This window comes from Rana temporaria, chromosome 7 (assembly GCF_905171775.1).
Source record: "Rana temporaria chromosome 7, aRanTem1.1, whole genome shotgun sequence".
NCBI classification, from domain to species: domain Eukaryota; kingdom Metazoa; phylum Chordata; class Amphibia; order Anura; family Ranidae; genus Rana; species Rana temporaria.
The window spans coordinates 4,600,514-4,744,692 of record NC_053495.1 but is presented as its reverse complement, the minus strand read 5'-3'; the positions used below and the strand labels follow the sequence as shown (position 1 = coordinate 4,744,692).

Sequence of the window (144,179 nt, the reverse complement as noted above, 5' to 3'; positions counted from 1 at the left end):
CATTGAAAACTTTGAGCCGGACTGAAAAGACTTGGGAGCCCGGCTCCTGCTGCACATGGAGGGGAGCTACACCCAATAACCGATAACTTTCCATTTCTTTCGACTGGTGCCAGCAGCCCCTGTACACAGCTGCATTAGATCTGTGAGCAGCCCCCCCCCCCCTCCCTCCAATGCCACCCAGGGAGCTCTGCACCCAACCCAACCACTTGTCCTGCAGATGGTGGGCCCACACGGGTGGTTTTTGTGTAAGGCCGATGGTTTCTTTCTTTGAAATGTCTTTCTCTGTAATTCTCCACCCTGTGTGAGCTGTCATCCTGTCTCCAGGAAGATTCGGGCCCGGCGGGGGGAATTCTAGGGATGTGTGCTAAGCTCAGCTCTGCAGTTGTTGATGGAATGGAAGTCTGGGTCTTATTACTGCGGCTCTCCTCGTATGACCCCACCACCTGCTTCCTCCTCAAGGAGCCTCAATAAGGGGCCGGGGGGGGGGGGGCAACACAGAGAGCGCTGAGCCAACCCATTCCTGATGGATGGTGGGGAGCTACAAATCCCAGCAAACCTAAAAAGAGATTGATAGAGAGATAGATAGATAGATAGATAGATAGATAGATAGATAGATAGATAGATAGATAGATAGATAGATAGATAGATAGAGAGATGGAAGACAGGAAGGAAGGATGAATGGATGGAGAGAAGGAGGAAGGAAGGATAGATGGAAGTGATGAAGGAAGGATGGATGGATGTAAGGAAGGAAAGGAAGGATCGGTTGATGGATGAATGAATAGATGGAGGGTGGAAGGAAGGAAGAAAGAAAAGAAGGAAGGATTTATGAAAGCAATAATGGATAGATAGATAGATAGGAAGAAGGATGGATAGAGAGAAGGAAGAAAGGAGGGATAGAGAGATAGATAGATGGGAGAAGGGGAGGAAGGATGAATAGAGAAAAGGAAGAAGGAAGGATAGACGGAAGTAATAAAGGATAGAAGGATGGATGTTAAGAAGGAAAGGAAGAAAAAAAGAAAGGAAGGATCGATGGATGAATGAATAGATGGAGGGTGGAAGGAAGGAAGGAAGGAAGTATTTATGAAAGGAAGAATGGATAAATGCATAGGAGGAAGGATGGGTAGAGAGAAGGAAGAAAGGATAGATAGATAGATAGATAGATAGATAGATAGATAGATAGATAGATAGATAGATAGATAGATAGATAGATAGAAGGATGAATGGATGGAGAGAAGGAGGAAGGAATGATAGATGGAAGTGATGAAGGAAGGATGGATGGATGTAAGGAAGGAAAGGAAGGATCGGTTGATGGATGAATGAATAGATGGAGGGTGGAAGGAAGGAAGGAAGGAAGGAAGGAAGGAAGGAAGGAAGAAAGAAAAGAGGGAAGGATTTATGAAAGGAATAATGGATAGATGGATAGGAGGAAGGATGGATAGAGAGAAGGAAGAAAGGAGGGATAGAGAGATAGATAGATGGGAGAAGGGGAGGAAGGATGAATAGAGAAAAGGAAGAAGGAAGGATAGACGGAAGTAATAAAGGATAGAAGGATGGATGTTAAGAAGGAAAGGAAGAAAAAAAGAAAGGAAGGATCGATGGATGAATGAATAGATGGAGGGTGGAAGGAAGGAAGGAAGGAAGTATTTATGAAAGGAAGAATGGATAAATGCATAGGAGGAAGGATGGGTAGAGAGAAGGAAGAAAGGATAGATAGATAGATAGATAGATAGATAGATAGATAGATAGATAGATAGATAGATAGATAGATAGATAGATAGATAGATAGAAGGATGAATGGATGGAGAGAAGGAGGAAGGAATGATAGATGGAAGTGATGAAGGAAGGATGGATGGATGTAAGGAAGGAAAGGAAGGATCGGTTGATGGATGAATGAATAGATGGAGGGTGGAAGGAAGGAAGGAAGGAAGGAAGGAAGAAAGAAAGAAAAGAGGGAAGGATTTATGAAAGGAATAATGGATAGATGGATAGGAGGAAGGATGGATAGAGAGAAGGAAGAAAGGAGGGATAGAGAGATAGATAGATGGGAGAAGGGAAGGAAGGATGAATGGAGAAAAGGAGGAAGGAAGGAAGGATAGACAGCAGTAATAAAGGATAGAAGGATGGATGTTAAGAAGGAAAGGAAGAAAAAAAGAAAAGGAAGGATTGATTGATTGATTGATTGATGGATGATTGAATAAATGGAGGGTGGAAGGAAGGAAGGATTTATGAAAGGAAGAATGGATAAATGCATAGGAGGAAGGATGGGTAGAGAGAAGGAAGAAAGGATAGATAGATAGATAGATAGATAGATAGATAGATAGATAGATAGATAGATAGATAGATAGATAGATAGATAGATAGATAGATAGATAGATGGATGAATGGATGGATGGAGAGAAGGAGGAAGGAAGGATAGATGGAAGTGATGAAGGAATGATGGATGGATGTAAGGAACAAAGGAAAGGAAGGATCGGTTGATGGATGAATGAATAGATGGAGGGTGAAAGGAAGGAAGGATTTATGAAAGGAAGGATGGATAAATGCATAGGAGGAAGGATGGGTAGAGAGAAGGAAGAAAGGAGGGATAGAGAGATAGACAGATGGGAGAGGGGAAGGAAGGATGAATGGAGAAAAGGAGGAAGGCCGGATAGAGGAAAGCAATGAAGGAAAGAAGGATGGATAGAGAGATAGATGGATGGATGGGGGAAGGAAGGGTGGAAGGAAGGAAGGAAAGAAGGATGGATAGAGAGATAGATAGATTGGAGGAAGGAAGGAAGGATGGATGGATGGAGAGAAAGAAGGAAGAAAGGAATGAAGGAGGGAAGAAGAGAAGGAAGGATGGATGAAAGGAAGGATGGATGATGGGTAGAAGGAAGGATGGATTTAGAGATAGATGGGAGGAGGTAAGAGATGGAAAGATTTATGAAAGGAAGAATGGATAGATGGATAGGAGGAAGGATGGGTAGAGAGAAGGAAGAAAAGATGGATAGAGAGATATATAGATAGAAGGGAAGGAAGGATGAATAGAGAAAAGGAGGAAAGAAGGATAGATGGAAGCAATGAAGGATGGATGTAAGGAAGGAAGGACAGAAAGAAGCAAAGGAAGTTGACTGGATGGAGAGAGATATAGATGGATGGGGGAAGAAAGGATGAAAGGAAGAATAGAAGGATGGATGGATGGATAGATAGAAAGAAGGAAGGATAGAGAGATAGATAGATAGATGGGAGGAAGGAAGGAAGGATGGATGGATGGATGGATGGATGGATGGAGAGAACGAGGAAGGAAGAATACAGAGAAGTAATGAAGGAAGGAAAGAAAGAAGAAAAGAAAGAAGGAAGGATTGATGGATGGACAGAAAGAAGGAAGGAATGAAGGAGAGAAGAAGAGAAGGAAGGATGGATGGAAGGAAGGAAAAAAAGAAGAAAGGAAAGAAGGAATGAAGGATTGATGGATGGACAGAAAGAAGGAAGGAATGAAGGAGGGAAGAAGAGAAGGAAGGATGGATGGATGGATGGATGGAAGGAAAGAAAGAAGAAAGGAAGGAACGAAGGAAGGATTGATGGATGGACAGAAAGAAGGAAGGAATGAAGGAGGGAAGAAAAGAAGGAAGGATGGATGGAAGGAAGGAAGGAAAGAAAGAAGAAAGGAAAGAAGGAAGGAATGAAGGAGAGAAGAAGAGAAGGAAGGATGGATAGAAGGAATGAATGAAGGAGGGAAGAAAAGAAGGAAGGAATGAAGGAGGGAAGAAGAGAAGGAAGGAAGGAAAGAAAGAAGGAAGGAATGAAGGAAGGATTGATGGATGGACAGAAAGAAGGAAGGAATGAAGGAGAGAAGAAGAGAAGGAAGGATGGATGGAAGGAATGAATGAAGGAGGGAAGAAAAGAAGGAAGGAATGAAGGAGGGAAGAAGAGAAGGAAGGATGGATGGAAGGAATGAATGAAGGAGGGAAGAAGAGAAGGAAGGAAGGAAAGAAAGAAGGAAGGAATGAAGGAAGGATTGATGGATGGACAGAAAGAAGGAAGGAAGGAAGGAAGGAGGGAAGAAGAGAAGGAAGGATGGAGGGAAGAAGAGAAGGAAGGAAGGAAGGAGGGAAGAAGAGAAGGAAGGATGGATGAAATGAAAGAATGGATGATGACCCCTCTGACCTCCCGCCATCTTTGGGGGTCTCTCCGCTGACCCTTCAGTGATGAGCAATCAGAAAGCTTCTCCTGTCTGTGCTGCTATATTTAGGCCACCAGACCAATGAGAAGACACGAGAGCGAGTCCATCTCTCTGGGAACGCGCCGATGAGGAATGTTCGGAGGAATCCAAAGCGGAGATATTTATATCGGTCGGCTCGTCGGAGGAAGGTGGTGGGGAGGAGGAGGGGGGGGGGGGGTCCTCCTGACTGTCCTGAAAGTGCAGATGTGGAATTAATGGTGGAGCGGGTCCATATATTGCCCCCCCCCCCAACCCCCACCCCCAATTCCGTGGTTTACAATGCCTACCAATCTATAGTTTAGTATTTTTGGAATCACGACTTCGTTTTCTTGCCTCTTGCCGGACATGCGACGTCCTTTAGCTGCCCAGCAACCATAAACCCTCCTCCCCCCTGCAAAAATAAAAAAATAGATTCCCTCCAGCAACAACAGATCCCCCCCAGCAACAATGGACCCCCCACAACGCAATACCTTGCAGCAATAATAGACCCCCCTCCCCACAGACAGCACCAATAGAACCTCCAGCAGCCAGCAACCATAGACCCCTCCCTCAACAGTAGATCCCTCCCAGCCACAAATGACCCCCCTCAGCAACACAAGACCCCTTTGGCGTGACAAATTTTGTAATGTGCTGCAATGCATTATGGTGTGCTGCAGTGCGTCACAAGCCCACAGGAGGGCGCAAGCGCCTAGCGCGTTACCAAAAAAAAACACCAAATCCGTCACAAAAGTGGAAGGAATGCATAACAAATTGTGATCCAGTGCGGGTGTCCTGGTGCACCCCTGTATAGGCAAACTGACGCGATTCAGGGGCACACCCCCCTTCCTATTTGAAAATTCGGAAATGAGAAAATCCGGAAATTAGAAAAAAAAATTGAAATAATAATTAACTATTAAATTCTAGGTATTGAAATTTCCTTTCGAATTTGGCTGTCAGGGAACGTAACAAATACAAATTTATCCGAAATAACGAATGCCGCATCTAAACAAATGGAGCATAACAAATTAAAAATAATAAAAAGTAATTTGTTACGCTCCATTCGTTTAGATGCGGCAATCATTATTTCCGATAATTCATAACTTCGGATAAATTCGTATTCGTTACGTTCTCTGACAGCCAAATTTGAAAGGAAATTCCAATACCTAGAATTTAATAGTTTTGTAATAGTTATTAGTTAGATATATTTTTTTTCAGATTTTCAAATTTTCGGGTTTTCGAATCTTTAGATTTTTCGAATTTTTTTAGGTTTTCGAATTTCCGAAATTACGAATTGCCAACATTTTGAATTTTCAAATTTCGCGAATTTACGAATTTTCAAATATTATAAATATAATAAATAATAATGAATTCATTATAAATATATAAAAATTTGTTAAACAGCTTTTCGTTAATTCGGATACTTCCAAATAAACTAATTTGTCGAAATTCTGAATGTTTGGACTTTTTCTTATTTTAGGATTTTCGAATTTTCCGAATTTCCCAATTTTAAGGTTTTCGAATTTCCAAAATGTCTAATTTCTGCGAATTTACAAATTTTCAAATATTATAAATATAATAAATAATACATATAATAAATAATAATAAATTCATAATATATATATATAAAAATGTTTTAAACGGCTTTTCGTTAATTCAGATATTTCCAAATAAACAAATTTGTAAAAATTCAGAATGCTTGAATTTCAATCCTTATTTTTGGATTTTCGAATTTTACGAATTCCCAAATGTTCAGGTTTTCTAATTTCCGAAATTACGAATTTTCTAATTTCCGAAATTACGAATTTTCTAATTTCCGAAATTACGAATTTTCTAATTTCCAAACTTTCAAATTTTGCGAATTTTCAAATATTATAAACCTAATAAATAATAAATAATGATAAATTCATAATAAATATATAAAAATTTGTTAAACGGCTTTTCGTTAATTCGGATATTTCCAAATAAACTAATTTGTCGAAATTCTGAATGCTCGGACTTTCATTCTTTTTTTTTGGATGTTCGAATTTTACAAATTTCCAAATTTTCAGGTTTTCTAATTTCCGAAATTACGAATTTTCTAATTTCCAAACTTTCAAATTTTCTAAATTCGCGCATTTACGAACTTTCAAATATTATAAACATAATAAATAATAAATATAATAAATAATAATAAATTCATAGGGCCAGATCCTCGTAGCGCGGCGCATTGTTGCAGCCGGCGTAGCGTATCTCTGATACACTACGCCGCCGTAACTTACAGCGTATTTTCCTTATCCTCAAAGAAGTTGCGCCGAAAGTTACGGCGGCGTAGTGTAATTTTGGCGGCGTAATGGCGCGCAATTCAAATCGATGTGATGAGGGCGTATTTTATGTAAATACGTCGTGGCCCGACGTAAATGACGTTTTTTTTAACGGCGCATGCGTCGTCCGTGGGGGTATCCCAGTGCGCATGCTCGAAATTAAACCGGAACAAGCCAATGCTTACGACGGTGACGTCATTCTACGCAAATCCCTATTCGCGAACGACTTACGCAAACGACGTAAAAAATTCAAAATTCGAAGCGGGAACGACGGCCATACTTAACATAGGATACGCCTCATATAGCCAGGGGTAACTATACGCCGGAAAAAGCCGAACGCAAACAACGTAAAAAAATGCGCCGGCCGGACGTACGTTCGTGGATCGCGTACTAAGACGTACGCCAGTCGGATCGAGCCCAGATGCCGTCGTATCTTGTTTTGTAGATACAAAACAAAGATACGACGCGGGAAATTTAAAATTACGCGGCGTATCAATAGATACGCCGGCGTAATTCTTCTGTGGATCTGACACATAATAAATATATAAAAATTTGTTAAACGGCTTTTCGTTAATTCGGATATTTCCAAATAAACAAATATGTTGAAATTCGGGAAAACATGTCTAGAAAGGAGATTGAAGTGACTTTGAACGTGGCGCGGTTGTTGGTGCCAGACAAGCCGCCTTGAGTATTTCTGGGATTTGCACACACAACCATCTCTCGGGATTACAGAGAATGGTGGGAAAAAAGAAAAAATATCCAGTGAGCGGCAGTTGTGTGGAGGAAAATGCCTTGTTGAGGTTAGAGGAGAAGACTGGTTCCAGATGATAGAAAGACAACAGTAACCCTTGTTACATCCAAGGTATGCAGAATACCATCTCTGAACGTGCAACACATCCAAGCTTGAAGCAGATGAGCTACAGCAGCAGAAGACCACACCGGGTGCCACTCCTGCCAGCTAAGAACAGGAAACCGAGGCTACAATTGGCACAGGATCAACGAAAATTGGACAATAGAAGAAAAACGTTGCCGGGTCTGATGAGTCTGGATTTCAGCTGCGACGTTCAGATGGTGGGGTCAGAATTTGGCGCATGGATCCGTCCTGCCTTGTATCACCGCGTCATGCTGGTGGTGGGGGGTGTAATGGTGTGGGGGATGGGGTATCACCGCGTCATGCTGGTGGTGGGGTGTAATGGTGTGGGGGGATGGGGTATCACCGGTTCAGGCTGGTGGTGGGGGTGTAATGGTGTGGGGGGATGGGGTATCACTGGTTCAGGCTGGTGGTGGGGGTGTAATGGTGTGGGGGGATGGGGTATCACCGGGTCAGGCTGGTGGTGGGGGTGTAATGGTGCGGGGGATGGGGTATCACCGGTTCAGGCTGGTGGTGGGGGTGTAATGGTGTGTGGGGATGGGGTATCACCGTGTCATGCTGGTGGTGGGGGTGTAATGGTGTGGGGGGATGGGGTATCACCGGTTCAGGCTGGTGGTGGGGGTGTAATGGTGTGGGGGGATGGGGTATCACCGGTTCAGGCTGGTGGTGGGGGTGTAATGGTGTGGGGGGATGGGGTATCACGGGTTCAGGCTGGTGGTGGGGGTGTAATGGTGTGGGGGGGATGGGGTATCGACGGTTCAGGCTGGTGGTGGGGGTGTGGGGGGGTATCACCGGTTCAGGCTGGTGGTGGGGGTGTAATGGTGTGGGGGGATGGGGTATCACCGGTTCAGACTGGTGGTGGGGGTGTAACGTTGTGGGGGGATGGGGCATCACCGGATCAGGCTGGTGGTGGGGGTGTAATGGTGCGGGGGGATGGGGTATCACCGGGTCAGGCTGGTGGTGTAATGGTGCGGGGGATGGGGTATCACCGGGTCAGGCTGGTGGTGGGTGTGTAATGGTGTGGGGGATGGGGTATCACCGGTTCAGGCTGGTGGTGGGGGTGTAATGGTGTGGGGGGATGGGGGTATCACCGGTTCAGGCTGGTGGTGGGGGTGTAATGGTGTGGGGGGATGGGGTAAATTAGGGTCAGGGTGGTGGTGGGGGTGTAATGGTGTGGGGGGGTGGGGTATCACCGGGTCAGGCTGGTGGTGGGGGTGTAATGGTGTGGGGGGATGGGGTATCACCGGGTCAGGCTGGTGGTGAGTGTGTAATGGTGTGGGGGATGGGGTATCACCGGTTCAGGCTGGTGGTGGGGGTGTAATGGTGTGGGGGGATGGGGTATCACCGGGTCAGGCTGGTGGTGGGGGTGTAATGGTGTGGGGGGATGGGGTATCACCGGGTCAGGCTGGTGGTGGGGGGTGTAATGGTGTGGGGGGATGGGGTATCACGGGTTCAGGCTGGTGGTGGGGGTGTAATGGTGTGGGGGGATGGGGTAAATTAGGGTCAGGGTGGTGGTGGGGGTGTAATGGTGTGGGGGATGGGGTATCACCGGTTCAGCCTGGTGGTGGGGGTGTAATGGTGTGGGGGGATGGGGTATCACGGGTTCAGGCTGGTGGTGGGGGTGTAATGGTGTGGGGGGATGGGGTAAATTAGGGTCAGGGTGGTGGTGGGGGTGTAATGGTGTGGGGGGTGGGGTATCATCGGTTCAGCCTGGTGGTGGGGGTGTAATGGTGTGGGGGGATGGGGTATCATCGGTTCAGCCTGGTGGTGGGGGTGTAATGGTGTGGGGGGATGGGGTAAATTAGGGTCAGGGTGGTGGTGGGGGTGTAATGGTGTGGGGGGATGGGGTAAATTAGGGTCAGGGTGGTGGTGGGGGTGTAATGGTGTGGGGGGATGGGGTAAATTAGGGTCAGGGTGGTGGTGGGGGTGTAATGGTGTGGGGGGATGGGGTAAATTAGGGTCAGGGTGGTGGTGGGGGTGTAATGGTGTGGGGGGATGGGGTAAATTAGGGTCAGGGTGGTGGTGGGGGTGTAATGGTGGGGGGGGTGGGGTATCACCGGTTCAGGCTGGTGGTGGGGGTGTAATGGTGTGGGGGGATGGGGTAAATTAGGGTCAGGGTGGTGGTGGGGGTGTAATGGTGTGGGGGATGGGGTATCACCGGTTCAGGCTGGTGGTGGGGGTGTAATGGTGTGGGGGGATGGGGTATCACCGGGTCAGGCTGGTGGTGGGGGTGTAATGGTGTGGGGGGATGGGGTATCACCGGGTCAGGCTGGTGGTGGGGGGTGTAATGGTGTGGGGGGATGGGGTATCACGGGTTCAGGCTGGTGGTGGGGGTGTAATGGTGTGGGGGGATGGGGTAAATTAGGGTCAGGGTGGTGGTGGGGGTGTAATGGTGTGGGGGATGGGGTATCACCGGTTCAGCCTGGTGGTGGGGGTGTAATGGTGTGGGGGGATGGGGTATCACGGGTTCAGGCTGGTGGTGGGGGTGTAATGGTGTGGGGGGATGGGGTAAATTAGGGTCAGGGTGGTGGTGGGGGTGTAATGGTGTGGGGGATGGGGTATCATCGGTTCAGCCTGGTGGTGGGGGTGTAATGGTGTGGGGGGATGGGGTATCATCGGTTCAGCCTGGTGGTGGGGGTGTAATGGTGTGGGGGATGGGGTAAATTAGGGTCAGGGTGGTGGTGGGGGTGTAATGGTGTGGGGGGATGGGGTAAATTAGGGTCAGGGTGGTGGTGGGGGTGTAATGGTGTGGGGGGATGGGGTAAATTAGGGTCAGGGTGGTGGTGGGGGTGTAATGGTGTGGGGGGATGGGGTAAATTAGGGTCAGGGTGGTGGTGGGGGTGTAATGGTGTGGGGGGTTGGGGTAAATTAGGGTCAGGGTGGTGGTGGGGGTGTAATGGTGTGGGGGGATGGGGTAAATTAGGGTCAGGGTGGTGGTGGGGGTGTAATGGTGTGGGGGGGTGGGGTATCACCGGTTCATTGCAAGCCAATGGCGGCCGACCCCTTAGAGCTCATGGACAAGCCAGGGGGCAGTAGAAGCTGGCGGTTGAGGAGTGATTTTACCACCCCCCATTGACCACCCACCTAAACAAGGGCCACCCGGGGGTGTACAGGGGCCACGGCTGCGACAAAAATGAAACAGCGTGTCTCATTCAGGGGGAGGGGGCAGTACTGCCATTGAGCGGAACCCATGCACGCGGTTGTGGCGCGGTGAGTTGGCATTTTTCATACTTATTGACCTCGGCACTATAAAAAAGCGATCCAACACAGATTACTTTTCAGAGGGGCAGAGGGCCGGGGCATACGTATGAGCGAGCCAAAGGAACATCTTTAGATTGTAAGCTCTGTGGACCCCTCCTGTGTTGTAATATAACAGTACTGCCTCCCTTTATTTTGTAAAGCGCACTATATAAGTCGTGTGTAATAATAATAATAATAATAATAATAATAATAATAATAATAACAATATAAAAAATCCTGAATAATAATACCAACAATCCTGTACAATAATAATATAAAAAATCCTTATTAATAATAATCATAATATAAAACACGTATAACAATAATGCCAAACCTGTACTATAACAATAATAACAATAATAATAATAATAATAATGATAATAAAAATCCTGTACAATGTTAATAGTAATAATAATAATAATAATAATAATAATAATAATAATAATAATAATAATAATAATATGATAAATCCTAAATAATAATATTAATAATTATATAAATCCTGAATAATAATTTTATTAGTAATAATAATAATAATACTATAAATCCTGTATTATAATAATAATATAAATCCTGAATAATAACATTAATAATAATAATAATATAAAACATGTATAACAATAACAATAATAATAATAGAAATTCTGTATAATAACAATAATAATAATAATAATAATAATAATAATAATAACAATAATAATAATATAAATTCTGTATAATAACAATAATAATAATAATAATAATAATAATATAAATCCTGAATAATAATAATAATATAAATCCTGAATAATAATATTAACAATAATAATGATAACAATAATACTATAAATCCTGAATTATAATAATACAATTTATAATAATATAAATCCTTTATAATAATAATATAAATCCTGAATAATAACATTACTACTACTACTACTAATAATAATAATAATAATAATATAAATCCTGTACAATAATATTAATAATAATACAAATCCTTATTATTATTATTATTATTATTATTATTATTATTAATAATAATAATAATAATAATAATTATAATATAAAACATGTATAACAATAATAATATAAATCCAGTATAATAATAATAAAAATAATAATAATATAAATCGTGAATAATAATAATAATAATAAAAATAATAATAATAATAATAATAATAATATAAATCTTGTATAATAATATTAATAATAATCCTGTATAATAATAGTAATAATAATAATAATAATAATAATACAAATCTTGAATAGTAATAATAATATAAACCCTGTATAATAATGTTAATAATAATATAAATTCTGAATAATAGTATAATCCTGTATAATAAAAATGATTTCTAATAATAATAATATAAATCCTATATAATAATAATAAAAATAATATTAATATAAATCCTGAATAATAATAATAATAATAATAACAATAATAATAATAATAATAATATAAATTGTGTATAATAACAATAATAATAAAAATCCTTATTATTAATAATAATAATATAAATCCTGAATATTAGTAATAATAATCCTGTATAATACAAATCATGATAATAATAATAATAATAATAATAATAATAATAATAATAATATAAATCCTCTATAATAATAATAATAATAATAATAGAAATCCTGAATATTAATAATGATATAAATCCTGTATTACAATAATAATAATAATAATAATAATAATAATAATAATAATAATAAAAAATACAAATCTTGAATAGTAATAATAATATAAATTCTGAATAATAGTATAATAGTATAATCCTGTATAATAAAAATGATACTAATAATAATAATATAAATAATAATAATATAAATCCTGAATAATAATAATATAAATTGTGTATAATAATAATAATAAAAATCCTTAATAATAATAATAATAATAATAATAATAATAATAATATAAATCCTGTATAATAATAATAATAATAATAATAATAACAAAGCCAATCAATCGTCAGGAACTTGTAGCATTGAGGCACGAGGAGCCTCTCATGTCGCAGCAATGTTGCAGATTTCGCAGGAAGCGATCGGAACGATTGTTTGGAGACGCCGCGGCGCTCTCCAGAGGCCTTTTCCTTTTCTTTTTTTCACAAGCGTTAAAATGCAATTAATAAACAGCAACGGAACGGCGTGGAAAAGCCTGGGGCACGATCACCCTGCGTCTGAGGACAAGCAGGCTACAACAGCTCCTCCCAGGGCTGAGCCCCAGCCACCAGATGGCCGCCTCCTCCTCCCCCTGCCATTGGTGGATTTGCATGGCCCAGCCCAGTTTTTCCTGGAAAGTTCTTGGAAATATATAAGCCGAGTTCTGCTGTTAAGATTGGGGCAGCTCACTGACACACACCCAAAGCTTCTATATATAGGCACAGCGCGGCGGATGGTCACAGACGGTCGCTGCGCTGCCGAGAGAAAGAAGTGTTGTCAGCCCACCAATCCCTCGTCACCTCCAGATAACCTGAAAAACCGCCATTCCCCCCGGAGACGACGGTGACTTTCGCCAGCTTCCGCGCCGCCGCGCAGCCAAGCCGCCGTCTCCGCGAGAGACTTATGCCTTTTCGTTCTTCGTGGACGGATATGATTCTTTGTGTGAGAGGGTAAGACGCGCGGCGTGATTCCACGTCCAGAAACGAGTGGAGAGCGAATGACGTAGCTTGGGGGGGTTTTGCGTGTTTATTTTTCGATACATTGTGTCCTTTCGGGATCGTGTGAGATCGTTACATTTGTTTTCCTTTTCTGTATTTGTCGCCATAGTCTATGAACTGTCGCGGCGACCTACCGCGTCTTTGCAGGTCATTTGCCAACATCTGTACGTTGCCCGTCTCATGACGTCACCCTCCCTATAATGTCTTCTTTCCACCTTCAGTCAATAGAATGTTACATTGTTGCATTTGTTACATTTGTTACCTTTTCAAACTGTCGCAGTGACCTCATATTTTGCGGGTCACTCGCCCACATCTGTAGGGCGCCCGTCTCATGACGTCACCCTCCCTATAACGTCTTCTTTCCACCTTCACTCTATAGAATGTTACATTGTCTTATTTCGAGGTCACGTGAGAATGTTACAGTTGTTGCATTTGTTACATTTCTTTCCTTTTATTTGTTGCCTTTGTTTCTAAACTGTTGCGGTGACCTGCTGCGTGTTTGCGGGTCACTCGCCCCATCTGTAAGTCGCCCCGTCTCACGACGTCACCCTCCCTATAACATCTTCTTTCTACCTTTAGTCAATAGAATGTTACATTGTTGCATTTGTCACCTTTTCTGTACTGTCGCAGTGACCTCACACTTTGCGGGTCACTCGCCCACATCTGTAGGTCGCCCGTCTCATGGCGTCACCCTCCCTATAACATCTTCTTTCTACCTTCACTCTATAGAATGTTACATTGTCTTATTTCGGGGTCACGTGAGAATGTTACAGTTGTTGCATTTGTTACATTTCTTTCCTTTTATTTGTTGCCTTTGTTTCTAAACTGTTGCGGTGACCTGCTGCGTGTTTGCGGGTCACTCGCCCCATCTGTAAGTCGCCCCGTCTCATGGCGTCACCCTCCCTATAACATCTTCTTTCTACCTTCACTCTATAGAATGTTACATTGTTGCATTTGTCACCTTTTCTGTACTGTCGCAGTGACCTCACACTTTGCGGGTCACTCGCCCACATCTGTAGGTCGCCCGTCTCATGGCGTCACCCTCCCTATAACATCTTCTTTCTACCTTCACTCTATAGAATGTTACATTGTTTATTTCGGGGTCACGTGAGAATGTTACAGTTGTTGCATTTGTTACCTTTTCTGTATTTGTCGCTAAACTGTCGCAGTGACACCACACTTTGCGGGCAACTCACCCCAATTATATGTCGCCCGCCTCATGACGTCACCCTCCCTATAACATCTTCTTTCTACCTTTAGTCAATAGAATGTTACATTGTTGCATTTGTCACCTTTTCTGTACTGTCGCAGTGACCTCACACTTTGCGGGTCACTCGCCCACATCTGTAGGTCACCCGTCTCACGACGTCACCCTCCCTATAACGTCTTCTTTCCACCTTCACTCTATAGAATGTTACATTGTCTTATTTCGGGGTCAAGTGAGAATGTTACAATTGTTGCATTTGTTACCTTTTCTGTATTTGTCGCCTTTGTCTGTAAACTGTCGCGGTGACCCGCCCTGTCTTTGCGGGTCACTCGCCCCAATTGTAGGTCGCCCCGTCTCATGGCATCACCCTCCCTATAACATCTTCTTTCTATAGAATGTTACATTGTCTTATTTCGGGGTCACGCGAGAATGTTTCAATTGTTGCATTTGTTACCTTTTCTGTGTTTGTCGCCTTTGTCTGTGACCCGCCCTGTCTTTGCGGGTCACCCGCCCCACCTATCTTTTAATAACGTCACCCCTTTTTCTTCTCTCTAGTCCACAGAGCCTGCTGGCGGATCAGAGGGGCTGTCGACCTTCCTCGTGCCTGGGGGTCCCCGGATTCGCCTCCGACCAAGTCATGCACCCCTTGAGCCCGCCGACCTGCCCCCTGCAGCAGCCGCAGAGCTCGCCGGAGCTGCCGCCCAGGGTGACCCCGCCGCCGCCCCCCACCGTGCAGAGGGACCCCGAAGAGGACCTGCTGTGCATCGCCAGGACTTTCTGCTACCTGCGGGAATCTGGTAAGTCCCCCCAGAAAAAAAAGAAAAAAAAAAGGAAGTCTGTTTCTGAAAATGTGTGACGTGAAGGCGTGAATGGGTTAAAAAAAAAAAGAAAAAATATATAAAAAAAAGAAAAGAAAAATATAAAAAAAAGATAATAAAAATATAAAAAAAAGATAATAAAAATATAAAAAAAATAATAAAAATATAAAAAAAGATAATAAAAACATAAAAAAGAAAAAGAAAGGGAGTGAAGTAGGTCGGCTGTTTCAGGATATAATTAGCGCCGGTAGAAATGGCGTATCTGTGCGGGGAATACCGGGAGGAATAATAGGGATTTCTGAGAAAACAGACACGTGGGACGAGATGTGCCGAGAGCAGCCGTGACGTCTGAAATACCGAGAAAGATTTAATCACTTCCCTGGAAGCCGCTTCCACTCTCTACTGCTGCTGCGCAGGCACAGCGAACGCCAATAAACTCTGCGAGGACAATAAAATCCCGCCGCCCCAAATCCTATTCCTCCGAAAACAACTTTTATTTTATATGAGGAATAAAAAAAAATAAATAAATAAATAAAATGACAAACTCCGACTTTCAGGAAATGTTTTAAATCTTTTTTTTTTTACGGTGAAGAGCCAAGGGGGCGTCGTCAACGCGACCGACAATGAGCCGCCATCAACCCCCCTAAATTTCCCAAAGAGAAATCTTTATTTTTTCCCCTTTTAAAATATTTTATTTTCATTGTTACATTGCAAAATTTAACATTTTTATAAATGAATAAATAACAATGCATAAATACAATAAATAAGATGCTGAGAACTTGGGAAAAATTGATCACATGTCCAGAATATTCTTTATTTTTTATTTTTTTACCACTAAAGGGCCTCCTTATATCTGTAATCTGTAGGTTATTGGCCAGTATTGATCGGAAGGATCACTCATTGATCACAGATTGGTTTTTGCACCCCCTGAAGTCTTGTACGTTTTTTTGTTATACTTGTTTTATTTTACATACGATATATATCTGCAATCATTTGATGCTTTTTAAGCTGATTATTGGACAGTATTGATCTGAAGGATCACTCATTGATCACAGATTGGTTTTTGGAACCCCCCCCCAAAATAAATGTAAAAAAAAATGAAGTCATATCAATTATTTGTTTTACTTGTATTCGTTTACATACAAAAAAAAAACTATCCTTACCACTAAAGGGCCTCGTTATATCAGCAACCTAATTATATAGATTATTGGCCAGTATTGATCGGAAGGATAACTCATTGATCACAGATTGTTTTTTGCACCCCCTGAAGTCATGTACGTTTTTTATTATACTTGTTTTATTTTAAATAAGTTATATCTGCAATCATCTGATGCTTTTTAAGCTGATTATTGGACAGTATTGATCTGAAGGATCACTCATTGATCACAGATTGGTTTTGCGCCCCCTGAAGTCGTATACATTTTTTATTATACGTTTTATTTGAAATAAGTTATACCTGCAATCATCTGATTCTGTTTATGCTGATTATTGGACAGTATTGATCCGAAGCATAACTCATTGATCACAGATTGGTTTTTGAACCCTCCCCCCCTAAAAAAAAAAGTCATATCAATTATTTGTTTTACTTAGTTTACATGCATTACATCTGCAATCAATATAATGTTTTTATGCCTGTTATTGGACACAGTATTGATCTGAAGGTTCACTGATTGATTGATTGATCACAGGATGTTTTGATTGATTGATTGATCACAGGATGTTTTTTGTCCCCCCCCCAAAAAAAATAATAATAACTACCCTTGCCACGAAAGGGCCTCATTATATCAGCAACCTGTTTTATATAGATTATTGGACAGTATTGATCTGAAGGATAATTTATTGATCACATTCACAGATTGTTTGTGCGCCCCCTACATTTCCCAAATAAAAATCTTTATTTGTACTGCTAAAGGGCATCATTATATCTGTAGATTATTGGCCAGTATTGATCTGAATGAAGGATAACAGATTGTTTTTTGCAACCCCCCCCCCCTATCAATTGTTTGTTTTACTTGTATTAGTTTACATGCATTACATCTGCAATCAATATAATGTTTGTATGCCTATTATTGGACACAGTATTGATCTGAAGGTTCACTGATTGATTGATTGATCACAGAGGCCTGGATTCAAGAAGCAATTGCGCCTGTGTAACCATAGGTTACACAGCGCAATTGCTTACTTGCCCCGGCGTAACGAATGCTCCTGATTCAGGAACCTCGTTACGCCGACTGCAGCCTAAGATATGCGCGGCATAAGGCTCTTATGCCCGCATATCTTAGGCTGCATTCTTGCGATGGCCGCTAGGTGGCTTTCCCGTTGTGCTCAGCGTATAGTATGCAAATTGCATACTAACACCGATTCACAATGTTGCGCGAGCCCTGCGTACGCAGTTTACGTCGTTTGCGTACGGCGGTTTTTGCGTAAGGCTGCCCCTGCTATTAGCAGGGGCAGCCAATGTTACGTATACTCGTCGTTCCCGCGTCGCAAAATTAGATTAATCGATTGATTACAGATTATTTTACAACAAACCCCACCCAAAAAAATAATTCACCACCAAAAGGCCTTATTATATCTATATGTGTTATATTGATTATTGGCCAGCACAGTATTGATCTGAAGGATAACCCAATTGATCCCAGATTGTTTTTTTACAACCCCCCCAAAAAAAAAGTTGGAAAAAAAAACAGAAGCCATATCAGTTTTTTGTTTTACCTATTTTAATTTTACATACAATCAATGTTTTTTTTTTTTTAAGCATGTTTTTGGACAGTGTTTATCGGAAGGTTCATCGATTGATTGATCACAGATTGCTTTTTCCAACACCCCCCCCTCAAAAAAAAAAAAAAATATGTGACCACTAGATGGCCTCATAAGACTTGCAACCTGCTTTATATAGATTATTGGACAGTATTGACCTGAAGGATACCTCGTTAATCACAGATTGTTTTTTGATACCCTAACCCCCCCCACAATATATATATATATATATATATATATATATATATATATATATATATATATATATATATATATATATATATATATATATATATATATATATATATATATATATATATAATTACCACTACAGGGCATCATTATATCTATTTTTTATAGATTATTGGCCAGTATTGATCTGAAGGATAACTCATCGATCACAGATTGTTACACCCCCCTCGTATATCTTCAATCATTATTTGTAGTTTATTAAATTTTTTGCACTGTAAAGATCTGAAGGTTCATTGACTGATCACAGATAGGTTTCTGTAATAATAAATAATATAGGATACAATATAATACAGTATGAAAGTAACAATATAGTATAAATAACACAGTATGAAGGTAATATAATATGATACAATAGAATATATATATATATATATATATATATATATATATATATATATATATATATATAAAAAATGCAGTATGAAAGTAACAATATATTATGATACAATTTTATATATATAATACAGTATGAAAGTGACATAATATAATAGAATATATATATAAAATACAGTATGAAAGTAAAAATATATTATAATATAAATAATACAGTACGAAAGTAAAATAATATAATGGGATACAATATAATATATATAATACAGTAGAAAAGTAAAAATATATGATACAATATAAATATATAATACAGTATGAAAGTAAAAATATATTATAATATACTATAAATAATACAGTATGAATGTAACATAATATAATAGGATACAATATAATATATATAATACAGTTTGAACGTAACAATATATTATGATACAATAGAATATATATATAATATTTTATTATGATACAATATAATATAAATTATACAGTATGAAAGTAACATATTATGATACAATATAATATAAATTATACAGTATGAAAGTAACAAGATTTTATGATACAATAGAATATATACATATTATTTTATTATGATACAATAGAATATAAATAATACAGTATGAATGTAACATATTATGATACAATCGAATATATATATATATATATATATATATATATATATATATATATATATATATATATATATATATATATATATATATATATATAATACATATTATTTTATTATGATACAATAGAATATATATAATACAGTATGAATGTAACATATTATGATACAATATAATACATTATTATATATTTTAAAATTTTGAAAACAAATCCAGCATTTTGGGGCTAATGACGGTAAATCGGGGGAACGGAATGTAAAATAATAATCAGAAAAAAAGGTGATGATGTCATTGTAAAAATGGTGCGTTTTACGCCAATGTTTCTAACCGCGTCCTTGTTCCTGCTCTCCTTCCAGGTTGGTACTGGGGCTCCATCACCGCCACAGAGGCCAAGCAGAAGCTGCAGAAAATGCCGGAAGGGTTTTTCCTGGTACGGGACAGCACCCACCCGAGCTACCTCTTCACCCTATCGGTTCGGACTAACCGCGGACCCACGAACGTTCGGATCGAGTATTCCGACAGCCTTTTCCGACTGGACTCCAACTGGCTCTCCAAGCCGCGAATCCTCTCTTTCCCGGACGTGGTCAGCCTGGTCCAGCACTACGTCTCGTCCTGCAGCTCCGACAGCGCCAAAGAGCAGCCGGCAAGCCAACCGCCACCGCCATCGCCGGAGCCCAGCCCCTTAAAGGAACCCGCAGCCGTCCACCTCAGGCTCCTGCAGCCCTTGCACCGAAGCGGAGAGAGCCCGAGTTTGCAGCACCTGTGCCGGGTGCAGATCAACCGGAGCATGGCGCCCGGCGCGGAGGTGACGGAACTGCCGCTGCCACGTAGGATGGCGGAGTACCTACAGAGGTACCCCTTTAAGCTCTGATGGTTTTCAGGGATGGACTACATTTTATTTTTTACCAACACATACTTCCCACACATGGGCGAAAGTCCGAGACTGTAAATATTCCTGATATTTATTATATATCCCCGCACCCGACGTTTATTTTTCCAGCACTGATAGCTGCCCAAAGATTATCACTCAGCAGCGGACTGCGGCACCGACCGAACTGCTCGGCGTTCGCTGATGTAGTCACTATAATAGTGACCACGGCGAAAACGCCAGTTACTACGAACTTTTGTCACCTGCTCCATGCTTGGCGGTCTGTCTTCGCCGGATCTAGGTCACGGGGGAATTGGAGATCTGTAACTGAATCTCGCAGACCGCCATCTTGGGCAGAGACCACTTTCCAGGCCTGTGGCTACCGAAACACTACAACTCCCGCCGGAGCGTGACAGTTGGGGGCAGAGTGGGAACAATATGGTTTCTCTTCCAGTTCTCTGGATGACAATAAATAGGATTTGATATAAATTGTGTTGTCATGTTGTTGTTTTATACTTGGGGATTATTTTATGCTGGGGGTGGTGCTGGGATAAGGTCATCTAGAGGGCGAACATGCAAAATTGCGCCACCTCCACCCAAGATGTATTTGTATTTCCAAGCCCCTGCTTAAAAATGAGGAGGGTTGAGTGCTGGGGGGGGGGGCAGGAAACCAACCCTGTGAATAATTTTTTTAAATTATTGTTTAAAAAATATTTTAAAAAAACTTTGCCATGGCCGGTCCCAAGCCTGTGCTACAAAAGGAGGAGGGTTGAATGCAAACCAGCCTTGTGAATTTCTTTTTTTATTAAAAAAAAAAAATTTTGATTAAAAAATTTTTTTTTAATTAAAAATAATTTTATATTAAAAATATTTTTTTATTAAAAAAAGAGGTTTCTAAGCAAAAGAAAACATGGAGACACGGTTGGATGGATGGGGGTGTTTGCTTTGAATATTAAACATGTTTAAAAAAACTCCGCCATGGCCGGTCCCAAGCCCGTGCTTCGAAAGGAGGAGGGTTGAATGCTGGGGGGGCGGGGGGGGCAGCAAACCAGCCCTGTGAATTAAAAAAAAAAAATTATTGTTTAAAATATATTTTTTAAAAAAAACTCTGCCCATGCTACAAAAGGAGGAGGGTTAAATGCAAACCAGCCTTGTGAATTTTTTTTTTTTTTTATTAAAAATTATGGCCCAGATTCGCGTAAATTTGGGCGGGCGTAACGTATCTCATTTACGTTACGCCGCCGCACGTTTTTCAGGCAAGTGCTGTATTCACAAAGCACTTGCGTGTAAAGTTGCAGCGGCGTAACGTAAATCACCCGGCGGAATTCAAATTCGGCAGGGTAGGGGGCGTGTATCATTTAAATGAAGCGGGTCCGCCGCGCCGAACGAGCTGCGCATGCGCCGTCCCTAAAAAAAAACAGTGTGCATTGCTCTAAATGACGTCTCAAGGACGCCATTGGTTTTGACGTGGACGTAAATTACGTCCAGCACCATTCACGGACGACTTACGCAAACGACGTAAATTTATAAATTTTCGACGCGGGAACGACGGCCATGCTTAACATTGGCTGCGCCTCATAGACCCAGGGGCAACTTTACGCCGGGAAAAGCCTAACGTAAACGTCGTCACTTTACTGCGTCGGCCGCGCGTACGTTCGGGAATTCGCGTATCTAGCTAATTTGCATACTCGACGGGGAAATCGGCGGAAGCGCCAAAAAAAAAATTGCAGTTAAGATCCGACGGCGTAAGAGACTTACGCCTGTCGGATCTAAGGGATATCTATGCGTAACTGATTCTAAGAATCAGACGCATAGATACGACGGCCCAGATTAGGACTTACGCCGGCGTACATGGCGCTGCGCCGTCGTAAGTCCTTCGAGAATCTGGGCCTATTATTTTAAAATGATTTCTAAGCAAAGTAAAGCAAAGAGACATGGATGGATGGATGCGGGAGTTTGCTTTGGATATTTAAACATGTTTTAAAAAAAAATAAAAAATTTAAACTCCGCCATGGATGCTCCCAAGCCCGTGATTCGGGAGTGCTGGGGGGCAGCAAACCAGCCCTGTGAAATTCGTAAAAAAATATATATTAAAAATGTTTTTATAAAAAAAATGATTTCTAAGCAAAATAACGCACGGAGACAGGGATAGGTGAATGGGGGAGTTTGCTTTGAATATTAAACATGTTTAAAAAAAAAAAATTGTAACCACTTAACCCCCGGACCATATTGCTGGTCAAAGACCAGAGCACTTTTTGCGATTCGGCACTGCGTCGCTTTAACTGACAATTGCGCGGTCGTGCGGCGTGGTTCCCAAACAAAATTGGCGTCCTTTTTTCTCCACAAATAGAGCTTTCTTTTGGTGGTATTTGATCACCTCTGCAGGTTTTTTTTTTTTGCGCTATAAACAAAAATAGAGCGACAATTTTGAAAAAAAAATGAATATTTTTTACTTTTTGCTATAATAAATATCCCCCAAAAATATATAAAAAAAATATTTTTTCCTCAGTTTAGGCCGATACGTATTCTTATACCTATTTTTCATAAAAAAAATCGCAATAAGCGTTTATTGATTGGTTTGCGCAAAAGTTATAGCGTTTACAAAATAGGGGGTATTTTTATGGCATTTTTATTATTATTTTTTTTTTTTTTACTAGTAATGGCGGCAATTAGCGATTTTTTTTTTTTCGGTACTGCGACATTATGGCGGACACTTCGAACACTTTTGACACATTTTTGGGACCATTGGCATTTTTATAGCGATCAGTGCTTTAAAAATGCATTGGATTACTATAAAAATGCCACTGGCGGGGAAGGGGTTAACACTAGGGGCGGGGAAGGGGTTCCGTATGTTCCCTGGTGGCCTGCGCGAGAGCTGACGTTATATTACGGGCTCTCGTGCAGGGGAGCTGACCTGCCGCCGTAAAACTGCGGCGGCTGGTCGGCAAGTGGTTAAACTCTGAAAATAAAAGGCTTCAAAATTGGGTGGGCTCGGGACACAGAGAATTGCGCCATCAGCCCATTCCGTGTGTGATACAGCAGTGAATGGATATTCGCTATTGAAACGCCGATCCTCAATCCAGCCAATCAGAAGCAGGTCTGAGACCCTTTTTTCCCGATTGGCCAAAAAGAGAATCCTAATTGGCCGCCGAGGAGGAGGGAGGAAAACGGAAGCGATGCCGAGGATGGTAAAGCCGTCGCCGAGCAAGGGAAGCCGCCTGTGAAGCCCGGGAGAAGCGCTGCCCACCATAGATGGGGTAAGTGCTCCAGACCCGACTGACCGGGAGGTGGGGTTGGTACTTTTTGCCGCCCCCCCAAGCAGCGAAGCAAAGAAAGTTATACACTTGGGTGAGCATACACATGTATATAATATACGTGTGTGTGTGTGTATGTATATAAAATATCGTTGCAGACCCCCCGTTATATCAGGGTCCCCAGAGCCCCCTCATTACAACAAGATCCCCAGAGAGCCCCCTTCACATCAGGGTCCCCAGAGAGCCTCCCTACTTACCTCATGGTCCCCAGAGCCCTCTCATTACATCAGGGTCCCCAGAGCCCCCTCATTACAACAAGATCCCCAGAGAGCCCCCTTCACATCAGGGTCCCCAGAGAGCCCCCCTTACATCAGGGTCCCCAGAGAGCCCCCCTTACATCAGGGTCCCCAGGGAGCCCCCCTTACATCAGGGTCCCAAGAGCCCTCTCATTACATCAGGGTCCCAAGAGAGCCCCCCTTACATCAGGGTCCCCAGAGAGCCTCCCTACTTACCTCATGGTTCCCAGAAACTCTCATTACATGAGGGTCCCCAGAGAACCTCCCTTACATTAGGGTCCCCAGAGAACCTCCCTTACATTAGGGTCCCCAGAGAACCCCCCTTACATCAGGGTCCACAGGGAGCCCCCCCCCTTACATCAGGGTCCCCAGAGAGCCCTGCTCACATCAGGGTTCCCAGAGAGCCACCCTTACATCAGGGTCCCCAGAGAGCCCCCCTCACATCAGGGTCCCCAGAGAGCCCCCCTCACATCAGGGTCCCCAGAGAGCCCCCCTTACATCAGGGTCCCCAGAGAGCCCTCTCATTACATCAGGGTCCCCAGAGAGCCTCCCTCACATCAGGGTCCCCAGAGAGCCTCCCTCACATCAGGGTCCCCAGAGAGCCTCCCTACTTACCTCATGGTCCCCAGAAACCTCTCATTACATCAGGGTCCCCAGAAACCTCTCATTACATCAGGGTCCCCAGAGAGGACAGCGGCAAAAATGTCTGTGGGCTGGGCAAGGTGCACCCCGAGGGTCACGGGTTTGGCAACCCTGCCCTAGAGACTTGGGGCTATGGGCCCTAGATTCGGGACTATAGCCCCAGTAGCCACCCCCCTAGCAACGCCACTGTAGGTAACCCTTATTATAGGCAGAAATCAGTAAAGGAAGTTTACTTTCTCTTTAATCTGCCTATATTTTGACTTCCCGATCCCCCCCCCCCCCTGTTCTTTAATTTTATGCCTATTTTTAGACCGAGTGATGTCATCACTGGGTCTCTGTGCGTTTCTATGCAATGCAGTCAGATCATAGCTGGTGGGAGGGGCCGACAGGGGGCTGTACATAGCTACCAAAAACCATCACAACCCCCTGCTTCTCAGGAGCCCTCAGCCCTGATGCAAACAGTGGGAAGAGTTATGCAAATCAGGGGGGTACAGGCATTACACCTGTAAGGGGCCCGATGGTCCCCAGGGCCCCTTACAGGCCCGGCTGGCCCCTCTCCCATTTTTTTTTTATTTAGATGGCAACCCCCCTGTTTTTATTTATTTTTTTATAAAAAAATATATATTTTTTTTAATATATTTTTATTAGATTTTTTATTAAAGGGACAATTTTTTTTTCAGAGGTCCCCAGGGGCCAGGATGGCAACCCCCCCCCCTTTTTTTATTTATTTTTTATTAAAAGAAATATATTTTTTAATATATATTTTTATTATATTTTTTATTAAAGGGACAATTTTTTTAGGGGTCCGGAGACAACCCCCCCCTTTTTTTATAATTTTTTTTATATATACTTTTATTTCTTTTATTTTTATATATATACTATTATTATTATTATTATTATTATTATTATTATTATTATTATTATTATTATTATTATTAAAGGGCCCAGAGGTCCCCAGGGCCCTGGATGGCAACCCCCATTTTTTTTATTTATAAATGTTTATTTATTTTTTATTAAAGGGCCCAGAGGTTTCTTTTTTTCTTTGTATTAAAGGGCCCAGAGGTCCCGGATGGCAACCCCCCTTTTTTTGTGATTTTTATAAAAAATAAATAAAATATATATATATATATATATATATATATATATATATATATATATATATTTTTTTTTTTTTTTTTAATTATTATTATTAAAGAGCCCAGAGGTCCCCAGGGCCCCAGACGGCAACCCCCCTTTTAAAAAAATATATATATATTTTTTATTCATTTTTTTTCTTTTTTTTAAAGGGCCCAGAGGTCCCCTTGGCCCCGGATGGCAACCCCCTTTTTTTTTATATACATTTGTCTTTATTTCTTCATTTTTTGTAAAGGGCCCCCCCCCTCTTCTCAATTTGCAGGAGCCCCCCCCCCGGTTCTCTGCTCCAGGGGGCCCATGCCTGAAGCTGTGTAAGGGGCCCCATAATTCCTGATGGCGGCCCTGATTACACCTGTAAGGGGCCCGATGGTCCCCTGGACCCCTTACAGGCCCAGCTGGCCCCCCTCCCATTTTTTTATTTATTATTTTTTAATTATTGTTTAATAATTTTTTTTGCATTACACCTGTAAGGGGCCCGATGGTCCCCAGGGTTCTCTGCTCCGGGGGGGGGGGGGGGCTGCCTAAAGCTGTGTAAGGGGCCCCAACATTTGTGATGGCTGCCTTCTTAACTTTATTATAATCCCAAAAGGAAATCCCTGCAGAGTTATAGAGTTGAAATGAATTCTATTCCTCAGCAATGTGAATAATAATGATCTTTATATTGTTACAAAGTGTTACATAAAGTGACAATCCGCCATCGCAGGTGACACCTCCTCCTCCTCTGCAGTGTCATCGCCGTCCATTGTGTGGCGCTGCGCTCTTCTCCTCTCCGGCAGGTAAATCTGGAAATATTCCACCGCTGTGCCTGCCAAATCCTCCGCCGGTGAATGTTCACAGCCCCTCCCCCCACCTGTGTACATTCCCCCTCCCCAGCTGAACGCACTACCAGGAATTTCTCCACTGCGCCTTTCTCAGAAAGTGTGATGAGGAAGAAGGCGGGTGTGAGTGACGGCGCTGCAGCTGCTCTCCTTACAGGCCGCTGGTTGTGACGGCTTTTGTTAAAGCGTGACTCCGCCCACAACTGACATTTCAGTGTTTGCTGCACGATGAGCCCGCTGATATCCTCTTCTAATTCCAGGAACTCTATTGGTGGGATCCCTGTGCTGAGTTCCCGGGTCTGTACACCCGCTGTGCCCATTATGAGGGGTTCCCACCATCCCTGTGCTGAGTTCCCAGGTCTGTACACCCGCTGTGCCCATTATGAGGGGTTCCCACCATCCCTGTGCTGAGTTCCCGGGTCTGTACCCCCGCTGTGCCCATTATGAGGGGTTCCCACCATCCCTGTGCTGAGTTCCCGGGTCTGTACCCCCGCTGTGCCCATTATGAGGGGTTCTCACCATCCCTGTGCTGAGTTCCCGGGTCTGTACACCCGCTGTGCCCATTATGAGGGGTTCCCCCCATCCCTGTGCTGAGTTCCCGGGTCTGTACACCCGCTGTGCCCATTATGAGGGGTTCCCCCCATCCCTGTGCTGAGTTCCCGGGTCTGTACACCCGCTGTGCCCATTATGAGGGGTTCCCACCATCCCTGTGCTGAGTTCCCGGGTCTGTACACCCGCTGTGCCCATTATGAGGGGTTCCCACCACCCCTGTGCTGAGTTCCTGGGTCTGTACACCCGCTGTGCCCATTATGAGGGGTTCCCACCATCCCTGTGCTGAGTTCCCGGGTCTGTACACCCGCTGTGCCCATTATGAGGGGTTCCCACCACCCCTGTGCTGAGTTCCCGGGTCTGTACACCCGCTGTGCCCATTATGAGGGGTTCCCACCATCCCTGTGCTGAGTTCCCGGGTCTGTACACACGCTGTGCCCATTATGAGGGGTTAATTTTGTTTATTGAAAAAATCTTACAAACAACAACTTATATCCAATAAAACCATAATAAATAAAACATATTTACAAAACAATTGAATATGACTATACAAAACAGAAACAAACACAAGAACATAATAAACGGTGCAAACCAAATTGCGCACAACATAATCCCTACGGGAGAGCCAGACTAAAGAGCATCACCATGCATGTCACCTTTTATATAAAGTGAGTGGGAACTGCCATTAAGGTGGCTGAGGCCGTTTCTCAGCCTGGCTACTCCCTCTCCCTGGAGAACCAGCGCGCTTCGTTGCACCCTGGCACTCTTCATCCATAGAGGATGCAGAACTGAACGAGTCCCATTCATAGTCATCCTCAGACAGTACCGTAAATTTATTCGCCAAAGGCAAAACCTCAGGACTTAAGGTAACTGTACCTCCTTTTTTCCCCTTCTTTTTGCCTCTCCTCCTTTTATCCTCCAACCACTCCATATCATCCTTGGACAACCCGGAGTCAACAGCCTCCCCACACCCTTCACCCCCCCCCCCCCCCTACTCCCTTCCCTTATCTACCCCCAGGCCAGCCTCTTCACCATCCTCCCCACTCCTCTGCACCCCACGATCCTTAACAGGAACCCTGCAGCATCGAGGGAGGGGGACTGGCACCGCACCTGATGCACCAGCACCTCTTGCTGCCTCTGCAATTTTAGAAGACACAGAAGGATTGGACACATTCTCTGCAACTGACACCTTACTTACAGACTGGGAAGACACTGACACATTGGGAATTGGCACAGTCTGGGGCACCACGGACACATTGGGAATTGGCACAGTCTGGGGCACCACGGACACATTGGGAATTGGCACAGACTCAGATGGACTCACAGGCCCTCCAGCTGTTGAGCTCCGAGCATCCTCCATGTCCAGGCGGAAGAATTCCCTCATGAGCTCAGGCTTATTGTGCATTGCCTCAGGACACTGGCTATAAGGATGCCCCACCGCATTGCACAGATTGCACCTTATGAGGTTACAATCCTTAGCCAGATGTCCTATACCCTGGCACAGAGAGCACTTCATCACTGGACAGGAGGACGCAAGGTGACTCTTGTCTCCACATTTATTGCAGAGCTTTGGCTGGCCTGGATAGAAGATGGTCAGCCTGTCCCTCCCCAGGAAAGCCGAGGATGGCAGATGCTGGACGACATTATCAATGACTTTTAGTTTTAACTGAGCAGACCATCCCCCCGTCCATATTCCCCGGTCATCCAGAATCTTCTTTAGGGGGCCCAGGACGTCTCCATACCTCCTCAGCCATATACATAGATCCCCCGGTGGTATGGACTCATTGCGGACCAGAATCGTGACCACTTTAATGAGTGGCTGGCGGGAGACAAGTTTGGGCATGAGCCCCTTCCAGTCCGGCAGGCCCCTACACACGTGTTCATATTTCTCCCAAAAAATGTCCAAAGACTCCGGACGGAGAAAGGACAAATCATACTCATAGGAGCCTGCCGGACTGATCAGGGCGAAGATATCTGCGGGCGTGAACCCCATCTGTAGAATCTTATCCACCACCGCCCTCCTATGTGGGGGGATTCCACCGCCTTCCCACCTCAGCTGCACAACATTCCTCCTTTTAAACAGGGAGGAAGACAACCCATTCCCATGCTCCTTCCCTGCTTGTTCCCCCTTCCCAGATCCTGCAGCAGCAACACCAGCATAGGATTTCCTTCCACCCCCAGTACTTGCAGTCCTGTCCTTAGACACATTCAAACCTGCCGGCAAAGCGTCTGATTCAGCTTGGATTGTATTAGCAGAGGCAGGACCCACCCCCTCCCCCCGCTCTGTACACACAGCTCCAGTCCTGTCCAATGCAGACTTCTGCAGAGTTGTGGCACCACTGCACCCAGCATCTCCTCCATCATTCGCAGGTACAGCCGCTGTGCCTGGTCCAGGCAAAGTCACTGTATTGTCCATGGACCTCTCCGCAGACTGGCAGTTTTTATCAGGTGTATGCTGTACATTGTCTATGGGCTGACTGCCTGCAGCACTACAACCCTCAGCAAGCTTATTGTCATTAATAAAGTTCCCACCACCATCCTGCACACACACTGTACCTGCTTGCTGGGTTGTCACCTGTGCGACTTTATGGCTGGGATCAGAGCTTCCCTCAGCTGCTGCAGACTCCATGGTGGATCTTGCTCTCTCCACAGGACTAGAAACGGCGTCCATCTTGACATCACCATCCGGGGAAACTGCACCTGGAGGGGATTCCAACTTGGTTATGAAATCCAGCATGGCAGGACCTTCACCCTCCTGAGACATTCCACATTGCTGGGGTGTGAAGGGGGCAGAGGGCTCAGCGAATGTCAGAGGTGCCTGCACCTGCATCTCCTCGCTGGCTTCCCCATCCTCCATGCATGAAGCGGCTCCACTTCTCATGCGATTAAATCGCTCCTCATTCTTATATATTTTTTTAAATATTCCGCTCTTCTCCTTCAGAGAATACAGCAAATCCTTCTGTTTCCTCACAGCTTGTTCCAGGTCCTTCAGCTCAGGCCTCAGAGCTGGTCTTTTCTTACTGTATACTTTAGCACAGATCTGTTTTTTCTTCCTGAACTCGGCCATCAAAACCATCAATTTCTCCTCCTCCTTCTCAATCCGCTTCAACTTACTGACAGTCCTCTGTCTGAAGGCTGACAGGGACTCATCTTTCCTTTGGGTAGGCCCAGAATCTTCCACAGGCCTATCCAGGGGGGCCCCGCCCGGCTCTTCCCCAGGATCCAGCATCCCTCCTGGGGGAAGAGAAGCCACTCTAGCCCCTGGTCTCTGGAGCACAGGAGCAAAGGAATTAGCAACCACACCCTTCACTGACAAGGAGTGGAATGGCAGTTTCCCGCCATCCCTGTGCTGAGTTCCCGGGTCTGTACACCCGCTGTGCCCATTATGAGGGGTTCCCACCATCCCTGTGCTGAGTTCCCAGGTCTGTACACCCGCTGTGCCCATTATGAGGGGTTCCCACCATCCCTGTGCTGAGTTCCCAGGTCTGTACACCCGCTGTGCCCATTATGAGGGGTTCCCACCATCCCTGTGCCGAGTTCCCGGGTCTGTACACCCGCTGTGCCCATTATGAGGGGTTCCCACCATCCCTGTGCCGAGTTCCCGGGTCTGTACACCCGCTGTGCCCATTATGAGGGGTTCCCACCATCCCTGTGCTGAGTTTCTGGGTCTGTACACCCGCTGTGCCCATTATGAGGGGTTCCCACCATCCCTGTGCTGAGTTCCCAGGTCTGTACACCCGCTGTGCCCATTATGAGGGGTTCCCACCATCCCTGTGCTGAGTTCCCGGGTCTGTACACCCGCTGTGCCCATTATGAGGAGTTCCCACCATCCCTGTGCTGAGTTCCCGGGTCTGTACACCCGCTGTGCCCATTATGAGGGGTTCCCACCATCCCTGTGCTGAGTTCCCGGGTCTGTACACCCGCTGTGCCCATTATAAGGGGTTCCCACCATCCCTGTGCTGAGTTCCCGGGTCTGTACACCCGCTGTGCCCATTATGAGGGGTTCCCACCATCCCTGTGCTGAGTTCCCGGGTCTGTACACCTGCTGTGCCCATTATGAGGGGTTCCCACCACCCCTGTGCTGAGTTCCCGGGTCTGTACACCCGCTGTGCCCATTATGAGGGGTTCCCACCATCCCTGTGCTGAGTTTCTGGGTCTGTACACCCGCTGTGCCCATTATGAGGGGTTCCCACCATCCCTGTGCTGAGTTCCCGGGTCTGTACACCCGCTGTGCCCCATTATTAGGGGTTCCCACCATCCCTGTGCTGAGTTCCCGGGTCTGTACACCCGCTGTGCCCATTATGAGGGGTTCCCACCATCCCTGTGCTGAGTTCCTGGGTCTGTACCCCCGCTGTGCCCATTATGAGAGGTTCCCACCATCCCTGTGCTGAGTTCCCGGGTCTGTACACCCGCTGTGCCCATTATGAGGGGTTCCCACCATCCCTGTGCTGAGTTCCCGGGTCTGTACACCCGCTGTGCCCATTATGAGGGGTTCCCACCATCCCTGTGCTGAGTTCCCGGGTCTGTACACCCGCTGTGCCCATTATGAGGGGTTCCCATCATCCCTGTGCTGAGTTCCCGGGTCTGTACACCCGCTGTGCCCATTATGAGGGGTTCCCATCATCCCTGTGCTGAGTTCCCGGGTCTGTACACCCGCTGTGCCCATTATGAGGGGTTCCCATCATCCCTGTGCTGAGTTCCCGGGTCTGTACACCCGCTGTGCCCATTATGAGGGGTTCCCACCATCCCTGTGCTGAGTTCCCGGGTCTGTACACCTGCTGTGCCCCATTATGAGGAGTTCCCACCATCCTGGTGCTGATTACTTAGAACCCCCAAACATTATATATATATATATTTTTAGCATATTTTTAGCAAAGACCCTAGAGAATAACATGGCGGTCGTTGCAATATTTTATTTCACACCGTATTTGCGCAGCGATCTTTCAAACGCAATTTTTTCTTTTAAATAAAAAATAAGAAAACACTAAAGTCAGCTCCATTATTTTTGCATATTGTGAAACGTCCCACTGGGACGAAACGCGTGCAGGGGAATCCACACCACGTCGGCTGCAGCCACCTCTCATTCATTTCATTTTATCACTTGTCCCGAAGTGTTTGATCACATGCTGTTCACCCGGGCACTAGGATTTTAGTGCCTCGTATGTAAGTTTTACCTTCTTAATAAATGCCTACCTATAAGCCAGGGGTGGATCCAGAGTCTAGTCTTGGGAGGGGCACTGGCAGAAAATTTTGCGGGCAGTTTGTCAGGGCAATGGCTGGTGTTGGCGCTTCAATAATCACGGCGCCATGGTTGATATGGTGTCAGGATGATTGAAAGGCATTATTTCTATTATTACCGTATATACTCGAGTATAAGCCGACCCGAATATAAGTCAAGGCACCTAATTTTACCACAAAAAATGGGAAAACGTATTGAATATAAGCCTAGGGTGTCCATCTGCATGCCTCACTGTGCCCATGCCCCACTGTGTCCATGCCCCACTGCGCCCATGCCTCACTGTGTCCATGCCTCACTGTGCCCATGCATCACTGTGTCCATGCCTCACTGTGCCCATGCATCACTGTGCCCATGCCCCACTGTGCCCATGCCCCACTGTGCCCATGCATCACTGTGTCCATGCCCCACTGTGCCCATGCATCACTTTGTCCATGCCCCACTGTGTTCATGCCTCACTGTGCCCATGCCCCACTATGTCCATGCCCTACTGTGTCCATGCCCTACTGTGTCCATGCCCCACCATGCCCATGCCCCACTGTGTCCATGCCTCACTGTGTCCATGTCCCACTGTGCCAATGCCTCACTGTGCCCATGCCTCACTGTGCCCATGCCCCACTGTGCCCATGCATCACTGTGTCCATGCCTCACTGTGTCCATGTCCATGCCTCACTGTGCCCATGCCTCCCTGTGTCCATGCCTCACTGTGTCCATGACTACGGCCATACTTAACATTACTATTCCAGCTATTTGATGGAATAACTTTTGGCCTGATAATGCGTTACGTAAACGGCGTATCTGTACTGCGACGGCCGGGCATACGTTCGTGAATAGGCGTAAGTAGTGATTTACATATTCTACGCCGACTGCAATGGAAGCGCCACCTAGGGGTCAGCCTAAAAATTACACTTTAGGATACAAGGGTGTAAGACACTTATAGCTAGATTCAGGTACATGTCCGCAACTTTGCAGCGGCGTAGCTTAAGGCATTTAAGCTACGTCGCCGTAAGTTAGCGAGGCAAGTACATAATTCACAATGTACTTGCCTGCTAAGTTACGGCGGCTTAGCGTATATGCGGCGGGCGTAAGCGCGCCTAATTTAAAATAGGCTGAGGGGGCGTGTTTTATGCTAATTTGAGTTGACCTGACGTGATTGACGTTTTTTTGGAACGGCGCATGCGCCGTCCGCCTACATATCCCAGTGTGCATTGCGGCTAAGTACACCGCACGGTCCTATTGATTTCGACGTGGGCGTAAACGACGTAAATCCCTATTCACGGACGACTTACGCAAACGACGTAAAATTTTCGAATTTCGACGCAGGAACGACGGCCATACTTTACCATTACTATTCCATCTATTAGATGGAATAACTTTAGGCCTGATAATGCGTTACGTAAACGGCGTATCTGTACTGCGGCGGCCGGGCGTACGTTCGTGAATCGGCGTATCTACTGATTTACATATTCTACGCCAACCGCAATGGAAGCGCCACCTAGCGGCCAGCCTCAATATTGCAACCTAAGATAGGACGGCGCAAGCCGTCGTATCTTAGATATGTTTAAGCGTATCTCTGTTTGAGAATACACTTAAACTTAGGTCGGCGCAGATTCAGAGTTAGGTCGGCGTATCTACTGATACTCTACTGATAAGCCGGCCTAACTCTTTCTGAATCTACCTATTACGCCGCTCGTATCTGAGCCTAATTTAAGCGGGCCATATTCTTAAACAAGTTACGTAGGCGTATCAACAGATACGCCTACGTAAGTCCGTTTCCTATGTTTAAGTGTATTCTCAAACTGAGATACACTTAAACATGCCTAAGATACAACAGCCTGCGCCGTTGTATCTTAGGCTGCAATATTTACGCTGACCGCTAGGTGGCGGTCAGCGTAGAATATGCAAATGACTAGTCACGCCGATTCTCGAACGTACGCTTGCCCGCCGTAGTGTTTTAACGTCGTTTCCGTAAGCGATACGCGGCGTAAAGATAAAGATGCCCCCTAGGTGGCGTACTCAATGTTAAGTATGGCCGTCGATCCCGCGTCGAAATTTCAAAATTGAACGTCGTTTACGTAAGTCGTCCGTGAATGGCGCTGGACGCCATTTACGTTACAGTCAAAACAAATGACGTCCGTGAGACGTCATTTAGCGCAATGCAAGTCGGGTAATTTACCCGACGGAGCATGCGCATTACGATCGGCGCGGGAGCGCGCCTAATTTAAATGATCCACGCCCCCTGCCTGGATCATTTGAATTTGGATGGCTTACACGGGTGGACTTTACGCGATGCCGCCGCAAGTTCACAGGTAAGTGGTTTGGGAATCCGGCACTTGCCACTTAAACTTGCGGCGGCGTAACGTAAAGTACATACGTTCCGCCGCCTGAAATGTTTGAGAATATGGCCCAGCGTATCTGGTTACCAGAATACACTTAAATTAGCGCGGGCGCACATTCAGACTTAGGCTGGCGTATCTACTGATACGCCAGCCTAAGTCTCTCTGAATCTGGCTATTTGAGTGCATAAGTGAGACAACATATTGTGCTGGTTAATTTTCTATTTATTTGATTTTAATACAAATTCATTAGCACTAAATAATAAATTGATTGGTTTGATCAGACACAATAGAACTCATTGGATTTCGGGGGGGGTTACAAAAGAGGATGAATAAATTCTTCTCTGTCCTCTATGACCATTTCTCAGATCCCGGATAGGGACACGTAGGACAGGCGGCTCCTCTGTTGCGGGATTCTTCATTTCAGTGTGATGGACTTGGTCTCGAGTTCTTCCACAGATACGAATGTGATATCCGTTATGGGAAAGCGGATTGGAAAGGAGAGAGGATTTCCAGAAGGTAATTGTATGGCGATCTTGTCATTCTCAAACGTGAAGGAAACCTGTAAAGAAAAGAGGCGGCACGGCGTCAGCTTGCTGGGCTATAAAAAGTCAATGAGTGTTGGCTGAAGAGACAAAGGGCCAGATTCACGTAGGAGCGCGCATCTTTGTGCGGGCGTAACGTATCCTATTTACGCTACGCCTCCTCAACATTGACAGGCATATGCAGTATTCACAAAGCAAAAGTTGCGGCGGCGTAGCGTAAATAGGCCGGCGTAAGCCCGCCTAATTCAAATGTGGAAGATGTGGGCGTGTGATATGTAAATTTATTGTGACCCCACGTAAATGACGCTTTTTACGAACGGCGCATGCGCCGTCCGTGAAAGTATCCCAGTGCGCATGCTCCAAATTTACCCGCAAAAAGCCAATGCTTTCGACGTGAACGTAAATGACGCCCAGCCCTATTCGCGAACGACTTACGCAAACGACGTAAAACGTGAAAAATTTGACGCTGTTCCCGACGTCCATACCTAACATTGGTACGCCTCATAGAGCAGGGGTAACTTTACGCCGGGAAAAAGCCTAACGTAAACGGCGTATCTGTACTGCGTCGGCCGGGCGTACGTTCGTGAATAGGTGTATCTAGCTGATTTACATATTTCTAGGCGTAAATCAGCGTACACGCCCCTAGCGGCCAGCGTAAATATGCAGTTAAGATACGACGGCGTAGGAGACTTACGCTGGTCGTATCTTAGAGAAATTTTGGCGTATCTTATTCTTTGAATCAGGCGCCAAGATACGACGCCTTCTGTGCCGGAATGTTTTAGTGACGGTCTCTGTATTTCGTCACCTAGAACAATGACTGGTTTAATAGCTTGTGGCCAGTTTGTGATCCCTCTATGCCGGCCATTCTCACCCGGGGGTGACTACTGAGGTTTCTAGGGATCCGTTGAGCTGTGGCTGATTAACCTCCCATTGGATGGTTCCTGCTCATTCTGGGGCCCAACACCACTTGGTGGGGTCGGCTTCATGATCACCAATGATATTTTTCGCTGACTGTAAAGCCTCGTACACACGATAGGTTAACCAGAGGATAACGGTCTGAAGGACCGTTGTCATAGGTTAACCGATGAAGCTGACTGATGGTCCGTCACGCCCACACACCAAAGGTCAAATAACCGATCGTGTCAGAACGCGGTGACGTAAAACACGACGACGTGCTAAAAAAACCCGAAGTTCAATGCTTCCAAGCATGCGTCGACTTGATTCTGAGCATGCGTGGATTTTTAACCGATGGTCGTGCCTACTAACGATCGGTTTTGACCTATCGGTTAGGAATCCATCGGTTAATTTTAAAGCAAGTTGGCTTTTTTTTTTAAACCGATGGTTAAATAACCTATGGGGCCCACACACACGATCGGTTTTGACCGATGAAAACGGTCCATCAGACCGTTGTCCTCTGGTTAACCTATCGTGTGTACGATAGGCCTAAGAGTGGAATTTTGACCACCACTGTGAGTGGGACATTCTTACTACTGGCCACCAATGTAAGGGGCATTTTATTCCACCGACTACCAATGAATTGGTACCAGAACACTTTTCAAGGGTTCCTCTGGGGGCACAAAGGTTAAGAAATGTAGCTGGCATGTCATACGGCATTGATAACGTCCTATTGATAACGAAACGCGTCTGGGAGGACGCGCAGTGACGTCACCACGCTAAGGAGGAAGGGCTCCTAGTATCTGCCGGCCGGCACAATTTGTTCTTATGTCATACGGCAGCCTTTCCATTATCCTACCCCTACCACCCACATACCACATGCTCGCCATGCACTGAGGCGCTGGCATTGGGCAGTGAATCCTAGGGGGCAGGGCTTATTGTAAAAGGGGGCTGAGCTTAACATTTGATGTGTGTATACCAATTGGAATGTTATGACTCTCTCAGTTGTTATTTTCAATAATACTGTGACAGGGGCCCCAATACACGCCTGTCCTGATAAGGGTCCCATCTGCCACTGTCCCAGCCACGGCCCCAATTCATATGTGTCTTTGAGAGGGGTCCCATCTACTATGACTGACTTGGGGTAAATGAAGATACAATTATTCTGGGTCAGCTATTCTACCCCCATATAGAATTAAGCCTTCTCACTTTTAGCATCTGAGGAATTCTGCTCCCAGAGAGAAATGTAGATAAACTAAGCACCCATCAGCAGTAATATCCATTCCCTGTACCCCCCCCCAATCACACACTGGTTTCCCCTGTATTCCTCCCCATCACGCACATTGGTAGCTCCTTTGTACTTCTCCCCCCTGGCAGCTGGCACACACATTGGACCCTTTCCATTATACTACCCCCAGCACCCACATTGGTCTCCCCATAACAGAGGTGTAGCATGATGGTGATAAACTTCAATTCCTGAACAGCCCCCCCCCCCCTCTCCACTACTCCCCAGATTGAGCCTTATGCCGCGTACACGCGATTGGACACGTTGGCTCAAACTTGTCTTACATACACACAGTCATGTTGGAAATTCCGATCGCCAAGAATGTGGTGACAACACTGAAAAATGAAGTTCAATGATTCCAAGCATGCGTCAAATTGATTCCGAGCATGCGTAGGATTTTTTGTGCATCGGAATTGCATACAGACGATCAGAATTTACGACGTGATCAGCCTTGTCCAATCACGGCTGATCACGATGTAAACAGGAAGAGCCTTTGATCGGCTCTTCCTCACTCGAGTCTGACAGACGCGAGTAGAGGAGAGCCGATCGGCGGCTTTCCTGACAGGGGGGGTATACGCTGATTGTTTATCAGCGTAGCCCCCCCCCCCCCCGGATGCCCACACTGGACCACCAGGGAAGCTACCAGGACCACCAGGGAAGGGGGCAACATGTGGATGGCCAGGCATGTACCCCATGGCCATCCACATGTTAAAAAATCTTCGCAATAGATGCCAATCAGTGCCCACAAATGGGCACTGACTGGCAACATGGGCACAACATAAAAAAAGTGATGCCCAGCAATGCCACCATCAGTATCAGTGCCACCCCTCAGTGTCCATGAGTGCCCATCTGTGCCACCTATCAGTCCCACCCATAAATGCCCATCAGTGCCGCCTATGAGTGCCCATCAGTGCCTCATACCAGCACCGCCAATCAGTGCTCATCAGTGCCACCTCATCAGTACCACCTCATTGGTGCCACCTCATCGGTGCCCATCAGTGCCACCTTATCAGTGCCCATCAGTGCAGCCATATCTATGCCCGTAATTAAAGAAGAAAACGTACTTATTTACAAAAAAATTAACAGAAAAAAATAAAAACTATTTTTTTTTCTAAATTTTCAGTCTTTTTTTAGTTGTTCCGCAAAAAAAAAAAAATCGCAGAGGTGATCAAATACCACCAAAAGAACGCTCTATTTGTAGGAACAAAATGATACAAATTTCATTTGGGTAGCATGACCGCGCAATTGTCATTCAAATTGCGACAGCGCTGAAAATTGGCCTGGGCAGGAAGGTGCGTGAGTGCCCCCCCGGTATTGCAGTGGATAAACAAGTGTGATTTAACTGTACTTCTGTCTCGGTCCGATTCATGGTTCCTGACACCATTCTGCCGTCGTGAAATGACGGCGTGCAGTCGGCAAGTGGTTAACCACTTGCTTACTGGGCGCATATACCCCCATCCTGCCCAGGTGAAATTTCAGCTTCCGGCACTGCGTCGCTTTAACTAACAATTGCGCGGTCGTGCGACGTGGCTCCCAAACAAAATTGATGTCCTTTTTTCCCCACAAATAGAGATTTCTTTTGGTGGTATTTGATCGCCTCTGCCGTTTTTATTTTTTGCGCTATAAACAAAAAAAAAGCGACAATTTTAAAAAAAATACAATATTTTTTACTTGTTGCTATAATAAATATCCCAATTTAAAAAAAAAAAAAAACACATTTTTTTTCCTCAGTTTAGGCCGATACGTATTCTTCTACATATTTTTGGTAAAAAAAAAAAAAATCGCAATAAGCGACTGGTTTGCGCAAACGTTATAGCGCCTACAAAATAGGGGACAGAATTATTTTTTATTATTTATTTTTTTTACTAGAAATGGCGGCGATCTGCGATTTTTATTGGGACTGCGACGTTATGGCGGACACATCGGACACTTTTGACACATTTTTGGCGCCATTCACATTTATACTGCGATCAGTGCTATAAATATGCACTAATTACAGTATAAATGTGACTGGCATTGAAGGGGTTAACACTAGGGGGTGAGGAAGGGGTTAAATGTATTCCCTGCATTGTGTTCTAACTGTAGGTGGAGGGGGGGTGACTGGGGGGGTGACCGATCTATGTCCCTATGTACAAGGGACACAGATCGGTCTCCTCTCCCCTGACAGCACCGCTGCCTCTGTGTAAAACGGCCAATGAGAGATGATCTCATATGTTTACATATGAGATCATCTCTCATTGGCCGCACAGATCGCATCGCAAACGGCCACTCTGATTGGCCGTTCGCGGCGATCTGTAATTGGCCAAGAGACACGGCCAACACAGAGTTTCCCCGCTGCGCGCTCTGGAGCGTGCGCGGGGAACGCGCAAAGGGGCGGACGTCAATTGACGTCCACTTGGATTTTGGGTTCCGCGCTGTAGCCGGCATTAGACTATAGCGCGGGTCCCAATCGGTTAAACAAGCTGGAGTTAGAAGCCGATTGTCTCCCATGCAGAGCTGTACCGGATTTTGCACTCTCCAGTTTTCGTAAATAACCCCCCCCCCCCCCAATGGGTCCAATATGAAAAGTGATGTCACATTGGCCCATCCAACATTTGTCCCGCCCCCTCCCAGTGTAGACGTACCTTGGTGTCTGACCCCGCCTGGAAGGGGAAGAAGCCCTCCCTCTGCTCCTCTCCAAAGACACCGTCCTTCATTGAGTTCAAGACTATCTTGCGCTGGTCTGCAAGATAATCAAATCGAACGTCGAAGTGTATCACTTTATTATTAGAATCTTTTCCCATGTTTATGAAAAACCTAGAAAGACAGAAACAGCAATTATTCTTCTCAGCCGACCTTGTTGGATATAATAGTGGAGTCATTCACCATGGGGTCCTGCCCCGGGTATCAGAGGGACTTTTGCCACTATTAATGATAATTCACGATACAAAATTATATTTACATTTTCTAAAATCTCAATAAATAGAAATAATAATAAAAAAAAGTATATATATATATGTAGCGCTCACCACCGAAGGAGCCGCTGGTTATAGATTGGGATGGCAGTTCTACCTCATGGCTCTTTCCGTACGTCTAGGGGTGAAGGATGTACGCAGCAGCAGTAAAGGAATGTCCACAAATGAATGTCTTTTTATGTGCACTTTATTACCCAGCCGGGTAAAAACGGTTAACAGGTGATGAAGGGGATAGAGGTGAAAAAAGAAGAACTGCAGATTCAGGCTTAGTACTTGAACAGTCCTGTTCCTATGCATAGCAGCAGGGCTGACCCTATGATGGGACCGGGTGGTACCATGGGTACCAGGCAGCACTTTTAGGGGGGCAGCATATTTTTTGTGCTATAAATATATATATATTTTTTAACTTTTTGCTATAATAAATATCCCCAAAATTTAGAAAAATAAACTATTTTCTTCAGTTTAGGCCAATATGTATTCTTCTACATATTTTTGGTACCAAAAAAAAAACCCACACAATTAGCGTACATTGATTAGTTTGCGCAAAAGACATTGTGGCCGCCGGCAATTCACAGGTCCCTTTATACTCCTGGATACATGAATAGAGCCATGACAGGTCCTTTTATACGCCTATATGCATGAATAGAGCCATGGCAGGTCCTTTTATACGCCTATATGCATGTATAGAGCCATGACAGGCCCTCTTTATTCTCCTACATACATGTATAGAGCCATGACATGTCCTCTTTATACTCCTTTATACATGTATAGAGCCATGACAGGTCCTCTTTATACTCCTTTATACATGTATAGAGCCATGACAGGTCCTCTTTATACTCCTTTATACATGTATAGAGCCATGACAGGTCCTCTTTATTCTCCTATATACATGTATAGAGCCATGACAGGTCCTCTTTATACTCCTATACATGTATAGAGCCATGACAGGTCCTCTTTATACTCCTATATACATGTATAGAGCCATGACAGGTCCTCTTTATACTCCTTTATACATGTATAGAGCCATGACAGGTCCTCTTTATACTCCTATATACATGTATAGAGCCATGACAGGTCCTCTTTATACTCCTTTATACATGTATAGAGCCATGACAGGTCTTCTTTATACTCCTTTATACATGTATAGAGCCATGACAGGTCCTCTTTATACTCCTATACATGTATAGAGCCATGACAGGTCCTCTTTATACTCCTATATACATGTATAGAGCCATGACAGGTCCTCTTTATACTCCTTTATACATGTATAGAGCCATGACTGGTCCTCTTTATACTCCTTTATACATGTATAGAGCCATGACAGGTCCTCTTTATACTCCTTTATACATGTATAGAGCCATGACAGGTCCTCTTTATACTCCTATATACATGTATAGAGCCATGACAGGTCCTCTTTATACTCCTTTATACATGTATAGAGTCATGACAGGTCCTCTTTATACTCCTTTATACATGTATAGAGCCATGACAGGTCCTCTTTATACTCCTTTATACATGTATAGAGCCATGACAGGTCCTCTTTATACTCCTTTATACATGTATAGAGCCATGACGTGTTTAGTTATCATGATATAAAATAATGAATGTGGGGGCCTTTTGGTTGGCGTAATTTTTTTTCTGGGGGGGGGCAGCATTTCATTCTTGGTCCCAGGCAGCACAATGTCTTGGGCCGGCACTGCATAGCAGCTTTTCTTACACCACTCCTGCCCGAGTGGGTTTAGCGTGTCCGGATAGGCCTCTCTCACTGACCTAGCAGCCGGAACACCCTCGAATCTCCTCAGAACGAAGTCTCTGCCACAGGCCCTTTTAGATAAATGTCAGAACTGAACCTTTTTCCTTAACGTCGCCACAGATACCGACTGAAAGGAGTCAATCCTTCAGTGTCCGGTCACCTTGATCCCCGATGGTTCGTCAGAATCCTGTTGGACCGCCAGCCTCTCATTGGCGCTCCTCAGATGGACTCCCCATCGAACAGCTAAACTCGCATGGGATCTTTGAAGTGGGAACCCAGTCGACCACTGGGTCTTCATCCTGCTCAATTGCTCCGGACCATCTTAGGCCCGAAACCAGGAACACTGCATAGTACGCACACCCCGGCCAGGTAGGCCATAACGCCGGAGCGCTGTGAGGCGGCCTCCCTAAAGGTGGGTGCCACACTGGAAGAAGACCCCACAAAATGGCGTCTGCCTCATAAGTACCCTTTCCCAGCATGCCCAGTGAGGCCAAACCCTCCTGATGGGCTGCTGGGAAAAAGCACCCAAACCCTGACTCCACTGCTGCCACATGCAGCACCGGGTGGGAAGAACACCCCAGTGCAACAGAATAAGCCCACAGCACAGCAAAGCCGAGACAGAGACCCTAAACAATTGGTTACAATTGGAATCAGAGTCACTTACACTCTGATTACCCCTAAATTTCAATAGCACCGGTTACCCTAGAAGTAACCAGGTGCTACATATAGATTATACCAGCTAATATTTTTTGAGCCCTAAAACTATAATAGTTTGCTAGAAAAACATTTCTAAACAAATGGGGTCCTGGTAATCCACGTCCCCCTACCACAAAATATCGAAAGTGATCCTGTAGCCTGGACATGGACAAACAGCTACTTACATATTCTTAACAAGCTGTAATTGAGCTTTTAGACCAGGGGTGCCCAACCTTTTGAAGAGCGAGGGCCACTTAAGCAACTTGGCAACCAGTCGCGGGGCCACAAGGAGCGGAGCAAGAGGATGACAGGCCCATGTCCACACTGCATATGTAGAGCAAACACGGACACAGCCCACTTTACTCTATGGACCATCCAATCTGCCCAGACGGAAGGGGACAGATACTTCTGCCGCTCGATAGAGGTGAATGGAGGGTCCGATTGGGTTGAACTGATGGGCCTCGTACACACGATAGGTTAACCAGAGGACAACGGTCTGAAGGACCGTTGTCTTAGGTTAACGGATGAATCTGACTGATGTCGTCCGTCGTGCATACACACCATCAGTTAAAAAAACGATCGTGTCAGAACGCAGTGACGTAAAACACGACGACGTGCTGAAAAAAAAAAAAACGAGGTTCAATGCTTCCAAGTATGCGTCGACTTGATTCTGAGCATGCGTGGGTTAAATTTTAAAGCAAGTTCCTATTTTTTTAACCGAAGGTTAAATAACCTATGGGGCCTACACACGATCGGTTTTGAACAATGAAAACAGTCCTTTAGACCGTTGTCCTCTGGCTATCCTATCGTGTGTACGAGGCCATAGTGTGAAAGGGGCCTAAGACTGCTTTCACACTGATGTTCTGGTGTTTACCCACACCCTGGGTTCAGCGCAGTGCACCTGTGGCTTTCCTGCAGGTTAGCTGCATTTTGCCATAGACTTATAATATATCCTGCAGGTGTAGTGCACTTTCTGAGAGTGCACCAAACCTGCAGCTAATAACAGAAGTCTATGGCACAGTGCAGGTAACCCGCAGATACGTCCATATATACATTGTGATTTTAGGACCATACTTACCTTTAATAACAGGCTTCCATTCTAGTATAACTGGCTTTTGCTATCCCTGGCAGAGTCACTTCTCAGAGGCAAAGTAAGGTGAGCTGAGCTGCTGCTGAGACTGCTGAGTCACTGCTGGGGGGGGGGGGGGGGGGGGGGAGGGAATGCTGTAAAAATAAGCTGAGCTGCTGAGTCACTGCTGGGGGATGGAGAAGGATTTGCTATTTTGTGCCCTTTCACTCCCTGTTGCCATTCCAGGGGTGTTTCGATCTCTAACTAGGTATGTGATAGTGATGAAGTGCTTTCTACTGTAAATATTGAGGATGAAATTCTCCACAGTGCCTGCATCTACACAGGTTAGTGGGGTCTAAGAGGAGAGAAAGAGATCATGCATGTCTAAGCTTATTCTCTAGATAAAGTGCTTTGAGGTCCCCGGGAAAAGAGTGCCTGAAAAAAATTGCTGAACCATAATATTTATAAAAAAACGAATGTAATGTACTCCGGCCCTACCAGTAATGTGTGTAATCTGAGGTCCGGTATTATATCAGGGACCCCAAATTCCCAGCGGGGGGTCAGTAGGATGTACACAGAGCGCACTTTACTACTTTTGTAATAAGTAGCCGAGAAGAAAATCTTCACCTACCTTTTACAGTCATGCGGGATGAAGCCCTCCACCTCCACCTGGGAACCGAGTCTAATCTGTATGAGAGAAAGGAGAGAATTATTACACCCTGTATAATAGAGAGGGGGGGGATTATTACACCCTGTATAATAGAGAGGGGGGGTTATTACACCCTGTATAATAGAGAGGGGGGGTTATTACACCCTGTATAATAGAGAGGGGGGTGATTATTACACCCTGTATAATAGAGAGGGGGGGATTATTACACCCTGTATAATAGAGAGGGGGGGTAATTACACCCTGTATAATAGAGGGGGGGGATTATTACACCCTGTATAATAGAGAGAGGGGGGGTGATTATTACACCCTGTATAATAGAGAGGGGGTGATTATAACACCCTGTATAATAGAGAGGGGGGTTGTAACGGACCTATGCATGCTGCCTGGACATCGATAACCATCATGCAGTGAGGACTACAAAGAACTGTATGGCTTGTTACAATTGGATTTACCACATTGTATTCTGAGCTAAAAGGGTTAATTATAGAAGGGACTCTTTCACTGCTGAATGCTAATATTCCCTTTGCATAGCTAATGGACTCTCCTTTGTGTAGTTACAGCCTCCTGTCAGGTGTATGCCGAGGGGATGATGTGTGAGTGTGTAATTGTTTTAAAGGTTAATTGAATTCTATTGTCTGATCAAGTCATGTTAAATGTAAGATTGGAGCCAAACGGTCTAGAGACTGAGTGGATCAAGGGAATGTCATTATTTCAAAGCATGTGTATTGAAGCTCCCCCTGTGTGAGGGGGGGGGCGGAGATTGTCATTGTTCATGTAAGTTTTTGTAACCACATATAAGCGAGGTGAAATGTGCCATTAAAACAGTCTTGTTTGACCCTTCAAACGCAGCCTCGTCTCGTTCTTGATGGGGGACCCTCTCACGCTCTGGATCTTGGGGATGGAATGATACCGGTTTTACTTGCATATCGCACTTTGCCAGGGAAAAGGACGTCTCCAACGGCTGATACCCTCTCACTAGCTCGGGTAGCCGTTACATTGGTTGGCAGCAGCAGGATAGTTCTTTTATCCAAAGAGCAAGTTCTGAATGGAGAACTCACCACTACCCACACATAACAACACTGTACTCACCACTACCCACACCCCGCAACACTATACTCACCACTGCCCACACCCCGCAACACTATACTCACCACTGCCCACACCCCGCAACACTATACTCACCACTGCCCACACCCCGCAACACTATACTCACCACTACCCACACCCAGCAACACTATACCCACCACTACCCACACCCAGCAACACTATACCCACCACTACCCACACCCAGCAACACTATACTCACCACTACCCACACCCAGCAACACTATACCAACCACAACCCACACCCAACAACACTATACTCACCACTACCCACACCCAGCAACACTATACCCACCACTGCCCACACCCAGCAACACTATACCCACCACTACCCACACCCAGCAACACTATACCCACCACTACTCACACTCAGCAACACTATACCAACCACTACCCACACACCCAGCAACACTATACTCACCACTACCCACACCCAGCAACACTATACCAACCACAACCCACACCCAACAACACTATACTCACCACTACCCACACCCAGCAACACTATACCCACCACTACCCACACCCAGCAACACTATACCCACCACTACTCACACCCAGCAACACTATACCCACCACTACTCACATCTAGCAACACTATACTCACCACTACCCACACCCAGCAACACTATACCCACCACTACTCACATCTAGCAACACTATACTCACCACTACTCACACCCAGCAACACTATACCCACCACTACTCACATCCAGCAACACTATACCAACCACTACCCACACCCAGCAACACTATACCAACCACTACTCACACCCAACAACACTATACTCACCACTACCCACACCCAGCAACACTATACTCACCACTACCCACACCCCGCAACACTATACTCACCACTGCCCACACCCCGCAACACTATACTCACCACTACCCACACCCAGCAACACTATACCCACCACTACCCACACCCAGCAACACTATACCCACCACTACCCACACCCAGCAACACTATACCCACCACTACCCACACCCAGCAACACTATACTCACCACTACCCACACCCAGCAACACTATACCAACCACAACCCACACCCAACAACACTATACTCACCACTACCCACACCCAGCAACACTATACCCACCACTGACCACACCCAGCAACACTATACCCACCACTACCCACACCCAGCAACACTATACCCACCACTACTCACACTCAGCAACACTATACCAACCACTACCCACACACCCAGCAACACTATACTCACCACTACCCACACCCAGCAACACTATACCAACCACAACCCACACCCAACAACACTATACTCACCACTACCCACACCCAGCAACACTATACCCACCACTACCCACACCCAGCAACACTATACCCACCACTACCCACACCCAGCAACACTATACCCACCACTACTCACACTCAGCAACACTATACCAACCACTACCAACACCCAGCAACACTATACCCACCACTACTAACATCTAGCAACACTATACTCACCACTACTCACACCCAGCAACACTATACCCACCACTACTCACATCCAGCAACACTATACCAACCACTACCCACACCCAGCAACACTATACCAACCACTACTCACATCTAGCAACACTATACTCACCACTACCCACACCCAGCAACACTATACCCACCACTACCCACACCCAGCAATACTATACTCACCACTACTCACACCTAGCAACACTATACCCACCACTACCCACACCCAGCAACACTATATCCACCACTACCCACACCCAGCAACACTATACTCACCACTACCCACACCCAGCAACACTATACCCACCACTACCCACACCCCGCAACACTATACCCACCACTACCCACACCCCGCATCACTATACCCACCACTACTCACACCCAGCAACACTATACTCACCACTACTCACACCCAGCAACACTATACTCACCACTACTCACACCCAGCAACACTATACCCACCACTACCCACACCCAGCAACACTATACCCACACCCAGCAACACTATACCCACCACTACCAACACCCAGCAACATTATACCCACCACTGCCACACCCAGCAACACTATACTCACCACTACTCACACCCAGCAACACTATACTCACCACTACTCACACCCAGCAACACTATACTCACCACTACTCACACCCAGCAACACTATACTCACCACTACTCACACCTAGCAACACTATACTCACCACTACTCACACCCAGCAACACTATACTCACCACTACTCACACCTAGCAACACTATACTCACCACTACCCACACCCCGCAACACTATACCCACACCCCGCATCACTATACCCACCACTACCCACACCCAGCAACACTATACCCACCACTGCCCACACCCAGCAACACTGTAACTACCACTGCCTTCTCCCAGCAGCCCTATACCCACCACTGCCTAAACCCATTAATCTTATACCAGCCTATGCCCTCACCCAGCAACACTATACCAACCACCACCCACACCCAACAGCACTGTATGCATCATTGCCAACACCTATCAACCCTATACAACAACTGACAATACCCAGCAACACTATTCCAACCACTACCCACACCCAACGATCCTATACCCACCAATGTCCCCACCCGTTAGCACTATACCACCCAATTCCCACATCCAGCAATGTTATGTTTACCACTGTCCCCACAGAGCAACACTATACCCATCATTACCAACAGCCAGCAACCCTATACTAACCTATGCCCACACCCTCCAACCTATGTCCACACTTAGCAACCCCCTACCCACCACTGCCCTCTGCCAGCAGCACTATACCAACCACTGCCCTCTCCCAGCAGCACTATACCCACCACTGCCCTCTCCCAGCAGCACTATACCCACCATTGCTTACAGCCCACAGAACCCAAATGTTTAGCTTTTGCAGCTTCTATCGGAGCTCATACTCACATTAGTTGCCATCCTGCTTCCTTGTCAGAGAATTTTGTGAAAAGGTGCGCCTCTACCCCTCAATATATAGGAGGTCTGCTGAGGGTGGAACCAGTCATGACCCCGCCCAGTGATCCCAGCCGCAGAGGCGGCTCTCTAATTAGGCAATCGCCTTAGGCCCCGCGATAAGAGAGTCACTACATCTGAAATCAGCACATTGAGTAAGTAAATAATTGCAACTTTCGGTCATTGTGTAGAAGTTTTAGAGAAGTGATTTTGAGAAGTGACCTTTCTTCCCCCTCTCCCTACTTCTCAGAAAATGAGCCATCCAACGAGAGGTGGGCAGGAGGGTCGGCTGCCCTTTGGTGCAATGTTTTTTTTGCAGGGATAGGGGTGCCCTGACCTTAGCCCTAAGGGAAGGGGGTGGGGAGCACAGTTTGGCATCTTTGCCCTGGGCACTGGATGATCTTGTCCCGACACTGATGGCAGCACAAAGCTGTCTGGGAACAGAAGGATTACAAAGACATTGACATTTCATTTCCCTATACACGAAAAACAACACACCAAAATGTATATCTCTGACAAATACCGCAGTGCTGTACAGAGATCACTGAGCCAGTCACATCAGTCTCTGTACCAGAGGAGCTTACACTCTAATGTCCCCCCCACAGTCACACACTATTAGCCGGATTCAGGTAGACTTACGACGGCGTATCAGTAGACACGCTGTCGTAAGTCCGAATGAGCGCCGTCGTATCTTTAAGCGTATTCTTAAACTGAGATACACTTCACTGTTGCTAAGATACGACCGACGTAAGTCTCCTACGCCGTTGTATCTTAGCTGCATAGTTACGCTGGCCGCTAGGGGCGTGTACGTGGATTTACGCGTCTAAGATACGCCGATTCACAAACGTACGTACGCCCGTCGCAGTAAGATACGCCGTTTACGTAAGACATACGCCGGCGTAAAGATAAACCACCAAAAAGAAGGCGCAGCCCATGCAAGGTATGGACGACGTATTTGACGGCGTTTGCGTAAGCGTACGTGAATGGGGCTGGGCATAGGTTACGTTCACGTTGAAAGCATTGAGCCGACGTCGTTACGTAGGGAGTATTTGCAACGTGATTCTGAGCATGCACGCGCATGCGCCGTACAAACGGCCCTCATTTACATGGGGTCACGGTTAATTTAAATGTAGCCCGCCCACTACATGCCTACTTTGAATTAGGCGTGGTTACGCCGGCCCATTTGCGCTACGCCGACGTAACTTAGGGAGCAAGTGCTTTGTGAATACTGGCCTTGCCTCTCTATTTTACGTTGGCGTAGTGCAAATGAGCTGCGCTACGCCAGCTTAAACATACGCCAGGAAGAGGGCAATAATACAGGAGATAACGGATCGGATCAATGCGGAGGGGGGGGGGAGACGGGGACCCCCAGTGGGATTCAGAAGAAGATCAATGATCTGAGGAGTTTGGTCAAGGACAAGATGGCCAAGCAAGCAGCCCATGCCAGGGGCACTGGAGGAGGGCCACCCTGCTCCGTAAGGTGGACTGAGGAGGAGCTTGCTGTGGCCCGTTACTTCCACAGCCAGCAAGTGGTGGGCCTGCCTGGCTTTGAATCCGATGATCCTGTGAGGACAGGTAAGTTTTTTTTATTTTCATCTGGTGAGTAGCATGTGTGGGTGGGGGAAGGGAATATGTGCCAAGTGTGTGGATCCTCCAACCTGTGTATGTTTTGTGTCCTCCACAGATGGCCAGGAGGTTGCTGGGCCATCAGGCCAGGCTGCACCACCCCCAGGACAACAGGCTGCTGAGGAGCCCCAAGAAGGGCAGGAGTCCCCAGGGCAGGGGAGTGGCCACAACTCCCCTCACGAGGAGGTTCAGGGGGAGGAGGATGAGGGGGGAGGTTGAGGATGACCGGATGGACATTGCCCGAGAAGTGATGATGTGTTGGGATCATGATTCCCTTGCGCCTGACACTACCTCCCACTCCTCCCCCAACAGGGCTGCCCCCCCAGGGTAATCCCCTGCTCCCAGGCCACAAGCCTCATCTGGAGGCAGTCAGGCCACCATCAGGGGTAGTCCCTCCCACTCCTCCACCAACAGTGCTGCCCCCCCAGGGGGCTCATCTCCTCCCAGGCCACAAGCCTCAACTGCAGGCAGGAAGGCCACCCAGAAGACCAGGGGGGTGGCCGATTTCGCGCCTGCAAGTCTGCAGAAGGACCAGCTCCGTCAGACCCAACATCTGGGTCAGGTCAGCCAGACTTTGGCCCAGGTGGAGCAGAGCCTGGCCTCCATCAATGAGTCTGTCAGTGAGGTCAGCACAAATTGTTTGGCCCTTATAAACTGTTTTGCAGAGCTGCAGACCGCCACAAAAGGCGTGGCCCTTGAGGTTAGTGGCCTGACCCAGGCTGTCCAGGACAACACCCAGGCTGTCCGGGCCAATACGGCTGCCCTCACTCTGGGCCTGACCAGGATCGCTGTGGCCTTGGAGGGCAGGCCAGCAGGTGGGCAGTCACCTGGGGAGGCTACTCCTTCCCCTGCCTCCCCCCCATGAGGATCCTCCTTCCCCTGCCTCCCCCTCCATGAGGCTCCTCCTTCCCCTGCCTCCCTCCCCCCCCCCGTGGCCGTGCCTGTGGCCGGCCCAGGCGTAGCTCACGACGCCGCCGTTAATTTTGGTTGTACTTTCTTTTCTTTTTTTTATTATACTGTGATTATGATTTGGTTTATGTGTGTGAATGATGTATGAATGTGGGGGTGACATTCCTGGTGAAAAAGGGTGTCACCCTCAATTTTGGTGGATTAGGGATCCCCAGGACCAGGGGGAAGTGATCCCAGGTCCATGTGAATGGTGTATGAATGCACAGTGACATAATTGGAGCCGTGGCGTGGCGTTACTGCTCCCTAATACCGTGTTTTTTTGTAGGGTCCAATCCAATTAGATGTGCATGTGATGTGTCTGTGCTAGGGACCACAGTGGGTGTGCATGCATGCATTCTCATTGTGCCATGATTAATGTGTGTGTTTACTGTGCAAAGATGCATTCTGCGAGGCGTCTCCTGGCTGCTGTTCCCTCAGAAGAGGGGGTACCCTCGGTTACTAAAGTCACTAGTATAGTTATGAGCATGGATGCCCCTGGCATGTTGGCATAAAGATTGTTGTCCTGCAAGTGTGTGTGCTCAGCTCTTCCTTAATGGTGTTGCTTTAGCTGACATTTACACGGCTGGAGCAAAGTTAAGGCTGCTTTTATAAGGTGGAACTTTACTCCGGGAAACTAACAGAAGCGCACAGGGCGTAGCCTACGCCGCACACACTTAATTTTGTGGATCGCCGTATCTCCCTCATTTGCATCTTTGCCTATCAAAACAGTGGTGTGTCTAGCGTATTTTGCGCTCAAAGATGCGCCGGTGTAATCATTTTACGTCGGATGGAAAAAAATGGTTCTCAGGCGTATCTTGTTTTGAGAATCAGGCACAAAGATACGCGTGGAGCATCTTTCAATTATGTCGCGCATCTCGACATACGTCGGCGCAAGTGCTTTGAGAATCAGGCCCGTTGTGTTTACACTGACATCTTCCCGATCTTCAGCTCTGTGACCCGATCGCAGGACACCGGCGGCGATCGGGGTCCCACGGGCACGGTCACGGAACTCATGGCAGAGTCGCGAGCGGGCCGGCGGCGGAGCGTGCACGACCACATAAATTAAAGGGGACGTACCTGTACGCCCATGTGCGCAGCCGTGCCATTCTGTCGACGTACATCCTCGTGCTCCGGTCGGGAACGGTTAAGCAACATTATATATATATATATATATATATATATATATACACATTCACTATATATAAAGTGGCCCAGATTCACAGAGAGCGGGCGCACATTACGCCGCCGTAGCGCAAATAATATACGATACGCAGCGCAGAGAGGCAAGCATGGAATTCACAAAGCCAGTGCTCCCAAAACTGCGCTGGGTTTCGAAGGCGTAAGTCGGCGTAGGTGGAAGTGGGCGTGAGCCATGCAAATGAGGCGTGACCCCATGCAAATGGTGGTCCGAGCGCCAGACAGATATGCATCACGAACTGCGCATGCGCCGGGACGTGGACGCATCCCTCTGCGCATGCTCACAACCACGTCGAAACAACTACCTAAACTACGCCGGATCACTGCCTACGGTGTGAACGTAACCTACGCCCAGCCAGACACACGTCCAACGTAAACTCTGTAAAATACGCCGGCTTGAGTTCCCTGGTGCAGACCTTTGCATGTCTGCTACTGGGTTACACCTCCTTTATGGGGCTTAACTTTACGCCGGACGTACGACTTACGCGCACATCGCGTAGCCTGCGTCGGGCGCACGTACGTTCGTGAATCGCCGTATTTTTCTCATTTGAATAGAAAATCAATGGGAGCGCCACCATGCGTCCAGCCTAAATATGCGCCCACGCTACGCCGGCGTAGGCAAGTTACGTCGGCAGGATGAAGCCTGTTTTTAGGCGCATCTCAGTTTGTGGGTCCGGAGCACAGATACGACGGCGCACATTTGCACTTACGTGGCGTATCTTGAGATACGTTGGCGTAAGTGCTTTGTGAACCTGGGGCCAAAGTATGTGTAGGGAGAGAATGCACTTACCTATGTACATAGAAATGTTGAAATACATCATAAGTAACACGTACTTGACTTCTAAAGAAGTGCATATGAAGAAATGAGAGTCACTACATCTGAAATCAGCACAATGAGGAAGTAAACAATTGCAACTTTCGGTCATTGTGTAGAGAAATTCTAGAGAAGTGATTACAGACATCGAGCTCCTGATAAGTGACCTTTCTTCCCCCTCTCCCTACTTCTCTGAAAATGAGCCATCCAACCAGAGCCGGGGCAAGAGGTGGGCAGGAGGGTCGGCTGCCCTTTGGTGCAATGTTTTTTTTGCAGGCATAGGGGTGCCCTGACCCTAACCCTAAGGGAAGGGGGTGGGGAGCACAGTTTGGCATCTTTGCCCTGGGCACTGGATGATCTTGTCCCGACACTGATGGCAGCACAAAGCTGTCTGGGAACAGCTGCGGGAAGTGGGAGCCAGTCACATCAGTCTCTGTACCAGAGGAGCTTACACTCTAATGTCCTCTCACAGTCACACGCTATTAGCCGGATTCAGGTAGACTTACGACGGCGTATCAGTAGATACGCCGTCGTAAGTCCGAATGCGTCGTATCTTAAAGCGTATTCTCAAACTGAGATACGCTTCACTGTTGCTAAGATACGACCGACGTAAGTCTCCTACGCCGTCGTATCTTAGCTGCATAGTTACTCTGGCCGCTAGGGGCGTGTACGTGGATTTACGCGTTGAATATGTAAATGAGCAAGATACGTCGATTCATGAACGTACGTACGCCCGTCGCAGTAAGATACGCCGTTTACGTAAGACATACGCCGGTGTAAAGATAAACCACCAAAAAGATGGCGCAGCCCATGCAAGGTATGGACGACGGAACAGCTGTCGTATTTTACGTCTTTTGCGTAAGCGTACGTGAATGGGGCTGGGCGTAGGTTACGTTCACGTCGAAAGCATTGAGCCGACATCGTTATGTAGGGAGTATTTGCGACATGATTCTGAGCATGCGCGCGCATGCGCCGTACGAACGGCCCTCATTTACATGGGGTCACGGTTAATTTAAATGTAGCCCGCCCACTACATGCCTACTTTGAATTAGGCAGGGTTACGCCGGCCCATTTGCGCTACGCCGACGTAACTTAGGGAGCAAGTGCTTTGTGAATACTGGTCTTGCCTCTCTATGTTACGTTGGCGTTGCTCAAATGAGCTGCGCTATGCCGGCTTAAACATACGCCGATGTATGTGAATCTGGCTATATCATTATACATGTATATAGCTCTGACATATATCGTAGTGTGTATTCCCCCTCCCCCATGCTGTGAGGTAGGTTCTTGGCTCCGGAAGTGGCCATGGATTATGTAGGGCGGCCAGTTCTGATGGCGGGTCGGAGTTCGGGTTTCCAACACCAGCGCATCCTCCATATTGCAGCAAGTCCTAACACAACATGACGGCCATGGGCAGCCCCATAGAATTGTTTATTTGGCCCCTGAAATAATATTGTACTTTTTTCAATGCACAATTCCTACAAAAATAAATTCAACTATTTGTGAAGTCAATTCAGACTTTTGTATCGGCAGTAACAGGAACTTTTCATGGCGAATCTGCGTTCGGTTTCCAATCCTGCTTTATGCATTGCCGTACTTCAATAGTCCGCCCAGACAGTATAATCACCTGCTGACCTGGCGCCATCCACAGGCAGCTTTCTTCATCAAAAATGGAGTGCAATGCAATTTTACTTCAGATAAGGGCAGGGCTGGACTGGGACAAAAATTTTCTGTAAAGACTGTTCATATGTTAAATAAGGCTGGCTTTTGAAAGGCCTTTAATTGTGTCATAACGCTGTCTACAACCTATTGATGCTCAGAGGTGTTAATAGGTGTCAAACTGGATGCAGACGAAACGTCTGCCTAGGAAACTTAGTGTGTGAAGGTGGTTTGTTGTTATGCAGTTTAAGAAATGTGCAGTGATTAGACATGATAATTGTCGGTCGGTGCCGACCTGTCTAGAATGTTTTAGTAATTAGCCTTAGTGTGTGATTAGGGGGGGTGGAGATTTCATTGTTGCTTTAATGTCTTGGACTGTATAAAAAGCTGAGAAGAAAACCATTAAAGTGTTGTTCCAGCAGTAAGCTTGGCATGTGTGGATTATTGGGCGATCCCAGGAATATCCCCCCTTGTGGAATATTGGGGTGATTATCTTTATGGGAAGAAGGGAAGACTTTGACGGGGATATCATTGTAATACCGTCACAGATAACATAAATGACCAACAATCACACAAAAAAAGAAAAGCATTAGTTAAACAGCCAAAGGCCTAGGAGATGCAGTATTCAGGTAACGGTTCGGTGGCGAGGCCTCCACCCCCACAACGAGTAAGCAGACCCCTGACCACCGAGTTTCAAAATTTAGGACTAAATTGTCCTCCGAGGAGGAGTTATTAGGCGCGCAAGCAGATCGACCAGCTCCCCGGACCACACACCGATGATAAGCGCATGGAGTCAAGGGCGAGCCAGGTGGGTGCGCGCGGGGGGAGACTACTCGCCTTCAGCTGACCTCCCCCCGCAACTCGCCCCCGCCCAGGTCCTCCCAGGTCAAGGCCTCCACCCCACGGCGACACAAAAGCGTCATACCCCAGAACTGATCCGGGAATCCCATGGTGGCAGACTGCCCAAGTCCACCGAGCCGGCTGGCCCGCCCACATCACACCCGTCACCCAACAGGTGGACCGCCCTTAGACAGACGGCCCTGGCAGATAAAAACATGATAAGAAAAAAAAGGGGGGACACAGAAAAGAGAGAGAGAGGGAAAAGAAAGGTTAGAACATACGTGAATTCCCGCGTCCAGTTCCCCCCCCCCCCCCCACTCCAGGCCCCATCGGCATATCGGCACATACTCAGTAGCTAAAAGAAAAATGAACTACTCGTCCCAACTCTCACTATCAGCTAAATGACTGTATGGTTTCCTCTGGCATCAACCCTCGTGTCCAGTCTTGTGAAGTGTAAGAAGACAATGACTTTCCCACACTGTGTCTCAGAGAAGAACTAACACTGACTGGGAGATTTTGGTAGAATCAGGGAATGTCTAGCTAAGACTACACTAACTAGCACTAAACAGGAGGGGAGGACACAGGGAGATAGAAAATCAACAAGTTGTAGTGGTCCTAAACAACCACTGGATGTCAGCATACAACAGAACCACAACCTGATACAGTTAAGTACAACAACAGAAAAAATACATATAGGTGAGACAAAACAAAAAAACACAACACTACATAATATCGGCATATATCATTTGTTTCGGCCCACATAATGCATGTAAATGTGCAAAAATCCAGCATGTCCCGTGTTCCACACTGCAGCACATAAACGTGAAGAAGATCTTTATATCACTAGAAGGGTCTTCATCAGGAGGAGGGAGGTCCTGATCCCTCTATATAGATATTTATATCACTAGAGGGGTCTTCATCAGGAGGAAGGAGGTCCTGATTCCTCTATATAGATCTTCATATCACTAGAGGGATCACCAGCAGGAGGAAGGAGGTCCCGATTCCTCTATATAGATCTTTATATCACTAGAGGGGTCTTCATCAGGAGGAAGGAGGTCCTGATTCCTCTATATAGATCTTTATATCACTAGAGGGGTCTTCATCAGGAGGAAGGAAGTCCTGATTCCTCTATATAGATCTTTATATCACTAGAGGGGTCTTCATCAGGAGGAAGGAGGTCCTGATTCCTCTATATAGATCTTTATATCACTAGAGGGGTCACCAGCAGGAGGAAGGAGGTCCTGATTCCTCTATATAGATCTTTATATCACTAGAGGGGTCTTCATCAGGAGGAAGGAGGTCCTGATTCCTCTATATAGATCTTTATATCACTAGAGGGGTCTTCATCAGGAGGAAGGAGGTCCTGATTCTTCTATATAGATCTTTATATCACTAGAGGGGTCTTCATCAGGGAAAAGGAGGTCCTGATTCCTCTATATAGATCTTTATATCACTAGAGGGGTCTTCATCAGGGGAAAGGAGGTCCTGATTCCTCTATATAGATTTTTATATCACTAGAGGGGTCTTCATCAGGAGAGAGGAGGTCCTGATTCCTCTATATAGATCTTTATATCACTAGAGGGGTCTTCATCAGGAGGAAGGAGGTCCTGATTCCTCTATATAGATTTTTATATCACTAGAGGGGTCTTCATCAGGAGAGAGGAGGTCCTGATTCCTCTATATAGATCTTTATATCACTAGAGGGGTCTTCATCAGGAGGAAGGAGGTCCTGATTCCTCTATATAGATTTTTATATCACTAGAGGGGTCACCAGCAGGAGGAAGGAGGTCCTGATCCCTCTATATAGATCTTTATATCACTAGAGGGGTCACCAGCAGGAGGAAGGAGGTCCTGATTCCTCTATATAGATTTTTATATCACTAGAGGGGTCACCAGCAGGAGGAAGGAGGTCCTGATTCTTCTATATAGATCTTTATATCACTAGAGGGGTCTTCATCAGGAGGAAGGAGGTCCTGATTCTTCTATATAGATCTTTATATCACTAGAGGGGTCTTCATCAGGGGAAAGGAGGTCCTGATTCCTCTATATAGATTTTTATATCACTAGAGGGATCTTCATCAGGGGGAAGGATGTCCTGATTCCTCTATATAGATCTTTATATCACTAGAGGGATCACCGGCAGGAGGAAGGAGGTCCTGATTCCTCTATATAGATCTTTACATCACTAGAGGGGTCTTCATCAGGAGGAAGGAGGTCCTGATTCTTCTATATAGATCTTTATATCACTAGAGGGGTCTTCATCAGGGGAAAGGGGGTCCTGATTCCTCTATATAGATTTTTATATCACTAGAGGGGTCACCGGCAGGAGGAAGGAGGTCCTGATTCCTCTATATAGATCTTTATATCACTAGAGGGGTCACCAGCAGGAGGAAGGAGGTCCTGATTCCTCTATATAGATCTTTATATCACTAGAGGGGTCTTCATCAGGAGGAAGGAGGTCCTGATTCCTCTATATAGACCTCATTTAGAAAACTGTGTCCAGTTCTGTTGATCTCACTTACATAAAGATATTGATCAGATAGAACGAGTCCATAGACTGAGAACACAAATGCTGAAAGGTCCAGGCCTGCCTCCAACTAACTGGAAGAAAGTTCTAAACTAGAAGGTAATATTTTACAGAGGGGGGGGGGGCGGAGACTCGATGGACCACTTAGTAGTTTTTCTGCTATGACCTATCTTTTTATTTTTATGTTTCTCTTGTGTCTCATATGATGTCATATGTATCAGGTAATGTAAATTGTTACTTTGTGTTTATAGAAAGGTACTTTGAGGATAGTCATCTTTTGTCCCCTTACTGTTTATGGTAACATTCCAGCGAATGCACAGTCACACTGTATCCTTATTTTATCTATTCTCTGGAACAATTCTCTGTCCAGGTAGCACTGGGCGGGGCGACCCCTTCCTCTCGACTGGTTCCACCCTCAGCAGAACTCCTATATAAGAAGAGGTAGAAGTGCACCTGATCACAAGATTGTCTGATAAAGAAGCAGAATGGCAGATAATGTGAGTATGAGCATCTATAGTTGCTGGGTGAGGGCAGTGGATGGTATAGGGTTGATGGGCGAGGGCAGTGGATGGTATAGTGTCGATGGGTGAGGGCAGTGGATGGTATAGTGTTGCTGGGTGAGGGCAGTGGATGGTATAGTGTTGCTGGGCGAGGGCAGTGGATGGTATAGGGTTGATGGGCGAGGGCAGTGGATGGTATAGTGTTGATGGGCGAGGGCAGTGGATGGTATAGGGTTGCTGGGTGTGGTCATAGCTTAGTATAGGGTTGCTGTCTGTTGGTAATGATGGGTATAGTGTTGCTCTGTGGGGGCAGTGGTGGGCATAACATTGTTGGGTGTGGGTAGTGGTGAGTATAGTGTTGCTGGGTGTGGGTAGTGGTGGGTATAGTGTTGCTGGGTGTGGGCAGTGGTGAGTATAGTGTTTCTGGGTGTGGGCAGTGGTTGGTATAGTGTTGCTGGGTGTGAGCAGTGGTTAGTATAGTGTTGCTGGGTGAGGGCAGTGGATGGTGTAGTGTTGCTGGGTGAGGGCAGTGGATGATGTAGTGTTGCTGGGCGAGGGCAGTGGATGGTATAGTGTTGCTGGGCGAGGGCAGTGAATGGTATAGTGTTGATGGGTGAGGGCAGTGGATGGTATAGGGTTGATGGGCGAGGGCAGTGGATGGTATAGTGTTGATGGGCGAGGGCAGTGGATGGTATAGGGTTGCTGGGTGAGGGAAGTGGATGGTGTAGTGTTGCTGGGTGAGGGCAGTGAATGGTGTAGTGTTGCTGGGAGAGGGCAGTGGATGGTATAGTGTTGCTGGGCGAGGGCAGTGGATGGTATAGGGTTGATGGGCGAGGGCAGTGGATGGTATACTGCTGATGGGTGAGGGCAGTGGATAGTATAGTGTTGCTGGGTGTGGGCAGTCGATGGTATAGTGTTGCTGGGCGAGGGCAGTGGATGGTATAGTGTTGATGGGTGAGGGCAGTGGATGGTATAGTGTTGATGGGCGAGGGCAGTGGATGGTATAGTGTTGATGGGCGAGGGCAGTGGATGGTATAGTGTTGATGGGCGAGGGCAGTGGATGGTATAGGGTTGATGGGCAAGGGCAGTGGATGGTATAGTGTTGATGGGCGAGGGCAGTGGATGGTATAGGGTTGCTGGGTGTGGTCATAGCTTAGTATAGGGTTGCTGGCTGTTGGTAATGATGTGTATAGTGTTGCTCTGTGGGGGCAGTGGTGGGCATAACATTGTTGGGTGTGGGTAGTGGTGAGTATAGAGTTGCTGGGTGTGGGTAGTGGTGGGTATAGTGTTGCTGGGTGTGGGCAGTGGTTAGTATAGTGTTGCTGGGTGTGGGTAGTGGTGAGTATAGTGTTGCTGGGTGTGGGTAGTGGTGAGTATAGTGTTGCTGGGTGTGGGTAGTGGTGAGTATAGTGTTGCTGGGTGTGGGTAGTGGTGAGTATAGTGTTGCTGGGTGTGGGTAGTGGTGAGTATAGTGTTGCTGGGTGTGAGCAGTGGTTGGTATAGTGTTGCTGGGTGTGGGCAGTGGTTGGTATAGTGTTGCTGGGTGTGGGCAGTGGTTGGTATAGTGTCGATGGGTGAGGGCAGTGGATGGTATAGTGTTGCTGGGTGAGGGCAGTGGATGGTATAGTGTTGATGGGCGAGGGCAGTGGATGGTATAGTGTTGATGGGCGAGGGCAGTGGATGGTATAGGGTTGATTGGCGAGGGCAGTGGATGGTATAGTGTTGATGGGTGTAGGCAGTGGTTGGTATATGGTTGCTGGCTGTGAGCAGGGGTTTGGTATGGGGTTGTTGGGTGAGGGCATTAACATGTAAAGGGTTTATGGCTGAGGGCAGTGGTGCACATAGTGAGGCTGGGTGTGGACAGTGGTGGGAAGACCGTTGCTGGGTGTGGACAGTGGAGGGTACAGTGTCTTTGGGCTTGGGTAGTGTTACGCTTGCGTTTATCTAGTAAGGTTACTTTGTGGTATAAGCAAAGGGATCGAAGCCCCCGCAGCGGTCCTCGTACCCCCCTCCGGCCGGCGACATCTCCTCCGGAGTGACTTTCGGGTATCGCGGGCTCCGGCGCTGTGATTGGCTGGAGCCGCGATGACGTCACTGGCGCGCATGCGCGTGGGAGCCACCGATAATGCCACAATCACTGAAGCATTGGCACATACAGTTTGCTTTAGTGCGCATGTGCCGATGACATCGCCACATGCAGGGGACAGGGGATATCTCCTAAACAGTGAACCTTATTATAGGCTTACTTGTAGCAACAAGTGGTTGTAAAGGGTTTGTAAGTAGCTTCGGGATGACAAAGGCAATCAGTAATGAGCAATTATAGCACTCAATTATGCAGAGAATGGTAAACACTGAGTAGTTGAAATATGCAAATAGGACTCGCCGGTGGGGAGACTATGGCTAGAAAGGTTTTTACTCCGGGAACCCCAATCCTATAGTGAAGGGTTAAATTCTAGTTTGTCAAGTTCACACCATACTACCAACACTAGAGGGAGAAACTAACCAGTCTGCAGTTATAAAGTAAATGTCCACTGCATCCATGATATCATAGCCATCACCTGGCTACCCCCCTGTAACGGATCATGGACTATGCTGCCGGGACAGTTATAATCTTCATGAGGACTACAAGGAACTGCATGGCTTGTCACAATTGGATGTACCACATTGTATTCTGAGCTCAAAGGGTTAACTGGACAAAGGGTCTGTGATGGTATCGGTATGATATCCCCGTCAAGCATTCCCTCCTCTCCATACAAGAACATCACAGGATTCCCCACACATGAGTCAAGACTGGATGCTGGAACCAAGACTGATTTATTGACACAAAAACTCAGCTTATATGTGGTTACAGCCTGTTAGGAACGCCCCCCTCACACAGTGGGGTTTCCCATACAGATTATAGGAGACAAGTCGGAGCCGACCCTGCAGACACGTTTCTTTAGATAAAGACATCACTGGAGTTAATTACTACACTGAAGCAATCAGAATAATTAACATACTACTTCTCTAATCATTTAGCCTGATGATACAATACACATCTTTTAAGGGTAAACACAGATCTTCTTTACACAACACAATAGATCAATTAACGTTTAGAATAGTGAGGGGACATTAGCACGTCAATAACCTGTCAGAGGAATGAATCACACATGAAATTCCTTTCTACCTCTACCCATGGCTAGCAGGGAGCAGTACACTGAGACATATAGGCAAATGTATCACAATGGCCCCCCTTTTGCTCCCTGCTCCGGCAAATCCGGTTGGACCTTCCCTGGTCCAGTAGGGTTGACGGGTTCAGAGCTTTTAGTCCGAGGTTAACTCCATTTGGCATGACTGACCTCCCTTGACAACTGCTTCAGACTCAGGTATGTCACCGGGTCGTCAGATCACACGCCGGTCAGTCCCCAAGTCTTTGTGCGATCTGCAAAGTCACCAGAAGTCAGTGTGAAGACAGCGAATGGGTCTGTGCGCCGCCGTCTAGGTGTCCCGCTATGGGAGGGGGCAGGTTATGGCTCTGAAGTGACAATCACAGGAGATTCATAAAAAGGAAAAGTTATATTTGTTGTAGCACTGGTGCTCAGAGTCCGGGGGGGGGGGGGGGAGAGAGGGGACTCAGAGCCCCATAAGGTCAGCCACCCCCTGCTCCCTCCGCAGCCGCCGGTTCTCCTCTTGGAGCTTCTCCAGCTCCATCTCCAGTTCATGGAGCCTGGGGGGGTCAGCCTGCTGTGACCTCAGGTGGTTGTTCTCCTCCTCCATGCGGCTTATGCACTCCTCCAGCTCTATGTACTCACGGATCAGATCCTGCTTGCTCATGTCCTGCAGGCTCTCCACGTGGTCCTTCATCATCATGAACTGGGTGGTGGTGTAAGGGGCCACCGGTGGGCCCTTGGCGAACATCTCGGCCCGCATCTGGGACGCCCGCTGCGACTCCCTCTCCTCCAGTCGCTTCTTCTCCTCCCAGGTCCGCTGGTTATATGACTTCCAGGACCTCTTCTTCTTGAAGGATGGCCGGCGGTGCCTCTTTCTGCCCAGCTCCCTCCAGGGCCCCTCCGGCTCAGGGCTGGAGCCCATGACCAGCTGACAATGGTGTTCCCTGTTGTCCGTAATAGCAGATTGTACCATGAGGGCTTCGTAAGGGGTGCCCAATGGTTCTTCCCGACCCCGCTCCTGGGGATCCCAAGCCGAGTCTACACAATGGGCTGCTGCTGGTGGGCGGTACCCAGGTTGAGACCAATTTGACCTGGTGTTGTCATTCATGGGGCAATTCTGCTTGAAGTGACCCAACTGTTTGCACCGGAAGCAGCGTTGTTCGTTGTCCTCCTGGCGTGGATAGCGAGGGCTAGATTTCACCGGTCTGTTAGGAGGTTGGTATCTAGCGGCTGGTGGGTGTGAGGGCGCCGTTGGTCGTGGAGGTTGTACCCGTGGTGTGACCTGGTTTGTCTTGCGAGTATCCGCATATTCATCCGCCAACTTCGCGGCCTCTGGTAGAGTCATGGGCCTGCGATCTCTCACCCAATCTTTGACATCCGTCTGGATGTGATTGTAAAATTGCTCCAGGAGCATTAGTTGCAAAATGTCCTCTGTGGTGGTGGCCTGGCTGCTGTTAACCCAGTTAGAGGCCGACAGGGACAGCTGGCATGCCCACTCCGCATAAGAGTCTTTCGTGGTTTTGCGTGAGTCCCTGAACTTCTGTCGGTGGGACTCTGGGGTTACTGCATAACGAGCCAGGAGAACTTCTTTAACCCGGGCGTAGCTATGGATATCCTGATCTGGCACGGTCCGGAAAGCATCAGAAGCTTTGCCTGACAGTTTGCCTGACAATATTGCAACCCACTCTCTTCTAGCTATTCGGTGCAGGTTACATTGTCGCTCAAAATCCGCCAGGTAGTTATCAATTTCACAGTCCTTTTCATCAAAAGCTTTAAAAGCGCTAAACGGAATCTTCCTTGCGTCTGCTGTGCTGTACTCACTGTTCGGAGAAGGTGCGGCTGCTTGTTGGACTGCTGCCAGTTTTAACTGTAGTTCTGCGTCCCTTATTTGTTTATCCTCCTCGGCTAACAGGTCCATCACTTTCAGCACCACATCCGGCGTTGGGTTTGGGCCGAACCACGCTAGCTTCTCTCTCATTAGCTTGTTGGCTGGTGATTCCTCCTCCTGAATCACTGGTGTATCCATCTCTTGTACTGCTGGCGTTGCTGCAATCCCGTCCTCCTGGTCTATCTCCATTGATTCCGCTATGATGACCCGCTTGGTTTTGTTGCTAGCAATCCTTCCAGTAGTTCTTCCAGTGTCTGCTTGGAATCCGGGTGTGAAGGAGAGTAGAAGGGAAGATCCCGCTGCTGCCAACCAATTTGTGATGGTATCGGTATGATATCCCCGTCAAGCATTCCCTCCTCTCCATACAAGAACATCACAGGATTCCCCACACATGAGTCAAGACTGGATGCTGGAACCAAGACTGATTTATTGACACAAAAACTCAGCTTATATGTGGTTACAGCCTGTTAGGAACGCCCCCCTCACACAGTGGGGTTTCCCATACAGATTATAGGAGACAAGTCGGAGCCGACCCTGCAGACACGTTTCTTTAGATAAAGACATCACTGGAGTTAATTACTACACTGAAGCAATCAGAATAATTAACATACTACTTCTCTAATCATTTAGCCTGATGATACAATACACATCTTTTAAGGGTAAACACAGATCTTCTTTACACAACACAATAGATCAATTAACGTTTAGAATAGTGAGGGGACATTAGCACGTCAATAACCTGTCAGAGGAATGAATCACACATGAAATTCCTTTCTACCTCTACCCATGGCTAGCAGGGAGCAGTACACTGAGACATATAGGCAAATGTATCACAGGGTCTCTTTCATTGCTGAATGCTAATGTCCCCTTCGCATAGCTAATGAACTCTCTCTCTTGTGTAGGTAAACAGCCCCCCTGCGAGGTGTCTGCTGAGGGGGATTATGTGTGACTGATAATTGTTTTAAAGGTTAATTGAATTCTATTGTCTGATCAAGTTAAGGAGCCAAAACGGCTAGCGGCTGATTGGCTCAAGGGAGTGTCATTGTTTCAAAGTGTGTGTATTGAAGTCCCCCCTGGGGGGGGGAGTGTCATTTGTTTCTGTACAGTTGTAACCAGATATAAGGAGGAAAAATGTGGCAAATAAAGTGAGTCTGCTTGACCCTTCAAACGTAGCCCGTCTCGTTTCTTGGAAGGGCGTTCGATGGGATATACCGGCGGTACCTGCATATCGCAGCTTGCCAGGGAAAAGGACGTCTCCAACGGCTGAGACCCTCACACTACTTGGGTAGCCGTTACATTGGTGGCAGCAGTGGGATGGTCCTTTTATCCAAAGAGCAAGTGCTGAATGGAGTCGCAGTACGCCAGGCTGAAAAGATCCACACTATTGGAGATTCGTGGTAGGAGCGCCAGCAACAGACCACGGAGGGAGCTGATAGCTGAACTGCTGGGGCTGGACGAAATGAATGGATCCATGGAAGGAACGGAGCCCCTTGCACCGGTCAGCAAAGAAGATGTAATTACTGGGATTGTACAGCGGAGATTATCCTTGTATCCAGAAACGTCCGTGGAACTAATCAACCAGCTGTTCCGGGAAGCAAGGGAAGAGATACAAACGAAGAGGGGACAAGAACTGGAACTGGTAAGAGCGAGACAGCCCATTACACCTGCAGTTCCTACCCCCCCACCTGCTGCTACAGGAAAGAAAATACCGTTCACTGCATTTAAAGCTTTTGTAGAAAGTGAGGAGGAAATCGATGGATATTTGGCGGACTTTGAGAGGCAGTGCTCACTACACCAGGTACCACCAGACCAATGGGTCACTATTTTGTCGGGGAAATTGTCGGGCAAAGCCAATGAAGCCTTTCGGGCTCTTGCTCCAGAGGATATTTTACAATACCAGCAAGTTAAAAAGGCGCTGCTAACCCGATACGCCGTAACTCCAGAAGCCTACCGCCGGCGCTTCCGGGAGTCCAAGAAGATGGCTGTGGACTCCCACATGGAATGGGCCAACCAGTTACAAAGGGTGGCATCCCTTTGGGTCCAAGGGTGCAAGGCCAACACCGGGGAGGAAGTATTGCAGCTGTTCCTAATGGAACATTTCTTTCAAGACCTGGCCGCAGACATACAAGACTGGGTACGAGATCGCCGTCCCGCTAACTTAAACGAGGCGGCTCGGCTAGCAGATGAGTACGCGGAGACAAGGAAAGTAAGCCAGGGTACTATGCGGCTGGCTCAGAAGGTAGAACCGCGTACTCCAACCGTCACCCCACGCCCAGAGTTTCGGGCTCCAGTCCCACCACGTCCTCAGGGGCCTAGCAACTACCCCCGGGATTCGCCTAGGGTGACGTGCCATCACTGCAGCGACACGGGACATATTGCTCGTTATTGCCCTTTGAGAGCTACAAATAACAATTGGAGACGCACAACACCCAACACAGAGGTCACTCCATCACGTCCCTCTGCGGCCCACTGCCTGGAGACCGAGGGGGGCCCTGAGGAATGTCTGGGAATTTGGTATGAGGCAGACCCAATACAAGCGGCCTCTCCGGATAACCGTCAGCATCACCGTCAGGAGGTACGAGTGAATGGACAAGTAGCACAAGGCCTAAGAGATTCCGGGACTACTATCACTCTGATTCAAAAACATCTGGTAAAGCCAGAGAACGTGTCCACTCGCACAGTTGCCGTCCGGGTCGCAGGGGGTGCTGTATTTCGCGTACCCACCACCCGGGTGCACTTAGACTGGGGAGCCGGGTCAGGAAAGACCACAGTTGGTATCATGGACAACCTACCTGCCGAGGTGGTGCTGGGCAACGACATTGTCCCTCTGACTTCGGCTTATTTACCTACACCTGCTGCTGCTTGTCCCGTGACCACCCGCGTTGCTGGAATCAACCCGCTTGCTGCTGAGAACCGGGTAAGACTACCTTCCCCGACATGTACTGTAGATCCGGCACAATATCACAGTCTAAAATGGGAATGTGACAAGTTGGCCAGTGAGAAATCAGAGATGCAACGACACTATGTCACGTATTATGAGATGTCCCGGGGCTTGAACATTGAAATGCACAAACAGGCGGAAATTGTCAAAAGATTAAATGGGATTTGCATCCAGGTGGTGCCGTATCTGTCCCAAGAGCATCAGCAACAGGTTTTGGGAGCCATTGAGAGAGCAAAGCAAGTGACTGTTCCAGAACTGAATTCTATTATTCACCGTCACCATCAGCTACCGACCTGGTAAGCCAATGGGAAGGCCGACGGACTGTCCAGGCAAACGGAACTTTTACCCTAACAGCAGACCGGACATCCCCAAGTTGATCCGAAAAGGATCAATCCGGGTCTGCCGGAGTGTTCCACAAAAGGGGGGCAGTGTAACGGATCATGGACTATGCTGCCGGGACAGTTATAATCTTCATGAGGACTACAAGGAACTGCATGGCTTGTCACAATTGGATGTACCACATTGTATTCTGAGCTCAAAGGGTTAACTGGACAAAGGGTCTCTTTCATTGCTGAATGCTAATGTTCCCTTTGCATAGCTAATGAACTCTCTCTTTTGTGTAGGTAAACAGCCTCCTGTGAGGTGTATGCTGATGGGGATTATGTGTGAGTGATAATTGTTTTAAAGGTTAATTGAATTCTATTGTCTGATCAAGTTAAGGAGCCAAAACGGCTAGCGGCTGATTGGCTCAAGGGAGTGTCATTGTTTCAAAGTGTGTGTATTGAAGTCCCCCCTGGGGGGGGGGAGTGTCATTTGTTTCTGTACAGTTGTAACCAGATATAAGGAGGAAAAATGTGGCAAATAAAGTGAGTCTGCTTGACCCTTCAAACGTAGCCCGTCTCGTTTCTTGGAAGGGCGTTCGATGGGATATACCGGCGGTACCTGCATATCGCAGCTTGCCAGGGAAAAGGACGTCTCCAACGGCTGAGACCCTCACACTACTTGGGTAGCCGTTACACCCCCCCCCCCCACTAAAAACCTTTGGTCCCCAAAGACAGAAGACTGTAGTTCTTAGAAATGGTGGGTGCCAATTGGTTAATAACAAAGTTGAACTAGCAGTAAAGCATTTCAACCAAAACATATATTAGCAAATAACTGGCTTAAAAGAAGGAGTCATCAACAACAATTTACACAAATATAGGAATGCAAAATTTATTTGGCACTTGACATGTACCTCCTTAGGTATAATAAACAAACATTCAAAGTATCACACAATCTAAAAAGAGGCTTGTTTTAAAAACAAATGATCTCATTGGTTGTCCAGGATAGTATCGTCCAGGTCTTGAGATCTGTATCTTTGTAGCCAACACGTTTTACGGGCTGACCCGCTTCGTCAGGGCCTCAGATCTTGTCAATTACTGTGATATTGTACAAAAAATGTAATAATCCCCCCTCTATTATACAGGGTGTAATAATCCCCCCTCTCTATTATACAGGGTGTAATAATCCCCCCTCTTTTATACAGGGTGTAATAATCCCCCCCTCTCTATTATACAGGGTGTAATAATCCCCCCTCTCTATTTTACAGGGTGTAATAATCCCCCCCTCTATTATACAGGGTGTAATAACCCCCCCCCCTCTATTATACAGGGTGTAATAATCCCCCCTCTCTATTATACAGGGTGTAATAATCCCCCCTCTATTATACAGGGTGTAATAATCCCCCCCCTCTATTATACAGGGTGTAATAATCCCCCCCTCTCTATTATACAGGGTGTAATAATCCCCCCCTCTCTATTATACAGGGTGTAATAATCACCCCCACTCTATTATACAGGGTGTAATAACCCCCCCCTCTATTATACAGGGTGTAATAATCCCCCCTCTATTATACAGGGTGTAATAATCCCCCCCCTCTCTATTATACAGGGTGTAATAATCCCCCCCTCTCTATTATACAGGTTGTAATAATCCCCCCCTCTCTATTATACAGGGTGTAATAATCACCCCCCCTCTATTATACAGGGTGTAATAACCCCCCCCCCCTCTATTATACAGGGTGTAATAATCCCCCCTCTCTCTATTATACAGGGTGTAATAATCCCCCCTCTCTATTATACAGGGTGTAATAATCACCCCCCCCCCTCTATTATACAGGGTGTAATAACCCCCCCCCCCTATTATACAGGGTGTAATAATCCCCCCTCTCTCTATTATACAGGTTGTAATAATCACCCCCCCTCTCTATTATACAGGGTGTAATAATCACCCCCCCCTCTATTATACAGGGTGTAATAATCCCCCCTCTCTCTATTATACAGGGTGTAATAACCCCCCCCCCTCTATTATACAGGGTGTAATAATCCCCCCCCTCTCTATTATACAGGGTGTAATAACCCCCCCCCCCTCTATTATACAGGGTGTAATAATCCCCCCTCTCTCTATTATACAGGGTGTAATAACCCCCCCCCCCCTCTCTATTATACAGGGTGTAATAATTCTCTCCTTTCTCTCATACAGACGTTCAGACCTGGTTACTACATTGAGGTGGAGGGCTTCATTCCGGTGGACTGTAAAGCGTAAGTCCTGGTTCTAGACTTCTTATTATACAATATACATCTGTTTTCTGTATAATACTGGAATTTTCCAAAAGTAGTAAAGTGTTCTCTGTGTACATCCTACTGACCCCCCGCTGGGAATTTGGGGTGTGGGGGTCCCTGAAATAATACCGGACATCAGATTGTTTTGCTCAGAGCAAATTTATCTCTGCACAAAGGTGCAGATGCTGGAACGCCCCGCCCAATCCGGGACTGTTGGGAGGTATGCTATACTGACACACTATACTATACTCACACTATACTGACACACTATACTATCCTCACACTATACTGACACACTATACTATATTCACACTATACTGACACACTATACTATACTCACACTATACTGACACACTATACTGACACACTATACTGACACACTATACTATACTCACACTATACTGACACACTATACTGACACACTATACTATACTCACACTATACTGACACACTATACTGACACACTATACTATACTCACACTATACTGACACACTATACTATCCTCACACTATACTGACACACTATACTATACTCACACTATACTGACACACTATACTATATTCACACTATACTGACACACTATACTATACTCACACTATACTGACACACTATACTGACACACTATACTATCCTCACACTTTACTGACACACTATACTATACTCACACTATACTGACACACTATACTATCCTCACACTATACTGACACACTATACTGACACACTATACTGACACACTATACTGACACACTATACTGACACACTATACTATACTCACACTATACTGACACACTATACTACCCTCACACTATACTGACACACTATACTATACTCACCGTGACGGATCTCAGATACCCCAGGTGGGCACATCCGCCAGACCTGTGTCTCCTGTCCTCCAAACGCACCCGCAGCCTGCAACCTCGCCATAACCAGCCCTTAACCCCTCAATCACGAGACAATCCACACAGGTGTTGAGGGTTAAACATCCAGAGCTTAAACTGTTTATTAAATTCCAAGACATACAGTTACACAGAGCTAGGGACATTCCCCTTAGCCAACAACCAATGGGAACTGAACATTTGTACATTGAAACAGTCTACAGATACCCAATAAGTTTATGGTAAGCAGGCAGCCTCAATACACACCCCCTGCGGAGAGATGTCTGCATGACTAGTGTAGCCCAGATGTGACCCAATACCTAGACCGTTGAGACCCCAGGATACTCCACCCCTTAATTGTCCCCCACTTAACTATATAGTAAAGAGACCACACCTTTGCTTTGGAGTAAACTGGCCACAACAGCCTATTTTATTAAAACATAATCGATATCCAAAACTCCAAAATTAAATGAAACATAAATATCCAACACATCAATCACATACAATAACCCCACTCTGTTGGTCTTTTCTGGCAGCCCCCCGGTCTCCACATTTTACACTATATAACAGTATGAACAATGCACTGCGAGCAAACATTAAACTTAGGCCTCCAGTCCGTGTAGTGCGCTCGGAGACAACCCCAGCCCGCAGTGCAAACATTACCGTATTCCAACTAACCTTTCGCTGGAATACCTAAGGGGCCCATATACTGATGAGCCCCACACCCCCGTTTTCACACGTTTTCTACTGCCACCATAAAAGACCAACAGAAATAACCGCCACAGCCCGAAAGGATGACACCTCCACCTTTAAGGGCCCCCACACACCCTCAGCGCTCTCTGAATCCCTTCTTGTATCCCCATAGACCAAAGAGCGATCCCCACATCCGTCAGATGAACCCCGTCCCTCCTCAGATACATGCCCACGTTGGTCTCCAGTTCCTGATGGCGTACCACCAGCCCCCCAAGGCGTGCCACAAATTTTCCTACCACCCGATTAACCCGCGTCCTGGCTCTATTGAGCTTGGTCACGGACCGAGCCTTGCGCCATTGTGTGCGGGCAACAATGTCCGACCACACCAGCACTGTCCCCGGAAAGGCCGCTCGCAGCCGCTCCATGTCTGCTTTGATGTCCGTGATCAGAGCCCTGATTTTACGGACCCCAAAATCATTCCCCCCTGCGTGTATCACCAGCACATCAGGGGGCCTGTCTAGTCGGGCGTACCTCTCGACCTCCGGGAGCACCCTACCCCACATCATCCCCAGTATCCCCAGCCACCGCAACACCGCCTCCCTCCTGGAAATACCCAGCTGCCTGCCGTCCGGCTTCTCATCCGCCCTCCTTGCCCCCCAGCAAACATACGAATGTCCAACAATCCAGACGAGGCGTGCAGTCCCTCCATCTGAAATGAAACAAACAAGCCACACTGCTCACCAATGAAACAAAAACACCTGCTAAGGCGAAACCCCCCCCCCCCCCTGTTAGCTCACCCCCTCCCATTAACCGACCACTAACTGTGGCCGAACGTACAAACGGAACCTCCGAGACTCCCACCTCCCGATCTTCCGCACTGCCGCCTCGTTCATCCCGCACCTGGCAGCTTCGGTAGCCGCCCCGATTCGGAAAGAGTGAGACGAAAACCCGGAACCGTCCAAGCCTAGTCTTTGCAAGCACCTACGAAAAACCGCCACAAATTGGAACTTGGACAAAAAGGACCCATCCTCGTGCTTAAGAAACGGCCCGCCCCCTTCTGGCCTGACTTCCAAAAAGGCCTTGACCGCTGCCACTGGGCACACTCTGGCCCCCGGCAAGGAAAAGAGAACCACGTCCACCCCTCTGCCCCTCTGATCGGTTTTTGATCGGCGCAGCCGAATACCCACCTTGTCTTCCGCTATCCACACATCTTCCTGCATCAGCCCCCCGGCCCTCAGGCGAGAGGGGCTAACCAATTCACTGATGCGGAACGCCCCGTAGAACACCAGCGAAAAAGCCGCCGCGAATAGTAGGCATTCATAGCGCCCAGTACAAACCCCGTCCAGGACCTCCCTGATACCTACCAAATTGGAAAAAGAGACCGGCCTCCTGTTATCCTGCACCTTGCGCCCTTTCCTGTAGCCTTTCACAGCCTGTTTCACCCAGAAGTCCTTAGTCCAATCCACCCCCCCCACCAGCTTGAAAAAGAACGCCAAACCCGCCAATTTTTTCTCAATGGCGGACACGGACACCCTTCGTTCCATGTTCCTGGCTACCAAGTAAATTACCTGTAAACGATCATCCGGCCCCCCGCTAGAGACCCCAGCTTCGGCACCCAACTCCAACCATTCCTTCCATACCTTGACGTATGCCGACCATGTGGCAGAGCTAACTGACTGCTTTATCCACGAGGCGGCTATTCCAGCGCCAGCTCCCAAATCCAGCCCGGGCACGGAACCCCGACAGCCTCCGCGGCCGGGGCCAGCTCTCTGAACTTGTCCCACTGAAAACGAGACAAGGAGTCAGCCAGCGTGTTCTCCACGCCCGGGATATGCACGGCATAAATGAAAATGTTCAGTTGTAAACACCTCAACACTAACTGCCGCATGAGCCGAATGACCGGTTGTGATGACGCGGACATGCGGTTCACCACCTGGACCACTCCCATGTTGTCACAATTTAGCCTCAGTTTAAGGTTGCTGCAGGCCTCCCCCCAAAGCTCAATAGCCAACACCACTGGAAACAGTTCCAGCAGCACCAGGTTCCGGAGAAAGCCTGCCTCCACCCAAGACTGAGGCCAAGGTTCCGCGCTCCACTGCCCCTTGAAGAAAGCCCCATAGCCTGTAGACCCTGCTGCATCCGTCACCAGTTCCACGTCAAAATTACTCACCGGACCGGACTGCCACATCGACCTGCCGTTGTAGGACGTCAGGAACTCATACCATACCTTCAAGTCCTCCCGGTGATCCTTAGACAAGCGAATGAAATGAGTGGGGGCCTTCGCCCCTGCCGTAGCCGCCGACAGCCGTCGGCAAAATATTCTGCCCATGGGAATAATCCTACAGGCGAAATTTAGTTTGCCCAGCAGAGACTGCAAGGCCCTAAGCTGCACCTTACGCAAGCCCTGAAACGCCCTGACTTCTGTTTTCATGGCCTCGAGCTTATCCCTGGGAAGGCGACACTCCATTGCCTCCGAATCGATCACTATACCCAGGAAACTAATCTCCGTCGTGGGGCCTTCCGTCTTGTCGGCCGCCAATGGCACGCCAAAACGTCCCGCAATGTGCTGCAACGTTGACAGTAGAGTCGCACACACACCAGAGGAAGGCGGCCCCACGCAAAGATAGTCATCCAGATAGTGAATGATCGAGTCCAGGCCTGATACATCCCTGACCACCCATTCCAAAAAGGAACTGAAGGTCTCAAACAGCGCACAGGAGATGGAGCAGCCCATGGGTAGACACTGGTCAACATAATACTGGCCCTGCCAGCAACATCCCAACAGCCTAAAACAGTCGGGATGCACCGGCAACAACCGAAATGCGGATTCGATGTCCGCCTTGGCCATGAGAGCCCCACTTCCGTACCGCCGCACCCACCGGACCGCCGCATCAAATGACGTGTAGGACACCGTGCAGGCTTCCGGATCGATAAAGTCATTGACCGAGCCCCCTTTCGGGAATGACAGGTGGTGAATAAGACGTAATTTGTTCGGTTCCTTCTTAGGCACCACCCCCAACGGAGATACCACCAGCTCCGGCAGGGGTGGGGCCGCAAACGGCCCGCCCATCCGGCCTAGTGCCACTTCCTTGCCCAACTTTTCCCCCACCACCCCCGGATGAAGGAGAGCCGATTTCAAATTCCGCGCCACCGGCGGCACCACCGCCAGTGAACACGGTATCTTGAAACCGTCCCTGAACCCCGAGGACAATAGTTCCGCCGCCGCCCTATCTGGGTACCTATTTAGAAAAGGACGCATCCTTTCCTCCCTCACCGGAGTCGTCCCTTTTTTGAGCAGCGTCACCGGCCCGCTTACCTTTTTTAAAACACTTGGCTGCGGGGTGGGATCCCCCACACCCTGAGCACTCGTGTTTGAATTTGCACGATCCTCCGAATTTGCAGGCGTTCTCATTGAACTGCCAGCAAACTCCCCACTTTTTTCCGGCCGACGGTCCTGAGGAGGTCGCACCCCCGGCCCCCCCCGTGAAAAGACTGCGCCGGGGCCTTAGCCGCCGCCATGAGCCGCATCCAGAGGCTGATATCCTTCTGATCCCAGCGAAGAGAGGGCCTAACCGCCCGCCGCTGACGGAACTGCTCATCGTACCTGAGCCAAGCCGACCCCCCGTACACCCGGTGCGCCTCCCCGATGGAATCCATGTACCCGAACAACGCCGAGCAATGCTCGGGGTTTTTCTCGCCGACGACGCTAGCCATAATGGCGAACGCCTGAAGCCAGTTAACGAAAGTGCGTGGAATCAGCCTATAACGCCTCTTCTCCTCATCCTCTTTTTTAGAATCATCCGGCTTCACCCTGTCGAGGTTGAATTTCTCCAACGGCAACAGGGAGAAGATCTCCACATATTCGCTCTTGTAAATTTTGTCCTTGACCTCTTGTTTCAAATGGGCCCCCAACGGACACTCATAGCAGATATAAACCTCGCCCCTCGCCGCGTCCGCAATACGTACCAGATCGGAACGAGTCACCACCTCCGGGGCCCCCCCTGCCTTTGTCTTCTCCGTTACCACCTGACCCGCTGCAGGGGCCACCGGGGGGGGCTGCAGAGACGCAACCCCCCCCCCGGCCAGAGCATCCCCCCCAGTCACGCCCGCAGCCACAGGTGCCCACGGGGCCACCTGCGGCGAAGGGCCCTGTACCGCAGCCACCCGGCCCAAAAGCTCCCTGAGGCCCCCCACCAGCTCATTCAACAAGGCGTCGGACCCGGAGGCGGCAGGCGCGACGCCCGCCACCACCGGTGCAGCCACCGCCACCGGCGGCGGAGGTGCAGACACCCCCCCCCTTCCCACCCCCAACAGATCAAATAATGCGTCAGTTAAAGAAGATACCTGTAAGGTAGTGGACTTACCAGGCCTGCCGGGAGATGCTCCCGCTGCCGTAGACCGGACCTCCACCGCTGGCTCACGCTCTGGCTCATCTCCTTCCTCCTCGTCATCCGATACCTCGCCCCCCGACCTGTCCTCCCCGACTGGGATCGGTGCGGCCGACAGACCCCCAGGCGAAGGTGACCTGGAGGCCCCGGAGTCTTCCCTCCGTTCCAGCCGGCCCTTCACTGCTCCTCTGCCCCGCGTTGTTGCAGCAGGCAGACCACCCGACGCCGTCTCTGTGACCCCCCTCCGATCTCCACCGCCCGATTTTTTCTGCGCCGCGCCCCGCCCACCAGCGGAACCGCCGACCCCACGTGAAGAGGGCCCCGCGGCCGTGCCTGGTGGATCTGAGGCCTTCTGTTTGCCCTTTGCAGCCCCCGTTCCCGCCGTGGAGTTAGAAGGCGTCCCCCCCCCACCGCCCGCAGACGAGGAAGCGGCACCAAAACGGCCCGTGGCCCCGCCCACCGACGGAGGTCGGCGGCGTGTGTCCTGCTCGGTCCCCTCCGCTTCGCTCCGAGTCACCCGCTTCGGCGGGGGGGCCGACCGCCCCCCCGGAGGGCTCCGCGCCCCCTTCCCAGCCCTTGTTGAAGGCCCCGGCGAATAGCGGGCCGGAGGCCGCGACCTCCGCCCGCGTGGGGTCAACTCACCGCCGCCCGAACCGCTCGCCTGCTCAGAGACCCACTCCGCTGCCCTCCTCTCCAACCAATCTGCACCCCGAGTCGCAGCTTCCGCCCGCAAACGCGCCAGCACGAGGTCCACGGCCGCCATCTTGGATTCCGGGAGCAGGAGGAAAAGCTGATTCCTCTGTGCTCTCCAAGCTGCAACTGACCTCGCTGGCCCCGCCCCGCACTTTTATATTGCCACTCCCCTGCCTCTTGTGCCCAATCCTGCTCTCCTAGCTCCCCCACTCAACTCTTAGCCAATCCTGCTCCACCTAGCACCACACCCCTCTCCCAACCAATCCTGCTCCTCACACCTCCCCCATCCACGATGCCTGAACCTGCCTGTGTCACTAGACACACTGTCATGCCCGGCCCTCTGCTATTCTTGCTGTCTTTTTGCTCCAGGCCTCCCTGTCTAGGCCATTGTCTATGTGTCATGAATCAACACAATTAGACACAGCAACAAGAGGGGGGGTGGGGGGAGAAGGGTTGTAACATTACATTACATCCATGCCAGCTTGTACTGGGTCTCCAGTATCTTCTGGCCCATAGTCTGTCGGTAGGAGGCACGGACACAGTTCTTTCCAAAACACACAGTGACAGTGGGTTCTGTCACATTTCTCCCCTTTTAAAAACAGACTAACCAGGTTCCTGACCCCCAACTGGTCTGGACCTGCGTTAGTCACAAACTTCCACCCCAGGCAACCAGGAAAAGTAAAAGTACGACTCTGGCGCTGGGGAGCAAAACTGCACATAGGGTCTCCCATGAATAAAAACAGCCGCTGCAGAGTGGGAACAGCTGTCTGCACTCCTCTGATCCGGGGCTGGGTTGCAGATATTGGAGGGAGCTGAATAATCCTCTGCCCCAATGACAGCGCTTCAGCTGGGAGGGAACATAGGCTGGTAGGGCTATGCATTTTGGGAGGAAAAGGTACTTGCTTTTCTCCTGGTGTAGTTACCAGCCGCTGAGAAGGTATCTTGCAGGGACTATCTCCCGGATTCTTCATCTCTTGTTCTGATGCTGGGCAGAGACCATCAGCGCTCTGTCCTATAGCCAGCGCTTCTGCCGGGGGGACATATGCAAAAGTTGGGTACAGCCACTGGAGAGGGGGAAGGGTTTTCTCCCCTGCCGGTTCTGTGACCAGCCACTGGGGTGACTTCTGACAGGGGCTGTCTCCCAAACCCTCCAAAAACATACTGAGGGCTGGGCAGGGGCCAGCAGAACTCTGCCCCATAGCCAACGCTTCTGCTGGGGGGATAAACACTGGGGTAGTGTCCAAGTGCTGGGGAAACAGCTCACTGAGGTCCTCCCTCGGACTCCCTGGATCTAACTCTGAGGGTGGGCAGAGGCCAGCGGCACTCTGCCCCGTAGCCAGCGCTTCTGCTGGGGGGACAAACACTGGGGTAGTGTCCAAGTGCTGGGGAAACAGCTCACTGAGGTCATCCCTCGGACTCCCTGGATCTAACTCTGAGGGTGGGCAGAGGCCAGCGGCACTCTGCCCCGTAGCCAGCGCTTCTGCTGGGGGGATAAACACTGGGGTAGTGTCCAATTGCTGGGGAGGGAGAATCGCTTCCTCTACTCCCGGTGGGGATATCTGCTGTTGGGGAAACAGCTCACGCAGATCCTCTCTCAGACTCTCCGGATCCAACTCTTTTTCTGATGCTGGGCAGATGCCAGGGGCACTCTGCCCTGTAGCCAGCGTTTCTGCTGGGGCACCAGATGAGATACTCTGGACTTGCTGCTGATCACCATTTCCCAGCCTTCCAGCGCCTGTCTCAACTCCTCTTTCTGAGACCTTAATGCTTCTCGCTGCCTGGGAAACCTCCGTTGCGTTCCGGCATTCTAGCACTCGCAGTGCCCTCTGTATCATCGCTGCTTCTTCCATTGCGGTAAGGACGGGAAAACGTAGGGTCACCCCTGGCCCCATTTGCTCCTCATCTTTTTGACTGTCTGCAATTTCTCGTGGACAGTCCCAGGCAACGGGAGCCATGCCAGGCTGCTGGTTACCGTCAAACAGTCGCTTGTAGGCAATCTCGAGCTCCCATTCCTGCTCAACCAGGAACTCCAATTCCTCCGGGTCACACGCCTCTTCGGGGAGGTCCAGCACCTCATCTCGGAAGTCCAGGATGTTTTCCAGCCTCCACTCCTCATCGCTCCCAAAGTCTGGGTCTCCGTACATTTTTTGATGGAGCAGCCCCACGCCGCCGTAGCCAACGCCTTCTGTCGTGCTGCCATCTGCTGTACTTGGCCACAGTTGAGCCGCGAACCACCGGAGGGCTCTGTAGCTGGCGTCCAGCTTCATCTCCTCCTGGACCAATCTTCCGAGCTCCGTCTTCCAATCATCTCGCGGTCGTTCCCTCAGGAACACCTCTCGTGCACGGTACTGCATCCAGTACATCTCTGAGGAGGAGGGAAGGATCTTCCCCTGCTGGCGCCGCTCGTAGCTTAGCGCCTCATGCCAGAGTTGCCGGCGGATCACATCCTCCCAGCCGAGCATGGTGCGCTCTGTCACTGGTCCCTGATGTTTCTTCCGCATGCCTTGCAGCCTCCTCCCGAACTCCGCTCTCATGCTGGCTGGTCCCCGTATCGCTCCTCGGCAGCTGCCCAGATCTTGAATCCTGGTGGTGGTTTGGATGTCCTGGACTGCAGGAGACATCCCACTGCTGCCACCACTGTGACGGATCTCAGATACCCCAGGTGGGCACATCCGCCAGACCTGTGTCTCCTGTCCTCCAAACGCACCCGCAGCCTGCAACCTCGCCATAACCAGCCCTTAACCCCTCAATCACGAGACAATCCACACAGGTGTTGAGGGTTAAACATCCAGAGCTTAAACTGTTTATTAAATTCCAAGACATACCGTTACACAGAGCTAGGGACATTCCCCTTAGCCAACAACCAATGGGAACTGAACATTTGTACATTGAAACAGTCTACAGATACCCAATGAGTTTATGGTAAGCAGGCAGCCTCAATACACACCCCCTGCGGAGAGATGTCTGCAGTCTAGGCCATTGTCTATGTGTCATGAATCAACACAATTAGACACAGCAACAAGAGGGGGGGTGGGGGGAGAAGGGTTGTAACATTACATTACATCCATGCCAGCTTGTACTGGGTCTCCAGTATCTTCTGGCCCATAGTCTGTCGGTAGGAGGCACGGACACAGTTCTTTCCAAAACACACAGTGACAGTGGGTTCTGTCACACTCACACTATACTGACACACTATACTGACACACTATACTGACACACTATACTGACACACTATACTGACACACTATACTATACTCACACTATACTGACACACTATACTATCCTCACACTATACTGACACACTATACTATACTCACACTTTACTGACACACTATACTGACACACTATACTGACACACTATACTATACTCACACTTTACTGACACACTATACTATACTCACACTATACTGGCACACTATACTATACTCACACTATACTGACACACTATACTGACACACTATACTATCCTCACACTATACTGACACACTATACTATACTCACACTATACTGACACACTATACTATACTCACACTTTACTGACACACTATACTGACACACTATACTGACACACTATACTATACTCACACTTTACTGACACACTATACTATACTCACACTATACTGACACACTATACTGACACACTATATTATACTCACACTATACTGACACACTATACTATACTCACACTATACTGACACACTATACTATACTCACACTTTACTGACACACTATACTGACACACTATACTGACACACTATACTATACTCACACTTTACTGACACACTATACTATACTCACACTATACTGACACACTATACTGACACACTATACTGACACACTATACTATCCTCACACTATACTGACACACTATACTATACTCACACTATACTGACACACTATACTGACACACTATATTATACTCACACTATACTGACACACTATACTATACTCACACTATACTGACACACTATACTATACTCACACTATACTGACACACTATACTGACACACTATACTATCCTCACACTATACTGACACACTATACTATACTCACACTATACTGACACACTATACTGACACACTATACTATACTCACACTATACTGACACACTATACTGACACACTATATTATACTCACACTATACTGACACACTATACTGACACACTATACTATCCTCACACTATACTGACACACTATACTATCCTCACACTATACTGACACACTATACTGACACACTATACTATCCTCACACTATACTGACACACTATACTATCCTCACACTATACTGACACACTATACTGACACACTATACTATCCTCACACTATACTGACACACTATACTATCCTCACACTATACTGACACACTATACTATACTCACACTTTACTGACACACTATACTATACTCAAAATATACTGACACACTATACTGACACACTATATTATACTCACACTATACTGACACACTATACTATACTCACACTATACTGACACACTATACTATACTCACACTATACTGACACACTATACTGACACACTATACTATACTCACACTATACTGACACACTATACTATCCTCACACTATACTGACACACTATACTATACTCACACTATACTATCCTCACACTATACTGACACACTATACTATCCTCACACTATACTGACACACTATACTATACTCACACTATACTATCCTCACACTATACTGACACACTATACTGACACACTATATTATACTCACACTATACTGACACACTATACTATCCTCACACTATACTGACACACTATACTATCCTCACACTATACTGACACACTATACTATACTCACACTATACTGACACACTATACTATACTCACACTATACTGACACACTATACTATACTCACACTATACTGACACACTATACTATCCTCACACTATACTGACACACTATACTATCCTCACACTATACTGACACACTATACTATACTCACACTATACTGACACACTATACTATCCTCACACTATACTGACACACTATACTATCCTCACACTATACTGACACACTATACTATACTCACACTATACTGACACACTATACTATACTCACACTATACTGACACACTATACTATACTCACACTATACTGACACACTATACTATACTCACACTATACTGACACACTATACTATACTCACACTATACTGACACACTATACTGACACACTATACTGACACACTATACTATCCTCACACTATACTGACACACTATACTATACTCACACTATACTGACACACTATACTATACTCACACTATACTGACACACTATACTATCCTCACACTATACTGACACACTATACTGACACACTATACTATACTCACACTATACTGACACACTATACTGACACACTATACTATATTCACACTATACTGACACACTATACTATCCTCACACTATACTGACACACTATACTATCCTCACACTATACTGACACACTATACTATACTCACACTATACTGACACACTATACTGACACACTATATTATACTCACACTATACTGACACACTATACTATCCTCACACTATACTGACACACTATACTATCCTCACACTATACTGACACACTATACTATCCTCACACTATACTGACACACTATACTATACTCACACTATACTGACACACTATACTATACTCACACTATACTGACACACTATACTATACTCACACTATACTGACACACTATACTATACTCACACTATACTGACACACTATACTATACTCACACTATACTGACACACTATACTATCCTCACACTATACTGACACACTATACTATACTCACACTATACTGACACACTATACTGACACACTATACTATACTCACACTATACTGACACACTATACTATACTCACACTATACTGACACACTATACTATACTCACACTATACTGACACACTATACTATACTCACACTATACTGACACACTATACTGACACACTATACTGACACACTATACTGACACACTATACTATACTCACACTATACTGACACACTATCCTCACACTATACTGACACACTATACTATACTCACACTATACTGACACACTATACTATACTCACACTATACTGACACACTATACTATCCTCACACTATACTGACACACTATACTATCCTCACACTATACTGACACACTATACTATACTCACACTATACTGACACACTATACTGACACACTATACTATATTCACACTATACTGACACACTATACTATACTCACACTATACTGACACACTATACTATCCTCACACTATACTGACACACTATACTGACACACTATACTATACTCACACTATACTGACACACTATACTGACACACTATACTATATTCACACTATACTATATTCACACTATACTGACACACTATACTGACACACTATACTATACTCACACTATACTATCCTCACACTATACTGACACACTATACTATATTCACACTATACTATCCTCACACTATACTGACACACTATACTGACACACTATACTATACTCACACTATACTGACACACTATACTGACACACTATACTATATTCACACTATACTATATTCACACTATACTGACACACTATACTATCCTCACACTATACTGACACACTATACTATACTCACACTATACTAACACTGTGTACACAAAAAGTGAACACACTAAATCTATCTCCACTCCAACACACTGCAAACGCTTCCTATGGGAAGGAACCTTTTATATGACCCCCCTCTTGGATTGAAATTAGCAGGGCACGCTGATTCCTCTTGTACCAAATTGTAATGTAACTGCAATGTCTTCCTTCATTTTGTTAAGCACTGCGCAAACTGTTGGCGCAATATATAAAACCTGTATAATAATAATAGTGTGGGGTGAGACTATGAGCCGTGATAGGAGGAAGTCCCTGCTTATTTATAAATGCTTTTCAAGCAAGCCATTTATAGTTTTAGGTCTCCAAAAATATTAGCTGGTATAATTCATATATACTAAGGCCTCGTACACACGACCGAACATGTCTGCTGAAACTGGTCCGGCGGACCAGTTTCCGCGGACATGTTCGGTCGTGTGTACGGCCGACCGGACAATTTTCCGGCGGATCGGACAGGTTTCCAGCGGACGAATGTTTCTTAGCATGCTAAGAAACATATCCGCTGGAAACCTGTCCGTCGGACATGTTCGGTCGTCTGTACGACTTACCGGACATGTCCGCTCGGCCGAAAGCCCTCGCATGCGTCAAAGTGATTCGAAGCATGCGTGGAAGCATTGACCTTCCAGGGTCGCGCGTCATTGTCGCGGCGACGGCGCGGCCACGTCACCGTGTATCCTGTCTGCGCGGATTTCGGTTTGATGGTGTGTACAACCATCAGACCGAAATCTCCGAGCGAACATGTCCGATGAAAACGGTCCGCGGACCGTTTTCATCGGACATGTCCCCTTGTGTGTACGAGGCCTTACATATACATACTGTATATATTTTTTGAAAAATTTCTATTGAGATTGAATTATTGAGATTTTTGAAAATATTAATATAATTTTCTATCCTGAATTATCATTACAAGTGCAAGAAGTCCCTCTGATACTCAGGGGAGGACCCCCTGGTGAATGACTCGAGTATTATATCCAACAAGGTCCGCTGAGAAGAATAATTGCTGTTTCTGTCTTTTTAGGTTTACCATAAACTTGGGAACGGATGACAATAATTATGTGCTACACTTTAACCCTCGATTTGACACCAATGGAGACATCCGCAAGATAGTCTTGAACACGAAGGTGGACGGTGTCTGGGGAGATGGGAAGACCGAAAGCTTCTTCCCCTTCCAGGAGGGGTCAAACACCAAGGTAAGTCTACACTGGGAGGGGGCGGGACAAATGATGGATGGGGCAAAGTGACATCACTGTTCAAATTGGACACATTGGGTTGGGGGGTTATTTACTACAAAATCTAATGCAGCTGTGCATGGGAGCCAATCAGCTTCTAACTTCTGCTTCTTCAATTAAAGGAACACTAAAGATAAAAAAAAATTAAATAACAAACATGTTATACTTACCTCCACTGTGCAGCTCGGGTCCTTGGGTCACTGGGTCCCTCAGCAGCTGTCTCGGCTCCTATCCACAAGAACTAACCACCTTCATGCGAGCTCGCATGGTGGTTAGTTCTTGCAGGCGCGTTACAGTGATACAGCCCGCGGCTATAGCCGCTCACTGTATCACTCGGTCTCGCCCCCGGCGCGCCGCATCATTGGATGTGATTGACAGCAGCGCGAGCGAATGGCTGCGCTGCTTTCAATCAACCAATGAATGAGCCGAGGAGCCGGCCGAGAAGCCTGCGCGTTCACGGCGTGGGACTTTCGAGGGGTCAGGTAAGTAAACGGGGGGCTCGAAAATCATTGTCGTCATGAAGCCGGCCCCACCAAGTGGTGCTGGGCCCCAAAATAAGCAGGAACCATCCAATGGGGGAAGTTAATCAGCCACAGCTCAAGGAACTCCTAGAAACCCCGGGTGATGATGGTTGGCATACCGGCACTGCAAACTGGCCAACACCAATGAATCTCCTGAGGGCTCCAGTCATTGTTCTAGGTGACGAGATAAAAAAGATATATAAGTGTAGCGCTTAAAGTGATATGTTAAATATCAAAATACCATGATATATATAATAAAATTTACACAGAAATGAATAAATGTGAAACATAAATAAACAGTTTGTGCAACCCTTTGGGAAGAGGGTAATACCAATAAATGAATAATGTAATATACTTGATGTGATATCCAGTGAAATCAAAGTCCAACAAAACTTAGTGTTCAAAATAATTAATAGTATTGAAGTTCATTATTTCCACATTTCATCCAAGTGAGTGAGAAAAAATGAAGAAAATGCGTGACTTGTAGAGCGATAAGATCCCACCACCGGTAAAAGTGCAGGCTTACCAGAACTTATTGACCCCTAGTGGCGTATGCCAAGAGAGGTCAATCAAGGCTTATTATGACGGATGTCAAAACACGATCCTTAGCCAGGAATTGTAGACCCAATTGGATGATGTATCCGTAGATGGAATAGATCCCCAGAGACAGACTGGAACCTGCACTGGTGTAGGGCTCTCACAGCCAATTGGTTCAGTAAAATGGCGGTGCATAAGAAAGAGAAAAGAGAGGTGGCCACATAGCGTAACTCCGTATGCTAAAAAATAGCGAGTTTATTCACAGCTGACAAACTTACATTTGGCTGTTGTAAAGATTTCTTGCATGCAAAAATGGGGCGACAGTGGAGTCCTCCCGACGCGTTTCGTGGTCAAAAGCACATCGTCAGACGATGTGCTTTTGACCACGAAACGCGTCGGGAGGACTCCACTGTCGCCCCATTTTTGCATGCAAGAAATCTTTACAACAGCCAAATGTAAGTTTGTCAGCTGTGAATAAACTCGCTATTTTTTAGCATACGGAGTTACGCTATGTGGCCACCTCTCTTTTCTCTTTCTTATGCACCGCCATTTTACTGAACCAATTGGCTGTGAGAGCCCTACACCAGTGCAGGTTCCAGTCTGTCTCTGGGGATCTATTCCATCTACGGATACATCATCCAATTGGGTCTACAATTCCTGGCTAAGGATCGTGTTTTGACATCCGTCATAATAAGCCTTGATTGACCTCTCTTGGCATACGCCACTAGGGGTCAATAAGTTCTGGTAAGCCTGCACTTTTACCGGTGGTGGGATCTCATCGCTCTACAAGTCACGCATTTTCTTCATTTTTTCTCACTCACTTGGATGAAATGTGGAAATAATGAACTTCAATACTATTAATTATTTTGAACACTAAGTTTTGTTGGACTTTGATTTCACTGGATATCACATCAAGTATATTACATTATTCATTTATTGGTATTACCCTCTTCCCAAAGGGTTGCACAAACTGTTTATTTATGTTTCACATTTATTCATTTCTGTGTAAATTTTATTATATATATCATGGTATTTTGATATTTAACATATCACTTTAAGCGCTACACTTATATATCTTTTTTGTCACTTTTGCTTTTTTGAATAAGCTGTGTTAGCAGCTACCATTATTGCACTATAGGCAGCGCAGGGTATTCACTTTTCCTAGGTGACGAGATACACCGTCCTCAGAGATCCGTCACTAAATCATTCCGGCACAGAAGCTCCTCCTTCCATTTTTCCTTTCCATTAACATTTATCTGCAAGACATTAATACATTAATACATACATAAGATAATCTACATACACATATCATCTTATGGAAAGATTTTTGTTGAAATGAACGGTTTGGTGGTGAAGTCTTTATGGCCAACACTCATTGGCCCAGATTCAGATAGAGATACGACGGCGTATCTCCTGATACGTTGTTGTATCTATGCGCCTGATTCATAGAATCAGGTTCCGCATAGATCTCCCTAAGATCCGACAGGTGTAAGTGACTTACACCGTCGGATCTTAGGCTGCAATTCCAGGCCGGCCGCTAGGTGGCATTTCGTTTTTTGTACGCGACCAATATGCAAATGAGGAGTTCCGCCGATTCAGAAACGAACGCCCGCCCGCTCGCTTTTTTTTTTACGTCGCTTGCGTTCGGCTTTTTCCGGCGTATAGTTACCCCTCCTATGTGATGGGTATCCTATGTTAAGTATGGCCGTCGTTCCCGCGCCGAGTTTTGAATTTTCATGTTGTTTGCGTAAGTCGATTCAGAATACGGCCGGACGGAAGTTACGCTCACGCCGAAACCAGCGACGTCATTTGGAGCACTGCGCGATGGGAAAAATCGCGGACGGCACATGCGCTGTTGAATCGGCGCAGGGACGTGCCTGATTTAAATTGTAGACGCCCCCTAGCCGCGGAATTTGAATTCCGTCGGGGGATTTACGATACGCCGCCGCAAGTTTTGAGGTAAGTGCTTTCTGAATTAAGCACTAGCCTCAAAAACTTGCGCCGGCGGATCGTAGATCCGCTAACCTATCTGAATCTACCCCAGTGACTTTTTAAAGTCCAGCAAGCTGACGCTGCGCCACCTCTTCTCTTACAGGTTTCCTTCACGTTTGAGGAAGACAAGATCATCATACAATTACCTACCGGAAATCCTCTCTCCTTTCCAGTCCGCTCGCCCATAACGGGGATCCCATACTTGGCCGTGAAAAACCTCCATCTGAAGTCCGTCATAGTAAACTGAAGAATCCCGAAACAGAGGAGTCACCTGTCCCACGTGTCCATATCCAGGCTCTGAGAAATGGCCATAGTGGACAAAGAGGGAAAGATTTTTAATCCTCATTTGTAACCCCCCCGCCCCCCCCCCTCCGCCTCCAATCTGCACCCTTGCTGCTCATGTAACCATACATTGTGCTTTACTCAGTTCATTTACTAGAAATTCATTTCATCCACATTTCAAATAAAATCCAATGAGTTCTATTGTGGCTGATCAAACCAATCAATTTATTATTTATTAATAATGACTTTGTATTGATTGCTGAATTCGATAGCAGATCTGCTGCATCACGCCCCCCTGCTGGAGGTTTGTTGCATTACATTTAAATGGCACACAGCAACCAACATTTTCTGTCTGATTTCTTATATTTTCCAATAAAAAAAATTCTGATCTTTTACATCATTACATTTTTTTCTGGCTCCAGACTGAAAGCTGTATACAGATATTTATTCCAAGCTTTAACCATAAACTTTCAAAAATTACATGCAGAAAATTAAAATTTCACGAGGTCCAACTCTATGTAAATTACATACAGAAAAAGAGCAGCTGCAGTGGAAATGCCCGGTATAGGCAGTGGTAGGGTATGGGTAGTAGTTGTGGCAGTGAATGTAGTAGTACCCCAGAATGGGAAATGCTGGCTGGGGTTAGTAGTTACTGGAGTAGCTTTTGTCTCAGTGTAAGGATAGTAGATTAGACGCAGGGGTCTCCAAACTTTCGAAACAAAGGGCCAGTTTACGGTCCTTCAGACATTAGGGGGGTTGGACTGTGATCACTGGGCGTAGAACAGATCCTGATGTCAGTGGCAATAAACAATGCCCTTTCTTTGGTGTCAATGGAAGCAATTGTGCCCCATTGTTGATGTCATTGGGAGGAATAGTGCCCCATCATTGGTGTCATTGGGAGGAATTGCTCTCCATCATTTGTTTCATTGGGCCCCATTGTTGGTGCCAATGGTAGAAATTGGACCCCTTCATTGGTGTCATTGGGAGAGATTATGCCCCACTGTTAGTATATGTGGATGAAATGGTGCCCCAAGGGCCGGATAAATGCAAGCAAAGGGCTGCATCTGGCCCCCTAGGCCACAGTTTGGAGACCACTAGATTAGAGGGTAATAGATTAGGGGTAGTAGTAAAAACATAGAAAGTGTAGTAAGTAATAGTACGTAATAAGAGTAGTAGTAGTAAAAAAATAGAAAGAGTAATGGTAAAGAAGGGGTAGCAGTAGTAGCACTGTATTGTTTATAGGTAGTAGAACAGTCAGGCTACTTTCACACTGAGGCGTCGCGCCGTCTGCGGTAAAGCGCTGCTATTTTTAGAGGCACTTTACCCTTGTTTTTGCGGCACTATTCGGCCGCTAGTGGGGCGCTTTTATCTCCTGCTAGTGGCTGAAAAAGGGTTAAAACTGCCTGCAAAGCACCACTTTGCTGGCGCTTCGGTGGCTGGCAGGACTTTTTTAAGCGTTCTGCCAGCGCGCCGCTCCAGTGCGAAAGCCCTTGGGTCACCTGATGGAAAAATAATCCCGCAATTCTGCCACTGAAGACACCACTGCACAACATGCTGATCTCCCCCAATCTCTCCAGTGTACAGTACAGTCGTTGGTGGCTAAATCAGACAACGCTGAGAATAGATTGCGGCAGAATAATATCAGTATGCTGGGTCTTCCAGAGGGGGCTAAAGGGGAAAATCCAGCAGACTTTTCAGAAACCTTTTTTCAAATCCATATTGGCCCTCACTGAAGTCTCCCAAACCTACGTGGTAGAGCGCACTCACAGGGTTCCTACTGGAAAGGATACACAAGGAGCTATACCTAGGCCCTTCCTGGTCTTCTTCTAGAATTACAGAGAAAGGGATCGGATCCTTAATGAGGCCCGGAAACATCCCTGTGACGGTATTAGAATGATATCCCCGTCAAAGTCTTCCCTTCTTCCCATAAAGATAATCACCCAATATTCCACAAGGGGGAATATTCCTGGAGTCGCCCAATAAGTCACACATGCCACGCTTACTGCTGGAACAAGACAGACTTTAATGGTTTCTTCTCAGCTTTATATACAGTACCAGGCATTAAAGCAACCATGAGATCTCCACTCCCCCTAATCATACACTAAGGCTAATTACTACAACATTCTAGACAGGTCGGCACCGGCCTATAATTATCATGTCTAATCACTGCACATTCCTTAATTAATGGCATCAAACAAACCACCTTCACACACTGAGTTTCCTAGGCAGACGTTTCGTCTCCGCATGCCGCTTGACACCTATTCACACCTCTGAGCATCAATAGGTTTTAGACAGTGTTATCACACAATTAAAAGCCTTTCAAAAGCTAGCCTTTTTAACATATTAACAGTTTTCACAGAGAGATGAGTCACACATGAAATCACCTTTTCATCTAACACACAGCATTAAACTAGCAGGGAGAGAATTAGACTGAAGCATATTTGATATTTGCATAAAAGTCTGTCACAATCCCACACTGCCTTATGAAAATACCAAGGTGCACTTCTTCCCTAATTTTTACGCAGAGCTGCAAAAGAAGAGTAAGGCCTCCAGTACACTGCTGCTGGTAAACGGACATTTAGGAGCAGTCGGACATTTCCTGAACTCTCCTCTGTTATCTTATCAGTACATGTACACGGGGTAGTTTACAGTCGTTTCTAGGCAGTTGAGTTTAGAGGCTTTTTTTTGGAATGCAAAAAAAAGGGGTTCAGAAACTAAGTTTAGAGGTATTTCAAGCGCCAAACGCTTCTAAATGCGGCTTAACGTGGCTAAACGCAATAACACTAGTTTAGCCACGTTTCGTTGACAGGCGTTTTTGTTTTTGGCTAGTTTGAAAAAAAAAAATTTATTCTTTTTTTTTTTTTTTAGAAACGCTTCTAAACGCAAACGCGGCAAAACTGATGTTTTAAACGTGGGTTACTATAGGTCAAGTTAAATCGTTCAGGAGAGGTTGAAAAAACGTTCCGTGTACATGAAGCCTTATGCCTCGTACACACGACCATTTTTCCTCGGCAGGTAAATAAACATTGTTTTTCCCGATGTGATTCCTCTCTAGCCTGACTTGCATACACACGTTCATGCAAAAAAAAATGTCTGACCAAAGCGCGTGACGTACGACAAGTACAACGGGACTATAAAGGGGAAGTTCCTTTCAAATGGCTCCACCCTTTGGGCTGCTTTTGGGCTGCATACTTGATTCTGAGCATGCACGTTTTTCCCCCTCGGAAAAGCATACACAAGACAAGAAAAAGACTGACGGGAAACACAACGAGAAAAAAGAGAGCTTGTTTCAATTTTTTTGTGGGCAGTTTTTGCGTAGAGAAAACTGCTAGGGAGCATACACACGACCAGTATAAAAAATGGCAGTTTTCTCGTCGTGAAAACCGGTCGTGTGTACAAGGCAAAACACTTCCTTTGCAGCTCCGTGGAAAAATTAGGAAAGAAGTGCACCTTGGTATTTTCATAAGGCAGTGTGGGATGTTTCCGGGCCTCATTAAGGATCCGATCCCTTTCTCTGTAATTCTAGAAGCAGACCAGGAAGGGCCTAGGTATAACTCCTCGCGTACCCTTTCCAGTAGAAACCCTGTGAGCGCGCTCCACCATGTAGGTTTGGGAGACTTCAGTGAGGGCCGATATGGATTTGAAAAAGGTTTCTGCAAAGTCTGCTGGATTTTCCGCTTTAGCCCCCTCTGGAAGGCCCAGCATACTGATATTATTCCGCCGCAGTCTATTCTCATTGTTGTCTGATTTACTCACCAGCGACTGTAATGTACACTGGAGAGATTGGAGGAGATCAGCATGTTGTGCAGTGGTGTCTTAAGTGGCAGAATTATTTGTCATCAGGTGACCTCTGATCTTATCAAGATCGTTTTGGACTAAATTGCATTCTTCCACCAGATGGTCAATGCGGACCAGGAGAGAGGTCTTAATATGCTCAACTGCCTGCAGGGTGACCTGTTATTTGTGTCGGAAGTTCAGTCTGGAGAACAGGCTGGTTGCTCAGAGATGCTGGCAGCAGAGGCGGCTCTCTAATTAGGCAAATTAGGCAGTCGCCTAAGGCCTCACACTCACAGGGGCCTTGTGGCCGCCTAATTTGCCTGTGATCAATACTAATGTCTGCACCATCAGATCTCTCTATCACCTCTCTGTCTTTCTCTCCCCCCCTCTTGCATTGACTGAATATGTCTGATGGGTGGGGAGGGTGCCCTGGAAGTGGTGCTGATCACCTGTGTGCTAGATCTGTGCATTCTCTGCATCCATTTTTCTTGCTTGAATAATTTTTTCCATTGTGGGTGTGAGTGGGGCCTCATGTCTAAGTTTGGCCTAAGGCCTCACAAATCCTAGAGCCACCTCTGGCTGGCAGCCTCCATCTCTGCTAGCTGGGCATGCAGCCTGTCAGCCAAGATGGCATCGGGACACAAGGTCACAGAAGCCGACTGCTTCTTTCTGGATCGTGGACCCAGGGAGCGGATCCTAGATGGTTGATCTGCAGCTCACATGAGGTTTCCCGAGCAGTCTGAAGGGAGAAAGCTGCTGAAAATCATTTAGAAACGGCCTGGATTTGGTTAGGATGTGTGGAGCTCCCCAGCAGATGTCTACATCTAAGCCCCACCCCATTATTATTTATTTTATTGTACATCTTAACTGTATATATATATATATATATTGTAAGGGGTTAGCTCAGTAGCGGGGTATGTGTCCCCCTGGATGGGTTCACTACACACTGAATTTATACAGACAGGCAGTGGCGTTGCTAGGGGGGTGCGGGGGGTGCGGGCCGCACCGGGTGACACCCACTAGAGGGGTGACACCATCCCGATTTTGAGCTGACATGACCAGAGGTGCAGGTGGCTGTGTAATGTAAAATGGGTGCAGTGATGCAGGGTGTTGTGTAATGTAAAAGGGTCCAGAGGTGTAGGGGGCTATGAGATGTAAAGGGGGCCAGTGATGCAGGTGGCTTTGTAATGTAAAAGGGTCCAGAGGTGCAGGGTGCTGTGTAATGTAAAGGGGTGCAGAGGGCTGTGTAGTGTAAAAGGGTCCAGAGGTGCAGGGGGCTATCTGATGTAAAGGGGTGCAGAGGGCTGTGTAATGTAAAAGGGGTGCAGTGATGCAGGGTGCTGTGTAATGTAAAGGGGTCCAGTGATGCAGGGTGCTGTGTAATGTAAAAGGGGTGCAGTGATGCAGGGTGCTGTGTAATGTAAAGGGGTCCAGAGGTGCAGGTGGCTTTGTAATGTAAAAGGGTCCAGAGGTGCAGGGTGCTGTGTAATGTAAAGGGGTGCAGATGGCTGTGTAGTGTGAAAGGGTCCAGAGGTGCAGGGGGCTATGTGATGTAAAGGGGTGCAGAGGTGCAGGCGGCTGTGTAATGTAAAAGGGGTGCAGTGATGCAGGGTGCTGTGTAATGTAAAATGGTCCAGAGGTGCAGGGTGCTGTGTAATGTAAAGGGGTGCAGAGGGCTGTGTAGTGTAAAAGGGTCCAGAGGTGCAGGGGGCTATGTGATGTAAAGGGGTGCAGAGGTGCAGGCGGCTGTGTAATGTAAAGGGGTCCAGTGATACAGGGTACTGTGTAATTTTAAAGGGATCCAGTGATGCAGGGGGCTGTGTAATGTAAAGGGGTCCAGTGATGCAGGGGGCTGTGTAATGTAAAGGGGTCCAGTGATGCAGGGGGCTGTGTAATGTAAAGGGGTCCAGTGATGCAGGGGGCTGTGTAATGTAAAGGGGTCCAGTGATGCAGGGTGCTGTGTAATGTAAAGGGGTCCAGTGATGCAGGGGGCTGTGTAATGTAAAGGGGTCCAGTGATGCAGGGGGCTGTGTAATGTAAAGGGGTCCAGAGGTGCAGTTGTGGAAGGGGGGTACACAGTAGTAACAAAAAAATATTGAAGGATGCAGAGGTATGCAGGGGGGGGGGGGGGTGCCAGATATTGGATCCGCCCCGGGTGCCAAATGCTCTAGGTACGCCCCTGCAGACAGGCAGTCGAAGACGGTTGAAAACAAAGATTTTGGTTTATTCTTCCATCTTGCTGGAAACAAGTGCAAGCATCCAAACAGCATGAACAAAATCAAACATAAAATAAACCCTGGCCACTTGGGGCGTCTACCTTCACCACACAGGAACCTATTGTCATGGTCTTACCTCTCTCCTGTCTCCTTCGTTTGACATGTGCTGGCGGCCATCTTGGTTTCTGGGAATCTTGTAGCCTCCCACCCTGCGGCTCCTCCTTCCCACTGGGAGGAGCTGGATGCCTGGCTCACATATATAGGAGCTCTGTGGCTTCAGTTCCTTGCTTGGTCCTCCTGTGTTCACATGCTTCTAAGACTGCTGCTGCTTCTGGTTCCGATCCTGGCTTCGTCTGACTTCCCTGCTGGTTCCTGATCCTGGCTTCGTCTGACTTCCCTGCTGGTTCCTGATCCTGGCTTCGTCCGACTACCCTTCTGGTTCCTGACCTCTGGCTTCGCAAGACTCTGTTTAACCATCCGTTTGGACTTTTGCTTTACAGCTTGATTTTCAATAAAGCCTTCTTATTTTCACTTATCTCTTGTTGTACGTCTGGTTCATGGTTCCGTGACATTAGGACCAAGCCCCCACAGTGTGGGGCTAGTTGCATCCATGGGCCTGTCAAGTTGCTGTGTACTTCCTCGGACTCTCTGTTGCCTCCTGAATACGAGGAGTACCGGGATGTATTCGATAAGGTGCGCGCAGTTGCCCTACCTCCGCACCGCCCATACGATTGTGCCATAGAGTTACAACCTGGTGCCGTTCCTCCTCGCGGCAGGGTCTATCCACTGTCGGTTGCGGAGAATGAGGCCATGGAGGAGTACGTGAGGGAGGCGCTGTCCCGTGGTCACATTCGCAAATCCTCGTCCCCGGCAGGGGCTGGATTTTTCTTTGTGAAAAAGAAGGGCGGTGAGTTGAGGCCTTGCATCGATTACAGGGGCCTTAATCGCATCACGATCAAGAACGCTTACCCGATACCCTTGATTTCCGAGCTGTTCGATCGCCTTAAGGGGGCCACGGTCTTTACCAAACTCGACTTGAGGGCGGCATATAACCTGGTAAGGATCAAGGCGGGCGATGAGTGGAAGACCGCGTTTAACACCAGGACCGGTCATTATGAATCCTTGGTTATGCCCTTTGGGTTGTGCAATGCGCCCGCAGTCTTTCAGGAATTCATCAACGATGTTTTCCGTGACCTGTTGCAGCAGTGTGTGGTGGTCTATTTGGATGACATCTGGGTATACTCTGAATCCATGGAGGCCCACATTCTGGATGTCAAGCGAGTGTTGCAACGGTTACGAGAGAACAAGCTGTTCGGTAAGCTTGAGAAATGCGAATTTCACCGATCCCAGGTAACCTTCTTAGGTTACATCATTTCCGCTGAGGGGTTCTCCATGGACCCTGAGAAGGTTTCGGCTGTCTTACAGTGGCCTCAGCCCAGTGGTCTTCGTTCCTTGCAGCGCTTTTTGGGCTTCGCCAATTATTATCGGAAGTTCATCAGGGACTTCTCCATGCTGGCCAAGCCTCTCACGGATCTGACCAGGAAGGGCAGTAATTCCCAGGTCTGGCCGCTCGAGGCCATCCGGGCTTTTGAGGCCCTAAAATCCGCCTTTGTGTCGGCCCCGATTCTGTCTCATCCCAACCCTGGGTTGCCCTTTGTCCTCGAGGTGGACGCATCTGAGACGGGAGTAGGCGCCCTTCTGTCTCAGCGTAGAACACCAGAGGGTCCGCTGCTTCCTTGTGGGTTTTACTCCCGGAAACTGTCACCCGCGGAGTGCAACTATCAGATTGGTGACAGGGAGTTATTGGCCATAGTGCAGGCTCTCAAAGAGTGGAGGCACTTGCTCGAGGGCTCCGTGGTTCCGGTTCTCATCCTGACGGACCACAAGAATCTGACCTACCTTTCTGAGGCCAAGAGATTGACACCACGTCAGGCCAGATGGGCTCTGTTCTTGTCACGTTTTAATTACGTGGTCTCCTACCTACCCGGTTCCAAGAACATCAGGGCGGATGCCTTATCACGGCAGTACTCCGAGCTGTCCAGGGAGGAATCTATACCGACTTCGGTCATACCTTGTAACACTCCTGAGAATTTATTAATAACAGGTATGATTGGAACTCAGCAGAAAGAGGTTTCTCAGGGTAAACCACCAATGCACTCTCATATGTATCAGAAAGTTTAGGGGTTAAATCATCACAACCTCATGTGAGTATAAAAGTATATGAGCTATCCCAGCAGCAGCTGAAGTATGGGGATTGTATTAACTTTGCTACACAGTGTAATTTGAGAAAAGTCTGAATGCAGCAAGTATTTAAACTCTGGCAGTCATATTGTTAATTCACAATATTATGGAGTAGTTTTATCTATAGAAAACAATCCCTCAGTTTGTGGTTAGAATATAGCCCAAAAGGATCAGCATTCATTAGTATAATCCCAACAGCTTGAGAACAACAGATATCTGGTTATAATGCAGGGAACTATTGTAATTCAAGATACTTGCGGTTCAGCTGGTAGTAGTTGTTCACCAGGGGATGTATGTAGTTGCTAGGTAAAAGGGTCCAAGAATCCAGGAAGCAATGGTTCTCCTGTCAAGCTGAGGCTGGGTGTAGTAACAAACAGGCATGCAGCATGTGGATTAGAGAGGTAGAGATCTGAGGTATGGATATTGGCTGGAGAGGAGTACAGCAGTGGTTCCAGGGCTCGGTGCTGGGAGGTAGTGTTCCTTGACTGGCGGCAGGGATCCGACAAAATAACCGAACACCCTACCGCCATCTCTAAGGAGTTTAAATAGCCCCGAATTCGCGGGGAAATCAAGGAAGGAGGCAGAGTCGCACTTCCGCGTTCCACGCTGGAGCGCAAACGTCCGCGCACCGGAAGTGACGCAGATGTCTTGCAGAACGGAGCGCAGCTGCTTGTAGAAGGCTCAGCTGCGCTCGTTCTGTACAGGGAAACATCAGAGATGTTACATACTCCCCTCCTCAAGGGGGCACCAGCAGTGCTCCTAGAAAGAGAGGGGCGATTAGGATACCTAAGATGAAATTGTCTAATCAGGCGAGGAGCATGTATGTTTGAAGAATTCTCCCAAGAGTCATTAAGTTGATCATAACCTTTCCAATGTATCAGGTATTGAAGGGTGGAACCATGTTTCCTCGAATCCAGGATCTTTTCAACCTCGTATTCAATCTCACCATGTACCTCGACAGGAGGAGGAGGGTTTGGCTGTCTGTTAGGAAATGGGTTAGAAATAAAAGGTTTAATGAGGGAAACGTGAAATGAGGAATGTATCTTCCAATCTGGGGGTAGAAGTAATTTTACAGCGTTCGGATTGATCAAATGGGATATTTGGAATGGTCCAACGAATTGAGTGCCTAATTTTTTTGAAGGTACTTTAAGGTGAAGATTTCGCGTGGAAAGCCAAACCAAGTCGCCAACCTTATATTCAGGTGGTGTCGATCTGTGAGAGTCGTAGTATCGCTTTTGTCTTTGTTGGGCAAATTTTAAGTTAGACCGTAAGATGTCTAGTGTGTTCTTTAAAGTCGTGAGATATTGATTAACTGCTGGAACACTGTTTGGGGGGTGATTGGTTGGGAGACTGTTGGGGTGGAAACCATAATTAACAAAAAATGGTGTAAATCGAGAAGAAGAACTGGCAGAATTGTTATAAGAGAATTCAGCAAGGGGTAGTAATTGAAACCAATCATCTTGTAGATGTGTACAGTAACATCGTAAGTATTGTTCAAGGATTTGGTTAATTCGTTCAGTTTGTCCATTTGTTTGTGGGTGGTATGCAGTGGACATGCGGTGGTCAATTTTCAGAGTATTACATAAAGCCTTCCAAAATTTAGAAATAAACTGAGTTCCACGATCAGATATGATTTGAGAGGGTAGTCCATGTAATTTAAGAACATTGGAAATGAAAGCTTTTGCAGTTTCATGGGAAGTTGGTAACTTCTTTAAAGGAGTGAAGTGTGCCATTTTGGTCAAAAGGTCTACTGTAACCATGATAGTGTTAGCACCGTTTGACTTAGGGAGTTCAACAATGAAGTCCATCGACACAACTTCCCACGGTCTGTTGGGTACTGGAATAGAAGTGAGTAGACCAGAAGGGGGTCTCCTAGAATGCTTGTTACGAGCACAAATCTCACATGAATTAACATAAGTGTGGATTGTTTTAGTCATATTAGGCCACCAGTAGTCTCTCTTAACAAGATGGATGGTTTTATTGATTCCGGGATGGCCGGCTAATGGTGAATCATGAAGATGTTTGAGAAGTGTAATTTGTAATTTAGGAGGAACGAAAACCTTATTATTGAAAGTATACACTCCATCTGGCAGTCTGGTAAGATTTTTTGGTAGACAAGAGAGATCTTTGGAGAGTGACTGTGAGATTAACTGTCTAAAAGACGAAGAGATTCCAATGAAACGGTCTGAAGGAATTATAGATAGAGGAGGAATCTCAGTGTTCTGGTTTTCATGCATGCGGGACAAAGAGTCAGCCTTGATGTTCTGTGAACCAGGCCTATAAGATATGAAAAAATTAAACCTGTCAAAGAATAAACTCCACCTAACTTGACGGGCAGAGAGTGTCTTACATGTTTTCAAATGCTGTAAATTACGGTGGTCTGTAAGGATGGTAATTGGGTGTTTACTACCCTCCAATAGGTGCCTCCAATTTTGTAGTGCATCTTTAATTGCAAGAAGTTCTTTTTCACCAATGGGGTAATTCTTCTCTGCTGAAGACAAGGTCCTTGAAAAAAAAGCTACTGGGTGTAGAGGTTCAGATAGACTTGGACGTTGAGAAAGTATAGCTCCAAGAGCATAATGAGAGGCGTCTACTTCCACAGTGAAGTAGTATTGTGGGTTGGGTAATTGTAAGATGGGAGCTGAAGTGTAGCATTGTTTAAGAGTGTCAAAAGAAATCTGGGCTTCCTTTGACCACGTAAAAGGTATCTTCGTGCTAGTAAGGGCACTCAATGGTTTGACAATTGCTGAAAAATCTTTGATGAATTTGCGATAGTAGTTTGAGAAACCGAGAAAACGTTGAAGGGCCTTCCTAGAGTTGGGAGTTGGCCAGGAGAGGATACATTCTACTTTAGAGGGTTCCATCTGGATGCCCTGAGGAGTAATATGGTATCCAAGGAAGGAAATACTTGACTGACTGAAAACGCATTTTTCTAGTTTGGCATATAAAGAATGCGTTCTGAGCCTGGCCAAAACCCAACGGACATGTTTAGTGTGTTCCTCAAGTGTATCAGAGTAAATCAGGATGTCATCCAAGTATATCACAACACAGATGTCAAGCAGATCTCGAAAAATGTCATTTATGAACCACTGAAAAGTGGCGGGTGCGTTACACAGACCGAATGGCATTACAGTGTATTCAAAGAGACCGTATCTAGTCTTGAAAGCGGTCTTCCACTCATCACCTGGACGAATCCTGATCAGGTTATAGGCACCCCTAAGGTCTAGTTTTGTGAAAACTTTTGAAGTTTGAAGACGTTCGATGAGTTCTGGAATGAGAGGAAGAGGGTAGCGATTCTTAATAGTGATGCTATTGAGACGACGGTAGTCAATGATCGGACGTAGTGAACCATCTTTATTTTTAACAAAAAACATAGCTGCACTTGCAGGAGATGTGGATGGTCTGATAAAACCCCTTTTTAAGTTTTCATCAAGGTAATCCTTCAGGTGTACAAGTTCTGGTTGGGATAGAGGATAAATACGTGCAGTTGGTACAGGTGTATCAGGAATGAGATCTATAGGACAGTCGTAAATACGATGGGGTGGAAGAATCTCTGCCTTGGTTTTACTAAAAACATCTGAGAAATCTTGTAGATAGTTAGGGAGATCTATTGAGTCAACTGTTGTGGACAGAACCGAAAGAATAGGGTAGCAATTCTCCTGGCAATATGTAGAATTTAGATTAAGTGAGAGGTTAGTCCAAAGGAAAGTTGGCTGATGGAGTATTAACCAAGGTAATCCTAGGACTATTGGAAACAATGGAGATGGAATGACATCAAAGACAAGAGTCTCTGTATGGTCATTGCCACAAGTGACCAGTAGGGGTGAGGTTTGAGAGGAAATAGGGCCCGAAATGGAACTTGAACCGTCAATAAAAGTGACAGAAAGAGGATTTTGTTTAACCATGCAAGGAATTTTATTAGACTTTACAATTCCTAAATCAATGAAATTTCCGCAAGCGCCGGTATCCACCATTGCATCAATCCTAAGTCTTTCTTGATCCCACTGTAAGGTAAGAGTGACATAAACAAAACGATTAGTAGTATTTCCTGTTGGATTAGTCTTACTTATGTTTAAAAAGTTACCTTCGGAATTCTTCTTGAGGAGTGGGCAAGTGGAGACCATGTGGTCTGGAGCGGAACAGTAGAGGCAGAGGTTATGAGCTCTGCGGCGTTGTTTCTCAGCAAATGATAAAGGAGCCCTGACAGCTCCAAGTTCCATTGGAACCTCTTTTGGGGGAGATTTAGATCTTCTGAATTGTGGGGGAAGATAAGTGTTGAAGCGTTCAGCCTTCCTTTCACGGAGACGTCGGTCAATGGTAAGGGATAAATGCATGAGGTCCTCAAGGGACGGAGGAAGCTCTACACGAGCTATCTCATCCTTCATAGATTCGGATAGTCCTAATCTGAATTGATTACGAAGAGCAATATCTGTCCATTGTGTTTCTCTACTCCAACACTTGAATTCCGAAATAAAATCCTCTACGGGTCTTTTCCCCTGTTTGAGGCTCCTGATAAAGTTCTCTGCAGTAAGTTGTTTGTTTGGATCTTCATATAAAAGTGACATCTCATCCAAAAATGTATTGAAAGCCCCCAATAAATCACCATGTTCTTCCACATATGCATCAGCCCAGATTCTAGGTTCTCCTCTTAGGTAGGATATAAGTGTAAGGATACGAACCCTGTCTGAATGGTAGGTGCGGGGGCGTAAATCAAACATGAGACGGCAAGCACTAATGAATTGGCGAAAAATTTTCCGGTCCCCTGAAAAGGGTTCTGGGGGGCAGACCTTAGGTTCAGGTCTCTCTCGGGGTAATGCAAGGTTTTGGTTGCGTAATGCTTCATTTTCAAAACGTAATTCATTCATAGTAGTAGTGAGGTTATCCACTCTTTGTGAAAGTCCAACTAGGTGGTTAGCAAGGTCTGCTGGATCCATGGTTCCTATCTTGTATGGTTTTATTGGGTTCGGTTATTTTGTAACACTCCTGAGAATTTATTAATAACAGGTATGATTGGAACTCAGCAGAAAGAGGTTTCTCAGGGTAAACCACCAATGCACTCTCATATGTATCAGAAAGTTTAGGGGTTAAATCATCACAACCTCATGTGAGTATAAAAGTATATGAGCTATCCCAGCAGCAGCTGAAGTATGGGGATTGTATTAACTTTGCTACACAGTGTAATTTGAGAAAAGTCTGAATGCAGCAAGTATTTAAACTCTGGCAGTCATATTGTTAATTCACAATATTATGGAGTAGTTTTATCTATAGAAAACAATCCCTCAGTTTGTGGTTAGAATATAGCCCAAAAGGATCAGCATTCATTAGTATAATCCCAACAGCTTGAGAACAACAGATATCTGGTTATAATGCAGGGAACTATTGTAATTCAAGATACTTGCGGTTCAGCTGGTAGTAGTTGTTCACCAGGGGATGTATGTAGTTGCTAGGTAAAAGGGTCCAAGAATCCAGGAAGCAATGGTTCTCCTGTCAAGCTGAGGCTGGGTGTAGTAACAAACAGGCATGCAGCATGTGGATTAGAGAGGTAGAGATCTGAGGTATGGATATTGGCTGGAGAGGAGTACAGCAGTGGTTCCAGGGCTCGGTGCTGGGAGGTAGTGTTCCTTGACTGGCGGCAGGGATCCGACAAAATAACCGAACACCCTACCGCCATCTCTAAGGAGTTTAAATAGCCCCGAATTCGCGGGGAAATCGAGGAAGGAGGCAGAGTCGCACTTCCGCGTTCCACGCTGGAGCGCAAACGTCCGCGCACCGGAAGTGACGCAGATGTCTTGCAGAACGGAGCGCAGCTGCTTGTAGAAGGCTCAGCTGCGCTCGTTCTGTACAGGGAAACATCAGAGATGTTACATACCTCCGAATCAGATCCTGGCCGCCATTCGCACCAGCCTGACCTCTCCCCTTGGTGAGCAGATTTTGGCGGCTCAATCTGGTGCTCCCTCTGGGAGACCCAACGGCAGATGTTTTGTGCCTGAGGAGTTGCGCACTCGGTTGTTGCGAACCTACCATAACTCCAAGACCGCGGGGCATCCTGGTAAGAATCAGCTGTCCTGGGCTGTTTCACGTCTGTTCTGGTGGCCTTCCCTACGTTCCGACATCGCCGCATATGTAGCGGCATGCTCCGTTTGTGCCCAGAGTAAGTCCCCTCGGCACCTTCCGTTGGGCCTGCTGCAACCCATAGCCACCGGGGAGCGCCCATGGTCACACCTGGGGATGGATTTCATTGTGGATCTCCCTGCATCCCGAGGCCATACGGTCATTCTCATGATTGTGGATCGGTTTTCCAAAATGTGCCACTGTGTTCCTCTCAAGAAGTTACCCTCTGCACAAGAATTGGCCACGATTTTTGCCTGGGAGGTCTTCCGGTTGCACGGTTTGCCCAAGGAGATAGTGTCGGATCGGGGGAGTCAGTTTGTGTCCAGGTTCTGGCGCGCCTTTTGCTCCCAGTTGGGGATTCATCTCTCCTTCTCCTCGGCCTACCACCCTCAGTCCAATGGGGCCGCAGAACGATCCAATCAGGCCTTGGAGCAATTCCTTCGTTGCTATGTCTCCGATCACCAGGACAATTGGGTTGACCTCCTGCCTTGGGCTGAGTTTGCCAGGAACACGGCGGTGAACTCTTCCTCTGGGACGTCTCCCTTCATGGCCAATTATGGGTTCCAACCTGCCGTGTTACCGGAGGCATTCTCTCCCCAGGATATTCCGGCTGTGGAGGATCACCTTTCCGTCCTACGCGCCTCTTGGGTACAGATCCAGAAGTCCCTTGAGGTCTCTGCGCAGCGCCAGAAACTCCAGGCTGATCGCAGACGAGCGCCTGCTCCTTCCTACCAGGTCGGAGACCATGTATGGTTGTCCACTCGCAACCTCAACCTTCGAGTGCCCACTCCCAAGCTGGCTCCTCGCTTTGTTGGTCCCTTCCGAGTGCTTCGCAGGGTAAACCCGGTAGCCTATGCCCTTGCGCTTCCTCCTGGCATGCGGATCTCCAACGTGTTTCATGTCTCCCTGTTGAAGCCACTGGTGTGCAATCGCTTCACTTCCTCGGTTCCTCGGCCTCGTCCGGTCCAAGTGGGCAATCATGAGGAGTATGAGGTGAGCAATATCCTGGACTCACGCCTGGTCCGCGGTCGGGTGCAGTTTTTGGTCCACTGGCGTGGTTACGGTCCAGAGGAGCGTTCCTGGGTTCCCTCCGCAGATGTCCATGCTCCTGCCTTGCTCCGAGCCTTCCACGCACGTTTCCCTCAGAAACCGTTTTTTGCACCGCGGAGGAGGGGCCCTTGAGGGGGAGGTACTGTCATGGTCTTACCTCTCTCCTGTCTCCTTCGTTTGACATGTGCTGGCGGCCATCTTGGTTTCTGGGACTCTTGTAGCCTCCCACCCTGCGGCTCCTCCTTCCCACTGGGAGGAGCTGGATGCCTGGCTCACATATATAGGAGCTCTGTGGCTTCAGTTCCTTGCTTGGTCCTCCTGTGTTCACATGCTTCTAAGACTGCTGCTGCTTCTGGTTCCGATCCTGGCTTCGTCTGACTTCCCTGCTGGTTCCTGATCCTGGCTTCGTCTGACTTCCCTGCTGGTTCCTGATCCTGGCTTCGTCCGACTACCCTTCTGGTTCCTGACCTCTGGCTTCGCAAGACTCTGTTTAACCATCCGTTTGGACTTTTGCTTTACAGCTTGATTTTCAATAAAGCCTTCTTATTTTCACTTATCTCTTGTTGTACGTCTGGTTCATGGTTCCGTGACACCTATCTAGGGAGTCTGGCACAGCCTAGTGCTGGGCAGACACTGCTGGTCATACAGCAGAAAAACAATAGTCTCTTTTTGATTTTTATCACACAGAAAAATCAATCACCTCCTCACCTCCTCAGAAGACTTTCAGCTACTGCTCTCCTTACTCACAAAGCCTCAGGATGTAGCAATCAGTGGTAATCCTCTGGATTACTTATAGAGGCCTTAATTGCCTCATTCTGAACAGCTGAAGTTTTCCAACGCCCTTAATAAATGCCTACCTATAAGCCAGGGGTGGATCCAGAGTCTAGTCTTGGGAGGGGCACTGGCAGAAAATTTTGCGGGCAGTTTGTCAGGGCAATGGCTGGTGTTGGCGCTTCAATAATCACGGCGCCATGTTTGATATGGTGTCAGGATGATTGAAACGCATTATTTCTATTATTACCGTATATACTCGAGTATAAGCCAAGACACCTAATTTTACCACAAAAAAATGGGAAAACTTATTGAATCGAGTATAAGCCTAGGGTGTCCATCTGCATGCCTCACTGTGCCCATGCCTCACTGTGCCCATGCCTCACTGTGTCCATGCCCCACTGTGCCCATGCCCCACTGTGTCCATGCCCCACTGTGTCCATGCCCCACTGTGTCCATGCCTCACTGTGTCCATGCCTCACTGTGTCCATGTCCCACTGTGTCCATGCCCCACTGTGTCCATGCCCCACTGTGCCCATGCCTCACTGTGTCCATGCCCCACTGTGTCCATGCCCCACTGTGTCCATGCCTCACTGTGTCCATGTCCCACTGTGTCCATGCCCCACTGTGCCCATGCCCCACTGTGCCCATGCCCCACTGTGTCCATGCCCCACTGTGTCCATGCCTCACTGTGTCCATGCCCCTACTGTGCCCATGCCTCACTGTGTCCATGCCCCACTGTGTCCATGCCCCACTGTGTCCATGCCTCACTGTGTCCATGCCCCACTGTGTCCATGCCTCACTGTGTCCATGTCCCACTGTGTCCATGCCTCACTGTGCCCATGCCCCACTGTGCCCATGCCTCACTGTGCCCATGCCCCACTGTGTCCATGTCCCACTGTGTCCATGTCCCACTGTGCCCATGCCTCCCTGTGTCCATGTCCCACTGTGTCCATGTCCCACTGTGTCCATGCCTCCCTGTGCCCATGCCTCACTGTGTCCATGACTAGACTGAGGACGGGGTGTCCGGCTTTGAAAAATCAGTGCTCTCCAGCCGTAGGTCCCCCAGACAACAAACTTTGCACACTTGTATAGGAGAAATGGGGCTACATGTGTGCCAAGTTCCAGGTCCAGAGGACCTAGGACCAGCCGGAACCGGGTCCCCAAATTCAACAGAGAAATGGCCATTTAACATGGGAGTCTATGGTAGGGGGTTCTCGGGTTTGAAAAATTGGTGATCCCCGGCCGTAGGTCCCCCGGACAAAAAACTTTGCACACTTGTAGAGGAGAAATGGAGCTACATGTGTGCCAAGTTCCGGGTCCAGGGGACCAAGATCGGCCGGAACCAGGCCCCCAAAGTTACCGGAGAAATTACCATTTAACATGGGAGTCTATAGTAGGGGTGCCCGGGTTTGAAAAATCGGTGCTCCGCGGCCGTAGGTCTCCCGGGCCAACAAACTTTGCACACTTGTAGAGGAAGAGTTGGGGTCCAGGGGACCTATGGCCAGCCAGTACCAGGTCCTTAAAGTCCGGGAGATCAGGAGCAAAAAGCTGACTCGAGTATATCCCGAAGGGGGGCATTTTCAGTTAAAAAAAAATGTTCTGAAAAACTCGGAGTATATACGGTACATTGTAATAAAAAATGTAATAGTTCAACTCACCATAGTGCAGAATCATTGGGAGCCCTGAACTTGTCGATTGCTATTGTTGCCTACCACGAGATGCAGATTGTCACTTGCCATGTCACTTGCCACATCCCCTGCCACCAAATGTCACTTGCCACATCCCCTGCCACCGAATGTGAATTGTCACTTGCCAGTGGCTGTGTCCCAGAGTGAGGGCGGGCGGGGAGAGATGATGTCAGAAAGCTGCTACCCATCAGAATATGCAACCAAAGTGATGTTGCATTACGGCCATTTTGATACACCCGCACTCCTCCGCAGTAAACCTAGGGTTAGAAGTCGGCAAGCGGACATCTTTATACACCCACCCGGAGTTTTGCTTTTCACAGTTATTTTTAACAGTAAACTCGGCTTATATTGTGAAATGTAAGTTGGGGTGCTCGCAGATCCGAGTAAGGGTCCGGTCCCAGCCCCTTGCCACGTGATCAGCTGTCAGCCAATGATAGCTGATCATGTGATGTAAACAAAGCTTGGTCATCGTTTTCACCGGCTCTTGTGTAAGGGACATCGGTCCCCAGTGGAGGAGGCACATCTGCCTCATCAGTGCCCACCAGTACCGCCTGCCAGTGCCCCCTACCAGTGCCACCTGCCAGTGCACACCTATCATTGCCCACCAGTGGTGCCAGTCAGTGCCACCTAGCAGTGCTGCCTATTAGTCTCACCTACCAGTGCTGATCAGTGCCCATCACTGCCACCCATCAGTGCCCATCACTGCCACCTATCAGTGCCACCTATCAATGCCCTTCAGTGCCACCCATCAGTGCCACCTCTCAGTGCCCAACAGCGCAGCCCATCAGTTTGCCTGCTAAGTTACGGCGGCGTAGCGTATATGTGGTGGGCGTAAGCGGGCCTAATTCAAAATAGGCTGAGGGGGCGTGTTTTATGCTATTTTGGGTTGACCTGACGTGATTGACGTTTTTTTGGAACGGCCGTGTACATATCCCAGTGTGCATTGCAGCTAAGTACGCCCCTATTGATTTTGACGTGGATGTAAATGACGTAAATCCCTATTCACCGACGACTTACGCAAACGTCGTAAAATTTTCAAATTTCGACGCGGGAACGACGGCCATACTTTACCATTACTATTCCATCTATTAGATCTAATAACTTTAGGCCTGATAATGCGTTACGTAAACGGCGTATCTGTACTGCGGCGGCCGGGCGTACGTTCGTGAATCGGCGTATCTACTGATTTACATATTCTACGCCAACCGCAATGGAAGCGCCACCTAGCGGCCAGCCTCAATATTGCAACCTAAGATAGGACGGCGCAAGCCGTCGTATCTTAGATATGTTTAAGCGTATCTCTGTTTGAGAATACACTTAAACTTAGGTCGGCGCAGATTCTGAGTTAGGTCGGCGTATCTACTGATACTCTACTGATAAGCCGGCCTAACTCTTTCTGAATCTACCTATTACGCCGCCCGTATCTGAGCCTAATTTAAGCGTATCTGGTTACCAGAATACACTTAAATTAGCGCGGGCGCACATTCAGACTTAGGCTGACTGATACGCCAGCCTAAGTCTCTCTGAATCTGGCTATTTGAGTGCATAAGTGAGACAACATATTGTGCTGGTTAATTTTCTATTTATTTGATTTTAATACAAATTCATTAGCACTAAATAATAAATTGATTGGTTTGATCAGACACAATAGAACTCATTGGATTTCGGGGGGGGTTACAAAAGAGGATGAATAAATTCTTCTCTGTCCTCTATGGCCATTTCTCAGATCCCGGATAGGGACACGTGGGACGGGCGGCTCCTCTGTTGCGGGATTCTTCATTTCAGTGTGATGGACTTGGTCTCGAGTTCTACCACAGATACGAATGTGATATCCGTTATGGGAAAGCGGATTGGAAATGAGAGAGGATTTCCAGAAGGTAATTGTATGATGATCTTGTCGTTCTCAAACGTGAAGGAAACCTGTAAAGAAAAGAGGCGGCACGGCGTCAGCTTGCTGGACTATAAAAAGTCAATGAGTGTTGGCTGAAGAGACAAAGGGCCAGATTCACGTAGGAGCGCGCATCTTTGTGCGGGCGTAACGTATCCTATTTACGCTACGCCTCCGCAACTTTGACAGGCATATGCAGTATTCACAAAGCAAAAGTTGCGGCGGCGTAGCGTAAATAGGCCGGCGTAAGCCCGCCTAATTCAAATGTGGAAGATGTGGGCGTGTGATATGTAAATTTATTGTGACCCCACGTAAATGACGCTTTTTACGAACGGCGCATGCGCCGTCCGTGAAAGTATCCCAGTGCGCATGCTCCAAATTTACCCGCAAAAAGCCAATGCTTTCGACGTGAACGTAAATGACGCCCAGCCCTATTCGCGAACGACTTACGCAAACGACGTAAAACGTGAAAAATTTGATGCTGTTCCGACCTCCATACCAAACATTGGTACGCCTCATAGAGCAGGGGTAACTTTACGCCGGGAAAAAGCCTAACGTAAACGGCGTATCTGTACTGCGTCGGCCGGGCGTACGTTCGTGAATAGGTGTATCTAGCTGATTTACATATTTCTAGGCGTAAATCAGCGTACACGCCCCTAGCGGCCAGCATAAATATGCAGTTAAGATACGACGGCGTAGGAGACTTACGCTGGTCGTATCTTAGAGAAATGTTGGCGTATCTTACTCTTTGAATCAGGCGCCAAGATACGACGCCTTCTGTGCCGGAATGTTTTAGTGACGGTCTCTGTATTTCGTCACCTAGAACAATGACTGGTTTAATAGCTTGTGGCCAGTTTGTGATCCCTCTATGCCGGCCATTCTCACCCGGGGGTTCCTACTGAGGTTTCTAGGGATCCGTTGAGCTGTGGCTGATTAACCTCCCATTGGATGGTTCCTGCTCATTCTGGGGCCCAACACCACTTGGTGGGGTCGGCTTCATGATCACCAATGATATTTTTCGCTGACTGTAAAGCCTCGTACACCCAATAGGTTAACCAGAGGACAACGGTCTGAAGGACCGTTGTCATAGGTTAACCGATGAAGCTGACTGATGGTCCGTCACGCCCACACACCAAAGGTCAAATAACCGATCGTGTCAGAACGCGGTGACGTAAAACACGACGACGTGCTAAAAAAAACGAAGTTCAATGCTTCCAAGCATGCGTCGACTTGATTCTGAGCATGCGTGGATTTTTAACCGATGGTCGTGCCTACTAACGATCGGTTTTGACCTATCAGTTAGGAATCCATCGGTTAATTTTAAAGCAAGTTGGCTTTTTTTTTTAACCGATGGTTAAATAACCTATGGGGCCCACACACGATCGGTTTTGACCGATGAAAACGGTCCATCAGACCCTTGTCCTCTGGTTAACCTATCGTGTGTACGAGGCCTAAGAGTGGAATTTTGACCACCACTGTGAGTGGGACATTCTTACTACTGGCCACCAATGTAAGGGGCATTTTATTCCACCAACTACCAATAAATTGGTACCAGAACACTTTTCAAGGGTTCCTCTGGGGGCACAAAGGTTAAGAAATGTAGCTGGCATGTCATACGGCATTGATAACGTCCTATTGATAACGAAACGCGTCTGGAAGGACGCGCAGTGACGTCACCACGCTAAGGAGGAAGGGCTCCTAGTATCTACCGGCTGACACAATTTGTTCTTATGTCATACGGCAGCCTTTCCATTATCCTACTCCTACCACCCACATACCACATGCTCACCATGCACTGAGGCTCTGGCATTGGGCAGTGAATCCTAGGGGGCAGGGCTTATTGTAAAAGGGGGCTGAGCTTAACATTTGATGTGTGTATACCAATAGGAATGTTATGACTCTCTCAGTTGTTATTTTCAATAATACTGTGACAGGGGCCCCAATACACGCCTGTCCTGATAAGGGTCCCATCTGCCACTGTCCCAGCCACGGCCCCAATTCATATGTGTCTTTGAGAGGGGTCCCATCTACTATGACTGACTTGGGGTAAATGAAGATACAATTATTCTGGGTCAGCTATTCTACCCCCATATAGAATTAAGCCTTCTCACTTTTAGCATCTGAGGAATTCTGCTCCCAGAGAGAAATGTAGATAAACTAAGCACCCATCAGCAGTAATATCCATTCCCTGTACCCCCCCCCCAATCACACACTGGTTTCCCCTGTATTCCTCCCCATCACGCACATTGGTAGCTCCTTTGTACTTCTCCCCCCTGGCAGCTGGCACACACATTGGACCCTTTCCAATATACTACCCCCAGCACCCACATTGGTCTCCCCATAACAGAGGTGTAGCATGATGGTGATAAACTTCAATTCCTGAACAGCCCCCCCCCCCTCTCCACTACTCCCCAGATTGAGCCTTATGCCGCGTACACGCGATTGGACACGTTGGCTCAAACTTGTCTTACATACACACAGTCATGTTGGAAATTCCGATCGCCAAGAATGTGGTGACAACACTGAAAAATGAAGTTCAATGATTCCAAGCACGCGTCAAATTGATTCCGAGCATGCGTAGGATTTTTGTGCATCGGAATTGCATACAGACGATCAGAATTTACGACGTGATCAGCCTTGTCCAATCACGGCTGATCACGATGTAAACAGGAAGAGCCTTTGATCGGCTCTTCCTCACTCGAGTCTGACAGACGCGAGTAGAGGAGAGCCGATCGGCGGCTTTCCTGACAGGGGGGGTATACGCTGATTGTTTATCAGCGTAGCCCCCCCCCCCCCGGATGCCCACACTGGACCACCAGGGAAGCTACCAGGACCACCAGGGAAGGGGGCAACATGTGGATGGCCAGGCATGTACCCCATGGCCATCCACATGTTAAAAAATCTTCGCAATAGATGCCAATCAGTGCCCACAAATGGGCACTGACTGGCAACATGGGCACAACATAAAAAAAAGTGATGCCCAGCAATGCCACAATCAGTATCAGTGCCACCCCTCAGTGTCCATGAGTGCCCATCTGTGCCACCTATCAGTCCCACCCATAAATGCCCATCAGTGCCGCCTATGAGTGCCCATCAGTGCCTCATACCAGCACCGCCTATCAGTGCTCATCAGTGCCACCTCATCAGTACCACCTCATTGGTGCCACCTCATCAGTGCCCATCAGTGCCACCTTATCAGTGCCCATCAGTGCAGCCATATCTATGCCCGTAATTAAAGAAGAAAACGTACTTATTTACAAAAAAATTAACAGAAAAAAATAAAAACTATTTTTTTTTCAAAATTTTCAGTCTTTTTTTAGTTGTTCCGCAAAAAAATAAAAATCGCAGAGGTGATCAAATACCACCAAAAGAACGCTCTATTTGTAGGAACAAAATGATACAAATTTCATTTGGGTAGCATGACCGCGCAATTGTCATTCAAATTGCGACAGCGCTGAAAATTGGCCTGGGCAGGAAGGTGCGTGAGTGCCCCCCGGTATTGCAGTGGATAAACAAGTGTGATTGTACTGTACTTCTGTCTCGGTCCGATTCATGGTTCCTGACACCATTCTGCCGTCGTGAAATGACGGCGTGCAGTCGGCAAGTGGTTAACCACTTGCTTACTGGGCACATATACCCCCATCCTGCCCAGGTGAAATTTCAGCTTCCGGCACTGCGTCGCTTTAACTAACAATTGCGCGGTCGTGCGACGTGGCTCCCAAACAAAATTGATGTCCTTTTTTCCCCACAAATAGAGCTTTCTTTTGGTGGTATTTGATCGCCTCTGCGGTTTTTATTTTTTGCGCTATAAACAAAAAAAAGCGACAATTTTAAAAAAAATACAATATTTTTTACTTGTTGCTATAATAAATATCCCAATTTAAAAAAAAAAAAAAACACATTTTTTTTCCTCAGTTTAGGCCGATACGTATTCTTCTACATATTTTTGGTAAAAAAATAAAAAAAATCGCAATAAGCGACTGGTTTGCGCAAACGTTATAGCGCCTACAAAATAGGGGACAGAATTATTTTTTATTATTTATTTTTTTTACTAGAAATGGCGGCGATCTGCGATTTTTATTGGGACTGCGACGTTATGGCGGACACTTTTGACACATTTTTGGCGCCATTCACATTTATACTGCGATCAGTGCTATAAATATGCACTAATTACAGTATAAATGTGACTGGCGTTGAAGGGGTTAACACTAGGGGGTGAGGAAGGGGTTAAATGTATTCCCTGCATTGTGTTCTAACTGTAGGTGGAGGGGGGGTGACTGGGGGGGTGACCGATCTTAGTCCCTATGTACAAGGGACACAGATCGGTCTCCTCTCCCCTGACAGCACCGCTGTCTCTGTGTAAAACGGCCAATGAGAGATGATCTCATATGTTTACATATGAGATCATCTCTCATTGGCCGCACAGATCGCATGGCAAACGGCCACTCTGATTGGCCGTTCGCGGCGATCTGTAATTGGCCAAGGGACACGGCCAACACAGAGTTTCCCCGCTGCGCGCTCTGGAGCGTGCGCGGGGAACGCGCAAAGGGGCGGACGTCAATTGACGTCCACTTGGATTTTGGGTTCCGCGCTGTAGCCGGCATTAGACTATAGCGCGGGTCCCAAGCGGTTAAACAAGCTGGAGTTAGAAGCCGATTGTCTCCCATGCAGAGCTGTACCGGATTTTGCACTCTCCAGTTTTCGTAAATTAACCCCCCCCCCCCCCCCAATGGGTCCAATATGAAAAGTGATGTCACATTGGCCCATCCAACATTTGTCCCGCCCCCTCCCAGTGTAGACGTACCTTGGTGTCTGATCCCTCCTGGAAAGGGAAGAAGCCCTCCCTCTGCTCGCTTCCACGGACACCGTCCTTCATTGAGTTCAAGACTATCTTGCGCTGGTCTGCAAGATAATCAAATCGAACGTCGAAGTGTATCACTTTATTATTAGAATCTTTTCCCATGTTTATGAAAAACCTAGAAAGACAGAAACAGCAATTATTCTTCTCAGCCGACCTTGTTGGATATAATAGTGGAGTCACTCACCATGGGGTCCTCCCACGGGTATCAGAGGGACTTTTGCCACTATTAATGATAATTCACGAAACAAAATTATATTTACATTTTCTAAAATCTCAATAAACAGAAATAATAATAAAAAAAAAAAAAGTATATATATATGTAGCGCTCACCACCGAAGGAGCCGCTGGTTATAGATTGGGATGGCAGTTCTACCTCATGGCTCTTTCCGTACGTCTAGGGGTGAAGGATGTACGCAGCAGCAGTAAAGGAATGTCCACAAATGAATGTCTTATTATGTGCACTTTATTACCCAGCCGGGTAAAAACGGTTAACAGGTGATGAATGGGATAGAGGTGAAAAAAGAAGAACCGCAGATTCAGGCTTAGTACTTGAACAGTCCTGTTCCTATGCATAGCAGCAGGGCTGACCCTATGATGGGACCGGGTGGTACCATGGGTACCAGGCAGCACTTTTAGGGGGGCAGCATATTTTTTGTGCTATAAATATATATATATTTTTTAACTTTTTGCTATAATAAATATCCCCAAAATTTAGAAAAATAAACTATTTTCTTCAGTTTAGGCCAATATGTATTCTTCTACATATTTTTGGTACCAAAAAAAAAAAAAACACAATTAGCGTACATTGATTAGTTTGCGCAAAAGACATTGTGGACGCCGGCAATTCACAGGTCCCTTTATACTCCTGGATACATGTATAGAGCCATGGCAGGTCCTTTTATACGCCTATATGCATGAATAGAGCCATGGCAGGTCCTTTTATACGCCTATATGCATGTATAGAGCCATGACAGGTCCTCTTTATATTCCTTTACATGTATAGAGCCATGACAGGTCCTCTTTATACTCCTTTATACATGTATAGAGCCATGACAGGTCCTCTTTATACTCCTTTATACATGTATAGAGCCATGACGTGTTTAGTTATCATGATATAAAATAATGAATGTGGGGGCCTTTTGGTTGGCGTAATTTTTTTTCTGGGGGGGGCAGCATTTCATTCTTGGTCCCAGGCAGCACAATGTCTTGGGCCGGCACTGCATAGCAGCTTTTCTTACACCACTCCTGCCCGAGTGGGTTTAGCGTGTCCGGATAGGCCTCTCTCACTGACCTAGCAGCCGGAACACCCTCGAATCTCCTCAGAACGAAGTCTCTGCCACAGGCCCTTTTAGATAAATGTCAGAACTGAACCTTTTTCCTTAACGTCGCCACAGATACCGACTGAAAGGAGTCAATCCTTCAGTGTCCGGTCACCTTGATCCCCGATGGTTCGTCAGAATCCTGTTGGACCGCCAGCCTCTCATTGGCGCTCCTTAGATGGACTCCCCATCGAACAGCTAAACTTGCATGGGATCTTTGAAGTGGGAACCCAGTCGACCAGGGCCGTCTTTAATATGGTTTGGGCCCTGGGCAAACATTTTTTTTGGGCCCCCCTCCAGCTTTTTTTGGGCCTGGCTGGTTCACATGTATGTTTTGGCGGTCTTCATTTGTGCAGGTACAGCAGCCCATTGATTTGAATGGGCTGCCATGCCTTTATTTCCTGCAGAAAAAAGGTGCATTCAGCATTTTAAAAATACAGTTGCCTTGAAATCCATTCTGCTTTTGCCCCATGCTACTTACCTGCAGTTCTTGCACACACAAACGCACTGTGTTTTTAAAAGCGTGACCTAAACGTCTAAAAATGCAGCAAGTTTGACAGTGCGGGAACTGCAGATAAGTCACAGCAGACAGCAGAATGGACAGACAGTGCTGTATTTCAGTGCTTGATGGGCATAGGCGTGCCGTGTGCGCAGCCTATTACATGAGGCATGCGCTTTTCTTTGCAGGAAACACAGGCATGGCGGCAAATTCAAATGAATGGGCTGCTGTGCCTGCGCAAATGTGGGCTGCCAAAACACATACATGTGAACCAGCCAGGCCCAAAATAAGCCCATCAAGCAGTTAAATACAGACAGTAATGCCATGTGCTCTGAGGCTTTACTCAGCCTGGACTGCAGGTCTGGTCTGTGATTTAAAGAGTTCCTCTATTTTACACATGGCATGGGGTCCCATGGTGCTAAAGCAGAATGGACAGACGGTGCTGTGACCCCATGCCATGCCATGTGTAAAATAGAGGAACTTTTTAAAACACTGACCAGACCTGCAGTGAATCATCAAATATTATAAAGACTTTGGGCACACTCTACAGAAAACTTCTATTTACAATACAGATTAGCAAACAGTGACATACCTTGAGGAGCAGGACATGAAGAAGTCAGCCTCGGGAAGAGCAAACTGGGGATGTTATAAAATCACATTCTAATTCACTTTTATATACAAGCAGCACCCAGTGGCAGGAATGGAGAAGTGCACGTCTAAAGGGAAGCCAGGGGTGCTGTACATTTTAAAACACTGGGAAGGGAAGCAGTACTGTCACTGGCTGCGTGCCGCTGATGATTTTCAGCCTGATTTGTGGGCAGCACAGGGGCTAAGGCTAGGTTCACATCACGATTTTTACATCCGATAATCGGACCGTTAAATCGAATGGAATCGTATATGACAAAATCGTATGTAATCGTATGTCAAAATGTATTTTTTAAATCGGATTCATAAATCGCACAGCTAAATTTTCCATCCGATTTTCACTAAAAAATCGGATCCTGATTTTAAATAATGTCTGGCAATGGCCATAAAGTATTATGTAGAGAAGTGCTTTCTGGGAAAAAGAAGATTCTTGAAGTTTCTAGCTCGTTCCAGTGTCTAGTGCGCATGCGTAATAAAAAATCGGGTACGATTTATCGGATAAAAACGCACAGTCATCCGATTTATTACGATTTAGATTGACCACAATATAAAACAAATCGGACACGATTTTAATACGATTTCAAATCAGGACCAAAAATCGTGGTCAAACACGATTTTTGATGCGATTTTAAATCGTATCAAATCTGATGCGGATCAAATCTGATTCACTTGGGGACCTACATTAATGAATGGAAGTGAATGGATACGTTTTGCCATACAGATTTGTACGATTTCAAACCTAAGAATCGTGAGAACAAGTAGGATGATAAAATCGTGGTGTGAATGCACCCTTAACGGGCGGCAGGGCCGCCATCAGGAATTATAGGGCCACTTACACAGCTTCAGGCATGGGCCCCCTGGAGCAGAGAACCGGGATGGGGGGTGCCGCCGCCTGAAATTGAGAAGCAGGGGGGGGCTGCCGCGAATTTAGAAGCGGGGGCCCTTTATAAAAAAAAGAAATAAAGAAAGAAATAAAGAAAAATATATATAAAAAAAGGGGTGTAGCCATCCAGGGCCCTGGGGACCTCTGGGTCCTTTAATAATAATAATAATAATAATAACATTTATAATATATATATATATATATATATATATATATATATATATATATATATATATATAAAAGAAATATATAAAACAACTACGGGCCCCTGGGGACCCCCAAACCTCTAAAAAAAAAATATATATATTAAAAAAAAAAATGTTTTATTTAAAAATAAATAAAAAAGGGGGGTTGCCATCTGGGGCCCTGGGGGCCTCCGGGCCCTTGGGGACCCCTAAAAAAAATTGTCCCTTTAATAAAAAATAAAAATATATTAAAAAAAATATTTTTTTTTATTTAAAAAAAAATAAAAAATAAATATTTTTTTAAATTTAAAAATAAATAAAAAAAAGGGGGGTTGCCATCTGGGGCCCTAGGGGCCTCCGGGCCCCTCCGGACCCCTAAAAAAAAAATAAAAAAAATAAAAAATTTTTTTTTTTTTTTTTTTCAAAGGGGTTTGCTTTGGGCCCCCAACAGTGACAGGGCCCAGGGCACCTTCCCCATTTGCCCTGCGGTAAAGACGGCCCTGCAGTCGACCACTGGGTCTTCATCCTGCTCAATTGCTCCGGACCATCTTAGGCCCGAAACCAGGAACACTGCATAGTACGCACACCCCGGCCAGGTAGGCCATAACGCCGGAGCGCTGTGAGGAGGCCTCCCTAAAGGTGGGTGCCACACCGGAAGAAGACCCCACAAAATGGCGTCTGCCTCAAAAGTACCCTCTCCCAGCATGCCCAGCGAGGCCAAACCCTCCTGATTGGCTGCTGGGAAAAAGCACCCAAACCCTGACTCCACTGCTGCCACATGCAGCACCGGGTGGGAAGAACACCCCAGTGCAACAGAATAAGCCCACAGCACAGCAAAGCCGAGACAGAGACCCTAAACAATTGGTTACAATTGGAATCAGAGTCACTTACACTCTGATTACCCCTAAATTTCAATAGCACCGGTTACCCTAGAAGTAACCAGGTGCTACATATAGATTATACCAGCTAATATTTTTAGAGCCCTAAAACTATAATAGTTTGCTAGAAAAACATTTCTAAACAAATGGGGTCCTGGTAATCCACGTCCCCCTACCACAAAATACCGAAAGTGATCCTGTAGCCTGCCCTGGACATGGACAAACAGCTACTTACATATTCTTAACAAGCTGTAATTGAGCTTTTAGACCAGGGGTGCCCAACCTTTTGAAGAGCGAGGGCCACTTAAGAAACTTGGCAACCAGTCGCGGGGCCACAAGGAGCGGAGCAAGAGGATGACAGGCCCATGTCCACACTGCATATGTAGAGCAAACACGGACACAGCCCACTTTACTCTATGGACCATCCAATCTGCCCAGACGGAAGGGGACAGATACTTCTGCCGCTCGATAGAGGTGAATGGAGGGTCCGATTGGGTTGAACTGATGGGCCTCGTACACACGATAGGTTAACCAGAGGACAACGGTCTGAAGGACCGTTGTCTTAGGTTAACGGATGAATCTGACTGATGTCGTCCGTCGTGCATACACACCATCAGTTAAAAAAACGATCGTGTCAGAACGCAGTGACGTAAAACACGACGACGTGCTGAAAAAAAAAAAAGAGGTTCAATGCTTCCAAGTATGCGTCGACTTGATTCTGAGCACGCGCGGGTTAAATTTTAAAGCAAGTTCCTATTTTTTTAACCGAAGGTTAAATAACCTATGGGGCCTACACACGATCGGTTTTGAACAATTAAAACAGTCCTTTAGACCGTTGTCCTCTGGCTATCCTATTGTGTGTACGAGGCCATAGTGTGAAAGGGCCTAAGACCGCTTTCACACTGATGTTCTGGTGTTTACCCACACCCTGGGTTCAGCGCAGTGCACCTGTGGCTTTCCTGCAGGTTAGCTGCACTTTGACATAGACTTATAATATATCCTGCAGGTGTAGTGCACTTTCTGAGAGTGCACCAAACCTGCAGCTAATAACAGAAGTCTATGGCACAGTGCAGGTAACCCGCAGATACGTCCATATATACATTGTGATTTTAGGACCATACTTACCTTTAATAACAGGCTTCCATTCTAGTATAACTGGCTTTTGCTATCCCTGGCAGAGTGCATTTGGTATCACTCCACCTGTGACAGTAGGTGGCGCTATACAGGAAGCAGCAGCTTATGCGGCTCTGTCCCCTCTGCAGCCACTTGCTTCCTCTATCGGCAGCTTCATTCACAACACTGATGCTCTGGGGTAGAGGGTCAACAACCCACGATCTGGGCTTGCTGACCCGCCATCCCAAAACAGGAGGTCGCGAGCCACGTGTGGCCCCCGGGCCACTGGTTGGGCACCCTTGTTTTAGACCATCCCTCAGCTAGGGTGACCACGTGTCCCAGATTGCCCGGGACAGTCCCGCATTTTGCAGGTCTGTCCCGGGGCACCTTTATTCCAGGACAATACAGTGTCCCGGAATGAAACTGACACATAAGGCTGCCACATCACTGCTTTACTCACTGACAGTACTTGTCCTGGCCGGCCGGGAATGGCTGGAGGAGCACAATCCCGCCCCCTGCTTGTGATTGGAGAAATAATAAATCCTGACTCTTGCGTCCAATCACTGTGTTGTGATTCGTTACACCACAAGCTGATTTTTGGGAAGGGAGGGTGTCCCTGAATGGTAGTTTGGAAATGTGGTCACCCTATCCCTCACTGACATTTGTAGTTGTAGTCACTGTGGAACAATTCATCCTGAAAGTTCTCAAGAGAAACAATGAAGCCATTCAAGTCTGGTCTCAGCTCCTTGCTCTCCCATCCTACTACTAAGAGAGGGAGAAGAGTGATCTGAGCTGCTGAGTCACCATTTTTTGAGAGAGCAATAACCTTAGCAACTTCTGGGAAAGGCAGCAGGGTAAGTTGGGCTGCTGCTGGGAGAGGGAGCAGGGTGAGCTAAGCAATTGCTGGGAGAGGAGGCAGGGTGAGCTAAGAAATTGCTGGGAAAGTGATCAGGATGATCTAAGCAATTGCTGGGAGAGGAGGGAGCAGGGTGAGCTTAGCAATTGCTGTGAGAGGGAGCAGGGTGATCTAAGCACTTGCTGTGAGAGGGAGCAGGGCGAGCTAAGCAATTACTGGGAGAGTGAGCAGGGAGAGCTAAGCAATTGTTGGGAGAGGGAGCAGGGTGAGCCAAGCAATTGCTGTGAGAGGGAGCAGGGTGAGCTAAGAAATTGCTGGGAGAGGGAGCAGGGTGAGCTAAGCAATTACTGGGAGAGTGAGCAGGGTGAGCTAAGCAATTGCTGGGTAAGGGAGCAGGGTGAGCTAAGCAATTGTTGGGAGAGGGAGCAGGGTGAGCTAAGTGTGAAGGATGCTTCAGTTTAAATTCTCCCTGCTTGGTTAATGCTGTGTTAGAAGGTGATTTCAGGTGTGACTCACTCCTCTAACAGACTATTGATATGTTAATGACCCTTGCTCAGCCAGCTCCCTATTTCAAAGGGTTAATTGATCTATTGTGTGTGTGAAGAAGCCCTGTGGTTACTGTTTACTGTGATTAGAAGGGGCTCATGTTAATTATTCTGATTGCTTCATTGTGGTAATTATCCCTTCTATCCACGGGGCCAAGCTGTCTAGATAATGTATTCGGTTTGAACTAGTAATTAACGTCACTGATGTCATTATCTAAAGAAATGTCGTCAGGGTCGGCTCCGTCGTGTCTGCCTAATCATCTGTATGGGAGCCCCCACTGTGTGAGGGGGCGGAGATTTGTCATTGTAACAGTTTGTAAATTACATATAAGCTCTGTGTTATACCATTAAAATCTGTCTTGTTCCAGCAGTAAGCGTGACCCATGTGTGGCTTATTGGGTGATTCCAGGAATATCCCTCCTCGTGGAATATTGGGGTGATTTTCTTTATGGGGAGAAGGGAAGACTTTGACGGGGATATCATTCTAATACCGTCACAATTGGTTGGCAGCGGGATTTTCCCTTCTACTCTCCTTTACACCCGGATTCCAAGAAGACACTGGAAGAACTACTGGAAGTCGTGGAAGGATTGCTAGCAACAAAACCAAGCGGGGCATCATAGCAGAATTAATGGAGCTAGACCAGGAGAACTTGGTTGCAGCAACGCCAGCAGTACAAGAGATGGAGACACCAGTGATTTAGGAAGAGGAATCGCCAGCCAACAAGCTAATGAGAGAGAAGCTAGCATGGTTCGGTCCGAACTCAACGGCGGATGTGGTGCTGAAAGTGATGGACCTGTTAGCGGAGGAGGCTAAACAAATAAGAGACGCAGAACTACAGGAGGCTAAACAAATAAGAGACGCGGAGCTACAGGAGGCTAAACAAATAAGAGACGCAGAACTACAGAAGGATAAACAAATAAGAGACGCAGAACTACAGTTAAAACTGTCAGCAGTCCAACAAGCAGCCGCACATTCTCCAAACAGTGAGTACAGCACAGCAGACACAAGGAAGATTCCGTTTAGCGCTTTTAAAGCTTTTGATGAAAAAGACTGTGAGATTGATAACTACCTGGCAGATTTTGAGCGACAATGTAACCTGCACCGAATAGCTAGAGGAGAGTGGGTTGCAATATTGTCAGGCAAACTGTCAGGCAAAGCTTCTGATGCTTTCCGGACCGTGCCAGATCAGGATATCCATAGCTACGCCCGGGTTAAAGAAGTGCTCCTGGCTCGTTATGCAGTAACCCCAGAGTCCCACCGACAGAAGTTCCGGGACTCACGCAAAACCACGAAAGACTCTTACGCGGAATGGGCATGCCAGTTATCCCTGTCGGCTTATAACTGGGTTAACAGCAGCCAGGCCACCACTGCAGAGGACATTTTGCAACTAATGCTCCTGGAGCAATTTTACAATCACATCCAGACAGATGTCAAAGATTGGGTGAGAGATTGCAGGCCCATGACTCTACCAGAGGCCGCGGAGTTAGCGGATGAATATGCGGATACTCGCAAGACAAACCAGGTCACACCACGGGTACAACCTCCACGACCAACGGCGCCCTCACACCCACCAGCCGATAGATACCAACCTCCTAACAGACCGGTGACATCTAGCCCTCGCTATCCACGCCAGGAGGACAGCGAACAACGCTGCTTCCGGTGCAAACAGCTGAGTCACTTCAAGCAAAATTGCCCCATGAATGACAACACCAGGTCAAATTGGTCTCAACCTGGGTACCGCCCACCAGCAGCAGCCCATTGTGTAGACTCGGCTTGGGATCCCCAGGAGCTGGGTCCGGAAGAACCATTGGGCACCCTTTACGAAGCCCTCATGGTACAATCTGTTATTACGGACAACAGGGAACACCATTGTCAGCTGGTCATGGGCGACAGCCATGAGCCGGAGGGGCCCTGGAGGGAGCTGGACAGAAAGAGGCACCGCCGGCCACCCTCCAAGAAGAAGAGGTCCTGGAAGCCGTATAACAAGCTGACCTGGGAGGAAAAGAAGCGACTGGAGGAGAGGGAGTCGCAGTGGGCGTCCCAGATGCGGGCCGAGATGTTCGCCAAGGGCCCACCGGTGGCCCCTTACACCACCACCCAGTTCCTGATTATGAAGGACCACGTGGAAAGCCTGCAGGACATGAGCAAGCAGGAGCTGATCCGTGAGTACATGGAGCTGGAGGAGTGCCTAAGCAGCATGGAGGAGGAGAACAACCACCTGAGGTCACAGCAGGCTGACCCCCCCAGGCTACATGAACTGGAGAGGGAGCTGGAGAAGCTCAAAGAGGAGAACCAGCGGCTGCGGAGGGAGCAGGGGGTGGCTGACCCCCCCCCCGAACTCTGAGCACCAGTGCTACAGCATTTCAACAAATATAACTTTTTCTTTTTATGAATCTCCTGTGATTGTCACTTCAGAGCCATAACCTGCCCCCTCCCATAGCGGGACACCTAGATGGCGGCGCACAGACCCATTCGCCGTCTTCACACTGACTTCTGGTGATTCTGCAGATCGCACAAAGACTTGGGGACTGACCGGCGTGTGATCTGATGACCCGGTGGCATACCTGAGTCTGAAGCAGTTGCCAAGGGAGGTCAGTCACGCCAAACAGAGTTAACCTTGGACTAAAAGCTCTGAACCCGTCAATCCTACTGGACCAGGGAAGGTCCAACCGGGTTGCCGGAGCAGGGAGAAAAAGGGGGGCCATTGTGAAGGATACTTCAGTTTAAATTCTCCCTGCTTGGTTAATGCTGTGTTAGAAGGTGATTTCAGGTGTGACTCACTCCTCTAACAGACTATTGAAATGTTAATGACCCTTCCTCAGCCAGCTCCCTATTTCAAAGGGTTAATTGATCTATTGTGTGTGTGTGAAGAAGCCCTGTGGTTACTGTTTACTGTGATTAGAAGGGGCTCATGTTAATTATTCTGATTGCTTCATTGTGGTAATTATCCCTTCTATCCACGGGGCCAAGCTGTCTAGATAATGTATTCGGTTTGAACTAGTAATTAATGTCACTGATGTCATTATCTAAAGAAATGTCGTCAGGGTCGGCTCCGTCGTGTCTGCCTAATCATCTGTATGGGAGCCCCCACTGTGTGAGGGGGCGGAGATTTGTCATTGTAACAGTTTGTAAATTACATATAAGCTCTGTGTTATACCATTAAAATCTGTCTTGTTCCAGCAGTAAGCGCTGACCCATGTGTGGCTTATTGGGTGATTCCAGGAATATCCCTCCTCGTGGAATATTGGGGTGATTTTCTTTATGGGGAGAAGGGAAGACTTTGACGGGGATATCATTCTAATACCGTCACACTAAGCAATTGCTGGGAGAGGGAGCAGGGTGAGCTAAGCAATTGCTGGGAGAGGGAGCAGGGCGAGCTAAGCAATTGCTGGAAGAGGGAGCAAGGTGAGCCAAGCAATTGCTGTGAGAGGGAGCAGGGTGAGCCAAGCAATTGTTGGGAGAGTGAGCAGGGAGAGCTAAGCAATTGTTGGGAGAGGGAGCAGGGTGAGCCAAGCAATTGCTGTGAGAGGGAGCAGGGTGAGCTAAGCAATTGCTGTGAGAGGGAGCAGGGTGAGCTAAGCAATTGCTGGGTAAGGGAGCAGGGTGAGCTAAGCAATTGCTGGGAGAGGGAGCAGGGTGAGCTAAGCAATTGCTGGGTAAGGGAGCAGGGTGAGCTAAGCAATTGCTGGAAGAGGGAGCAAGGTGAGCCAAGCAATTGCTGTGAGAGGGAGCAGGGTGAGCCAAGCAATTGCTGGGAGAGTGAGCAGGGAGAGCTAAGCAATTGTTGGGAGAGGGAGCAGGGTGAGCTAAGCAATTGCTGTGAGAGGGAGCAGGGTGAGCTAAGCAATTGCTGGGTAAGGGAGCAGGGTGAGCTAAGCAATTGCTGGGAGAGGGAGCAGGGTGAGCTAAGGAATTGCTGGGTAAGGGAGCAGGGTGAGCTAAGCAATTGCTGGGAGAGGGAGCAGGGTGAGCTAAGCAATTGATGGGAGAGGGAGCAGGGTGAGCTAAGCAATTGCTGGGAGAGGGAGCAGGGTGAGCTTAGCAATTGCTGGGAGAGGGAGCAGGGTGAACTGAGTCACTGCTGGGAGAAGATGCAGGGGGAGCTGAGCTGCTGACTCATTGCTGGTAAAGGGAGCAGGGTGAGCTGAGCAACTGTTGAGAGAAGGAGCAGGGGGAGATGAGCTGAGTCACTTCTGGGACAGGGAACAGGGGGAGATGATCTTCTGAGTCACTGCTAGCTGATGGAGAGAAGGGTGAGCCAAGTCAGAGGCAAAGTAAGGTGAGCTGAGCTGCTGCTGAGACTGCCGAGTCACTGCAGGGGGGGGGGGGGGGGAATGCTGGAAAAATAAGCTGAGCTGCTGAGTCACTGCTGGGGGATGGAGAAGGATTTGCTATTTTGTGCCCTTTCACTCCCAGTTGCCATTCCAGGGGTGTTTCGATCTCTAACTAGGTATGTGATAGTGATGAAGTGCTTTCTACTGTAAATATTGAGGATGAAATTCTCCACAGAGCCTGCATCTACACAGGTTAGTGGGGTCTAAGAGGAGAGAAAGAGATCATGCATGTCTAAGCTTATTCTCTAGATAAAGTGCTTTGAGGTCCCCGGGAAAAAAGTGCCTGAAAAAAATTGCTGAACCATAATATTTATAAAAAAAACTAATGTAATGTACTCCGGCCCTACCAGTAATGTGTGTAATCTGAGGTCCGGTATTATATCAGGGACCCCAAATTCCCAGCGGGGGGTCAGTAGGATGTACACAGAGTGCACTTTACTACTTTTGTAATAAGTAGCCGAGGAGAAAATCTTCACCTACCTTTTACAGCCATGTGGGATGAAGCCCTCCACCTCCACCTGGGAACCGAGTCTAATCTGTATGAGAGAAAGGAGAGAATTATTACACCCTGTATAGGGGGGGGGGGGGTGATTATTACACCCTGTATAATAGAGAGGGGGGGATTATTACACCCTGTATAATAAAGAGGGGGGGGGATTATTATACCCTGTATAATAGGGGGGGGGGGTATTACACCCTGTATAATAGGGGGGGGGAGAATTATTACACCCTGTATAATAGAGAGGGGGGGTGATTATTACACCCTGTATAATAGAGAGGGGGGGTGATTATTACACCCTGTATAATAGAGAGGGGGGGGGGTTATTACACCCTGTATAATAGAGAGGGGGGATTATTAGACCCTGTATAATAGGGGGGGGTATTACACCCTGTATAATAGGGGGGGAGGATTATTACACCCTGTATAATAGAGAGGGGGGGTGATTATTACACCCTGTATAATAGAGAGGGGGGGGGATTATTACACCCTGTATAATAGAGAGGGGGGATTATTACACCCTGTATAATCAGGGCCGGCCTTAGGTATTCAGGTGCCCTGTGCGAGCTAATCCTGTGGCGCCCCCCCAGACCGCTACACACTGACCGCTACAAAATACACACACTGACCGCTACACACTGACACTACAGCATTGGTGCATTTTACTATATCCATTGGTGGACTACAAGGTCCAGCATTTTACTATAGAAGGTATTGGTGGACTACAAGGCCCAGCATTTTAGAGAGAGGGGGGTGGGGTGAGTTGGTGGGGGTGAGGATGAGAGAGAGAGTGGGGATTAGAGAAAGAGTGGTGGGTGGGAGAGAGGAGGTGAGCGAGGGGCTAAGTGAGAGAGTGAGGAAGGGGGTAAGCTGACACAGAGGAGAGGGGGGTGACACAGAGGAGGGGGGGTGGACACAGAGGAGGGGGTGATACAGAGGAGGGGGGTGATACAGAGGAGGGGGGGTGACACAGAGGAGGGGGCGTGAGACAGAGCAGAGGGGGGTGATTCAGAGGAGGGGGGGTGACACAGAGGAAGGGGGGTGACACAGAGGAAGGGGGGGTTATACCGTTCCCATTACTAAAATCTTGTATATAGTCCCTTATCATCCCCTCCAAGAGCTTACATCCTATTGATGTTAGGCTAACTGGTCTGTAATTCCCAGGGATGTATCTTGTTAGAAGCTCACAGACACAGGAGGGGGGTGACACAGAGGAGGGAGGGGTGACACAGAGGGGAGGGGGGTGACACAGAGTAGAGGGGGGCTGACACAGAGGAGAGGGGGGCTGACACAGAGGAGAGGGGGGCAGCGCAGAGTACAGGATCATGTGCGCCGCCCGTCTAGATGTATTGGCCAAGGACAGAGATCCGGCTGCTACAAGCCACAGAACAGTGGAATGTGTACCCGGGCACATGTGTCAAAACAGGTGGCAAGTGGCAACCCTATGCATGCCGCCCCTGTTCCCATGGTGCCCTGTGCGGGCGCACAGCCCGCACACCCCAAAGGCCGGCCCTGTGTAGAGGGGGAGATGATTATTACACCCTGTATAATAGAGAGGGGGGGGATTATTACACCCTGTATAATAGAGGGGGAGATGATTATTACACCCTGTATAATAGAGAGAGGGGGGATTATTACATCCTGTATAATAGAGAGGGGGGATTATTACACCCTGTATAATAGAGGGGCATGAGTGTCCGCTCCATAGGGCAAAGGGGGGCAATTGACCCCCCCCTGGAAAATCGAGGTGTTGAAGAGTCTCGCGGCTGTGGGCTGTCTGAGCAGTCCCGGTCCGGATGTCAAACAGACACAGCGAGCAGAGTGAAGCCGCCTCCCCTCCAGTGTTTATGTGTACACAGGGGGAGGGAACCTGCTGTGCCCATGCCGTGCTGATGGCTGATCTGAGGTACTGAATGGGATGGGGGAGGGGAGGTCCATCTGTGCTGAAGGGGGGGGTTTGTGCTGAATGGGGGTCCATCTGTGCTGAAGGGGGGTCTGTGTTGAATGGGGGGGCTGTGCTGAAGGGGGTCCATGTGTGCTGAATGGAGGGGTTTGTGCAGAATGGGGGGTCTGTGCTGAAGGGTGGTCCATTTGTGCTGAAGGGGGGTCTGTACATTCTCTAGGCTATATTTATATGGGCATGGAGTGAAGCTGAATTATCTCAAGAGCAATTTCACACTGCCAGCTGGCCGCGTTATCGGTAAAGCGCCGCTTTACCATTGTTTTAGCTTCGCTATTTGGCCGCTAGCAGGGTGCTTTTAACCCCTGCTAGCGTTTGAACAAAGGGTTAAATGTGACTGTGTATCGCCACGGCGGAAGCGCCCCCCCCCCTGAAAAAATTTCAGCGGACGCCCCTGTAGAGGGGGAGATGATTATTACACCCTGTATAATAGAGGGGGGGGGGGATTATTACACCCTGTATAATAAAGAGGGAGGGATTTTTGCACTACCCACACCCAGCAACACTATACTATTCAATGATCACACCTAGCACCACTATACCAACCACTGCCAAAATCAGGAAACCCTATACCCTCTAATGCCCACACCCAACAGCATAACCACCACTACCCACACCCAGCAACACTATACTCACCACTACCCACACCCAGCAACACTATACTCACCACTACTCACACCCAGCAACACTATACTCACCACTGCCCACACCCAGCAACACTATACTCACCACTACCCACACCCAGCAACACTATACCCACCACTACTCACACCCAGCAACACTATACCCACCACTGCCCACACCCAGCAACACTATACCCACCACTACCCACACCCAGAAACACTATACCCACCACTACTCACACCCAGCAACACTATACCCACCACTGCCCACACCCAGCAACACTATACCCACCACTACCCACACCCAGCAACACTATACCCACCACTGCCCACACCCAGCAACACTATACCCACCACTACCCACACCCAGCAACACTATACCCACCACTACCCACACCCAGCAACACTATACTCACCACTACCCACACCCAGCAACACTATACCCACCACTGCCCACACCCAGCAACACTATACCCACCACTACCCACACCCAGCAACACTATACCAACCACTACCCACACCCAGCAACACTATACCCACCACTACCCACACCCAGAAACACTATACTCACCACTACCCACACCAAACAACACTATACCCACCACTACCCACACACCCAGCAACACTATACTCACCACTTCCCACACCCAGCAACACTATACCAACCACAACCCACACCCAGCAACACTATACCCACCACTGCCCACACCCAGCAACACTATACTCACCACTACCCACACCCAGCAACACTATACCTACCACCACCCACACACCCAGCAACACTATACTCACCACTACCCACACCCAGCAACACTATACCCACCACTGCTCACACCCTGCAACACTATACTCACCATAACCCACACCCAGCAACACTATACCCACCACTACCCACATCCCGCAACACTATACCCACCACTACCCACACCCAGCAACACTATACCCACCACTACCCACACCCAGCAACACTATACCCACCACTACCCACACCCAGCAACACTATACTCACCACTACCCACACCCAGCAACACTATACCCACCACTACCCACACCCAGCAACTCCATACTTACCACTACCCACACCCAGCAACACTATACCCACCACTGCTCACATCCAGCAACAATATACTCACCACTACCCACACCCCGCAACACTATACCAACCACTACCCACACCCAGCAACACTATACCCACCACTACCCACACCCAGCAACTCTATACTCACCACTACCCACACCCAGCAACACTATACCCACCACTACTCACATCCAGCAACAATATACTCACCACTACCCACACCCCGCAACACTATACCAACCACTACCCACACCCAGCAACACTATACCAACCACTACTCACATCCAGCAACACTATACTCACCACTACCCACACCCAGCAACACTATACTTACCACTACCCACACCCAGCAACACTATACTCACCACTACCCACACCCAGCAACACTATACTCACCACTACTCACACCCAGCAACACTATACCCACCACTGCCCACACCCAGCAACACTATACCCACCACTGCCCACACCCAGCAACACTATACCCACCAATACCCACACCCAGCAACACTATACCAACCACTACCCACACCCAGCAACACTATACTCACCACTACTCACATCCAGCAACACTATACCCACCACTATTCACACCCAGCAACACAATACCCACCACTCCTCACATCCAGCAACACTATACTTACCACTACCCACACCCAGCAACACTATACTGACCACTACTCACACCCAGCAACACTATACTCACCACTACCCACACCCAGCAACACTATACTCACCACTACTCACATCCAGCAACACTATACCCACCACTATTCACACCCAGCAACACAATACCCACCACTGCCCACACCCAGCAACACTATACCCACCACTACCCACACCCAGCAACACTATACTCACCACTGCTCACATCCAGCAACACTATACCCACCACTACCCACACCCAGCAACACTATACCCACCACTACCCACACCCAGCAACACTATACTCACCACTACTCACACCCAGCAACACTATACCCACCACTACCCACACCCAGCAACACTATACTCACCACTACCCACACCCAGCAACACTATACTTACCACTACCCACACCCAGCAACACTATACCCACCACTACTCACACCCAGCAACACTATACCCACCACTACTCACACCCAGCAACACTATACCCACCACTACCCACACCCAGCAACACTATACTCACCACTACTCACACCCAGCAACACTATACCCACCACTACTCAAATCTAGCAACACTGTAACTACCACTGCCTTCTCCCAGCAGCCCTATACCCACCACTGCCTAAACCCATTAATCTTATACCAGCCTATGCCCTCACCCAGCAACACTATACCAACCACCACCCACACCTAACAGCACTGTATGCATCATTGCCAACACCTATCAACCCTATACAACAACTGACAATACCCAGCAACACTATTCCAACCACTACCCACACCCAACGATCCTATACCCACCAATGTCCCCACCCGATAGCACTATACCACCCAATTCCCACATCCAGCAATGTTATGTTTACCACTGCCGCCACAGAGCAACACTATACCCATCATTACCAACAGCCAGCAACCCTATACTAACCTATGCCCACACCCTCCAACCCCCTACCCACCACTGCCCTCTCCCAGCAGCACTATACCCACCACTGCCCTCTTCCAGTAGCACTATACCCACCATTGCTTATAGCCCACAGAACCCAATTGTTTAGCTTTTGCAGCTTCTATCGGTGCTCATACTCACTTTAGTTGCCATCCTGCTTCCTTATCAGAGAGATTTGTGAAAAGGTGCACCTCTACCCCTCAATATATAGGAGGTCTGCTGAAGGTGGAACCAGTCATGACCCCGCCCAGTCATCCCAGGACTTGGAATTGTTCCAGCTCCTTACAGAAAACAAATAAAACGTGGATGAGGTGTGACTAAGCATGGGTCATCCATCGTCCCTCTACTGGTATGTCACCACCAGGGCCATATTAGTGCCACTGACACATGACAATAACATTTTTTATCGGTAATCGGTATCTGCGACTGCGAGTTCTTGAAAAAAAAGTCTTTAAAATGGGGTATCGATGCAACCCTAATTTAAACCTTTTTCTTATTTAGTCATAATATTAATATGTGTGAATGGTCTTGATCAGGTGATTAGTGATAAAGGGCCAGATTCAGAAAGATGCGCGCATCTTTTTGCTGGCGTAACGTATCTCCGATAGGTTACGCCGCTCTAACTTTGGGCGCAAGTTCTGTATTCAGAAAGAACTTGCACCCTTAGTTACGGCGGCGTAACGTATGTGTTTGCGGCGTAAGGCCACCTAATTCAAATGGGGATGTTGGGGGCATGTTTTATCTAAATTTGTCTTGACCCCGCGTTTTTTACGTTTTTTTTTAACGGCGCATGCGCCGTTCGTGAAACAATCCCAGTGCGCATGCTCGAAAATCCGCTGCAAAGCCTCATTGGTATCGACGTGAACGTAACTTACGCAAAGCCCTATTTTCCCTATTTTCAAAATTTGATGCAGGAACGACGGCCATACTTAACATTGTTACGCCGCACTTATGCCTCATATAGCAGGGGCAACTATACGCCAGGAAAAGCCTAACGTAAACTTTGTAACTTTACTGCGTCGGCCGCGCGTACGTTCGGGAATTCGCGTATCTAGCTAATTTGCATACTCGATGCGGAATTAGACGGAAGCGCCACCTAGCGGTCAAAAAAAACATGCAGTTTAGATCCGACGGCGTAAGAGACTTACGCCTGTCAGATCTAATGGATATCTATGCGTAACTGATTCTAAGGCCCCATACACACGAGAGAATTTATCCGCGGATACGGTCCAGCGGACCGTTTCCACGGATAAATCCTCTCAAAGATTTCCGCAGATTTCTATGCGATGGAGTGTACTCACCATCGCATTGAAATCCGCGCGGAAATCCTCTGGCGATGACGCGGCGACGGGCGCGACGCTGTCATATAAGGAATTCCACGCATGCGTCAAATCATTACGACGCGTGCGGGGAATCCCTTTGGACGGATGGATCCGGTGAGTCTGTACAGACGAGCGGATCCATCCGTTGGGATAGACTTCAGCAGATAGATTTGTTGTGCATGTCAGCAAATATCCGATCTGCTGGAATCCATCCCAGGGGAGATTTATCCGCGGAAAAAGATCCGCTGGCGTGTACACACCATAGGATCTATCCGCTGAAACCCATTTGCTGGGATTTATCTGCGGATGGATTCTATGGTGTGTACGGGGCCTAAGAATCAGGCGCATTGATACGACGGCTCGGATTCGGACTTACGCCGTCATAAGTCCTCTGAGAATCCGGGCCTAAGTTCTTTTTTATACAGCACAGACACTGGGACACTCTGGCCCAGATTCACGTACATCGGCGCATCTTTATGCCGGCGTAGCGCATCTCATATGTGCTACACCGACGCAACTTAGAGAGGCAAGCTCCGTATTCTCATAGCAAATGCGCCCAACTTTGCGCCGGCGTAACGTAAATTCGTTGGCGTAAGGCGGCGTAATTCAAAGTAGGAAGGAAGTGGGCGTGATCCATTTAAATGAAGCGTGACCCCATGCAAATGAAGGGCCGAACGAACGGCGCATGCGCCGTGACGTGGACGTATGTCCTGCGCCCCTCTGCGCATGCTCACAACTACGCCCGGCGTAATCCCTGAGATACGCCGGCCCACCGCTTACGCCCAGGGCATAAATACGCCCAGACATGCGCCCGTCGAGTGCAAAAGTACACCCGTCTGTTTCTTAGTGGTGTAAGTACTTTTGCTTTGTCTTGCTTTGTGCCATGCCTGCTCCTAGGAGTGATAAGAGGAAGAAAAACTTCTCCCCAGAGGAGAGGGCGATTATCATATCGGCCATGGAGAGGTATGATGCTCAAGTGGAGGGAGTGGAGGGCTATGACTCCATTGAACCGGCCTTGAGGACAGGTAAGTGTGTTTTATCCCCTATCTGGTGTGTAGCATGTGAGGGGGTGGAAGGGAACATGTGACAAGTGTGTGGGTCCACCAACATCATCTGCTGCCTGTGGCCATCCCACACCATCGCCCCCTGAACATCCTGAGCCTGACCCCCTGGGAAGCCAAGAGTCATTGGTGGAGGGGAGTGCCCAGACCTCAAATCAAGAGGTGGTTGAGGAGGATGCGGTCCCTATGGATCAGGAGGTGTGCCTCTATTTGGAGGAATCCTCCCTATCGGCTGGGCCGTCTCGCACTTCCAGCCCCATCTCGTCCAGCCCCTCAGGGTCCATCGCCATCAGATCGAGTCCCTCAGGATCCATTGCCATCCAAACCACTACCTCAAGGGCATCCCCATATACAAGGCCCCAAGCCTCTCCTGGCCCCAGGAAGGCTACCAGGAAGACAAGGGGGGTTCCTGAGTTCCTGCCGGAACATTTAGCCAGGGAACAGCACCGACAGACCCGCCATATGGGTGAAGTGGCCGTGGAGATGCGTCGTGTGGCAGACAGCCTGGCCTCCACGGGCCACATAAATGACGCACTTCTTGAGGTCAGTGGCAACAGTGCAGCGATGATCACCTGCCTGGGGGATCTGCAAGCCACAACGGCTACACTCGTGGCAGAAGTGAAGTCCCTGACAGAGGCCATACAGGGCAATACAGCTGTCATCCAGGAGGAGGGGAGGCAGACGCGGCTGGTGCAGGCGGAGTCCAATGCCATACTCACCCGCATTGCCGTGGCTTTGGAGGGCAGGCAGCCAGCCAGGGAGAGACCAGGGGATGCTCCTCCACCTGATAACCCACCCCCCCAACCCGAGGCTGCCACCAGGAAATTACGGAGCCAGGGCCGTGGCCGTGGCACCAGGCTTGGCCCACGACAGGGCACATGATTTTTTTGTTGTGCCTTAGATTTGCTCAGGTGATGAGCATTTTTTGTTTGGTTTTGCTCAGGTCATGAGTTTTTTTTCTTAATTACTGCACACGGTGAGGCGTGTAGACTTTAGTGTGACTGGTGTGTGAATGTGGGGGTGACACTCCTGCCAGTAAGGTGTGTCACCCTGGGTTGTCGGGGAGAAGTTTTCCCCAAGACCGTGTGAATGTGGTATGAATAAACAGCGACATAATTGGGGCCTTGGCGCGGCGTTGCTGCTCCCAAGTCCTGCATGGTGGAATTGGGCTAATCCAATGTGATGTGGATGTGGTGTGTGTGAGCTAGGGACCACAGTGGTGTGCATGCGTGTATTCTCCTTGTGCCATGATGAATGTGTGTGTTTAATGTGCAAAGATGCATTCCACGAGGCATCTCCTGACTGCTGTTCCCTCAGCAGACGGGGTATCCTCGGGCGGGGGGGAATGTCTGGTTCTGGGTTCAGGTCATCACGTAGGTCAATCTCCAGGCCCTTTCTCACGGTGAAGTTGTGCAGAATGCAACATGCACCGATGATCTGGCACACAAAGTTTGGGGAACACAACAGGGTCCCCCCGGACTTATCCATGCATCGGAAACGTGACTTCAGGAGGTCAAATGTGCGTTCCACCACTGCACGGGTACGTATGTGTGCAGCATTGTATCTTCTCTCTCCTCTGGTTTCGGGATTCCGGAATGGAGTCATGAGATGGGGTCCAAGTGCATATGCAGAGTCACCTGGAAGGGAAAAGACAGGAGGATGTTAGTCATGCATGTGCCCCTCGTGATGTCTGCATCATAGGGGGGGACAGTCATGCCTGACACCCATGTCACTCATCAACCAGCCAGCTGTCCCCATACACGTTCTGTTTAAATTCTCTTGGGATGTGGCTTTGACGGTATATGAAGCTGTCATGGCTGGACCCTGGGTGTTTGGCACGGACGTGCCATATGAGGCATTGGGCATCGGCTATCACCTGTACGTTGATGGAATGCCAGTGCTTACGATTACGGTATATGTGCTCTGTCTCACGGGGGGGGGGGCTGTAGTGCCACATGTGTGCAATCAATGGCCCCCACGGTGCGTGGGAATCCTGCAATTCTGACAAAATCATTCCTTGCCTTCTGCTGCAGATGCTGCTGGGTGGGTCTGATGATTTGGTGGGACATGCATCTGAGGATTGCGGGGACAACCTGGTGCACACATCTGCTCATGGAGGTTTGTGACATCCCAGACACACCTCCACTTGTACGCTGAAAAGATCCACTGGTGAGGAAATGGAGTGTTGCCAGGACCTTGACCAGTGGCTGCACTGCATGTGAGCGTTGTGTCTGGCTGGTGATGTCATCATGCAGGGGTGTGGCTAATTCCAGGATGGCATCAGTGTTGAATCTGAAGATGCAATACACCTCTGATTCCCCCATGCCGAAGACATTCATGCGCAGTCGCTATATCCTCTCCCGTGCCCTCCTTCTACGCGCCTTTGAACACACTGGTAGTGCTATGACCATGCCTGCCCCTGGCATGTTGGCATACGGATGTGTTGTCCTGCAAGTGGGGTTGCTCAGCTCGTCCGTAACGTTGCTGCTGAAGCTGCTCTCCAGCTGAGCTGCACACGTCTGGTGCAAAGTTACCCCTGCTTTATGAGGGGTAATTTTAGGCCAGACGTACAGCTTACGCGCACCGCGCATAGCCTGCGCCGGACAAACGTACGTTCGGGAATCGGCGTATCTCCCTCATTTGCATAGGAAATCAATGGGTGCGCCAGATGCGTCCAGCGTAAATATGCGCCCACGCTACGCCCGCGTAGGCAAGTTACGTCGGTCGGAAGAAGCCTAATTTCAGGCGTATCTAGTTCTGTGGGTACGGCGCATAGATACGGCGGCGTATATATACATTTACGCCGCGCATCTCGAGATATGCCGGCGTAACTTCTTTGAGAATCTGGGCCTATGTTATTTAGCAGAGTGCATGGCATGTTTATACTATAGATCAGGGGTTGTCAACCCCCGGGCCGTGGCCCACTACCTTCTGCAGCCGGGCCACAGGTGCTGGCGGCCAGCAAGAGACATGCTGGGCTGCCGGCATGAGAGAGCTGGGTGGATGGAAGAAGCGAGCAGAGATGATATCATCTCTCTCCGCCCCCCGCATGACCGCTCTTCCGCCTTCACAGCCAGTGTTCTGTCTCAGTGTCGGAGGTGCAGTGGGGAGCAGAGAGATGACATCATCTCTTACTGCCTGCCCCGCATCTCTGCTCTCCTGCTTCTCGCTGTGAGAAAACAGATTCCTTGTTCAGCGGCACAGATCCCCCCCCCCAGACAGCTAATCAGGAATGGCTGAGGGCGGAGCCAGAGAGTGACAGCTGAAGGAGTCCTGGACCCTCCCTCTGCCAGGTGAGACCAGCTGCAGCATGAGGAGGGAGTCACCCTACTACATCCAGAGGAACAATCCCACAGAGATGTGACATCATCAGTGACAGGTGAGCTGTGTGTAGGAGCACAGGTTTACAGGTGGGGTGTGCTGGGACTTGTAGTTCACCCCCTCAGCTGTCTGCCTGACATACCACAAGGGGCTCTTCACTCACTCACTGGAGAGAGGCAACGTGGCAGGTGGCAAGTGACATTCCAAATCTTGTGGTAGATGGCAAGTGACTATCCACATTTGGTGGCAGGCAGCGTGGCAAGTGACATTCCGCATCTGGTGGCAGGCAGCGTGGCAAATGACTATCCACATCTGGTGGCAGGCAGCGTGGCAAGTGACTATCCACATCTGGTGGCAGGCAGCGTGGCAAGTGACTATCCACATCTGGTGGCAGGCAGCATGGCAAGTTACATTCCGCATTTGGTGGCAGGCAGCGTGGCAAGTGACTATCCACATCTGGTGGCAGGCAGCGTGGCAAGTGACTATCCACATCTGGTGGCAGGCAGCGTGGCAAGTGACTATCCACATCTGCTGGCAGGCAGCGTGGCAAGTGACTATCCACATCTGGTGGCAGGCAGCATGGCAAGTTACATTCCGCATTTGGTGGCAGGCAGCGTGGCAAGTGACTATCCACATCTGGTGGCAGGCAGCGTGGCAAGTGACATTCCACATCTGGTGGCAGGCAGCGTGGCAAGTGACATTCCGCATCTGGTGGCAGGCAGCGTGGCAAGTGACATTCCACATCTGGTGGCAGGCAGCGTGGCAAGTGACATTCCACATCTGGTGGCAGGCGACAGTTGCAAGTGATATACTCAGGGCTCCCACTGATTCTGCATTAAGGTGAGTTGAACTATTTAATTTATTACTACAATGTAATAATAGAAATAATGCGCTTTAATTACCCTGATACCCTATCAAGCATGGTGTCCTGATGATTGAAGTTTAAGTGTTCTAAGAGGCTACAAGGATGTCCGGTCAGGATCCAGTCGGACAACGCCACGGCAGTGACGTATGTCAATAATCAAGGGCCCAGATTCAAGAAGCACTTGCGCCCGCGCAACCATAGGTTACGCAGCGCAAGTGCTTACTTGCTCCGGTGTAACGAGTGCTCCTGATTCAGGAACCTCGTTACACCGACTGCAGGCTAAAATCTGCGCGGCATAAGGCTCTTATGCCTCGCAGATTTTAGGCTGCATTCTTGCGGGGGCCGCTAGGGGGCGCTCCCATTGTGTATCAGCGTGTAGTATGCAAATTGCATACTACCACTGATTCACAAGCTTGCGCGGGCCTCGCGCAAGCCAGGTACGGAGTTTCCGTACGGCTACTTTTAGCGCAAGGCTGCCCCTTTCTTATAGTAGGGGCAGCCAATGCTAAAGTATAGCCGGCGCTTGCGTAAGTGAAACGTGAATGGCGCTGGACGCCATTCACGTTCACTTAGAAGCAAATGACGTCCTTGCGACGTCATTTGCCGCAATGCACGTCGGGAAAGCATGCGCTGTACGCTCGGCGCGGGAGCGCGCCTAATTTAAATGATTCCCGCCCCCGGCGGGATCATTAAACTTGCGCGCGCTTACGCCGGGCAAATTTGCCGGCGCGCCCTCGCACTTCACGGAACTACTGCTCCGTGAATCGAGGGCAGCGCAAAATATTTGCGGGGGCGCAGGGCAAAATCGTTGCCCTGCTCCCCCGCAAATATCGCGCAATTCTACTTGAATCTGGGCCAAGGAGAACAAGAAGCTTGGCTGCAGCTGCGAAGGTCGCTCACATCCTGAGGTGGGCAGAACGGAGCGTACCGGCTCTATCAGCCATGTACATTCTGGGCGTAGAAAACTGGCAAGTGGACTACCTAAGTCGCCAGACGCTGGACCAAGGAGAATGGTCACTACACCCAGACGTGTTTCAGCTTCTGTGTCTGAAATGGGGCACACCAGACGTGGGTCTCCTGGCGTCGCGACTCAATCGGAAGGTGTTGAGGTTCGTGGCCAGGTCAAAAGACCCATGGGCGGACGCATCAGACGCGTTGGTGGCGCTGTGGGGTCAGTATTGGCTACTTCATGCCTTGCCTTCTCTAAAAAGCTTCTTCCCCATCTGCTTCTTCCCCGTCTGCTGCTTCCCCGTCTCTGGGACACTGACCTAGTGCATCTGGTAGCAGATGTTCCTTGGCGGCTGCCGCTGCGAAAGGACCTTCTGTCGCAGGGTCCCATATTTCATCCTGCTTTACAGTCGCTGGTTTTGATGGCATGGCTATTGAAAGCCAGGTGCTGAGAGACCGAGGTCTGTCAGACTTGGTGATCTCTACCATGCTGCGGGCACGGAAGTCTACCTCCCGAAAGTTTTACCATCGTACATGGAAGGCTTCCATTTCTATGTGTGAGGAGATGAGGTGGCATCCACGTGCTTATTTGATTTCCAGGGTCCTGCTGTTCATACAGCGTGGAGTAGACCAAAAACTTGCCTTAAGTACAATTAAGGGGCAGATTTCGGCCTTGGCTGTCTTCTTTCAACGACCCATGGCGGCTCACTCTCTGGTGAGTACTTTTGTGCAGGGGGTGCGTCCTCCATGGGACTTGAAACTGGTCCTTTCAGTACTTCAGAAACCACCGTTTGAGAAGAGAGATTCCCTTTCTCACTCTCTCCCAGAAGGTGGCCTTTTTGGTGGCTATTACTTCAGTCATACGGGTTTCTGAATTGGCGGCCTTGACGTGCAAGGCTCCCTATTTGATCTTTCACAAGGATAAGGTGGTGCTGCGTCCGCAGCCGTCATTCCTTCCTAAGGTCATTTCGGCCGTTCACCTCAATGAGGACATTGTACTTCCATCCTTGTGTTCTCAGCCAGCGCATCCCAGAGTGGCTGCGTTGCATTCATTGGACGTCGTCCGGGCTCTGCGGGTGTACCTGTCTGCTACTGCTCCGTTCCGGAGGTCGGACTCACTGTTTGTTTCGGTGGTTGGCCGTAAGAAGGGCCTGGCGGTCTCGTCGGCCACCATCTCTAGGTGGATCAGGCAGGTCGTGATTCAGGCTTATGCCCTAAAAGGGCGTGCGCCTCCCTTCCCGGTTACGGCGCATTCGACCAGGGCGATAGGAGCCTCTTGGGCTTTCCAACATCAAGTGTCCGTTTCTCAAGTGTGTAAGGCGGCGACCTGGTCGTCCCTTCACACCTTCACAACATTTTACAAGGATGTGAGTGCGTCTTCTGATGCTTGCTTCGGCCGCAGGGGGCGCTGTTGAGTGGCTGGGCAGCAAGGCACTTACTTCCAAAAGAAAAAGGAGGTCAATTTTGTTTGGGAGCCACGTCGCACGACCGCGCAATTGTCAGTTAAAGCGATGCAGTGCCGAATCGCAAAAAGTGGCCCGGTCTTTAACCAGCCAAATGGTCCGGGGCTGAAGTGTTGTTAATCAAGTATTTCCAGAGGTCTACAGAGGGCCTCTTTGGACTTCCATGTGAGGGTAATGGCCTTACAGCCATAAAAGAGTAATAGACCAATGAGAGTCCTGAGTGCCGATGGAAGGCCAGAGGGCCCAACAGGCCAAGTAGCCATACCTCAGCACTCAATGAAACCTCTATAGTAGGTAAAGAAACAATGAATCGGGTGATGCCAGCAGCAGAGTGAATGTGAACAATATCACATAATTTCAGATTAAAAAAAAATAATAATAAATGCCGTGCTAGTACAAATATAAAATATTCCAAAGTATAAAACAAAGTCCCACGATGTGAAGAAAGTCCTGGTGCTCAGAATTCAGACAGATGAGTGTTACCCTGCTTAGTGGTCAAACCAGGTGCCCCACATGGATGTAAACTCACCCCTAGATGTTGACCACCTATCTCTAGTGTGGTCACTTGCGCTTAGTGGGGAAGGAGACAAAACCCCTAGATGATGACTTTAATGTCCAGCCTTAATATAGATGGTTCTCCATTGGTGGGGAAAGAAACAACAGGGGGGGGGGGAGCCCATAGTGTAAAACTGTAATTAATTTAATAAAAACAGTAAATAGCACTACAGAGAATCTGTTGTGCGGAAGACAGTGGTGGACTCCATGGGTTGGTTGTGGCTGAAACGCGTCGAGGCTTGATCGCGACATTACATCCGCCCGAACAATCTCTCCAGGGAACAGAGCCAATCCACAATAGAGCGGTACTCAGTGGACGCCGGCCAGATTCATTCCCTATTTATTCACATGCTGAATACACTGGGTGCCAGGATATAGGCACCAGTGAATGTGAGTGTACCTACTTCTGTTTATTGTCTTTATTAAATTAATTACGGTTTTAGGCTATAGGCTCCCCCTCTGTTGTTTCTTTCCACACCATTGGAGAACCATCTGTATTAAGGCTGGATATTAAAGACATCATCTATACCAGTGTTTCTCAACTCAAGTCCTCAAGGCGCCCCAACAGGTCAGGTTTTTAGGATTTCCTTCAGATAAAATGGCTGTGGTAATTACTACGGCAGTGAAACTGATCAAATCACCTGTGCAAAATAATAGAAATCCTGAAAACATGACCTGTTGGGGTGCCTTGAGGACTGGAGTTGAGAAACACTGGTCTAGGGTGTTGGAAGGCAATTGGAAGGCAATTTAATATCATTTCTGGTATTTCACTCCCTGGATGATACAGGCAGATGACACCCAAGTTGGAATGTAACCAATTACGCCTCTAACTGTGTAAAACAAAAGCCTGGCTCCGGTCCGGCTGGCTAGAGCGAGAAGATGGAAATCATTGATTACCACTCTGCAAGCAATCTTCAAAGAGAGCTATGGCTGTGAAGATGATTGATGTAAAGCAGTGGTGAATTCGCGCTTCCCTTTAAATAAAATAATAAACACAACCCAAGACAAAAACTAATAGTGAAAGAACAAGGGGTTAATTACCAATAGGCAGGACAACACCTGCTAATTAGCCACAGTGGTGTTTAAAATAAAAAATGGGACAGAGAAAACTCTGATATGGTGCTGCTATTTGTAAAAACTGTTGAATTAAGCAGAAATAGACAAGAAAAATAGGGACAAATATAGCGCAACCCCCAATGTGAATAAATAAAGGAAACAGTGGGCCAGATTCAAGAAGCACTTGCGCCCGCGCAACCATAGGTTGCGCGGCGCAAGGGCTTACTTGCTCCGGTGTAACGAGTGCTCCTGATTCAGGAACCTCGTTACACCGACTGCAGCCTAGGATGTGACAGACATAAGCCTCCTTATGCCTTCACATCCCAGGCTGCATTCTTGCGTTGGCCGCTAGGGGGCGCGGCCATTGTGATCGGCGTATAGTATGCAAATTGCATACTACCACCGATTCACAAAAGTTGCGCGGGCCCTGCGCACGCAAGGTACAGAGTTTCCGTACGGCTACTTTAGCATAAGGCTGCTCCTGCTAATAGCAGGCGCAACCAATGCTAAAGTATAGCTGCGCTTCCCGCTCGTGAAATTTAAATTTCACGTCGTTTACGTAAGTGAACCGTGAATGGCGCTGGACGCCATTCACGTTCACTTAGAAGCAAATGACGTCCTTGCGACGTCATTTGCCGCAATGCACGTCGGGAAAGTTTCCCGACGGAGCATGCGCTGTTCGCTCGGCGCGGGAGCGCGCCTAATTTAAATGATTCCCGCCCCCGGCGGGATCATTTACATTAGGCGCCCTTACGCAGGGCTATTTAGCATATCGCCCGCGCAATTTACGGAGCAACTGCTCCGTGAATCGCGGGCATTTCAAAATATTTGCGTGGGCGCAGAGAAAAATCTTTGCTCTTTGCCCACGCAAATATTGCGCGATTCTACCTGAATCTGGCCCAATGTATATTGTGGTATATCCTCCAAATGATGTGAAAAACAAACAAATGGGTGAAGTCCACTGAATGTGAAGGAAGTTCACTCGATCACTCTTCAAAGGGTTGCTCCTTTGATCTTTGTCATCAATCATCTTGAAAAATAGGGACAAATATAGCGCAACCTCCAATGTGAATAAATAAAGGAAACAATGTATATTGTGGTATATCCTCCAAATGATGTGAAAAACAAACAAATGGGTGAAGTCCACTGAATGTGAAGGAAATTCACTCGATCACTGTTCAAAGGGTAACTGGTTTTCCAACAGTAATCTTACACTGAGCAAAAGTGACAAAAAAATATATAAAATAAATAAACAGTGGATGAGTCAATTAGGGCAAACTATCAAAATGTTTTAAAACACATGTAGTCCACTGATAATGAGTGAGAGCGCTGAGTGACCCCTCAAAAGACACGGCTAGATTCTCCACACTTAGTACAGCTTGAATATGCAGAAATAGGGATATAATAATCTAGGCTGTGCGGCCCCTTACCAGAACGGATGGATCTGTATGACAAGAGATCATATAGGCATACGGTAAGGGTTTCTTTATACCGGAGGGATGGAGGTGACAGGAGATCCGTCTTCATCGATTCCAAAAGACACTCCCGCTCTGTTCCGCTCTGTTCCACTCAGCTTGCTTGCAGCTCTCACACAGGTATTGTGGTCAGGAAATAGAATTAGGCCCCGTACACACGACAGAGGAACTCGACGTGCTTGGCACGTCGAGTTCCTCGTCGAGTTTTGGGATGAAGCCGCCGAGGAGCTCGGCGGGCCGGCTTCTCCCATAGAAGAACGCGGACAACGAGAAAATAGAGAACATGTTCTCTATTTTCTCGTCGAGTTCCTCGGCGGCTCCATCGAGCCAAAACTGTACAGACGACAGAGATTCTCGGCAGAATCCGGGTTTTGACCGAGTTTCTCGGCGAATTCTGCCGAGAATCTCTGTCGTGTGTACGAGGCCTCAGAGAAGAAAAGAGGACTTCATAGTGCAATCCATTTAAAAATGTTCATATGAACCTCTTTATTGCAAAAAAGTTTAAAATGGACATCTGGGTTTGGCAACCACTTTCTTTCATGGGTTCAGTAATGAAAAAATACAAGAAAAATATCCAATAACCAAATTAGGATGTGTCTCTTTGCAGCATATGAAAAAAACGAATTTCCTAAAGAAAGGCCGTGTCTGATAAAGATGTTCCAAACCGACGCTGGCGTTTCACCTAATGAGGCATCGACAGGGATAGGAAGCAGTAACAGACACTACACACGCCCTATCTTTTGTAGGGATAAATTAACCCCTTTTCCCAGGTCACTCCTGAAGACAAATCTAACAGGGAAATAAACACAAAACAAAGGAGCAAAAAAAACGGCAGCCTGATGATCTTGACGGAGAAGAAACTTTAACTTAAAGTTCTTCAGTAAAGTTGACTGCTGAATCCGAATTCATTTCAAAAAGATGTATTTAATATACAAGCAAACTTTTTAGAAAACTCTAAAAGCTTGGAGAACAGTGCGTATACATTGTCATACATTCAAAATATCTGTTCTACTGAGTTCTAAGCCTCTAAGCAATTTATACACTTTCAAAAGGGAGGCACTCTGATTGTGGCTACATTCAGAAGACAAATGGTCATTTAGCTTCTACATGTCACTTCCAAATTCTCTGGGAAAAACCCAGAGATGAGCCTTTTCACAGCTAAAGGTGTGAATGGCTTTTGTTCAGGGATAGGATGTTGAATGGTCACATCCCATGCCTGATACATCAAAATATAGGCTTTTAAACACAGTAAGAAATACATTGCTACCCAATAGATATTACCTAACACACACAACTTATATATATATATATATATATATATATATATATATATATATATAATCTATATATACACACACACATACATACATACATACACATCAGAAACACGTGCTTTGACAATCGTGAATAAATGTTTGATTAAATAAATGGCTATTCCATTTACCCGATCAATCCCATCTCTTGGTCAAATTAGAAATTGACCACATAATTAACAAAACATAACAGCACTATAACAATTCATACATTGGCTGTGGACAGTTCTTGACTATTCAGTGTAAAGCTTTTTTTTTTTTTTTTAGACAGTTAAAGCTGTAAAGGGCCTAACTAGACGTGAACATTATTTGTCATGATAATGGGGAAGATGGAAAAAAACTAAGTCTCATAACACATACAAAACCTAACATCATATACAATTACAAGTCCTAAATTCCAACATGTCCCTCTAACTGCCTAATCTTACGTGAAATATTCATTTGGTTTCTGAAATAAATATAGCATTATAAACCCCATTGTAATTTCAGGGGGCCGATATCATGGCCTAATGAAAAATTACAATATACATAAATGTCACAAATAGCTGATGTAAGGAAAACTTTTCACCTAGTTTAAGAAATGTATGTCATCTTTTTCACTAAGCTCTGTAATCAATGAACTTTGATTCGGCTCATCTTTGTTTAAGATAAAGTATACTACTATAGTGCTTGTGTAAACTCATAAACCAAAGGTTATATTCTATATGTTAAAATGAACTCAGGTAACAGCTAACAGTAAATTATTAACTGAAATGTATACTTGAAAAACCGCACAGTATGTATTTTAGAATTACAAAGGTTGTTCTTAAATTTGTATAAATATGAATGCATCTTGAACTAAACTTCAGAGAATCACTTGTCACAACACCTGCTCGTTTCCTCTGTGTCAATTGATTTTCTCCGGGCGCCCGTGGCAGACTGAAATCTCCGTTCCATCATTTGAACCTAACAACCTACCTGGGTGGTCTTAGAGAAGAACAGTTTCGCCTTACAGATGGGGGCTCGTCCGGGATAAGCAAATCAACTGAGGTAAGGGTCTTTTTTTGTCTTTACTTGACTAAAAATATCATTCTTGCCTCAGCTCTGATTAAAGCTTTTTTAGAACCATAAAATTAGTAGGGGATAAGAAACCATGCCAGGAGGTAAATAGTAGGGTTTTTAGTAAGCCCACATAGAAGGGTTTTGGGTAAACCCATAGGAGGGTTTTGGTAACCCCACAAAAATAGATAAAAAGCTGATAAAAAGAGAGTTGTCCCTGACCGAACAGCAGGCCCCCCCCCTGCTTTACAACAAGATAGACAGCACCTACAGAGGCACGGACAGGAAGCCAGAGTCGAGGTAGCTGAACCAGAAGAAGATCAGGGAGCTATAGGAGGGGTAGTTTCACCACCTGGCCAAGAGCAGGAGGAAGAACAGGGAGACGCTGGAACAAGTAAAACATTTAGCCCCAGTAAAACAAAGAGAGGTTCCTGCAACAAGGAATTCTTAAAGAGACACTGTCACCCTACAACACCCCCATCAACCCAATAAAAAAAGCCAGACGGCTCTTACAGGTTTGTACAAGACCTCAGAGCTATAAACAACCTGGTGGTGCCCATTGCACCCATAGTGCCTGATGTGCCATCACTCCTAACCTCCATACCACCCGATGCAGAGTATTTTTCTGTTATTTATTTAACAAATGTATTTTTTAGCGTCCTTGTCGATGAGGAGACACAGCCAATCCTTGCTTTCTGTTTTTAAAAACAATTTTTTGCCAGATGACATGGTGTAGAATGCCCCAGGGTTATGTGGACTCCTGTAGTCTACTCAGTTATGCCCCAGGCCACATTGCGGTCCTGGACTCCCTGCCATTGTTCTGTCCTACTCCAATATGTTGATTGATATGTAACCCAAGCCAGGTAGCCTACAAAGAGGATGGTTCAGATCTGCTACATTGGTTGGCAGATAATGGTCATAAAGTTTCCAAAAAGAAACTTCAATGGTGTCAGGGAACTGTTGTATACCTTGGTTTTGTACTCACAAAAGGTGAAAGGAAAGTCAGTCACGAGCTGCGGCTCTCCGTGGGTCTAGCCCCCCCACAGACCAAGAAGGATATGCTGTCCTTTCTTGGCATGATTGGCATGACTGCTGCCAATGCATACTTGACTGTTCCCACTATGATAACATTTTGAGACGAACCACAGGTACTGACATGCCAGATTGTATAACATGTATAATGCTTTTGTATACCTCAAAACTATGATAACAGCTCCTGGTCTTGGCCTCTGAGTATAGCAAAGGGTTACACCTATTTGCTAGGGACAACTGTACAACCATGACAGGAG

The 144,179-nt window shown here is 47.5% G+C and overlaps 4 protein-coding genes and 1 long non-coding RNA gene across 5 annotated transcripts; 3 read left to right on the top strand and 2 right to left on the bottom strand.

The window, feature by feature from the left end:
- Positions 1–12,886: 12,886 nt before the first annotated feature.
- CISH (cytokine inducible SH2 containing protein) lies at positions 12,887–20,595 on the top strand. Its single transcript, XM_040358729.1, has 3 exons — positions 12,887–13,197; positions 15,008–15,249; positions 19,595–20,595. Exons 1-3 carry the CDS (start codon positions 13,151–13,153, stop codon positions 20,107–20,109), a joined length of 804 nt encoding a protein of 267 aa, XP_040214663.1. The 5' UTR covers positions 12,887–13,150; the 3' UTR covers positions 20,110–20,595.
- Positions 20,596–34,578: 13,983 nt separating this feature from the next.
- Positions 34,579–48,354, bottom strand: LOC120944951 (galectin-1-like). Its single transcript, XM_040358727.1, has 4 exons — positions 48,247–48,354; positions 44,199–44,254; positions 39,720–39,891; positions 34,579–34,933 (listed from the first exon to the last, which is right to left on the bottom strand). The coding sequence occupies exons 1-4, from the start codon at positions 48,256–48,258 to the stop codon at positions 34,790–34,792; spliced, it is 384 nt and encodes a 127-aa protein (XP_040214661.1). The 5' UTR covers positions 48,259–48,354; the 3' UTR covers positions 34,579–34,789.
- Positions 48,355–58,268: 9,914 nt separating this feature from the next.
- LOC120944949 (galectin-1-like) lies at positions 58,269–87,253 on the top strand. Its single transcript, XM_040358724.1, has 4 exons — positions 58,269–58,396; positions 68,898–68,956; positions 83,316–83,487; positions 86,680–87,253. The coding sequence occupies exons 1-4, from the start codon at positions 58,385–58,387 to the stop codon at positions 86,821–86,823; spliced, it is 387 nt and encodes a 128-aa protein (XP_040214658.1). The 5' UTR covers positions 58,269–58,384; the 3' UTR covers positions 86,824–87,253.
- LOC120944953 lies at positions 83,979–85,856 on the top strand. Its single transcript, XR_005750526.1, has 2 exons — positions 83,979–84,225; positions 85,750–85,856. It is a non-coding gene; the product is annotated as an uncharacterized LOC120944953 (long non-coding RNA).
- A 19,027-nt stretch (positions 87,254–106,280) lies between the features above and the next one.
- Positions 106,281–128,665, bottom strand: LOC120944952 (galectin-1-like). Its single transcript, XM_040358728.1, has 4 exons — positions 128,615–128,665; positions 123,203–123,258; positions 111,408–111,579; positions 106,281–106,635 (listed from the first exon to the last, which is right to left on the bottom strand). The coding sequence occupies exons 1-4, from the start codon at positions 128,624–128,626 to the stop codon at positions 106,492–106,494; spliced, it is 384 nt and encodes a 127-aa protein (XP_040214662.1). The 5' UTR covers positions 128,627–128,665; the 3' UTR covers positions 106,281–106,491.
- Positions 128,666–144,179: the final 15,514 nt, after the last annotated feature.

Coding starts and splice junctions, on each gene's coding strand:
- CISH (XM_040358729.1), top strand. CDS start 13,151: ATGCCTTTTCGTTCTTCGTGGACGGATATGATTCTTTGTGTGAGAGG. Junction 13,198..15,007: donor ATGATTCTTTGTGTGAGAGG/GTAAGACGCGCG, acceptor TCTTCTCTCTAG/TCCACAGAGCCTGCTGGCGG. Junction 15,250..19,594: donor CTGCTACCTGCGGGAATCTG/GTAAGTCCCCCC, acceptor CTCTCCTTCCAG/GTTGGTACTGGGGCTCCATC.
- LOC120944951 (XM_040358727.1), bottom strand. Junction 39,892..44,198: donor ATCCCGCATGACTGTAAAAG/GTAGGTGAAGAT, acceptor CTGTCTTTCTAG/GTTTTTCATAAACATGGGAA. Junction 34,934..39,719: donor AGGCGGGGTCAGACACCAAG/GTACGTCTACAC, acceptor TTTTCTTTACAG/GTTTCCTTCACGTTTGAGAA.
- LOC120944949 (XM_040358724.1), top strand. Junction 68,957..83,315: donor ATTCCGGTGGACTGTAAAGC/GTAAGTCCTGGT, acceptor CTGTCTTTTTAG/GTTTACCATAAACTTGGGAA. Junction 83,488..86,679: donor AGGAGGGGTCAAACACCAAG/GTAAGTCTACAC, acceptor CTTCTCTTACAG/GTTTCCTTCACGTTTGAGGA.
- LOC120944952 (XM_040358728.1), bottom strand. Junction 111,580..123,202: donor ATCCCACATGGCTGTAAAAG/GTAGGTGAAGAT, acceptor CTGTCTTTCTAG/GTTTTTCATAAACATGGGAA. Junction 106,636..111,407: donor AGGAGGGATCAGACACCAAG/GTACGTCTACAC, acceptor TTTTCTTTACAG/GTTTCCTTCACGTTTGAGAA.